This window comes from Coptis chinensis, chromosome 5, assembly GCF_015680905.1.
Source record: "Coptis chinensis isolate HL-2020 chromosome 5, ASM1568090v1, whole genome shotgun sequence".
NCBI lineage: Eukaryota > Viridiplantae > Streptophyta > Magnoliopsida > Ranunculales > Ranunculaceae > Coptis > Coptis chinensis.
Genome location: NC_141460.1, coordinates 64,826,182 through 64,970,360, shown reverse-complemented (window position 1 = coordinate 64,970,360; position 144,179 = coordinate 64,826,182). Strand labels below are relative to the sequence as shown.

General features: G+C 38.6%; 8 protein-coding genes, 4 long non-coding RNA genes and 1 pseudogene across 28 annotated transcripts in view; 4 read left to right on the top strand and 9 right to left on the bottom strand.

Moving 5' to 3' along the window:
* Window positions 1-23,869: 23,869 nt before the first annotated feature.
* Window positions 23,870-24,951, bottom strand: LOC147498358 (uncharacterized). Its single transcript, XR_015194283.1, has 3 exons — window positions 24,737-24,951; window positions 24,453-24,601; window positions 23,870-23,940 (listed from the first exon to the last, which is right to left on the bottom strand). It is a non-coding gene; the product is annotated as an uncharacterized LOC147498358 (long non-coding RNA).
* Window positions 24,952-25,269: 318 nt separating this feature from the next.
* LOC147498357 (heat shock protein 90-2 pseudogene) lies at window positions 25,270-26,255 on the bottom strand (annotated as a pseudogene).
* Window positions 26,256-34,822: 8,567 nt separating this feature from the next.
* LOC147498356 (mitochondrial outer membrane protein porin of 34 kDa-like) lies at window positions 34,823-38,823 on the top strand. Its single transcript, XM_086560370.1, has 6 exons — window positions 34,823-35,123; window positions 35,191-35,258; window positions 35,915-36,025; window positions 36,163-36,249; window positions 37,947-38,155; window positions 38,262-38,823. Exons 1-6 carry the CDS (start codon window positions 35,075-35,077, stop codon window positions 38,566-38,568), a joined length of 831 nt encoding a protein of 276 aa, XP_086416496.1. The 5' UTR covers window positions 34,823-35,074; the 3' UTR covers window positions 38,569-38,823.
* A 12,144-nt stretch (window positions 38,824-50,967) lies between these two features.
* On the bottom strand, window positions 50,968-51,555 carry LOC147498355 (uncharacterized). The gene has a single exon (XM_086563217.1). It carries the CDS (start codon window positions 51,553-51,555, stop codon window positions 50,968-50,970), a length of 588 nt encoding a protein of 195 aa, XP_086419343.1.
* Window positions 51,556-56,813: 5,258 nt separating this feature from the next.
* Window positions 56,814-59,588, top strand: LOC147498354 (uncharacterized). Its single transcript, XM_086563216.1, has 3 exons — window positions 56,814-57,464; window positions 57,663-59,145; window positions 59,296-59,588. Exons 1-3 carry the CDS (start codon window positions 56,814-56,816, stop codon window positions 59,586-59,588), a joined length of 2,427 nt encoding a protein of 808 aa, XP_086419342.1.
* A 16,124-nt stretch (window positions 59,589-75,712) lies between these two features.
* On the bottom strand, window positions 75,713-80,039 carry LOC147498353 (hypersensitive-induced response protein-like protein 1). Of its 3 annotated transcripts, none has more exons than XM_086560368.1 (6): window positions 79,848-80,039; window positions 77,774-77,983; window positions 77,184-77,304; window positions 77,005-77,096; window positions 76,826-76,922; window positions 75,713-76,279 (listed from the first exon to the last, which is right to left on the bottom strand). In XM_086560368.1, the coding sequence occupies exons 2-6, from the start codon at window positions 77,963-77,965 to the stop codon at window positions 75,921-75,923; spliced, it is 861 nt and encodes a 286-aa protein (XP_086416494.1). In that variant the 5' UTR covers window positions 77,966-77,983; window positions 79,848-80,039; the 3' UTR covers window positions 75,713-75,920. The 3 variants fall into 3 exon arrangements, with proteins under 3 accessions (XP_086416494.1, XP_086416495.1, XP_086416493.1); XM_086560369.1 differs by lacking the exon at window positions 79,848-80,039 and adding an exon at window positions 79,272-79,482; XM_086560367.1 differs by lacking the exon at window positions 79,848-80,039 and adding an exon at window positions 78,981-79,274.
* Window positions 80,040-80,109: 70 nt separating this feature from the next.
* LOC147498352 (uncharacterized) lies at window positions 80,110-80,592 on the bottom strand. The gene has a single exon (XM_086563215.1). The coding sequence runs from the start codon at window positions 80,590-80,592 to the stop codon at window positions 80,110-80,112; it is 483 nt and encodes a 160-aa protein (XP_086419341.1).
* An 8,466-nt stretch (window positions 80,593-89,058) lies between these two features.
* On the bottom strand, window positions 89,059-89,845 carry LOC147498351 (uncharacterized). The gene is made up of 2 exons (XR_015194282.1): window positions 89,625-89,845; window positions 89,059-89,534 (listed from the first exon to the last, which is right to left on the bottom strand). It is a non-coding gene; the product is annotated as an uncharacterized LOC147498351 (long non-coding RNA).
* Window positions 89,846-92,229: 2,384 nt separating this feature from the next.
* Window positions 92,230-95,226, bottom strand: LOC147498350 (hypersensitive-induced response protein 1). The gene is made up of 6 exons (XM_086560365.1): window positions 94,927-95,226; window positions 94,302-94,502; window positions 93,743-93,863; window positions 93,558-93,649; window positions 93,370-93,466; window positions 92,230-92,822 (listed from the first exon to the last, which is right to left on the bottom strand). The coding sequence occupies exons 2-6, from the start codon at window positions 94,488-94,490 to the stop codon at window positions 92,464-92,466; spliced, it is 858 nt and encodes a 285-aa protein (XP_086416491.1). The 5' UTR covers window positions 94,491-94,502; window positions 94,927-95,226; the 3' UTR covers window positions 92,230-92,463.
* A 3,733-nt stretch (window positions 95,227-98,959) lies between these two features.
* On the bottom strand, window positions 98,960-117,817 carry LOC147498349 (uncharacterized). Of its 15 annotated transcripts, none has more exons than XR_015195455.1 (12): window positions 110,861-117,817; window positions 107,077-107,170; window positions 106,787-107,003; window positions 106,084-106,166; window positions 104,358-104,519; window positions 103,804-104,021; window positions 103,228-103,452; window positions 101,524-101,555; window positions 101,324-101,382; window positions 100,129-100,248; window positions 99,850-99,919; window positions 98,960-99,191 (listed from the first exon to the last, which is right to left on the bottom strand). It is a non-coding gene; the product is annotated as an uncharacterized LOC147498349 (long non-coding RNA). The 15 variants fall into 15 exon arrangements; XR_015195451.1 differs by having other exon boundaries at window positions 106,787-106,983; XR_015195453.1 differs by having other exon boundaries at window positions 106,787-106,983; window positions 111,421-117,817.
* Window positions 117,818-118,406: 589 nt separating this feature from the next.
* On the top strand, window positions 118,407-119,779 carry LOC147498348 (uncharacterized). Its single transcript, XM_086559041.1, has 2 exons — window positions 118,407-118,785; window positions 118,856-119,779. Exons 1-2 carry the CDS (start codon window positions 118,408-118,410, stop codon window positions 119,417-119,419), a joined length of 942 nt encoding a protein of 313 aa, XP_086415167.1. The 5' UTR covers window position 118,407; the 3' UTR covers window positions 119,420-119,779.
* Window positions 119,780-120,667: 888 nt separating this feature from the next.
* Window positions 120,668-121,843, bottom strand: LOC147498347 (uncharacterized). The gene has a single exon (XM_086563214.1). It carries the CDS (start codon window positions 121,841-121,843, stop codon window positions 120,668-120,670), a length of 1,176 nt encoding a protein of 391 aa, XP_086419340.1.
* An 18,993-nt stretch (window positions 121,844-140,836) lies between these two features.
* The window catches only part of LOC147498345 (uncharacterized), a 7,378-nt gene continuing 4,035 nt past the window's right edge, over window positions 140,837-144,179 (top strand). Inside the window, exons 1-4 of the long non-coding RNA XR_015195445.1 lie at window positions 140,837-141,076; window positions 141,672-141,791; window positions 141,918-142,013; window positions 142,204-142,367. This is a non-coding gene — a long non-coding RNA (uncharacterized LOC147498345). The remainder of the gene's footprint in view (window positions 141,077-141,671; window positions 141,792-141,917; window positions 142,014-142,203; window positions 142,368-144,179) is intronic.

Here is a 144,179-nt window from a genome sequence, read left to right as displayed (position 1 = left end):
ACAATTGTCTTACCGGCCTACTTTGACAACACAATATCATTCTTCTCAACCAGGTACAGCCACCCTATAACACCCCATTTTATTTTTGTATATTTTCTTAGTACCATAAATAATAATAACAGAGATTGGGCTTGAAGCCCAATGTTCCAATTTAATTTTGGATAAAAAACACAGCCTTTTCTAATTATATCAAAAGCCCATCCGGTCAATTTATTGGTAATATTACAAATTTGTTCCTCACCCCATTTTCTCTAAATATAAATCTAAATAGTTTGAAAACAAAAAAAAACAAACTCTACCCCCAAATTGAATTGAAAGTTTGAAACGTGTAACATGGAAATCCAACTACTACAAAGGTGAGAAACTAAATTTAAAATCTCTCTCTCTCTCTCTCTCTCTCTCTCTCTCTCTCTCTCTCTCTCTCTCTCTCTCTCTCTCTCTCTCTCTCTCTCTCTATATATATATATATATATATATATATATATATATGTGTGTGTGTGTGTGTGTGTGTGTGTGTGTGTGTGTGTGTGTGTGTGTGTGTGTGTGTGTGTGTGTTTAATTTCAGTTTTATTTTGTGCTTTGGCTTAATGAACTTGTTTCTTGCTTAGATGAACATGGAACTTAACTGTTGATGCTTGTTGTTTGATTTTACATGTTATTTTCAACTGTCAACTCCCACTACAACATGGGTGTTGCACTGTCAATTATCACTGCAACATGGATGTAGCACAGTCAATTACCATTCCAACAACCACTATCAACTCCTACTACAATATGGATGTTGCATTCTCAATTACTACTGCAACATGGATGTTGCACTGTCAATTACCACTACAACATAGATGTTACACTGTCACCTCTATTGCAAGATGGATGTTGCACTGTTACATTGACATCAAATAATTGAGATTACATGCACTCATATACAAATGTTAAAAAACTTAATGCCTATACACAATAGAAAGTGCACTTATTACTTTTTATTCAAATGTACTCTAAGTATTGTCGTACGTGATGAAGTTAACATAAAAAGAATGGATCTTTAGCTTTAAAAGGTAGATCACTTGGGAGAAGAATCCCAAGAGGATGGTGGTTCAAATCTACCAAGATTATTTTATATGTGTATATAGCATTATTTTTGTAATATCGTTTATCAGGTGTACTGTGTGCTTACAATTGTGTAACATCCATGTTTTTAAAAGAATTTTCCAATTGTCGACATTTACAATTATCGACGGTCACAAGCAGTTGGTGGTGGCTTGTTCTTAAATGCTAATATCCTATGTTTGTTCATGTTGAATACCTCAGCTAGTTGCTTCCTAAATTCCAAGTTTCCAACAAATGGGTTTATCTTTGTTTGCATTATGAGTACATGATTCCAAAGACAAAAACACTCAGTTTAAAAGGAGAAATCTTCTCTAAAAGAGATGGGTTCAAAAAAAGTAAGTCTCATGCATGGTTCTTGTGCAATATCCCACTGTAACATGGATAGATGTTGCACTCTCAACTCCTATAGCAACATGAATGTTGCACTGTCAATTACGACTGCAATAAGAATGTTGCACTGTCAATGACGACTGCAATATGGATGTTGCACTATCAACTCCTACAACAACTTGAATGTTGCACAATCAATTACGACTGCAACATGAATAATGTTGCACTGTCAATGACGACTATAACATGAATAATGTTGCACTGTCAATGACGACTATAACATGAATGTTGCACTCTCAACTCTTATAGCAACATGTATGTTGCATTGTCAATTACAACTACAATATGAATATTACACTACCAATTATGACTGCAACATCGATGTTGCACTCTCAATTACAACTACAACATGAATGTTGCACTGTCAATGATGACTGCAACATGAATCATTTCACAGACTATAAAATTCCATTATAACAAATGAAAAATAAAACAAACCGACTAGCAAATAATCTCAAATGAGTATCAACATTCAATAAAATTATACAATGAGTATCAATTTCTCATTAACAAATGTCAGAAGACCAAACTTAAAAATCTCAATTAAGATAACAAAAAAAATATGGTTTGCCGAGAACATCAAAACTGATCACAGACTAACGAATCACATCGGTGTTTTCAATTCTTTTCTTCTTGGGTCTACTAGGATCAATCTTCGGACTACATGGATAAACCGCAGGAGAATCAAGCATACGTCTTGGCATAGAACACTACAAGAAATGGGATGTTTAGCAACGAAAAAAAGTGTTACTAAAAATTAGTAAATCGTCATTGAAAAGCTTTGGTGACGTTTTTTGGACCATCCCCAGACCGTCGCTAATGATATAGTCGGCAAAGATATTTTCTAACGTTTTTTGGGCGTAGCCATATCCAACACTATTTGAGACGCTTTTAATGTGGCAAATACTACCAAATCGTATGTTTCTGCTCGTTTTCTACTATTAAACGTCGCAAAAGGTGCACCATCTGCGACAGTTCAAATATCGTCAGTAAAAAGCTATCATTAGCGACAATTTTAAGTGTCACAAATTGTTCATTCTTTTAAAAATTAAGCCCTTTTTACCAATGATTTTAATTGTCACAAACAGATTTTGGCGACAGTAATTGCATGAATTTCGCAATTTTTGTTTTCGGGCTTTTACGTCGTTTAGCCTTGTTTGGACTTTAGCAGAATCACCTATAGTTCTATGCCTCGATTAACCTAAATATTTGAAACTTCCATACAATTAAAACAATAGAAAAGATTAACCAGATAATAATATATATTAATCACCAAGACTTCCATACATTTAAGAATTAATAAATAGTTGCATCATTCTTTACATAAATACATAAAGCTTTCAAGAGAGTTAAAATGACAAAAAGAAACAAGCTCCCACATCTAAAGCTTCTTGCGCTGATCTTTCTTGCTAGTTGAATGCCTTAGAAAATGCTAAAACATTGCAGGAGCACAAAATTGAATCTGGTACAAGCCGTCCTTATAAGGCCAAGGCCAAGCTTCAATGCTTAGAACACAAGTCCCTCTGTAACAAAAATGTCAAATCACTTTCTAATATGTATTAATAAAATAATAAGTATGGCAAAAGTTTTTTAAAAAAAGGTCCAAAAATCCCCAATATATTATGAACTAAACTTGGTCTTCCTTCATAGCATTTATTCAAAGCAAAAGGATTACTTTAACAAAAGATGAAGACAAACCCGATAAGACAATACAATTACTAAGAAGCCCAAAATAGAAGTAAGAATGTATGTAGTAGCTACCGTATGACATAATATAACTTTACAACTCACATATGGAATAAAATAAAGTAAACTTAAAATGGATGCTTATGGTCTAAATAATCAAGTATTAATGGCTTCCCTTAAGTTCGGTGACTCAAAACATATAAACAGATAAAATTACCTATGGTGAACGTATGGACATCATCCCTAGCGAGAGACAACCTAACATAATCCAAAATGTTCAACACCTAAAGCTACCAAACAAAAAAGACCAAGTATTCCAATTTTTTAATAGAAATTATAACCCAAAATAGAAACTGATTTTGCTCTAAGCAACTCCCACCCTTTTCACACTTAAGTTCCTATGATCATAGTTTCAGACAATGGGGTAAGTTGAAACTCAAAACACACATATCCAATTCCAATAGTTTGTAGAACACAGAGATTCAACTAAGTAATTGAAGTGTTCCACAAACAAAAGCAACATGACACATGTCCCATGAATGTTGAGAAAGATAGTAAACCAACATATAATAGTAGAAAACTTAAAATTCATACAGAAACAATGACCAGCATATATTATAGAAAATTTAGAATTTGTACCACAGTCAAGGATCATCGTGAAACTTCTACATGAACAAATTTAATAAGCATTGTTGTTCCTTGATACTTGCTTGTTAAACATCCACGTTAAGGACCAGGTACCTTACCTAAGCACAAAGCAATAAACAACAATACATTTTAGGACTAATATAATACTATGAATACAAAGAAATGCAAGAAACATACTAATTCGATGATTAAATAATACGTACATTATATCCATGCATAACAAATGCCAATAAGAATGAGAGTAACAATGACAATATGATACCACCAATCCAACTATACTCATATTGTTCATGTTTAGCATTTTAGCAATCCACTTTGTTTATTGTGCCTCCCCACCCCCTTTCACATTAAAATATTTCTATCCTTTGGGCTTTGACTCAAATTCGCTACTTGTGTTGTGCCTACAAAACTCAAAATGAAATAGATTGAATAAGATTTATACTTATTAACCCTTTACCAATTAAATGCAGAACCAACTAATGTTCAGCGCACCACATAACCAAATTGTCCCAAACCCGATTCAGTGCACCACAACAAGAATTAGAAGCAACATTAAATAATCTTCTAAACATCAACAACACGCTTCCAAAACGAGAAACACAAAAACAATTATATATATTAAAGCAATATATCTACAATATATCAACTTGTATCCAAGGGTTAAGACTCCTATATGAACAGAAAACCCAAACCTCACTCTGAATTTTCTACAAACTAAAAGAATTTTGCTTACCTACCAAACTCTCCATTGGTAACAAACGACAAAAGAGAAAATTGTAATATTTTCTTCTGCTTCAGTTCTGTTCCCATTCGGTTTCCAGGAGATAAGTGAGTTTCTTCCAATGGTAAATTTCCTGTGTATGGAAGTGGAATCCACATAAAACATTTCACAAAAACCTTAACTTTATAGAAAGGATAAGATAAAAATCAATCAATTGAACAATATAGATAAAAATTACCTTCATTCCTAGGCAAGTACGCACACAATTGGGTTTCATCCCATTTCAGATGGCGCTAGGCATTGATGAAAGAGTGAGAGTAAGAAAAAGAGGGAGAGGGCAGGATGAGATTGTCCAATTTTTTTAGTTTAGGGTTAGAGCATCTCTAGGTGGTGGTAGCATACTCTTCAAATTTGAAGAATGCGACCACAGAATCTGGTAGCAAATTTTGACCAACTCTAGGTGGTCGCAAAATTCATTGTAGACCCACCCTGCACGACATTAGTACTGGCGCGCGCCAATACTAATGTTGCGTGCTATGTTTGACAGTCGGACTTTTGTCATTTTACAAATTTTTTTTCAACTCAGTCACTCTAGTTAATAGGAAAAAAATGAGTTCCGACAACGAATCCGTCTATAATAACCAAACACGATGGAGTGGTGGCGGTGAGGAAGAAGAAAACAGTGCATACATTTGGGATAATCCCAGTGGTGATCTAGATGATGAACCAACCACTTCCGGAGCTGGAAATCAAGGAGCTGAGGCTGACGATCCATTGCTGCTTCAATATCAGCAAGTCGATTTTGAATTTCCTGCGGAGGCTATTGATTTCAGCCATCTTAGGCCGGTGTCTAAGAGGTTTCATGACAGGCATGTCTCAAGAGTTGTTCTTGAACAATAGGTATGTATTTTAATTTCATAAATTAGTAGTAGTAGTAGTTAATTTTAGTAGTTCAATACGTATATTTTTATTTTTATTTTTTTTAATTTTAGTTTCATTTTGCGTACATCAGAGATGTGTTATGTATCGGGTTCGGTGCACTCCACGTGCGCTTAAGACGTGGTGGGATGATATTAAGAAAGTCGGTGCACTTGACCATGTTAGAGATGCAATTTTAGCGACTCCCTTTGCTCATCTAGTTGACATCCCTTACAATAAGACTGACATTCAGGGAGTTATTAATGGTTTAGTTGAGAGATGGTGGGATAGTATACATACTTTTCACTTCCCTCAGGGAGAGTTGGGGTTCACTCCATTAGATTTTTGCATGATATCTGGTTTGAGTATAGGATTAGGTAATGATGGACTTTGAATTCGAGTTGTGCCCAAATGATGACTTTCTTCCCTTTGTCGACCGAGGAGTCATATGATAGTCTTTGGTGTTAGGATTTACGGTATCAAGGCTGCATACATTACACCCGTTGACTCTCGATTCGGGATTGCAGTTTTGATAGATTATTTGTCACTTGATTCGATGATGATGGTCAAGCACATGTTGATAAGTATGTAAGAGCTTTCTGTATGTATTTGATGGGTGTCTTTTTTTTTCCTTCTGGCCATTCCACGATTAACTTGGGATATCTAGCTAACTTTGAGCAATTGCATGAGTTGGGCGGTATTGATTTTGGTGGAGCCATATATTGTCATTTGTTGCGTTGTTTAGATAGGGCTTCTCGGTGATTTGGTGTTGTCGGTAGTCCCGGATGGGAGGGTTTGTCATTCTCTTAGAGGTATGGTTTTATGAGTATTTCCGTGCTGCAAATCCTATCCTCACAGAGTATACCGATGAGAGGCCTAGGCTCAGGGATTGGCACGGACCTTGTCGAGCTCGTCTGACCAGTGAGATCAGTCATAACATAACTTCTGTCCGAACCCAGATCGAGCTTAGCACACAGGCTTTTATTGTTTGGAGGCCTTGGAGGACATCTGTGCACATTGGCGCGAATGACTGTAGATATGCATTGTTCATTTCTCATAGGAGGATGGTATTCACTTGTGGGAGTGATATGGAGTGGTATTTAGGGGATAGATGTTCTGCATAAAATCTCACACCATGCTTTGGTATCCCTCCTGATCCGCCTACCCATGTATCAGAGGCTAAGGACATGACCTTAGAGCAAGTCATCGAGAGAAACGTGCATTGGACTTGGCTACAGGCTTCTGACCTAGTTACATTGCAGACTTATGAGCAATACTACCGTTACTGGTTTAGGGTGTCTATTGGTCATTTGCTCCTAGCTGTAGGTCGTACAGGCAAAATTCATACGGTTAGCAATTTAGGTGTCAGACGTGAATTCCAGATTGGCCAGCCGTCACAGCCGACGTTTCAAGCTGGACATGTGCACACATTTGTTCCAGCGCCAAATCCCCCTCAGTCAGAGTGGCCTTGGGTTTTCAGTTTGAGCGATCCGAGTGGCCAGACGATTTACCAGCCCATTTCTTCTATTGATGCCACTCGCGTCGTACAGTTAGAGCTTGACCTTGGACATCTATCTCTGGTAATTATTTTTATTGGTTTTGTTTTATTATTTTGGTTTATTATGAAAATGTTATAAATTATTAATGAATCATTATTTCAGAATGACCTACGCATGAGATATGAGACAAGCATTCGTGTAAATGATGGCTTGCGCTCCTCGGTATTCGCCTACAGTGTTGAGAGATAGAGACTTCTTTCCCAGGCTCATGTGGATTATGACGATTTGCAACGCCAGATTGATGAGTTCTGTGGCTCGGATTGATCGCACAAGGGTGAGTTCATCACAGCATGGACAGACGGAGAGTTCAGCACAAGGACAGTTGATGAGGAGTTCACGGCAGAGGAGGCGTATGTAGGATAGTCTAGGAGGTTGTTGTATGACGATTATTATTATGTTGTGTGATTTAGAATTATTCATTTGATCATTTTGATATGTTGTGTGATTATTATTATGTTGTGTGATTTAGAATTTACTTCCTTTGATTTAGCAAATGAATTACAATTTTTATTAATAGAACGACAACTAATACATGATTGCAAAAACATAAAATAAAAATAAATAAATAAAAGATAACTATTACATATCACCCTTATTACATACTACTAGAGTTACTCTAATTATCAAGCCAGTCATCATTTTCTTCATCATTGGCTTCTTCGTTGTTGGAAGCTTCATTTGTACTACTTGCTCCAGCTTTTTTTTTCATATTTAGCTACAATTGCATCTTGTTTTAGCTTTAAAACCCTTCGCAAACGAGGATTGACATTGTCGAGTGACATTGCCAACAACCTAGTCTCACTTTCCTCCTCTCTAACACGGAGTTTTTCTTGCTTCAAAAATAACTTTTTTTGTGTCTTCTCTTGCTTCAATTTCATCATACTTTGAAATTGCTCATTTTGAATCACTTCTTTATTTCTTCGACTTTCTTTAAAAGCTTCAAGAAAATCATCCATATTTTTAGTAGTGGATGCAACATTACCCTCAACAGTAGAAGCAACTTTGTTGTTCTTCTCAATTTCTTTGCTCTACTTTCTACCGACTGACCTCTCCAAAAAACCTCCTGTACTGCTAGGATAGTACTCTCGAACTGATGAAGGTGAAGGGTAGAGTAAGGCGTTGAAGGGGTTGGGGTTGAGGGTGAAGAATCGAAACCTTCAACATCTCCGGATCTTGCTTTCTTCTTTGGTCTTGGAGCAAGCGTTTCGTTGTGTAACTGAGTTCTTTGCCACTTTGGCGTATTTTTTACTAGATTATAACAATCTTGCCATATCCATGGTTTTCCAGTAGTAGCCGCATAAGTTGTTGCTGCGTCTGAAAGCTACGTTTATTAAAAAAAAAATCAATATCAAGTAGTATATAAAACGAAGTATAAACGAATCTTACAATGTCTTCACGCCCCCCACCCGGGAGAGGTTGTTCTTCAAGCTTTCTTAGTATAGCATGATATTTGTTGAAGAACGGTAAAATAATCGACCAACGTTGTGAGACTCCCTTCCACTTACGGTTGCGGTCAAAACCTTGAATTTGATTCATTCTAGCCATAATTCGTTCCCAATAAACTTGACCCGATTGATCATTCCCTACTATAGGATCTTCTCCAATCTCAATCCACGCTCTAGTAAGAGCAATATTTTCTTCATTTGTCCAACTTGGACCCCTTCCTTGTTTTGGTTGTGACATTGAGAGTGTTATGTGTGAAATAGTTAAGAGTGTTGTGTGTGAAATAGTTGAGAGTGTTGTGTGTGAAAATGAAGAAGGAGATGAGTGTAGATATAGGAGGTAGAAATCCGGCCGTTTTTTGCCCGTTGGAGCACGCGACAGTAGGAGTGGTGCGTGCCAGTAGTAGTGGCGTGCGACAGTGGTAATGGCGTGGCTTTGTTGTGGTCAAAGTCAAAAAGTGGCGCGACATTACTATTGTCGCTCCGCATCCGCATCCAAATTGCCAAATTTGCAACCACGAATGCGAACAAGCAGGTGATGCGAGCCACGAATGCGACCACCTAGAGTTGGAATTCCGGAAAATTCCGACGCATTTCTTCAAATTTGAAGAATGCGACCACGAATGCGTCCACCTCAAGATGCTCTTAGTCCCTTTTCTTTTGTTTTTAATGTATTTCACAAATAAGAATTGTCAGCAAAACGAAATGTTGCTGAAGATAGACGGACAATGACAATATTCCAAAGCGTTGGCAATGCCATTTTACTAGCGACGATATCTATCATGACCGAAATTTACAGCCTATTAACAGCGCTTAAATCGTCGTAGAAGAGATGGTTATAATTTTATAATATTTTGAAGTCCTATTTCTGACGAAAAGAACATCGCCAAAGTGGTAAGATTATCCTAAGATGAAAAATGTTTAGGGACAAAGAAAAGTGTCGCTAATTGTATTCATTGGCTACGTTTTTCTTGGCGTCGCAAATAGTTTTGTCTCTAAACAAGGCATTTGTTGTAGTGGGAACCATTCGGAACTGGCTTGATAGAATGTGAGTAACATTCCCTAAACACGATCACCATATATCCTTCATCAATGTAGCCATAACATTGCCTAAACGTGATCATCATATATCCTTCATCACCCTTACTACCAATACAGGCGATAGCATGTATGCAAGGGAAATCATCGATACATCAATAGTTAAAAGTACATGTTCTATTCATCAAATCAACTGAATGCACATATAGAACTAGGGGGTGCGTGTAGGGGCAGTCGCACCCCCTGAACTTTGAAAAGCTCCACTACCACGTAAGTCACTGTCGAGAAAAATATCCCAAGTCTAAATGAATAACGTCGCTATGAACTAGAAACTAATTTTCATTAGATCTAACCACCTTCAAAGTCCTTACATCTTCAACCTTGCTAGCCAATACTATCTTCATTTTTGGACATAAAATGGAATTCCATTTCATATACTCCTCCAATCTATTCCAACTCATTTCCATCTTCCATGATTCCAAAAAGCATAGGAGTAATAGGCAGGAAACACTCCTTAGTGATCCATGCATTAAGACATTCAGCTAGTGTCGATCACATCTCAATGTATATAGCATCGTGGAAGTATGCATTTGCCCAATTTTCCAATCTAATATCTATCACAAATATAGGAAAATAATTACCACAAAATCCAAAACAACAACAACAATAAATTCAAAATTTCAACAACATTATACCTTATTCAAAAGCGACTCAATCTCGAAGAAGTAAATCTTCGCACCAACATAAGCCGCCAATGTCAAACAATCTCTGGACACAACTACAATATGAACTCTACCAATTTGTACATAAACAACACTCATCTCGCTCCTCAATACAACAATCCTTTTTCCCTTTCGCCCTTTCGATAACTTTCTTAGTTCTTGCCACATAAAACCCTAGAAAATTGCAATTCAATTAATAAGATAAAACCCTAATTCACAATAAATAAAAATTGTGAAAACCCTACCAATTTGTTTCGATAACTTTCTTAGTTCTTGCCACATAACTTTCTGATACTGTTAATGGATGTGTTGGTGGGTTTTGAAGATCGAAAATGAAAGGTTGAGGTTTTAAAGGAATGGAATGACCAATTTTTTTGAAAAACAAGTCTTCTAATTCTTTGAAGTCTCCTTCTTTTACTTCTTCATCTAATTGGATGACACTCTTTTCTTCTTCTTATTTCGTTTCTGTCATTGGAATTGAAGTTTAATGTGTTCAATTTTGGGATTTTAATGAAATGAATAAGAAATACCGTAAAAGGGTATATATGGTATTTTGAAAAAACAAATAAAGTACGGTTGGTTTTTTCTTGTGACTTATTGAAAATGAAACTTTTATTTGACACTTTTAAAAATCGGGTGGGATTTAGACGTAATTTATAACGTCAATGGATTTTAGGTTAATAAAGACTGGAATCAGGGTTTTGAACCTAGTTTTATATAATAATAATAATAAAAATAATAAGAATAGATAAAACAAAAAATAGGATAAATATTAGTTAAGGATAGGAAACCCCGTAGGTAAAGAGTTACCTTCATCCCTGTTTTCAGGGGTTTTAAAACAAAAAGGAACAAACAGAGGAGTTCACACGGAGAGAGTTTTATTTTACACAGAGAAAAAAAATAAAGTTTTGCACATACAGGAGAAGGGAGGATTCTTCCTGGAAATCTACTGATAGATAGCTGATAGCAGAAGTGTTTCACAGGTGAGTAGATTTTTAAATGTTTCACTGAACTTCATTTAGGGTATCATTTTCTCTCAAAACAAATTGATTTTATATAACTACGCGTATACAAAAAAACTGATTTCATATAACTATAATTGTGTTAGGTAAGTGTTATTCATTATGTGCCGTTATAGATTATTCTATGTGCTCTATCAAGATTGTTCTCTTTACAGTTAAAGTTATGTGTTTGAATACCTTTATACTACCGGTGTAGATTGGCTGTAAGGGTTGTGGTATACTGTCGAATGAATATATGGGTTGTTGTGTTTTAAATCAAGTGTTTGGTCGTTTAAATTTTTTGGTTGTTGTTGTGAAGTGTTGGGCATGTTGAATTGGTGTTTGATTGGGTATTGCGAAGCTTTGAAAGGCAGTAATGGAGTCAAATCGCGATTTGTGAGGAGTGGGGAAATCGAGTTTTGGCTATACCATAATGTTGGGTTTTTGTTGGGGATTAAAACCGAGCGGTTTCGGTGGGGTTTGGTTGTTGGTTGAGTGTTGTCAAAGTAGCTAAGATGTCGTTAATGGCATCAAGATAGATTTCTGACGAGTGATAGAATTGGGTTTTAGTTGTGTCAAAAGATTTGGTTTTTTATTAGGATTAAAACCGATGGGTTTAGAGTGGAGGAGGGTTGGTGGTTGATGGTGGCTATTCGGTGGAGGTGGTGAGCTGTGAGGAAGAAGAAAAAGAAGGTAGCGATGTTGTTCCTGTTTTTATTGGGCTTGGGTCGAAATACTTGTGGGCTTGAGTGGTTTGTTTGAGATATTCCCATATGGGCTTAAGTTTTAGTTGGGCTTGGGAAAGGTTAAAGACTTTTGGGCCTTAGTTTTTGAGTTTTGGTTAGATGAGTTTAGGACTGGTTGACTGCTATTGACCAGTCAACATTTTGACCAGTTGACCAAGATTGACATTGACTAGTTGACCAAGTTTGACCTTTGATTTGGCTAAGAATAGGTCTATTAGGATAGGTCTAAGGTTATTAGCGTGCTCGGCTTTAGGCTAGGACTTTTTATATATACATGTGTACGTGTATTAACTATTATGTGAAATTTCATTGTTGTTTCGATCCCCACCTACGTGGCAAACGTCCATTACTAGGGGTCTCTATTTTTATTCATTTAATCGACAGGGATAAAGCCCAATTTGCAATACCATGGATCAATATACAGGCCCATTAACTCATGTTTCTAAGGCTGAACCTTAGCCACATGGCTTGCCACTAATGTACATTGATTTATGTCCAGATTCATTTCTTATCAAAGAGATAATTATCAGTTGAAAGTTATAGTCTATCACAATTGATTAAGTTACAAGATTACTTTAGCTACAAGGACTCTCTACTCTACCTATATAAATACCAAACTATTTTTCATTCAAAACTACGTTCTTGAGACTTAATCCCATTGATAATTTGGGTACGTAGGCAACCGCAAGGTACAGTCTCATCATTCCCCCGATCACCATCATTTTTCCAATTACTTTTCTACGTTCTTCGTCTCTTTTATCAACACTTGATGTTTTGATCATATCTGGTCGAAACATAATTGGCACTGTCTACGGTCCTTATACTACACCCTCGATCACGTTCTGCGAAAGTTATGACGCATACTCGAAGAGCTCAAGGTCCCGATGTGATTACCGACGATCATCACGAACATGATGGTCAAGGACAACTTGGCATACCGACAAAGATAATACCTTCTAATCTTGTCGTTCCACCAACGCGCCAAATTATTCAGCGTGAGGTTATTGCCTCTGACGATTCTCCAGTATCTGATGCAGTTAATGTAAGTCATATGTCTCGAGAAGCACTTCTTCAAAAGTTAAAAACTGTCCGCAAATAGAAAAATTACTACAAGCGTCATCTTAAAGGACTCGCTCCACTAGCAGATGATGTTGTATCATCACACCACTAACGTCACACCGCGCCGCGACATAAAAGTGTGTGGGATCGTTTAAGTGGTGAGGATGAGATTCGCGATATTCGCAATAGCTATCAACGAGTTAAGAGTAATGGGCGACGAATTCCCCGACCTCCGCCGAGAAATCTCCACCCACTTGGTCACGTTCTCGGTAGGCAAGGTACTGCTAATAATCGTCCGACTACACCCCACGGTCCTACAAATTATCGGCAAGTCCCGAGGAACTCGAGTGGCAAACAAAATAATGATCGCACTCATGATCAGAACCATCAGTATGGTGAAACACTTCAGCAACGCGGTTCTTATCATTCCGAACATTATCGTACTAAAAGCCCAAAGTACCATCCACAATCATCTCGACACGGAAACGATGAATCTTCGTTGTTTTCTTCTCGTTCTATTCGCTCCCATAGGCATAATCGTGACTATGATTGCAATCCAACAGATACGGATCTGATGACTCCTCAACGTGTCAGAGAAATGATTAAAAAAGCTCTTCTGGACAGGGATCCTTTTGAATCGACACTAGAAAATCTGGCAGTTGAAGATGGTATTTTGGACAAATTTTCTCTCGCCGTCTAAAGGGCTACTCATAACAAAGACTTCAAACAACTAGTGTTTGATCAATATGATGATGTCGAGGGTTGCCCTATGCTTCATGTGATTAATTTCACAAACAAACTAGTTTTATCAAGAGGTGATGATGCTTTAAAATGCAAACTTTTCCCTTCTACATTAAAAGGGGAAGCGTTGGTATGGTTTAGTGAATTACTTCCGCACTCTATTCGTCGGTTCAAGGACTTAACCGAAAAGTTTTCAAGACGTTTTCATCATAATCTAAAACGTCCAAATGGAGTCCGAGTTCTTTTCAACATCAAGCAACAATGTGAGGAAACTCTCCGTAATTTTATCGCTCGTTTCCGCCAAGCTGCAGCTGAGATTTCTGAACAATCCAATCTAATGGTGGTTTACGCTTTTAAAGAAGCTATCTTGTTTGATAAAGATGGGTTATACAACTCTCTTGTTCGGGATATTCCATCTTCCCGGCGTCGTTATACCGGCCGAAGTTCAACAATTTATCAATGTTGAAGGCGACACGGCCGCTTTCGAACTTTCGTGACAAAGATAATAAAGGAAAGGATTTCAATGATGATGAAATAAGCGCGAAGAATTCGACTTTTGATCAACAACAACCCGGTCGAAGCCTCCGTGATAAGAAAGAAGACTCCACGCGGCGGGCGGGGACGGGAAAGCCTTTTTCGATTTTGAATTAACTCCGCTTAATACCAAATATCGCGAGTTTTACGACAAAATCAAGGATAAGAGTCCGCTCACTCCGCCCGTTTTCCCTTGGCGACGACACTAAAACAACTCGTGATAAATCGTTATGGTGCAAATTTCATAAAGATTATGGTCATGAGACGGAGAATTGTCGGTCTTTGCGGGGAAGAATTGAAAAGCTTGTGCAGAATGGGAAACTTGATCAATATGTGCGAAGAAAGTAACAACTCAAGCTTTAACTATCGATCACAATGTCATTAAGGTTGGACATGCCATCATTGATTCATTGTCAATACTCACCGAAAAATGCTCGCCGTTCTAAAGTCAAATATCTGTCTAATTCTTACGAAGTTAACGGGATCAATTTCGTGGAAGGTTTTCGCGACGGAGACTCACCGAAGATGAACCATTATGTTTCAGCGACCAAGATCTAATGGGTGCATGTTCCTCATTATGATGTTGTCGTGATACTGCATGCGATATATCGGTTGTATAAAGCGCATAACGTATAATGATCGACACTGGTAGTTCAGCTAGCGTCATGTTTTCTGGGTGTTATTGCAGTATTCATTTTATTGATAACTTGGTCACCCCTGAAAATGCGCCTATCGTTGGTTTTGATGGTACCGCTATTCATTCCGTTAGAAAGGTGTCTCTCCCGGTCACTCTTATACAGAAGGAAGTCAATATTGATTTCCTATTGATGGACTGTAAATCCCCTTACAATGTCATCTTTGGTCGCGATTGGATTCATTATATGGAAGCTGTCGTCTCAACATATCATCAAGCCATCAAGTTCCCATTCAATAAAAGTCCGTAAAGGTCTTGTAACGATCAACTGGCATCTCTAATTTGCCACGACAATGTTCTCGATGATTATAAGAAGTCTGAAGTTGTTGGACGAACTACTCTAAGTTCCAACGCCGTCAAATAGCAATTACAGCATCCGGGACCTTCAGTTTACTCTGCCAATAGAAATGTTGAAAGACCCCCGACAGTCGATCCACTTTTAGAAGTTCAAATTGGCCAATTCCCTGAAGAGACTACTTTTATTTCAGCCGAACTTCCAGAAGCGGAGAGACAAGAGCTTATTTTGTTATTGCGGAAGAATAATCATGTTTTTGTTTGGCAAATAGAGCAAATGCCTGGTATAGATCCTTCGGTGGCTTGTCATAAACTCGACATTGATCCCAATGCAAAGCCAGTTCGACAAAATCCCCGAAGGATGGCCCCCGATAGAAAGATGAAAGTGAAAGACGAAATCGACCGTCTCTTGTCTGTTAACTTTATAAGGCCTGTGACTTATCCAACATGGATGTCAAATGTTGTCGTAGTGCCTAAAAAGAACGGCAAATTACGTGTTTGTATCGATTTCACAAATCTCAATAAGGCTTGTCCGGTTCATCCGTATCCATTGCCTCGTATATCTGAAATGGTCGATGCAACATCCGGTTTTGCCGTTTGTCTTTTTGGATGCTTATTCCCGGTTATCATCGATTCCGTTATTCATTGAGGACCAAGAGTTCACGGCATTCATTATAGACCAAGGCATTTCTCGTTACCGGTAATGCCTTTCGGTCTGAAAAGCGGAGCCAGCCATATCAAAAGCTAGTCAACACTATTTTTTTACGATCTACTTGAAAAAGATTCGAAGCATACATCGACGACATGGTTGTCAAATCTACAGAAGCACCTAATCATCTTACTGATTTGCAAGCTATTTTCGACAGACTCTCCAATGTCAACATGCGTTTGAATCCGGCTAAGTGTTCTTTTGGTTTATCATCTGGTAAATTCTTAAGATACATGATGACTAGACGCGGAATTGAAGCAAATCCGGATCAGATTCGAGCTATCCTTGAAATGTTTTCTCCGACGTCAAAGAAAGAAATTCAACGACTTACAAGACGCTTGGCTGCCCTAAATCTCTTTATCTCGGTATACGTCGATCGATGCGTTCTTTTCCAAACATTGAAAGACGCATCAATTTGGACGGAGGACTGTGAACTTGCATTTCGTCAATTGAAAGCATACTTAGTCCAACCTCCAGTTCTTGCCAGTCCAGTAATGGGGCAGCCTATAGGTCTGTATTTAGCCGCCACTGATCATGCCGTAAGTGCCGTCTTATTTGTCAACGGTGGCGATGGTCGTCCTATATTCTTTGTTAGCAAGACTCTTACAACTGCTGAAACAAGATATTCTCGAGTGGAGAAAATTGCATTGGCCTTGGTTCATGCTGCCCGACGTCTTAAGCCTTATTTCCACGGACGAGTCGTCAAAGTTTATACCGAATATCCACTGTGAAAGCTTTTTCGCAATGCTTTCGGGGAATCAAATTAAGCCTCACAGAATGGGAAAGTTACCTTAGCGCTTATAGCATTGTGTTTGAAACTCGCACAGCTGAGAAATGACAAGCTTTGGCTTTGCTAATGGCTGATTTTCCAATTAAGGATATTCTTATGTCTGACGCATTACTAGACGAAGAGAATGTCGTCGACAACACGCCATTACCTCTTAGGGACGATGATTTGCCAAACTTATCAGATGTATCTACTGATTGTTGGATTGTTTACACTGATAGTTCACATAATAAGTATGGCTCCGGTATTGGGTGTGTAATCTTGCAACCGAATGGAGACAAAATTGAGAAGTTAGTGCGTTTGGGTTTTGACGCTTCAAATAATGAGGCCGAGTATGAAGCTCTCATTTGCGGTTTGCGCACTGCTCTTCACTTGGGGGCGACTAAGCTACAATTATTCACAGATTCTAAGTTAATTAAGCTAGCCGGTTTGGTGGATCATTATGCATTTCGTGACGATAGCATGGCGGCTTATGTGGACTTAATTCATCGGATTGCTCGAAATTTTGATTCTATCAGTATTGTACAGCGTCCGCGTCATGACGTGCGACATGTGGATTCTCTCGCATATTTATCCTTGGCAGTTAAGTCAGATAAGCCTCACCAGATTACCATTGAATTTCAAAAGGAACCAAGTATCGATCTGTCCATTGAGGATATGTGCGATATGTACATCACTCAGAGTTGTTTTTTCATTCAGACATTTTCTGAGGAATCACGTCATGCCAATTTGATATCTCTCTGTCGATTTCGGAAGCCGCCAAAGCGTGATCTTGATAATCAAGCTATCATTGCAGAGAAAACGCTTGATCCACAACTTATGCTATCAGATTACCACAATGATCCTGTCAATGATATTGTCTCGATCCATACCGACGACGATCATGAAGTTGACAATGCTCCAAAGGTTCCTGATATAGAGCTAAGTTTTCCGCTTACACCTTGTGACGAAGATGATTGGCGTCTTCCTTATATCATATATTTACATGATCACATCTTGCCTCCCGATCATAAAGTGGGTGATCGTGTCAAACGCGATGCTTGGAAATATTGTCTCATATCGACTTCGAACGGTCTGTTGCAACTTTATCGCAAAGGCACAAGTCTTAACCCTATGCTTCGTTGTCTCAACAGAGTTGAAGGTTTGCTCGTCCTGGCGGAAATTCATTCAGGCCTATGTGGGAACCACTCACGGGCTTAAGTCTAAAGCTCATAGAGCAATGACACAAGGATCTTGGTGGCCGTACATGCAAAAGGATGCTAAGCGTTTATCCGAGAAGTGTGTTCCTTTGGAAATATGCTAATATAGGAAATCTTCCAAAGAACGGAACTTCATCCAATCTTGAGCCCTTGGTCGCGTTTGCAAAGTGGGGTCTTGACATCGTCGGTCCTCTTCGAAAGCTCTGGCGGTGTTTGTTTCTTTACTCGTCGAACCGATTATTTTACCAAGTAGGTGAAGCTATGCCCTTAGCCCGGATCCATGCTTCAAATGTTAAAAATTCTTATGGCGAAACATTGTTTGTCATTTCGGTATTCCAACATCATTGACTTCCGACAATGGCAAACAATTTGATCTTTGAAGAAATTCGACAATTTTGTTCGACTTGAAGATTAATCACAATTTTCGCACCATACCATCCTCAAGCTAATGGACAAGGCTGAAGCTACTAACAAATCCATTCTTGCAATGCTTCAGCGGCGACTTCAATAGGCCAAAGGAAATTGGGTTAAGGAACTTCCCGCGGTTATGTGGGCTTATCGAACCACACCTAAGCATTCATTTGGATTTTCTCCGTTTAATCTTGCTTACGATGCAGGCGGTCTTGCCTACAGAGGTGATGACACCAACCACACGAACTTCTAACGTGGAATTGGAGTCGAATGATCAAGCACTTGCTCAAGCCAAAGCCTTGATTGATGAGACAAGAGATGTTGGTCTTTAATAGTTAATTCGTTATCAAGCTGATATGAAACGAAAATATGATAAGAAAGTTCGACTTAAAGTGTTTGAAAAAGATGACTAGGTACTCTGTTGAAAGACGAGGTTGATAGATTCCGGTAAATTTAGAGAAAACTGGACAGGTCCATACATCATAGATCTCCCTGCCACCAAAGGATCTTATTTTCTCCAAGATTTAGATGGGAATGTTCTCGATAAGCCGTGGAATGTGTTTCATCTGCGCAAGTTCTATAAGTAGATTTTAGTTGTGTTTTTCCATTATCCTGGAGAAATAAAATAATACAATATTTAGTTTGTTTCCAGTTCAAGCATGTATTTTTCGTTGTTATCTTTGCATTTTTTAAGACTTCGGTAATCAATAAAGAAGCGGGGTCTTTCATTTCGGTTCAATTGTATGATTTTGGTTCTCCAAAGCGAACCTTATAATCACTACAAACAAAATCAAACGGGCGAAATTACCACGTTTAATTTCGATCAATCTAAGTTGAGCGCTTTTACTTTCGCTTAGTCGTTACTATCGCTGACCAAATTACAACAAAATCGGGCGAAATTACCATGTTTAATTTAGCCAATCTAAGTTGAACGTTTTTAGCTCGTAATTAGTCGATATTACTATCGCTACAACAAAATATGGCGAAGTTACCGCGTTTAATTTTTCGTCGATCTAAGTTGAGCGGCTTTTTTCGCAACAAATTTAGTCGTTACTATCACATTACTATCAAAACTAACAAAACTGGCGAAATTACCACGTTTAATTTCGTCAATCTAAGTTGAACGCTTTTACGCCGCTTAGTCGCATTACTATCACTACAACAAACTCTGGCGAAATTACCACGTTTAATTTCGACAGTCTAAGTTGAATGTTGTTATGCTCGCTTAGTCGTATTATCGCTACGACAAAATCTGACGAACTTACCACATTTCATTTCGTCAATCTAAATTGAGCGATTTTTTTCGCTTAGTCGGTTACTCGCGCACTATGTCAACATCGATGAAGTTACCCGTTTACAGGGTTTGTTCGGATTTCGGAGCATTTTTTTAAGCTCAATCTAATTTTGCAAGCTTAAAGTTAGTATTCATTAGCGTTTCATTCTATTTCGAGTCATCTATATAATTCAACAATATTGTCAATTTTCCACAGGTATGTTATCTGACATCACAATGATATTCAATTGCCAACACATACTTTATTTTATTAAAAAAGAATTTTTAGCTCTATGGTATTACAAACGCACAATCACATGATCATTGGTTTGGGCAAATCCAATGGTTCCTTACAAACTTTTCACATATACAAGTCATACAAATCTTTGTAATTCATCTTCTCACGTTCTAGTTCATCTCCCGTTTCTATTAAAGTCTCTGTTAATTGTCTTACGGATGATTCACAATGTGCCATTTGCACGTGATATTGGCCGAGCTGCTCGTTTAAATCTGTCATTCGCTTGTTATTTTTCTCTGCCTCTTTTTGCGCACGTTTAAGTTCCTGATCTTTGGTCGCTATGAGTGACTTTAATTCTATCACATCTGCTTTTAAGTGTTTGTGTTATTCCATTATCTCACAGGTTTTCCCAAAGTCTTCGTACGATCTCGCCGCTATAATCACTACAACCGAAAATCCGTTTCGGTTAAGTTTTTGTTTTCGTCTTCTAAATCTCTGTTGGATTCCACTTCCCTCGCAAGCGGTACAGAAATCTATCCTATCCGGTGTATACTTTTGGGAACCCTTTAAAAGTTCTGTTTGAATCCTTGAATTCAACTTCAAATTTTATGTATCCTTTCGTCAGTATGGCTTTCAGCCGTATCAACACGAAGATATCTTGAGCCCCAAACCTTCTGTTAAATTCATTTTGTAAATGGTGCGCTCTCGTAAAGATTAACCAGAACGATATTGGCAATTGTCTCGGTACAATTTGCCACCACTCCAATAATTGCGCAATTTCTTTACTCAACAAAATTGCACTCCTGCAATTTAATTGTGTATAAGCCATTACTACTTCATCTTCTTTGACTTTCATTTCAAATTCGTACACTTCATCTATCTCAAATTTCTCGAGTACTAGTATTTTTTGTATTTTCTTAAGCGACCATCGACGCGGTTTCAGGTAGTCGCTGTATCTGTCACCTTCTTTCAACCTCACGAAGTCTGCGATCGTCATCGAAGTTTTTTCTTTAAAAGTATTTTTTTCACTTGTATAATGCGGTTAGTTTCTACCTGCAAAAAAAAAAAAAAAAAAAAATAAAATAAAATAAAAAAAAAAAATAAAAAAAACTCATCGGATTGCTCAAAACCGGATTTATTAACTCCGATGAATTTTTTTTTTAAAGGCAAAACAAATCACGGTGCCCCTTTTCCTGGTATTTGCACCATATCTTGTTTGGTTGTATCATGTTTCTGTTTATTGGCGCCATCGGTATGGCCACCTCACCATCTTCTCCGGCCCGATCTTGGAGGGTCTACAAACAAACCAAAGTTAATATGTTTTGTCGCCACCCATGTTGACCTTACAAGCCAAGGTAAAGGTCGTTTTCTCTATGGGCAAAGACGGCGAGATTTCTTTTTCGCATGCTTTCTTTTGCTGATGGAAATGACCCACGAAAATTAGCACCGCCATGCATTTTTCCCCCCCGGGTTTTCTCGAAGTCGAGAGAAATCTCCCTCATACCACCCGAAGCTCCCCACCTAGGCGGGTTGAATCTTCAAGGGCCAAGGGGTGTTTGGTGATATCTCCTACTCCCGTAGGCTTGATGAGTGAGATGTTGGGGAGTACGCTTGCTGCACCCTCTACTGTTGATCATGCAGACAACGTAGCCAGGGAACGGATTGCTATGGTGATTGAAGGTCAAGCTAGGGTTTCTCCACTTTCAAGGGCAGGACATTCTAGAGCCCCAAGTGTGAGTCATCAAGAGCCTACAGTGTCAAAGCGAGATATATGAGAAGAGATGATGGTGAGAGAACGTACCTGATTGAGACGGAACACAGCATTCTAGAGCGGCAGTACTACGGAAGAGGACGAGCTTTGTGCGATGTCAAAAAAAATTCTGCTTACGTCTGTTTTGTTGGATGAGCGTAAAGTGTTTTTATGGATTGGGATGTGCGGCCCCAGCACTTATATAGGTTTACGAGCGGGTTTTCTAGTGCTGGTGGGATTCTTCTCCAACTCCAATTTCATCTCTACTCTCAATTCTTATCTCATCCGAAACATTTGAGTCCAATTAGTATTTAACTTCATTTTATTACTATTATTACTATACTACCCCTACGTTTAATTTCAAACGGTCTATTCCTAGTATCCCTATTCCACTGGCACGCGTCGTCGTAATCAACTTTCCTATTGTTACATGATGCCACTACAACAGAAAAGACATTTAAAATCACTCCATAAGTGATGTCAAAAATATACGACGTCACTTTTGCAAGTGATGTAACTGGTGGCGACGTGAAAAGTCAGGGTTTCCACATCACTTTTTAAACGATGTCCATAAGTGATGTTACTTCACATCACTTTTTAATTGATGTCCACAAGTGATGTTATAACTTTGCATCACTTTTTAATCGACGTCCACAAGTGATGTTATAACGTTACATCACTTTTTAATCGATGTCCACAAGTGATGTTATAACGTTTAACATCACTTTTTAAGTGAAATCAATAAGGCCGATTAACATCACTTAGGAAGTGACGTCTTATTCAGATTCTAAATTACTTGTAAAGTGATGTGAAATAACTCTATACATCACTTTAAAAGTGATGTCCCATTTATCAAAATAATTAAAAAAATAAAATAATAAAATAATAAAAATAAAATAAAATAAAATTGCCAATATCATCCCAATATAATACCATTTTCCTAGTCATTTATCATCAAATAAAGATTAAACGTATCTTAAAATCACATTCATCACACAAATATCATCTCCAATTACAAATATTACACTAAATACAAAAATTGTAACGAGCCAACATAAACCAACAAAATCTAATCTGCATGATGCGAGGCGAGCCAAAGAGAACACAATCACCCAACCAAGAACCTATCCACCTGACTTGATGCAATCAATTTAATCTAAGAACCTATCACAGCCTAACCAACCACTCTGTTTTTTTTACAAGATCGAAACATTGTACTAGAAAATCAATCAGACTTGTACTCATGCAAGAATAGTTTGACAATGTCGGATCTTCATGAGAAGCAAGATAGGCTATACAAGGAACAAAAACCAGATCAGTCGGATAATGTACTTGATAGCATAACAAGTTTTCCTGCATCCATCTTACACAAACAAAACCCTTGGAGAGTCACCAAGAGAAATATTCTTCAAAGCACGTCTGGAGATATTAGCATGGTCAAAGATGTAAGGCTCAATACTCCTATTATTTTCAACCTAGAACATGTGATGCGTTAAATGAAGCGAGGAAGACCAAATGAATAGAGAATAAGAACAATAAAAGCAAATACTATTTTGATTTAACATATATTTATATTTGAAGATGTCATACTGTGCTAAGAAATTCAGCTTTCATTTCCGAAGCAAGAAGTTTCCTGATGAAAGAGCTGACAGCATGAACAACATCGGGATTTGCAACCTCCATCATATCCATGATCTCCCCATCTCCAGGAAGAGTAAGCACCTTTGCGATGAATTCTAAAAATTATCAAGTAGTAGTTAGAACTAATGAGTAAATGATCCTGCATTGTAACTTATTCCGGCTTGTAAAGGCCCGACAAAGATGTACTTTGTTTTGATGAGAAATCAATATGGATCTACCTATTTTAGCGGTAACCTTCTATGCAAGAGAGGGTGAACCGATCTTTGTCGCGTCGAACAATCCCGCAGGTCCAAATTTTGGTTAAGTTTTCTTGAGAGGAGAGTGAAGAGCCAAAGGCGACAAAGAAGTAACCAAAGATGTAGAAAGTGCCTTAACGGTGAAAGTGACCGTTAGGACTCTAAATATACTAACACAACTTCACACAATAGGCTCTCAATGCCCCCATCAAGTAAAATGTATCATACCCGGTCCTCGCGGCGCCAAAGCGGAACACGGACACAAAAGCCAATCCAAGAAGGCATTGGAGAGATAGCACCCATGCCGTCGGAAAAGGGCTGTTTTCCATCTCCTAAAGCATAAAACACCATGACTAACAACTCTCGGGACGATGTAGAATGGGGAGCCAATATCATCTGTTTTATACACAAAAAGTTTCATGATGTAGAAATTTTTAGTGGATTTAGTTCATTCATCTGTTTGGCAAGAATCAACTTGAAACAATTCAGTTTATGAAGAATAAACTACCCAGAGAAACAGATATACGGTGCCTCAGTCATTGGTATGCAACTATACAACTGTTAGAATTCTAAGAGGAAGGCCCAAGTCCCCGAGGGAGATGTTCCACAATGCTAGTAAATATATATGGGTTTGACAAAAACTCTATTAAATCTCAAGTAATCGTTACAGCTCTGACTTTATCCAAGCTGGAGTCAGATAGAAGACTTTTGAGTCCATGTAAAAATTCTGGGTTCAAAACCAGTGATTTGTTTTCTTTGAAAAGTGACTAAGTTAAGCATAAGCTTTCGGCCAAGACTTGTCCGCCTCCCAACTATATAACACATATATACCCATCACAATGTGCTTTGTTTTAACATATTATGTATTTCCTGACAATATCAATAAAAGGGTAATAGACAAGACATACCGATTAAATTCATCTGAATCATGCGCAAGTAGAAAAAGCAGGTCACTTTGAGTGAGATCAGAATCAAGACAAATAGGTGCACTGTAGTCCCTTAAGATAGATGGAATTGGTCTCTCAAATATATTTGGAAATATGAACTCGTCTTCCTTCTACTTTGCATCATAAAGAAAAGTTTGATTAATGAAAAAAAATTAAAAACTCTTATTTGGTCTACGAAAATCAGCAGTGGGGACATGGGGCTAGGTTAAATAGAGGGAAGATCAAAGCTTTTGAGAAGGGCTTACCCTCCATCTAGATGTTCCTTGAAAATTTGGTCAAATGCCCGACAAAGTTCCAAGATAGTATATAAATGAGCCTGCAAGGTAAAGTTGTAGCAAATTTGGTTATGAACTTGAACTCTCATAGATATAAGATAGATTTTAGACAAACACTGTATACTAGCATATAAAATTGTCAGAGTAGCAAAATAACCATCCAAAACCTACAACCGACATGATGAAACAACATACAGACCATCCAAAATCACTACCATTGAGACTATTGTTTCAAGTTTCAACACTCAACATAAATAAAAACACTACCAAATACCCCAAATATACTAAATGTCAAGTACTAAAATGAGATAGGTGAAGACTTAATCAACTTCCTCCATCTTGCTTCCCTCGGCATCAACATCCCTCCAATGGTGGCATGTCGTGTCACTTCAAGATCGATCGTCCTCGTCAATGCTCGGACTCCAACTTTAGCATCCCTGTGAATCTGTTGCGAAAGTATTGGGCTCATCAAGACCGAACCCGAAGTGAGAAGAAGGCGGGTTTCAAACAAAGAATGTAACCAAATCTTTAAGCCGACTTGTCATTCTTATCAAGATCGACCCTCTTCCTCGGCTCTTCCATGATAGAATTTCAGGGGGTTGATCTCCATGGTCTTCTTGCTAGACATGTAGCCAGCCATGCTTGAATCCCTCGAGAGCACGAGCCTTCATGATCCTCTCCATGTTAGTCTGTCGACCCATACTCACCGATCACCAAACAGCGGGGAGAATCCACAAACACGTCGAGACAATCACCTTCTCGACCTTGTCACCTAGAACATCCTTGATCACCTTGCGAGACCCTCAAACTTTTCCTTTAGTTCCTCTTTCTTCTTTTTTTCGTCCTCACTCTCATCTAGCTTCAGACCTTCCTTTGTGGCAGAGACAAGCTTTTTGCCTTCAAATTCCTTTTAAGCCGCCCACAACATGCTCATCAATAGCATCAACCATGTACAAGACCTCAATACCCTTCTTCTTGAGCTTCTTAAGGAAAGGAGAGTTCTCCACGACCTTCTTGCTTTCACCCGGTGATGTAATAGATGTCATTACGGCCTTCCTTCATCCTAGTCATATAATCCTTCAAACTAGTCAACTCATCACCACTCTTGGTCGAGTGATGATACGAGCAATTCAAAGAAGCTTGGTTTACGTGCAGGAGTCCTCATGGATGCCAAGTTTCAGGTTCTTGGAGAAAGCCTCATAGAACTTGTTGTAAGCCTCATAGAACTCTCATAGATATAGCTAGATCTAAGAACTCAAAACTCTATTATCTGGATAACTAGATCGGTGAACACAAAAGTCACTACAAGACAAACATGAGATAACATTGTTCATACCCCTACGTCAAGAGCAATAGGCACGCCAAGGTGGTCCATCTCAGATTCAAGTTCATCAATGGTTTTGTTAATCAAGGATGTGATATTTGGTATCGTGCCTAATAACGCCTCCAAGTCTTTGCAAAACATAAAAGTACAAAAATGAGTTTCCATATTCATGATACCATCCAAGTGTATCATATCCTTTTAATGCTGAACCATATAATCGATAAAGGGAAACAAAACTTATTAGTATCTTACCTTTTGTGAAGTTTTTGCGAGATATTCGGACCCATTTTACTTACTAAGTGTTTGTTATCGGGACTACTTGCAAAGTATTAAGCTCCCTACGCCGTGCGCGACAATCATGTCCACATTTCTATTGATATCGGCCCGAGAGCGATTCACAACTCCTACCCAAGGATGTTGCGACCTATATGCTCTTCCTTCAAGAACCTTTTTGGTTTCACCAATAAAACAAACAAATACATATGTTTCGAGTCAATCCAACAAAGTAGAAGCACCCCAAGCAAGGTAATAGGAGAGGAGCAAAATAAGCTAAAACAAATATGAATACAAACAAGTGTTGTATCTTTAATCAAAGATATATTAAAATCCAAGAGATAAAGAAATTATTCTTCACCGAACTTCAACAAATCTGAAGTGTTGGGAGAAACTTCACCAATAACTTCAACAAATATGAAGTCTTTGGGAGAAAGAATTTTAGTGAAAAATTCAAAATATGACCAAAAGAGTTCTACTTTGTGCGGTTAATGGGCGTTCACAATGAAAAGGATCTTAATACTTACATCAACAAAGATTTGTTCCCTTGTCCATCAAATCTAGCTTTGTCAACACAAAGAAAAGTCCTTTCACACGAGCAGACGGAGAAAGTATATTCACAATTTCAAAAATAGTGCATTGACATTGTGGTAAAGATTACAGCAACTTGTATAAAACAGCACCGTACACATTTGCAACTTGTATAATGAGTCTCCATTCACATTTGAGATATATCACATGCAGTGTGTCCGTGCCGTGCTCGACATGGACACGTAGATACGTATCTGACACGGACGATACATGGACGGATAATTTTTAAAGTAATGTCCGTTAAAATAGCTCTTACCATATCAATCAAAATAAAAGAGGGCTCACTAAAACAAGCTCGAACCTTAGAAATTTCAGCAAAAAAAAAAGTGTTCATAAGAGAGTATTCTATCACAACCTACGACCACAAAAACACACAAGTAGCAACAATTCCATATTTTCTTTTTCTTTTTTCTCTAAGCACATTAAGATGGTCATTACCAAGGCTTCCGACCATGGTGAACCAAGATGACATCAACGTATCACCAAAGAAATTAGTAGAAGATTAACAGGGGAAAGCGGATTCGAGAACAACGGATCATGCCGACAAAATCCCATGATAATTGTAAACCAACATCAATCAAAACATGTTGCCAAGGTGGCAAGGTGTGCGGACTTTAGACCACAAGAAGCAAACAAAAGACAAAACCACGGCACCAAAACCATCGAGAAATATAACCCTAATAGTGACCGAGGAAAATTGTGATCACCAATCGGTTTGCGGATTTGTCTACGCCAATGACCGAAAACATGAATCCCCAACTGTAACCCTAGGACACCGATACCAAGTTAAAATCTACATAGGGTAAATAATTACATGGGACTCACTCTGCTAATATATGAGAGTAGACATACTACAATTATTACCTACTCAATGTGGGACTAAAACCTGCACTATATCATACTACTCTTATTCCTCAACAACAACAATAGTCAAGCGCATCTTCATGCCATCGATCCAACTCAAAGATTCTCCATTCATCAACAAAACCTATACTTGTAAGCATCAAAAATATTCTCTATCGTATGGTCTTTTAAACAGATTAAGCTCGAAACTGGGTACTTGTAAGCCAAGATAGTGACCTTTTTAAGAAGGCAGTAGTATGTGTTACAGAACCTCAGCAGTAACGCTAGATTATCAAAAAGCAAGAAAAAAAATCATTTTAAAGGACAAGGTACCTCTATTTAATAAAGGTCGGGCAGTTTGATGCTAATTTATGAAGAATAATATTTAGTTGGATGTTATGGCAACTTCTGTGTTCTTTTACATGATAGCTCACTTCAGTCACAAACTATGGTTTTAATTAGCTCCCAAGGTCACGAATTTAGCCCAAGGCTTATCGTTTCCTTGGCACTCAGCGTAATTTCCCTTTTCATACAGAGAGGCAGGTCGGAAAGATGACCAGCCAGAAACACACCATGCAGACTACTAAACAATGTCGATAGACCTCAAACCCAAACCATGAGTTATCTTGCAACTTGTAAAACCGGACTCCATGACTACCATCTAGGCGGCAAGTATCACCATTGCAAAGTATCATCATGCCCAATTCCACATACAAAAAACTACTTTTCTCTACAAACCATCCTTAAACTTATCCATAAACAAGTGCAATCCAAAAGATTGCAGCCAAACAATCCCAAACAATTAATCTTAAAGACTTAATGAACCACAAACAAATCACAATAATAATTCAATAAACATATCGAGAAATCTTAAAGAGGCCATGCCGATTCACAAGTAGAAAAACACCCAATTGAAAAGCGGTAAAAATTTAGCACCCACCGGACAAACACAAATATATTGAATAAAAACATCGAAATCGGTATGGAGAGAGGGAGAAAAAAAAGAGGAACATGTTTGCGTTCTTCGCCCGGCTCACGTGTAACGAAAAAGAAGATTTTTTTTAAGAAATCGTGAAAACAAGGTATAAATTAGTTAGTTTCAAACCGATATATGAGAAGAAAATCAAGAGGGAGGAAGAAAGGAAGAAGAAACAAAACCCGCTTCACAATAATTTTCAGCCGACTTTCTAGCTTTTCCCATAACAGTTTGCCCTAAGTATAACTTATACCAAGTTCTCGCGAAACCAAAATTTCCAGTATCAAATTAGCGGTTTTTTATTTCTAATTTTGGTTTAATGCTAGTCGAGCAAACCAGTTCTAAAGGGAAACCAAAATATATTGAGTAGAAAAAACCGCGGTCTTTTATTTCTTTATTTCTCGGCATGTCTAAGAAGGCCCAAAATATCACCCATATATCGGAGATATCTCCGATATATCTTGTTTTTTTGGTACACCGATATAAAAATATTCGATATATCTCAACTAAATATTGAATTATTTTTTTCCCAATATATATTGCAATTTCCGATATAATGATATATATCGACCGATATATACGATATATCTGATATAAAGTATTGACTTTGACTTATATTGTTGACTTTGACCGATATATTGACAAGTATTTCGATATAATCGGCGATATTTTTTTGATATATCAACATACAAAACAAAATTTTGGTGGTCAACAAAAAGTATATATCTCCGATATTTTCGATATATTTGATATATATATATCAGTTTTTGGGTACATCGAAATATTCACCGAATTCAATAATTTGGACCTTGGTCTAGCAAACCAATCACGCGCCTATTTCATTTCTATTTAACCTATTTTTTTTTTTCGATTGTTTTTCTAACTAATTAACTTAATAATTAATAGGTATATCATTAATAACACTTCGGAAGTCACATCACAAGTGATTTCAAAACTTGGCAAAATCACTCTTTAAAGTGGTGTTGAATACATAGATATTACATCACTTTATAAGTGACACGGTGAGTGACAACACTTTTAAAGTGATGTTGAATACATAGATATTACATCACTTTATAAGTGACACGGTGGCGTAAAAAGTGTTACTATATCACTATTACGACATCACTTATTAAAATGATGTTGTACAACTCTACTAAATCAGCCTTTCAAATAAGTGATGTTAAAAAAAAATTGTGATAATTATTACATCACATATTGAGAAAAGTGATGTCATAGTTTTCATATGACATCACTTTGAAAGTGATCTAAAATTAGTGATGTCATATGTCATATTTGTTGTAGTGTGAGTTCGTGCATTTTTCGGGTCCATCTTTTATTTAATTACGTTCCGTATATGTTAGTTTGACATTTTTTCGTTCCCGATAATTCACGATTTTTTGACAATCAGTTTTCCTATCATTTCCTTTCGCACAACACTTCGTTATACATTCCGCTCATTTGTCTTCTCTTCTTTGCCATGTGAACTTTGTTCGCATGACAAAGAGGGGGCGGTGTTTCGACCCCCACCTACGTGGCAAACGTCCATTACTAAGGGTCTCTATTTTTATTCATTTAATCGACAGGGTTAAAGCCCAATTTGCAATACCATAGATCAATGTACAGGCCCATTAACTCATGTGTCTAAGGCTGAACCTTAGCCACATGGCTTGCCACTAATGTACATTGATTTATGTCCAGATTCATTTCTTATCAAAGAGATAATTATCAGTTGAAAGTTATAGTCTATCACAATTGCCTAAGTTACAAGATTACTTGAGCTACAAGGACTCTCTACTCTACCTATATAAATACAAAACTATTTTTCATTCAGAACTACGTTCTTGAGACTTGATCTCATTGATAATTTGGATGCGAGGCAACCGCGAAGGGTCTGATCTCATCATTCCCCCGATCACCATCATTTTTCCAATTACTTTTCTACGTTCTTCGTCTCTTTTATCAACACTTGATGTTTTGATCATATCTGGTCGAAACAATTGTTACTATAATTCTTTTATGATATACGACGTTATGACACTTAGACATTGAATTAATAACGCGTAAACAATAATACACGAATCAAGGTACTCCTCTTTACTCTAAAAAATATATGCAATAAAGTTCAATAATGTTCTCAATAAATTTACCACACCCTTTTAGAACTCTCCACGCCTCAAATTTTGGAAATGAGATTTTATGACTGGTGATGTCATGTGATAGGTGGGCATTTATTAAATGTGCCATAAATGGCCCGTTAACGTTATAAATGGGTATTCATTAACTGTGCCATGAATGACCCAAGTATTCATTGAATGTGCCATGAATGACCTGAGTTTTTATGCCCAAAGAGGTTGTGAAATATGTGTATGAAAGCCCAGAGATGGCTATAATATCGTGGTATTCGATGGGAGAGAGGCACACAGGAATGTGTGATTTGGCAAATGTGTGGAGTGCAAATCGTGGAGTAGGTACTAAAGGGTGAGTGTATAAGAAAAGTAATCGATTAATTAATAAGAGAAATTAATTTGATTGTGTGGGTGTGCTTGGACTTGCATTTGAATACTTATAGGATAACTACATATGTTTATTTAGAATTTCTAACTTCTGTTTGCAGGATGGCAAAACTTAATAATATTTTGTGCAGGGACAGCTGTCCTACCCTTATATAGAAGTGGATATCGGTAAGATTTAATTCAATTACTAAGTTATTAAAATGAGTTATTATAATGAGTTAATAGAATGGAAGTCTTGCTTGGGAAGAAACTATGCGGTTGAAATGTCGAAACTACCTGTCTTCCAAGCTGAGAATGGTTAAGTTATGGGTACATATAAAGTGTTTGTTTGGATAATTAAAGTCTGGAAATGTTTTTATGTTGTTAATCTACTCATATCAGCAAATTCTATTTTGTTGACCCATATGTTTGCTTTGTTTTGGCAACGTGGGTGTGTTCTTGGGAACATAGGTGGAAGACAGTAGAACCACTGCGTGTGATTTGGATTCTTGCCTGGAGCAGTCCATTAGTTCTTTCATTAGGTCCGATTATTATGGGAAGGATGTAATATCGTAGTTTACACATTCAGTATGACATGAGAATATGGTATTGATGACTATTATTCTTAGAGTTTGTTTGATGTTTTTTTTTGGGACGAAAGATAGAATATTAATAAAGTGATGGCGGAATAATATTGGGATTATTTATTTAAAGTTTATTATTTTATGATATGGTTTTTAAGGTGTTTGTATATGTTGTATCCACCGCGACATAGTCTGGGTTTTAGACAATTGAATATAGTGATGTTTGAGATATTTATAGTTCAAATATTTACTCTGTAATTGTTTAGAAATTTAGATTGTGACACACCCTGCCTCTTCATCATACCTTTCACCATGCTTCGCACCATGCCGACCACATCTATAAAAGCCAATCCTAGAATTATGTTGGCTTGATTCCAGATCTTCCCACACAAACTGGATACGTAGATATCTTATCCAAAGAAGAGCAGCCATTAACAAATACTCAAAATCTTCCCCTCTCAATATAAACTAAACTCAATTCTAATTATATTTAGTGTGATATCAAATTATGTCCTAAATAGACTTATTTTGGTATTTACGCCTTATATGGATGAAACTAGTATGTTTCTACTTAAATTCATTTGTAACCAGAATTCATTCCTTACATTAGTTAGTTATGAATTTCAACCCAGAGGTATATTTAAATAATTAATTCTTCATGAATTCATGGTTTAAGTGAATAATAATTTTCTTCTTAATTACACTTACCGGTGTAGTAGTATGCAGTCTTGTCATTAATCAGGCACAGTCGTACATACCTTATTTCCCCTGATCCATTTTATTTGTATGAATTTGTTTACTTGCAGCAGAGATAACAGCACTCGCGTATAGACAAAGAATTAAAACGCGCAAATATGCAGATAGTAATTAGTTACATTATGATCAATTCAATGAGTTTAGCTGCAAGATTTTCTATCATTTCTCCAATAACTTAATCAAACAAGATATACATCTTACCAAATAGGTGATATATAATAGTACTCCTCCACAAGATGTACAAATTATAAAATTTACATATGAGGAAGTGAGCAAGAAAAAAAAACCTCTAAATGCAACATGCATTCCAAATGATAATGAGTGTTTGAGTTGCATTCTACAAACAACTACATACACACATTTTGATCGTTTAATAATTTTTGGGTGAACTAGTATTACCCCCCACTAGATGAGCCAATTAGAATTCCTCCCCCCCCCCCCCACTAGATGGGAAATTAGGGTCTCCTCCTAAATACACACAAAAAAATTTCGGTCAACCCACTTTGACTTTTTTTTTGTGTGTATTTAGGGGGGAGACCCTAATTTCTCATCTAGTGGGGGGGAAATCCTAATTGGCTCATCTAGTGGGGGGGGTAATACTAGTTAACCCATAACTTTTTAGTTAATTTAGCTTTTCTGGAGAATTTTGTTCTTCAACCTTATTTGTCACGCCCGCGGGTGAACTTGCCCCACTCGTCACATTCTTCTCAGCTTCCTTAATCAAATTCAAAATCTCATCTTTCTTTATTGCCAAAGCCTGCATCTTAGCATCAAGCTTTTCCAACTTAAGCTTGAGTTTTCCTGGATCGTTTTTATCTTCAGGATTCTTCTTCTTCTTTTCTTTTTTCCCACCACCTTCCTTATCCTCCTCACCCTCGACAACCTTGTCCTTCTTTTTCTTCTTTTCTTTAGATGTTTCCTCTTCTTTCTTTGCATGGTTGTCCACTTTATTTTCCATCTCAGCTGAAGCTTCATTCTTCTCTACTTTGGTCTCTCCCATTAAATTAGACTTAGTCACAGTTGTAGATCCTTCCTACTTAGATTCCTCCTACAATAAAAGTGAACCAAAATAATAATATAATTAATATTAAGTAGCTAGCTAGGTGCAGAGCAACATTACACTAATTACACTTCACATTTAATTGAGTTTCATAACAAAGGTGAAAATGTCTTTATATACCACTAGAAAATCACACAATCGAATTTTACGAAAATGATAACTATGTGTAAAACCACTTAGCGAGTTATCTCAATAACTAAGTAATGAAATTCAAAAAACGAGGAAAAACGTCATTTGCACTGATCTTGCCAACAAGTATGGGAGTTTCGAAGGCTTTGTTAGTAATTATCAAATTATGTTAACATACACGCCAAATCGCATGAGGGGCTTGAAATGCGCAAGGTGCATGTTGAAGGGACACATGTACTTAAGGCACGCCAACAAGTACAGGATTTTATTTGCATACAATGAATTTGACTATGTTTTTTTTTTTCGATAAACAATGAATTTGACTATGGGGAGTGCCAAGTGCTAGGTCATGTATAAGTCTCATTGTGGTATTGGCAAATCCCTAGAATTATTATTTAAAAAAAAAAAAAAAAAAAAAAAAAAAAAAAAAAAAAACAACTTTCTGAAGATGCCCAACATAACAACCAATTATGAGTAATAATCTGGTCCAAAAGTTGGGAAATAGGTAAAACCAGAACATGAACATTGAACAATTATAACTTTTTTTTATTTATAATAAATTATGTTAATCCTTCCAATAAAATGAGAAGCTTAAGGAAAACTAAATTGAATAACCATAGCCAACAAGATGCAAATGTAAATTGAAAAAGAAAAAAAGAATCAGTATGGGAAAAACCTGAAATCTCAAAATTATGCACTGCGGTCTATAAACATTCAAAATGATAAACATTTATAGGGAAACTACAGAAATTGGATCATTATCCATACAAATAGCAAGCTAATTTAACTGATGGTAAGGTGTCTAGTCTATAAACGAAAAACACGTTTTGCCCATGAGACCATTTCCCATCATTGACCAAAGTCTACCTGACCATCATATATATAATAACAAACTCCCAAGAGCACATGATCTCAAATACCCTCTACAAATATATCACTGATTTCAAGATAAACACGATATTTCTCTCTGGAATCTTCCATTAACAAAAAACCAAAACCAAACCCGGTTTCAAATTTCTTGAACCATAAGATTCGATAATAAACCCGAGAAACATTTTATCTTGCAAAAGAAGAAAATGTCCGCCGCCCAACAAAATAATAAAAATCAACGGCTAATAACACACATCTCTTAAAACCAATCTTTAATCCAACGGTCCAGATTCTTTTTAAATATTTAGGGTTTTTCATTTATAAAGCACAGTACTAGTCTCTTCTTTCTCTTTCAACAACACTTTTTTTACACACAAACACACTCATTTTTTTTCTCTAGTCTCAAAATGGTGAAGGGTCCTGGTCTTTACACTGATCTTGGAAAGAAAACTAGAGGTAATTTATTTATTTTAAAGTAAAAGTTACTTTTACTGTTTTGATAATAATCATTTTTTGTGTGTAGATCTTCTGTATAAGGATTTTCAGAGTGATAAGAAGGCTACCCTTACTACTGTTACTGCATCTGGACTTGTAAGTTTGTTTTTTTTTTTTTAATTTGTTTCAGGCATTTATTTAAACATGTTTGATATTATTTTATTTGAAATGGGAATGGTAATATATTGAGTTGTGGATTTGTTTCTACTGGTGTGAGTGATGAATAATGAGGGGAAAAACTATTTGTTTGAAGTTAGGGTTTAACCGAAAAGGCATGTATGATTAGAAATTTACTATAGTAATATGCTTTTTACCATGGTGAGCTGTGTGGCATTTTTGTTTTTTGTTGGAAAAATCTGTGTATGTTAGGGTAGTTTTTTTGTGCTACTGAATTTGAACCTAAAAGATAGGGGGTTGATATCTATGCCAAAGGCTTGTCTTTTTGAGATCTGCTGGTGTTTGTAGCAGACTCCTAGAGGTATATTAAAGCATTGAACAACTTCATGATTGTGTTTCTAGGATCTATGGAGGACTTGCAATGTATATTAACTATTTAACAACTTCCTCCCTCTCTGTCTCTAATATCATTTTACTCGAATAATGTTCTTCTGGTAATGATTATGCAAGCAACTGATATACATTCAGGAGTCGTGAAAACTCTTCAATTGACTTTTGAAAACACAATAATCACTCTACACCAGTTGCTGAGAATAATTTCTTTTGTAACCTGTATGGTATTTTTTTTTCTGCAGGCTATCACTACATCAGCTACCGTAAAAGGTGATCTTCTTTTGGCTGATCTGAATGCTAAGTTGGTAAACAAGAATGTCACTACTGATTTGAAAGTGGACACCAACTCCAGGGTAAGTTGTTTCTGTTGTATAATTTGTTATCCCTTTTTTGTTAGCATTTGGTCTTTGGGTGCAGTTATAATGTTGTATTGGCTAAGTTTGACTTGCAATGGTTAGTTTTAGTTGATAGTTTTATTCACTTTTTCCAGCTTACAACGACTATTACAGTTGATGAAGCAGCACCAGGTCTCAAGACAATTGTCAGCTTTGTTGCTCCCGACCAGAAGTCCGGCAAAGTGAGTGATCTTCTGCACCCTTTTAATTTTTATACTTCGTTCTTGACTTGATGATATGCATGACTATGTTCGGAGCAAACCTTGCCAACTGTATGTGGATGACTTCTTTTCCAATGGCTATTTATTTCGAGATTTAGATGTTTATTGGAGATATGATGGAGGCCTTAGCACCTATATCATGTGATATATATTTAGTTATATGCTTACAATATTGCAGCATATTTACTAGTTTTTCCACCATATTTATGTTTTAAGCTAGTTTGCTCTTGATTATCTTCAATTTGTATGTACTCTATGCTTTTGGCTTTGGATGGAGGAACATGTAAAGATTACATTTTTTGTGATTTACATGGACACGCCATATTTTAAATACAACCACGTATCCAACGCTGATGCATTTCACGGACACATTGTAAATGATATACTTAGGGGTGTTTCACAGTTAAGCAAACCACACCCAAACCGAGAAGTACTGCAAACCGATCTGGATGAGACGGCAAATTTCAGTTTTGATCGGTTGGTTTCTCAAATCCATTTGATTTCAAATAGAAAACGTCAAATCAAAGAAGAAAGTCGAGAGAAAGATGATTTTTATTGCTCATCTTTCTTTCTTACTTATTCTTAGATTTTAACACTCAAATTCCAACTTAACCCAAAGAACAATGCATATTTCTTCAAGACAAATAAGAAATCAATCCAAATTTCTTTGATGTGTGCTTGATGTTATTTTTGTGAGTGGGTGAGTGAGAACTTGGATGGGTGTTCTCTTAGAGAGGGAGAGATTTGGATTGAGATGTGAGAATAAATGAGGAGAAAGTAGTTGGGGGAGGGAGGAGTTAAGACGGCTGAGAATGAGAAATGGAGAATGTAGGGATTTCATTTGTGTTTTATTCCAAGATCTGACGGACAAGGCATATTCTTGGCATCTAATCTAATGGTAAAAACTTGAGTATTTATCAAGCCCTAACTGAAGAGTGGTTTGGGTTGGGGAGGATCAAATGTCCAATCTTACCCCTGCATAATATGTCTAAATTCCGTTTGAAACTGGGGGCGGGTGGCTGTTCTAACCCTTTTTAATATGTTAGGTTAGTAATTGCTCTGGTGGCTTGCACCAAGAAAACCAAGTCATATGAGGGAGGAGTTAAGACGGCTGAGAATGAGAAATGGAGAATGTAGGGATTTCATTTGTGTTTTATTCCAAGATCTGACGGACAAGGCATATTCTTGGCATCTAATCTAATGGTAAAAACTTGAGTATTTATCAAGCCCTAACTGAAGAGTGGTTTGGGTTGGGGAGGATCAAATGTCCAGTCTTACCCCTGCATAATGTCTAAATTCTGTTTGAAACTGGGGGGGTGGCTGTTCTAACCCTTTTTAATATGTTAGGTTAGTAATTGCTCTGGTGGCTTGCACCAAGAAAACCAAGTCATATGAGTTTTGATGCCATATTTATGTAATTTTGCATATGGAGATTTATGCGATTTCTTTTTCTTTTTCGTTCTGTAATAAAACTACAGTTACGTTAGTTATAATTCCCCTTGGATTGGCAATAATTGAACGATTGTTTAGAACTTTAGTTATCACATCTATTATTCTCATAATATTTTGTCAGTCTTGATTGTCGATTATCCTGTGTATACATTTTGTTTGACTCTGCGAATTTTCTATATGGAATTTCTGGTGGCTGTTTTCAACAGGTGGAACTCCAGTACCAGCATGACTACGCAGGAATAAGCACAAGCGTTGGATTGACCGCAAATCCCATTCTGAACTTCTCAGGTGTTATAGGAACAAATGTTCTTGCAGTTGGCACTGATATCTCCTTTGATACTGCCGCTCGAAACCTCACAAAGTGCAATACTGGATTGACTTTTTCCAACAGCGACTTAATTGCTGCTCTTACTCTGTAAGAAGTGTCTTTGATTCTATATTCGATTTTAAATTTTGAGTTCATTCGAGCTAATGTTATTTTGTGGAGTGTGCTGATATAATGGTTTTTACTGATTATTCAGGAATAACAAGGGTGAGACCCTGACTGCGTCCTACTATCATGTGCTTAGTCCCTTGACCAGTACTGCAGTAGGTGGTGAGCTTGCTCATAGTTTCTCAACTAATGAGAACACCCTCACATTTGGTACACAGCACGCATTGGACCCCTTGACCATGGTGAAAGCACGGGTTGACAACTATGGTAAGTTGAGTGGCATCATACAGCATGAATGGCGGCCAAAGTCTCTTGTTACCGTTTCTGGAGAAGTTGACACTAGGGCGATTGAGAAGAGCGCTAAGGTTGGGTTGGCCCTAGCTCTCAAACCCTAGATGAGTAAAATCTTTTCATTGAAAGTGGGTATGAGTAGTAAATAGCTTGTTTGGGATTAGTTCGAAAGTTGGGTTTTGATGAAAATGGTAGTGGCGGAAATAAGTTAGGTTGTAAGACCAATTTTATGATAGTAGCTTTCTTTGGGATTTATTTGTTCGGTGCTGTGGTCATGGGATTGTAGAAATAATTTAGCTGGCGTCAAACCAGTTATTTTCTATTTCACCTCAGTTTTTTGAAGGATTTTTGTTTGCTTTGCTGTGAGTTTCAAGTTTGATTGTTTTCTTATTTCTATCGATGCTACATCCTGCCAATTTAACAGTAAATTTTTTGCTCACTGTTTGGATGGGACGGGAGGGGTGGGTGGTGGTGGTTTTACTTGATTGCTCTATCTCTTTGGCTGGGGACAAGGTGATTTGTTTGTTTGAGACAGTATACAATACAAATCTGAGCTGTCTCATGTGAACGTCATTTTATTGGGAGACTGTTCTTATGCCAATTCAACCCATAGTAGCAGACGTAGGTGGTTGTTGCGGGTGTGTCGTAAGAGTTTCATTGGAAGGAAACACATCTTATATGAGACACTTCATACAAATCTCTAGCGTCTCTTGCCTTAGAACTGTGGAAATACATCTTATGTGAGACACTTCATACCAAGGCCCAAAATATCGTCGATATATCTGATATATCGTTGATATATATTGTTTTTTTAGTACACCGATATAGATATATTTGATATATTTCAATCGAATATTGAATTTTTTTTTTTTATATATATCGTAATTTCTGATATAATGATATATATTGAGTGATATATCCGATATATTTAATATAAATTGTTGATTTTGATCGATATTGTTGATTTTGACCAAATATTATTGACTTTAACTGATATATTAATGATATTTTTTATATAATCAATGATATTTTTGATATATCGACATACAAAACAAAATTTTGACTGATTAATAAAAAAATAGATATCTCTAATATTTTTGATATATATTGGTTTTTTGGTATATCGAAATATTAACTGAATTATCACTTACAATTTATAAGAATGATGAAACTAAAGATGAGAAAATGAAGAATGAATTATACTGGAAACTCAGTTTTATTAAGGTGTAACAACTAACAATGGGGGTTACAATTTCCTCACTTTCTCTCTCTCTCATTCTTTACAAATGGTTTTGTGTAATGATTTTGGAATGACTCCTCTCTCTTTCAACTCTTGCCGCGTGTCCATCTTCTTCCTCCTTTATGCACAAACTTATTTAACATTTCATGATATACTGTCATATTTTAGGTTGGAATATCGGTATGACGATATTTGCCCACGACATCACCCCTCTCAAAATGTTCAAATTTTCATCTCGAAAAATTTGAATGTTTCGAGAAACATAAAAAATATCACCACAAAGCTATATTCAAAACTCAAACGGTTACAACTGTGGACAACTTAGTTGCCTCGAAATCACAAACGCCTTATTTTTATCTCTCTCTCTCTTTACTTGTTCGAACTTATAAAACCTTGTTTCATCTTCTCTTTCCTCACTTCTACACAAAAAACATCTAACCCCACCACCATTATCATCTCTAGAAAAGTTCCATCTTGTCTGTACTCGCTGTTACTTTCAAAGAATTTCTTTGCACAATATCAGGTTAGTACTACAAAATAGCTTACTTCGCCTTCTTTTTTATCCAGATTATTCTACTTAAGGTTTAGGTTTTGAATGCTTGTAAATTACATGCGTATCCTTATACTAATTAGATTCTTAATTACAATCTTTGACAGTATGGCTAGGAGAAAAACTTGTGTTAACTTTATACGTACTCTCTCGAAACAATCCCGACTTCGACGTCAAGAACGTATGCGTTTGAGACACACTTCTTTACCTCGAACCCCGACATTATCCTCTCGAGACTTCGACACGTGCCTAGTAAATAACATATTATATACTTATACTAGATACAGCGATAGTAGCTCCGATATAGGATATACTTTTAATAAAAAAATTATTGTTTCTAGTGATACCACCATGTCGAATGAAAGTGTTGAATCTGCAACTCGAATCAACTCGTCATCTTCAGTCTCTTCATCTCAAAGAACTGAGACTAATGAAACAACATGGCACGCTTCGTATCTGGCTGATGGCTTACCCTACCATCCTTTTGAAACTGTGGATTCGGATACCGATCGGGAAATTATAGACGATCATAGCATGTGGAGTGGTGGTTTGGACCCCTGCTTTCTTGAAAGACCTAACTTGCATATAGTTAGAGCTGCCTACCAAATACTCGAATCTATCCAACTTCGACACTACGTTGGCAATAAAAAAGGAACTCAATGTCAAAGTGGCGAACTCAAAACTACCATTATCACTGTTGGGCAATTGGCTGCCGGCTTGCGTCTTCCCTTATTGAAGCTTGATCGAGAAATATTGAACTACCTGGCCATCTCCCCTGGCCAAGGCATAGGCAACTTCTGGCGATTGTTGTATATTTGTAACTTCTATAATTCTCATCTTGAACCTGATGTCCGGCCCTCTAAAAGAATTTGTCTCATTGATATCCAAAAACATTATACCTTTCTTGAACGTATCGAGAAAAATAAACATGGTATCAAAGAGCCCAGTGGTTATTTTTATCCCAAAAAACGAATGCACCGTGCTGGCATTATAAGGAAAAATCGAGATAGTGAGTTCATATGGCCATTATTCCCTATCATTGTATTTGGGCAGTGGGAATCATCTGAATCAATAGCAGTTCCATCTTTGGCACATCCTGTATTTAACCTTAATGGTACGTTATCTTTCAACATCCCCTACCTCCTTTATCTCAAGGCTTTTATCTGACTGGTCTATTATTGCGAGTTTGTTTCAGTTCCTAAACCAACTTCGATGAAAAGTCTCAGGGAATCCACTAGAGTAACAGATCTTCTAAAAGGCAATGACAAATAAGTCAATGTTCGAACTGGCGCTGATAAGTATGGCAACCCAAAATTGACTGTCGAGCTTCCCGATATCGCCAATTACATCGCTCCTTTGTACTTCCTAAAAAGTTTCATTCTTCGAGGTCAAGATTCCTTACCTTCCAAGTCTGATATACCCTACAACACTACTCCATGTCCTTTACAGCCTTGCTCTTCTGAACAACTGTTCAGAACAAACTTCGATTCTATTAAATTACCCATTAATACTCCTCGATGTTATTTTGAATATATTGTTAATGGTTTTAAAATAACTGAAGATCTTTTTCCTCAAATCAAAAAAGAGATTCCCGATTCTATAATTATCCTCTTTTGAACGATGTATTTGATCAACATTGCTTATTTTTCACAGATATGGCATCTCGTATTTCTCATGCTCCACTCAAAACCTCGAAGATGCTCGACAGATTTATGAGCAAGAAAAAACCAACAGATGGTAGTTCATCCCAAGCTCCTACTTCCTCCCGAGATCAGAATATCGACCCAGTACATCATTCGAAAAAAAGAAAAGAACATTGCCAAACTACAGCACCACCAGCCTCAAAACCAAACAAACCTGCCAAGAGTACCGACATTACCCCTACCACTATACCCTCCAAGCCTTTAACTCATCCGTCCACCACCAAGCCTATTTTTTTTTACTCCTCTTCGTCCACTAGCGACTTTGAAGTTAAACTTGTTCTTCGAGATCATACCTCTGTTAAAAAAAAATGCCTCTTTATTATCTAACTGGGTCTCGGGAAACTCTTGTTTGAATACTATCCTTCCTCTCTGGTCGGGCAATGACCCGAAATCACCACCGAAGAAATTTGACTTCTCTTGAGAAAGTAAGTTTCTAATCCTCTCCTTGATATGGCTAGGTTAAAATTGTCGCGTATAGGGAAGAAATTCAAGAAATTCAACAACTGAAAAAGGACAAAAACAGTCTTAAACGCTCTCTTGCGAAAGAAAAAGATCATGCTGCCGAGACAAAGAGATACTTTGATGAAGTCACTGAGCTACATCAGAAACTGAACACCTCTTTTCAGGTTATGGAAAAAGAACTTGCTCAAACCAAAATCTCCCTCGCTACTGAAAGATCTGAACGGGCAGCTGAAAAGAATGACCTGGAAACTGAACTGGATAAAGCACATTCCCAAGTAATTGACTATGCTTCATGAATGGAATATTGTGTGGAAACCATGAAAAGTTTCAGGCAATTTCTTCCTGCCGATATCATCAAAGATAAATGTTTGGATTCTGATAACGAGAGCGAGTTGCCTCCGATACTGGTGCTGGTGATGCTGGAAATGATGTTGTGGATTCCATCCCTCCTACAAATGAGGCTGCCGAGACGGAGATATCTACTCCACCTTTTAATCCTAACTCCCTCCTTAGCACTCCTAAAATATCTTGGACGATCCAGATATCCACGCTAGTCTCAATAGACTTCTGGAATCAGACAAGTTCAGCGCCCAACCTACCGAGACTTGAACCCACTTCTAATCTTTATGTCTTACAAAGTTGAATGAATGTAATATTTGATACAATGATCCATTTGTCTTTTTCCTCTGATCTTGATGAGAAATTTTGAATGTCAATACTGGCTTAAGCTGCTTTTGTAACTTTTTAACATTCCTTTTAAACTGTGGAAAATATACCTTTTTGCTTTCTATAGACTCATTTTGTATGCAACACTTGTGATATTTATCATCCTTAAATAGGAAAATAAACTCATTTTCTATACCCTTCTTAAATAAGTATGAAAACAAAACATCGATATTTATATAACATTTATATTGATTTTAAAACGAGTTTCGATACCACTCCCACTAAAAGTAGTATCGATACTTATCATATACTTAAATTTTTAAAAACGAGTTTCGATACCACTCCCACTAAAAGTAGTATCGATACTATCATATACTTAAATTTTAAAACGAGTTTCGATACCACTCCCACTAAAAGTAGTATCGATACTTATTATATACTTAAATTTTAAAACCAAGTTTCAATACCACTCCCACTAAAAGTAGTATCGATACTTATCATATACTTAAATTTTAAAAACGAGTTTCGATACCACTCCCACTAAAAGTAGTATCGATACTTATCATATACTTAATTTTTTTAAAAAAACGAGTTTCGATACCACTCCCACTAAAAGTAGTATCGATACTACCATATATTTAAATTTTAAAACCGAGTTTCGATACCACTCCCACTAAAAGTAGTATCGATACTTATCATATACTTAAATTTTAAAAACGAGTTTCTATACCACTCCCACTAAAAGCAGTATCGATACTTATCATATACTTAAATTTTAAAAACGAGTTTCTATACCACTCCCACTAAAAGTAGTATCGATACTTATCATATACTTAAATTTTAAAAACGAGTTTCGATACCACTTCCACTAAAAGTAGTATCGATACTTAATATATAATATTATTCTTTGACATGCATTTATTATAGCCAATAAATATTCTGTTGACCCACAAAGTACAAGCTCAAAAATCCATACTGACTGTACTAAACCACAAACATCCTTCAAACCTCTGACTGTCCTATGCACATACAACGAAGAAAAACAACTTTTTCGTACATCTTCCTCGTTTTCATGCCCACCTGCCATTAGTACTTCACTTTTTCTTATCAAATCATCATTTAACAAACTTTTTCATCTTACTATTTCTTCTATAAAACGCTTTACAAACCTTGCATTTTAACATATATCTTTCAACCTCTTTACTAATTTTCATACAGAAAAAACCATGACTTCCAACTCTCTCTTCCTTATTATTCTGGTTATTACTATGGTTTTACCCGATCATTCTGATCACTCTCCCCCAGAACGCTGGTCTGATTGCAACATCACTGATCTTTCTGATGATGAAGAGCATTCCGAAAAAGAATCCAAAGACAGAAAAGAAGACAAAGAAGAAAGCAAATAAGAAGAAACTGAAGAGGAAGAAAATGAAAATGAATATAGCGATGAATGGTTGGGAGATCCACATTGTAATGACTACGCCAAAGATAACAAAGATGATGATGAAGACATTACCAGCATTTATTCTGGTGAAGATGATGGTGAAGATGGTGATGACAAAGATGAAGATGAAGATGAAGATGATAATGACGATGAATATAATGATTAGCCTTGTTTCCTATATTTTTATCATTTATTTCTACCTGTAATAGGCTGCCTTGCCTACCCTTGTTCCCTTTCTAATGAAATATTATTGCACTATTTCTGATACTATCTTCCTTAATTATTAATACCCGCTTCTGCTTTCGTCATAAAAAAAATGACGTCGATGTTCGACATTCGACATCGAAATTTTATTTAAATATTACTCATAAAACATACCTTACTTCCACCGTATTCTGGTATCGATCACTCATCATCACATATTCCATATTTTCTACGCTCGCATTGAAGTCCAAAACTGGATTTTATTGACCTGAACTCGCATTGCTTCCAAGAACAGGATTTTATTGACATGGTATCGAGATGAGGATCTACAGATCACCAGGATTTTTTGACCCGAAATTGACACTTCTATCAAGAACTGGATTTTATTGACCTGAACTCGCATTGTTGCCAAGAACAGTATTTTATTGACCTAGTATCGAGATGAGGATCTGCAGACTACCAGGATTTTTTGACCCGAACTTGACATTTCTGTCAAGAAATGGATTTTATTGACCTAAACTCGCATTGCTGCCAAAAATAGGATTTTATTGACCTGATATCGAGATGAGGATCTACATACCACCAGGATTGTTTGACCCGAACTTGACATTTTTGTCAAGAACTGGATTTTATTGACCTGAACTCGCATTTATGCCAAGAACAGAATTTTATTGACCTGGTATTGAGATGAAGATCTACAAATCACTAGGCTTTTGCTTGACCTATTATCAATCATATACTTGTATAGATACGAATATTTGTTATACATGCATAACTATTGCTTTTGAGAATGATAATATCTTTATTAAATGTATAATCTTGATAACAAAAAATTACATCATGAAACTTGAAATATTCTTTATTGATAAAATGCTTTCAAATTGCTTACATTTTGAGGCTTTAGTAATATTACACCTTCAGCTATTTGTAAGTAATACGCTCCATTGATTCCAACCTTCTGAATGATATAAGGCCCATCCCAACTTGCTGCTAGTTTGTTAGCCGCTTTTTCTTTAGTTGCTTGAGTGACCACTTTCAATACCAAGTCACCTTCCTGAAAATGTCTTTCCTTTACTTTCTTGTCGAAAGCTTTTTTAAGCTGCCTATGATAGGTGTCGAGCTTTAGTCTTGCTTGATCTCTTGTTTCCTCGAGATTAAGAACTTCTGAAGCCATTCTTTCATTATTCTGACCATTCTTTATCATCTTTGTTCTGGATGTTGATATCACCATTTCTGATGGAGTTACCGCCTCCATACCATAAGCCAGAGTAAAAGGTGATTCACCCGTGGTTGTTCGATGTGTTGTTCTATAAGCCCATAAAATACTATTTAACTCATCCACCCAAAGACCTTTCTTGTCTTCTAATTTTTTCTTGATATTATCCATAATAGTCTTATTTGTTGCCTCTGCCTGCCCGTTACCTTGAGCATAGTATGGCGCCAATGTGAAGTGCTTAACCTTGTAAGATTCTAAAAAAGTTTTCACTTTCCCTCCTTCGAACTGTGGACCATTATCTGATATAATAGCATAAGGCAAACCATATCGACATATAAGTAGTTCAAACAGGAAATTTATAACATCCTTTTCTTTGATATGCTGCAGAGCTATGGCCTTTACCCATTTTGTAAAATAATCTGTGACTGCCAATATGAACCTTATTTTACCCCTCCCTCGTGTAAGTGGACCAACAATATCCATTCTCCATAGAGCAAAATGCCATGGGTTTGAAACACAATGTAATACTTCAGCAGGAACATGTATGGCTTTCCCATGAATTTGGCACTATATACACTTTTTCGCATATCGAAGATAGTCCCTTCGCATTTGAAGCCAAAAATATCCCTGTCTTATGATTTTATTGGCTAATCATCTACCAACTGAATGGTTTCCACATTCCCCTTCGTGAAACTCAGCAATTATGAGCTGTGCTTCCCCATATGATACGCATTTCAAATGTGGACCTCTAGGATTCTTTCGATAGAACTCATTATCAATCAATATATACCTTTAGGCGCCAGATTTGATTCTTCTGGCCTCATTTTTGTCCTCCACTATTTTCCCGCCAGCCAAATATGAAGTATATGGTTCCATCCATGACGCCCCAGTGTATCAATCTCTATCGGTCACAAAGCTTCTTAGTCCCATTAGAAAAGAACTATGGAATGTAGGAGCTGCGCACCTAATGGCACAGATTTGGAAAACTAGGAACCACATCCTATTCGATGAGAAGAAGATGAGTATTATTCTCATTAAGTATGAAGTGATCAAAGGAGTTCAAGCTGCAGGTTTGGTTGCTACTAGGCACATGTTTAATTCAGTGGAAGAGTTGGAAGTTCTCCACTCTCTTCAAATCAGAGGCATCTCTAAGCCACCGCGCTGCCCAAAAGAAGTCTTATGGAAGCTCCCCCAACCGGGCACAGTCAAAGCCAATACTGATGGCTCATCTAGGGGAAACCCAGGAAATGGGGGTGATGGGATTATATTTCGCGATCACCATTGTCAAGTTCTGGGGGTCATGGCTTCTAGGCTAGGAGTTACCACCAATTTCGATGCTGAATGTGAAGCAATTGTTATGGCAGTGGAGACAGCAGCAGCAAAATGTTGGAGAAGACTATGGATTGAAGCAGATTCACAACCTGCCATCCTAGCATTCAGCAAGAGGAACATTCCGTGGGCTGTTAATGCAAGATGGCTACGAGCAACTCAAAAGATGGATTCTTGGAAACTCTCTCATATCTATCGTGAAGCTAATTTTGGAGCTAATGTGGCATCAAAGAAGGGCTCATCTATGCAAAGAGGAACATCCTTTTGAGCTGCACCAAGCCAGACTACATCAGATGCTTAGAAAATCCTCATAGAATCTATTACCGGTTTTAATTAGCTATGGTCATGTATCACCCTAAGTTTTAAGCTCTTATATCTTCTGTAACTATATTATTATATTAATAAAATATCCTTACTTGTGTGCAAAAAAATATCAATCTCCATAACTGCTAATCCTTCAATGTCGATGCTCGGCTTCTCTTGGACGCCGATATGCAGAGTACGACCCTCCGTGTTTTCCAGCATTGCTGCCACATATGCTAAAGCATCCGCATGTCGATTTTCATTCCTATTGAGATGCTGCAGTCTTATTTTACTGAAATTCTTCAACTTAGACTTTATAAAATTCAAGTAATCGGCCATGTTTTCACATTTTGCTGAGTATCCTCCATTAATCTGGCTGACCACGAGCATCGAGACACTAAAAATCGATAACTCCTTTATATTGAGATATTTAGCTATCTCAAGACCAGCTATCAAAGCCTCATATTCAGCCTCATTATTTGATGCATGGAAACCCAATGTTATTGCAGTCTCGAGTCTTTGATTTTCAGGAGTAACCAACACTACTCCTATGCCACACCCCTTTCCTCCAGAAGATCCATCGACAAATAGTCTCCAACCATTTGCTCCAGCCCATGGATCGTCTGTATCAACAACATCATCAGGCTCTTGAGGCATTGCGAATTCTTCTTCTTCCATACCCCAACTAGCATCTTCATATGGAAAATCAGCCAGGAAATCGGCTAACACCTGACTCTTTTCCGATATGCGGTTTCAATACTCGACTCCAAATTCATTTATTAGTACCGACCACTTAGACATCCTTCCTGATTTAGCAGTTTTTTCTAGAGTCTGCTTTAGCGGTAGGTTCGTCATTACTATCACCGAATGTGCTTGAAAATAAGGCTTTAATCTTTGAGAGGAGAATAACAATGCCAAGGCATACTTTTCTATCATCGAATATCGAGTCTCGGCCTTGAGCATTGTTTTACTTTGAAAATACACTGGTCTTTCCATACCATTTTCCACCTTCACGAGGATAGAGCTTATCGCAAATTCCGATACAACCAAATAAAGAAGCAAATTTTCTCCCTCATCTGACTTTGTTAGTGTTGGCATTTCTTGCAAATATTTCTTTAATTCACAAAATGCATCTTCACACTCCTCATTCCAACAGAACTTGACATTCTTTTTAAGCAATTTAAAAAGTGGCTTACAGCGATCAGACGTTCTGGAAATGAATCTATTGAGCTCCGTTATTCTTCCCGTCAGCCTTTGTATTTACTTTCGAGTTGTAGGTGATGACATTTGTTGAAGCACTCGTATTTGATCAGGATTAGCATCGATACCTCGCTTCATAACGATATAACCCAAAAATTTCCCATAACTGACCCCGAAGGTACACTTTCCAGGGTTCAACTTCATATTAAACTCCCTCAATATGATGAACACCGTATCGGGGTCCTTTATATGATCACCAGCTTTCATAGATTTGATGACCATGTCATCAATATAGACCTCAACAATACGCTTGATGAGTTTTTTAAACATTTTTTCCACTAGCCTTTGATACGTGGCTCCCGCATTCTTCAACCCAAATGGCATTCTGACAAAGCAATATATACCTCCATTAACCATGAAAGCCATTTTCAATTGATCTATTACCGCCATTAGAATCTGAAAATATCCTGAATATCCATCACAAAAACTGATCAACTCAAAACTTGCCGTTCTGTCGACCAATTCATCAATTCTGGGCATGGGATAATGGTCCTTTGGACACTTCTTATTCACATCAATAAAATCGACACATATTCAAACTCGACCATCCTTATTAGGTACTACCACTATATTTGCTACCCATTCAGATTGCTCAACTTCTTTAATGATGTCATTATCTACCATTTTTTGTATCTCTGCTTGCACCGCTTCTTCGTACATTGGTCTCACCTTTCTATGCTTTTGATGCACTGGCTTTGCATCTTCTTCCATATTTAACTTGTGCGAACATATTTCTGGATCGATACCGGTGAGATCCGACATCGACCATGCAAAAACATCTTGATTCTCTTCCAAAAATACTATCAACTCATTTCTTATATCTACAGCCATTTTTGTGCCTATGAACGTATTACGCTCACCTTTTCCTTTATCGATATTAATCTTGTCCACCGTTTCTATGATTTTCCTCTCCCATGGTGGTTCCTCATGCTTATTCATCTCCTGAGTGAACTTTACCTGCTCCTGTATTTGTATGTTAGTATCGGCAGGCAAAGTTTGCTGTAACTGCTAAGCAGAATTTTCCAAGACGCCCCCGGTATCTTAGCTTTTCCCCTCGATCATCATTCCCTTTACTGTAATGAAATTACACTTTTCTAATTCTGATTGATCTCCCCTAATCTCGTGCAATCCATATACAGTTGGGAATCGAGTACCTGATAAAATGTACTAGGTACAGCCCTCATTTTATGTATCCATTTCCTTCCCAATATCACATTGTGATCAGATTGGTGCTTGATGACCACGAACTTCATCATTACCGTTTGAGGCCCTGCTCGAACTGGCAATTTTATCTCCCCAGCAAGTTTTGTAGAAGTTCCATTAAAACCATATAAATTGAACTTTGGTGGCTTTAAATGTGTCTCGTCGAGACCAACTCCTTTGAAAGCTTTCCAAAATCAAATATTAACTGAACTTCCACAATCTACTAATATCTTTTGTACATCATAACCCGAAATATGCAGAGTGATCAGTAATGCATTATCATGTGGCAACATTACCTTAGACAAATCCTCTGGTACGAACATGATTGCTCCTGGAATGTTATAAGATATCAATTGTTAACTTACTGGCACTGGCTCGATATTAACCTCGAGCACCTCTTTAACCGTCGAGATCTTCTTTATCTTATCTAGAACAATCTTTTTCTGAGGAATTTCTCCCTTGTAAATCATGTTTATTACGCCCAATGGCTTTTCTCTGATAGTTGCTGTTTCTGCAGGCCTGACATCGGCACGAAATTCTCTTAGTTTCCCATCTTTCATAAGCCTGTCTATCTCCTTTAATAACTGGAGACACTTATTTGTCTCGTGGTTCTCAATCTTGTGGAATTGACAATATGGCTTTCCTTTCATTTCTCTAAGAGTGTATTTCGGCCATACCACAAAATCTTCCTTTGATATTCGCTGCAAAATATCTTCTGCCGTGGAATTTATAGCTATGAAATTACTAGGATCAAGCTCCTCCTTCAGTGTTCTGTCATATTTCTTTCGCTGCTGAGGCTGATTATCTCAACTTGTATACTGCTCCTGAGGCCTTTTGTTATCTGACCTCGATGAGTCTCGATTTTCATATCGATCATTACTATCCTTCTCTTTTTTCCCAGTGTCTGTGACTTGCAACACCGCCTACACCGTGGCGGTTCTTAATCCTTCTTCTACTATGATATCTCTATCCACCTTATCATACAACTCTTGCAAAGTTTTTACTTCTTTCCTCAACAAATACTTATGCATATAAGAACCTGGGATTACCCCTGCTTGAAAAGTTATGACTACTGTTATCTCTGACTCATCCAATCTTTCCACCGCCTGTGTTTCAGCCTTGAATCTTGTTAGAAAATCTTTTAATGACTCTTTCTTTGCTTGCTTCAACTGGAATAAAGCTGACACTTGCTTTGGCTTCACCCTCTGATGACCATAATTAGTCAGGAACCTTTCTTCAATCTCTCTGAAACATGAAATGGATCCTTCTGGAATTGTGCAAAACCACTTTAATGTTTTTCCTTTCAAGCTTGATGAAAATGACCGACATAAGACAGTATCCCAATATTCGGTGCCCTGATATATCGAGAACTGATGTCGATAACTAAACAGATGGTCCATGGGGTCCGTAGCTCCTTCATATTGGCTTAATTTTGGATTCTTGAACTTCGAAGGTAACGATGCCCTCTCTATCTCCTTTCTTAATGGGTTTCTACCAACATCATCTGCCATCTTTCTTATCGATGCCGAGACCTTTTCCAACAACTGACTTCCTAACTGATTTTGCATCATTTCTTGCACCATCTCCTTCGTGACTAAGGCTTTATTTTCTTCTTCATTCACCTCTTTCGGAGTTGTTCTCGCTACAGATTGTGCTTCCTCGATATGACTCCTTTTCCTTTCCTCGAGATGGCTCTTTCTCACTATTGGAGTTCATGAACTCGACTCCTCATCATCCTTCTCATACATAGCGTCTTCAGCACGCTTCTCCTTCTCTTCCCTTATCAATTTATTCTCAGCCATTAACATCTAGTTCTTCTTTTCTAATTCATTCATCCTTTTCAACAAATCTTTTAATAAAGACACTTCTTTCTCTTGCAATTCTTCTGCTTCTTCTATCATCCTATTTGTTGATCTTCGAGTTCTTCGCTCCTCATTCCTAGATATAGCCTAAGAAGTGCTTCCCTCATTCACCATCATTGCCTTACTTGCTGTAGCACGCTTTGGAGGCATCTTGATTACTCTTTCTACCCAACCTTCAATTAATGGATTCAACTAAAGAAAAAGAAAATGAAAAAATCACACTCTCGATCTTTGTCTTTGATCCCCACAGACGGCGCCAATGTAGTGATCAGATCAATCACTTATGATTTATAAGAATGATGAAACTAAAGATGAGAAAATGAAGAATGAATTATACTGGAAACTCAGTTTTATTAAGGTGTAACAATGGCGGTTACAATTTCCTCATTTTCTCTCTCTGCTCTCGTTCTTTACAAATGGTTTTGTGTAATGATTTTGGAATGACTATATCTCTCTTTCTAGTCTATTTATAGTGCTTTCAGAACACCTTTGATCAATCAACTCTTGCCGCGTGTCCATCTTCTTCCTCCTTCCTTTTTCTCACCTTCTACCTGTAATGCACAAACTTATTTAACATTTCGTGATATATCGTCATATTTCAGGTTGGAATATCGGTATGATGATATTTGCCCACGACACTCACTCCGAACAAATACATACAAGAGGATTCAAGACATTCCTCATTTAATTCATAGGTTTTCGAATGGACGCCCATATGAATATGGAGGGATATTTTTGAATGATGCAATCCATTGATTAGGGACGGTATCTAACTCTTTGCGAATTGTTTCATTTGATACTGCGAAGGAGGACTACAAAGAGGTACCAAAGCCTGACTTCGACATAACATTCTCGTTAAGCATAGAGTTGGAGGTTTTGGAAGGTTGCCTTTGCATATGCCGGAATTGAAGTACCGTGGTAAGAGAAGTATCTGTTTTGAGGTAATACAGATGAAGGAATATGGCTTCAAGGAATCATGGACTAAATGTCTAAATTGTTCACCATAAAAGAACCTGGAGATTTCTGTAATCCACTATGTATTACCAACAATGGGAACCTTCTACTGCAGCGGAATATTCAACATTTAGTTTTGTACGATCCCAAACATGAACGGTTCTTACGACGAGAAACAAGATTTTCCAAATCTTTTTCACATTCAGACTTACGTTAGTGGGACAAGTGCAAATACCTATGTGGAACAAGTGCGAAGGAAAAGTGGAGCATAATACGAGTAACAGTTAATCATCTATTCGTCTTTGCTACAATATAATGTTACTTTTATTCTGTACCATTCAAGGTGTTAGTGTGTTTTAACTGTTAAGCCATAGCTATAAAGGTAATTACAACTAATACATTCCTAATTAGTATAGGAAGAATAATACAATATGCTCACTAATATAGAAACACAATCTATGGCTTAACATTAACAGCTTATATATACCTACCAAAGTTACCAAAATTGATCTGAATGATTTTACATGAATCGTCTGTTTATACTTAACAAAAAGCTCGTTAATGCATTGAATATACGCAGAATGTTACTCTGCGATCTGCCTGCATTCATCAAGTACGTGCTCGTCCACATGCTTGTTGTGTCATGACTCACAACCTAGTTCCCTGTGGTGCTGATGTTAATGTTGATGGTTTTCATATTTAATTCCAGATTTCTCGCAAGCGCTGTTATATTGGTTGTCTTTACGGTCACTTTTTATTTGCCATCTACTTTGCCTTGCCATCGTTCATTCGTTCGTGATACTATATTTCTCATACCGCATTTTAGAATATAGGTTGGTTAGAGAGATGATTGCCTGATGTCTGCTCAAACTTGAGAGATTTTGCTCACAAATAACAATCTTGTGGCTTTTTGGTGGATGAGTAACTTTTTTTGCATGCTATACGACCAAACTTCTGCATATCCTTGTTGCAATTTCTTGTGCACGTAAGATCACATGGTATAATTTAATGTTATGATGTCGTTAGTGTCGTGGGCAAATATTGTCAATTCGATATTTCGGCGGTTATTATCGATATTTTGTATTACAATTGTTATGTTGCAGGAAAGCGGGAAAAGGAAGGAGGAAGGAGAGGATGGACACATGTCAAGAGGGGATTGGTCCAAGCTATTCTAAAAGAACTATAAATAGACTAGCAAGAAAAAGATTAATTCATGGGAGATCATTACAACAAAATGGAAAACTGAGAGTAAGAGAGAGAAAAAGAGAGAATACTGTAACCGATATTATTACTCAAGAACAAATATTATTTCAACTCGATTTCAATCTTGATCTTTCATCTTAGCAATTCATTACTGTTAATAGTGATCAATTTCTTAGAGCACTACATTGGCGCCGTCTGGGTTCAAAGACAAAGATCGCGACTGTGATTTCTCGTTGTCTTTTTCTTTGGTTGAATCCATTAATTGAAGTTTTTGGTTAGAAAGAGTAATCAGAATGCCTCCAAAGCGTGCTACAGCAAATAAGGAAATGATAGTTAATGAGGGAAGCACTTCTCAGGCTATATCTAAGAATGAGGAGAGAAGAACTCGAAGATCCACTAGTAGGATGATAGAAGAAGCAGAGGAGATACAAGAGAAAGAAGTGTCATTGAAAGATTTGTTGAGAAGGATGAATGATTTAGAAAAGTAGAATCAGATGTTAATGGCTGAGAATAAACTAATAAGGGAAGAGAAGGAGAAGCGTGTGTCAAGACGCTTAGGTATGAGAAAGGGTGATGAAGAATCGAAGTTCGGGGAACCCAATAGTGCGAAAAAAAAGTTATTTAGAGGAGGAGAGAAGAAGGAGTCATATTGGAGAAGTACAATTGGTGGCAAGAACAACACCGACAGTAGCCCAAGAGGAAGAAGGAAAAGTACTAGTTACAAAGGAAATGGTGCAAGAAATGATGTCGAAGCAGTTAGGGGATCAGTTGTTAGAAAAAGTATTAGCATCGATAAGGAAGCTAGCAGATGATGTCGGCAGAAATCCATTAAATAAAGAGATATAGAGGGCTTCATTACCTCCGAAGTTTAAGAATCCAAAATTAAGCCAATATGAAGGAGCTACGGATCCAATGGACCATCTTTTTAGTTACCGACATCAGTTTTCAATATATCAGGATACTGAATATTGGGATATTGTACTATGTCGATCTTTTTCGTCAAGCTTAAAGGGCAAAGCTTTAAAGTGGTTCTGTACAATTCCAGAGGGGTCAATCTGAAGCTTTAGAGAAATTGAAGAAAGGTTCCTAACTAATTACGGTCACCAGAGGGTGAAACCTAAGCAGGTGTCGGCTTTGTTTCAGTTAAAGCAAGCAAAGAAAGAATCTATGAAGGATTTCTTAACAAGGTTCAAGGCTGAGACACAGTCGGTAGAAAGGTTAGATGAATCGGAAATGACGGCTGTCATAGCGTTTCAAGCAGGATTAATGCCAGGATCTTTTATGCATAAGTATTTACTGAGAAAACAGGTTAAAACATTGCAAGAGTTGTATGACAAGGTCGATAAAGATATATTAGTAGAAGAGGGGTTGAGAACTGCCAATGCGCAGGCAGTTTTACAAGTAACCGATGCGGGGGAAAAAAGGATAATAAGGATCGCCATGAAGGACGAGATTCTTCGAGATCAGAGAATAAGAGACCTCAAGACAATTACTCTAATCGAGATAATCAGCCACAGCAGAGACGGAAATATGATAAGACTTTGAGAGAGGAACTCGATCCTAGTAACTTTATAGCTCTGAATTCTACCCCAGAAAATATTTTGCGAAGAATAGAAAAGGAAGATTTTGTTGTGTGGCCGAAATACACTCTAAGAGAAATAAAGGGGAATCCGTATTGTCAGTTTCACAAGGTCGAGAACCATGAGACAAATAGATGTCTCCAGTTAGTTAAGGAAATAGATAGGCTAATGAAAGATGGAAAGTTGAGGGAGTTTCGGGCAGATATCAGACCAGCAGAGACGACAATGATATGAGAGAAGCCTTTGGGGGGTAATAAACATGATTTATCGGGGGGAAATTCCTCAGAAAAAGATTGTTCGAGATAAGATAAGGAAGATCTCAATGGTCAAAGAAGTGCTCGAGGTCAATATCGAGCTAGTACCAGTGAGCCAGCAACTGATATCGGCTAGTGTTCCAGGGGCAATCATGTTCATACCGAAAGATTTGTCCAAAGGTAATGTTACCACATGATAATGTTTTGCTAATCACTTTGCGTATTTCAGGTTATGATGTACAGAAGATATTAGTGGACTGTGGTAGTTCAGTTAATATTCTATTTTGGAAGGCGTTTAGCGGAATTGGTTTCGATGAGTCACATTTAAAGCCCCCAAAATTCAGTTTGTATGGGTTTAATGGAACGTGTACCAGACCAGCTGGAGAGATAAAATTGCCAGTAAGAGCGGGGCCTCAAACGGTGATGACAAAATTTGTGGTCATCAAGCACCAGTCTGATCATAATGCTATATTAGGAAGGAAATGGATACATAAAATGTGTGCTGTTCCTAGTACATTTTATCAAGTTTTAAGACTCCCAACCATATCTGGTTTACATGAGATTAGGGGTGATCAGTCAGAATCAGAAAAGTGTAATTTTGTTACAGTAATGGGAATGATGAAGGGTAAAGCCCAAGATATCTGGGGGCGTTGTGGAAAACTCTACATAGCAGTTACAACAAACTTCACCTGCCGACATCAATATGCAGATACAGGAGCAGGTAAAGTTCACTCAAGAGCTGAAACAACATGAGGAGCAACCATGGGAAAGAAAAACAATAGAAGCGGTGGAAAGGATTAATATCAGGATAGGAGAAAGTGAACATCATACGTTCATTGGTACAAAAATGGATAAAATTATAAGAAAGGAGTTGGTAGTCTTTTTAAAGGAGAATCAGGATGTTTTTGCATAGTCGATGTCGGATCTCACTGGTATCGATCCAGATATATGTACGCATAAGTTAAATATGGAAGAAAACGCAACTCCAATACATCAAAAGCACAGAAAGGTGAGACCAATATACGAAGAAGCGGTGCAAGCAGAGATACAAAAGATGTTAGATAATAACATCATCAAAGAAGTCGAGCATTCTGAATGGGTAGCAAATATAGTGGTTGTGCCCAAGAAAGATGGTAGAGTTCGGATCTGTGTCGACTTTACTGATGTAAATAGAAAGTGTCCAAAGGATCATTATCCTATGCCTCGAATTGACGAGTTGGTGGACCGAACTGCTGGTTTCGAGTTGATTAGTTTTTGTGATGGTTATTCAGGATATTTTCAGATTCTAATGGCTGTACTAGATCAGTTAAAAACGGCATTCGTGGTCAATGGAGGAATATACTGTTTCATCATAATGCCATTTGGTTTAAAGAATGCTGGAGCCATGTACCAAAGATTAGTGGAGAAGATATTCAAAAAACTCATCAAACGTATTGTCGAGGTCAATATCGATGACATGGTCATTAAGTCTATGAAAATGGGAGATCATATAAAGGACCTCGGTACTGTATTCAGAATACTGAGAGAGTTTAATATGAAGCTTAATCCGGAAAAATGTACATTCGGGGTCAGCTCGGGCAAGTTTTTGGGTTATATCGTTACGAAGCGGGGTATCGATGCTAATCCTGATCAAATATGAGCACTTCAGCAAATGCCGTCACCAACAATCCGAAATACAAAGGTTGGCGGGAAGGATAGCGGCGCTAAATAGGTTCATCTCCAGAACTTCTGATCGCTGTAAGCCACTTTTAAGTTGCTCAAAAAGAATGTCAAATTTTGTTGGAATGAAGAGTGTGAAGAAGCATTTTCTGAATTAAAGAAATATCTCCAAGAAGTACCGACTCTAACAAAGCCAGAGGAGGGAGAAAGTTTGCTCCTTTATTTGGTTGTATCAGATTTCGCTATAAGTTCTGTCTTGGTGAAAGTTGAAGGCGGGTTGGAAAGACCAGTGTATTTTCAAAGTAAAACAATGCTCGAGGCTGAGACTCGATATTCAATGCTAGAAAAATATGCTCTGGTGCTATTATTCTCATCTCAGAGGTTAAAACCATATTTTCAAGCACATTCAGTGATAGTGATGACGAATCTTTCGTTAAAGCAAATTCTGGCAAGGACAGCAAAGTCAGGAAGGATGTCTAAATGGTCTGTACTCATAAATAAATTTGGAGTCGAATATCGAAACCGTGTGTCAGAAAAGAGTCAGATATTAGCTGATTTCCTGGCTGATTTTCCATCTGAGGATGCCAGTTGGGGCATGGAAGAAGAGGAATTTGCAATGCTGCAAGAGCATGAAGATGATATCGATGCAGATGATCCATGGGCTGGAACGAATGGTTGGAGACTATTTGTCGATGGATCCTCTGGAGGAAAAGGTTGTGGCATCGGAGTGGTGTTGGTTACTCCTGAAAATCAAAGGCTCGAGATAGCAATAACGTTGGGTTTTCATGCATCCAACAATGAGGCTGAATATGAAGCTTTAATAGCTGGGCTCGAGATGGCTAAGTCTCTCAATGTTAAAGAATTGTCGATTTTTAGTGACTCGATGCTCGTGGTCAGTCAGATCAATGGGGGATACTCAGCAAGATGTGAAAATATGGTGGATTATTTGAATTGTATAAAATCCAAGTTGAAGTATTTCAGCAAAATAAGATTTCAGCATCTCAACAGAAATGAGAATAGGCATGCGGATGCCTTAGCATATGTGGCAGCGATGCTAGAAAACACGGAGGGTTGTACTCTGCATATCGAAGTGCAACAAAAGCCTAGCATCGACATCGACCAACAAGAAGTCATGGAAATTGATACACTGGGGGCGTCATGGATGGAAGCATATATTTCATATCTAGCGGAGGGAAAAGTAGTGGAGAATAAAAATGAGGCTAGAAAAATTAAGTCGGGCGCCCAAAGATATGTATTGGTTGATAATGAGTTATATCGAAAGAATCCTAGAGGGCCACATTTGAAATGCATATCGTATGAGGAGGCGCAGCTAATCATTGTGGAGCTTCACGAAGGCGAGTGTGGAAACCATTCAGCTGGTAGATCGTTGGCAAATAAAATCACGAGACAGGGATATTTCTGGCCTCCAATGCAAAGGGATTGCCTTCGATATGCAAAAAAGTGTGTAAAATGCCAAATTCATGGGAAAGCCATACATGTTCCGGCTGAAGAGTTACATTGTGTTTCAAACCCATGGCGTTTTGCTCTATGGGGGATGGATATTGTAGGACCGCTTACACCAGGGAGAGGTAAAAGAAGGTTCATATTGGTAGTCACAGATTATTTTACGAAGTGGGTTGAAGCCATAGCTCTGCAGCATATCAAAGAAAAGGATGTCATAAATTTCCTTTTTGAATGAGTCATATGTCGATATGGATTACCATATGCTATTATATCAGATAATGGGCCGCAATTCGAAGGAGGAAAGGTGAAAGTTTTTTTGGAATCTTATAAGGTTAAGCATTTCACATCGGCACCATACTATGCTCAGGGTAACGGGCAAGTAGAGGCAACAAATAAGACCATTATGGATAATATCAAGAAAAAACTAGAAGACAAGAAGGGTCTTTGGGTGGATGAGCTAAATAGCGTTTTGTGGGCTTGTAGAACAACACCTCGAACAGCCACGGAGGAGTCACCTTTCACTTTGGCATATGGTATGGAGGCGGTAACGCCAGCTGAAATGGTGTAATCGACATAAAAAACAAGGATGATAGGGAGCACTAAGAATAATGAAAAAATGGCTTCAGAAGTGCTCAGTCTCGAGGAGACAAGGGATCAAGCAAGGGTAAAACTCGATTCCAATCATAGGCAGCTGAGAAAATCTTTCAACAAGAAAGTTAGAGAGAGGCATTTTCAGGAGGGTAACTTGGTATTAAAAGAGGTCACTCAAGCAACTAAAGAAAAAGGGGCTGGCAAACTAGCGGCAAGCTGGGAGGGGCCTTATATCATTCACAAGGTTGGAGTAAATGGAGCTTATTACTTAAAAACGGCTGAAGGTGTAATATTACCAAAGCCTCAAAATGTAAGCAATTTGAAAGCATTTTACCAATAAAGGACATTTCAAGTATCATGAGGTAATATTTGGTATCAAGGTTATACATTCAATAAAGATATTGTCATAATAAATATTTGTATATACAGAGTTATATGATTGATTGCAGGTCAATAAAATCCTGTTCTTGGCAGAAATGCGAGTTCAGGTCAATAAAATCCTGGTGATCTGTAGATCCTCATCTCAATACCAGGTCAATAAAATCCTGTTCTTGGCAAAAATGCGAGTTCAGGTCAATAAAATCCTGGTGATCTGTAGGTCCTCATCTCGATACCAGGTTAATAAAATCCTGTTCTTGACATAAATGTCAAGTTCGGGTCAAAAAATCATGATGATCTGTAGATCCTCATCTCGATACCAGGTCAATAAAATCATATTCTTGGCATAAATGTGAGTTCATGTCAATAAAATCCTAGTGATCTGTAGATCCTCATCTCGATACCAGGTCAATAAAATCCTGTTCTTAGCAGAAATGCGAGTTCAGGTCAATAAAATCCGGTGATATGTAGATCCTCATCTCAATATCAGGTCAATAAAATCCTATTCTTGGCAGCAATGCGAGTTCAGGTCAATAAAATCGTGGTGATCTGTATATCCTCATCTCGATACCGGGTCAATAAAATCCTGTTCTTGGCAGAAATGCTAATTTAGGTCAATAAAATCCTGGTGAGCTGTAGATCCTCATCTCGATACCAGGTCAATAAAACCCTGTTCTTGGCATACATGCATGTTCAGGTCAATAAAATCTAAATTTGAGCATAAAGGCGAATGGAGGAGATATGGAATACATGGGGTTGATTGATCAACGCCAGAATACGGATGAAGTAAGGTATGTTTTTAGGAATAATATTTAAATATAATGTGGATGTCGAGTGTCGAATATCGACATACATTTATTTTTATGTCGAAAACAGAAGCAGATATTAGTAGTTAAGAAAGCTAGTATCAGAGATAGTACGATAATATTTCATTAGAAAGAGAGCAAGGGTATGCGAAGCAGCCTATCACAGGTTACAATAGAAGATAAAATGTAAGAAACAAAGTTAATCATAATTTTCATCGTCATCTTCATCTTCATCTTCTTCTTCATCTTCATCATCACCATCTTCACCATCATCTTCATCAGAGTGAATATTGGGAGTTTCTTCATTATCATCTTCGTTATCTTTGGCATAGTCATTACAATGGGGATCTTTCAACCATTCATCGCTAGGGGCATTTTCATTTTCTTCCTCATCAGTTTTTTCATTTTTGTTTTCTTCTCCTTCTTTAGGCTCTTCTTCTGACTGTTATTCCTCATCAGAAAGGTCAGTGGTGTTGGAATCAGACCAGTGTTCTGGGGAAGAGGGAGAGGGGTCAGGATGATTGGGTAAAACCATAGTAATGGCCAGAATAATAAGGAAGAAAGAATGGGCAGTCATGGTGTTATTTGTAAGAAAATTAGTGAAGAGTGTGAAAGTTGTATGTTAAAATGCAAAGATTGTAAGGCATTTTATAGAAGAAATAGTAGGATGAAAAATTTGTTTATTAAGGATTTGATAAGAAAAAGTGAAGTACTAATGGTAGGTGGGCATGAAAACGAGGAAGAGGTACGAAAAAGTTGTTTTATTCGTTGTATGCGCATGGGACAGTCAAAGGTTTGAGAGATGTTTGTGTAAAGTTTAATAACTTAGTTTAGTACAAACAGTATTGGTATTTGAGCCTATACTTTGTGAGTCAATAGAATATTTAATTGTTATAATAAATGCATGTCAAAGAATAATATTATATGATAAGTATCGATACTACTTTTAGTGGGAGTGGTATCGAAACTTGTTTGAAAATTTTCAGTATATGATAAGTATCGATACTACTTTTAGTGGAAGTGATATCGAAACTCATTTTAAAATTTTAAGTATATGATAAGTATCGGTACTACTTTTAGTGGGAGTGGTATCGAAACTCGTTTTAAAAATTTAAGTATATGATAAGTATCGATACTTCTTTTAGTTGGAGGGATATCGAAACTCGTTTTAAAAAATATAAATATATGATAAGTATCGATACTTCTTTTAGTTGGAGGGGTATCGAAACTCGTTTTAAATATATAATTATATGATAAGTATCGAGATTTCTTTTAGTTGGAGGGTATCAAAATCGCTTTTAAATATATAAATATTGATAAGTATCGATATTTCTTTTAGTTGGAGGGGTATCGAAACTCATTTTAAATATATAAGTATATGATAAGTATCGATACTTCTTTTAGTTGGATGGGTATCGAAACTCGTTTTAAAAATATAAATATATGATAAGTATCGATACTTCTTTTAGTTGGAGGGGTATCGAAACTCATTTTAAATATATAAGTATATGATAAGTATCGATACTTCTTTTAGTTGGAGGGGTATCGAAACTCATTTTAAATATATAAGTAAATGATAAGTATCGATACTTCTTTTAGTTGGAGGGGTATCGAAACTCGTTTTAAATATATAAATATATGATAAGCATCGATACTTCTTTTAATTGGAGGGGTATCGAAACTCGTTTTAAATATATAAGTATATGATAAGTATCAATACTTCTTTTAGTTGGAGGGGTATCGAAACTCATTTTAAATATATAAATATATGATAAGTATCGATACTTCTTTTAGTTTGAGGGGTATCGAAACTCGTTTTAAATATATAAGTATATGATAAGTATCGATACTTCTTTTAGTTGGAGGGGTATCGAAACTCGTTTTAAATATATAAATATATGATAAGTATCGATACTTCTTTTAGTTGGAGGGGTATCGAAACTCGTTTTAAAAGTATATAATTATATGATAAGTATCGATACTTCTTTTAGTTAGAGGGGTATCGAAACTTGGTTTAAAATTTATATACATATTAGAGAAGAGGAGTTTATTTACTGTTTAAAGGTGGTAAATATCATAAGTGTTGTATGCAAGAGGAATCTATAGAAGGCAAAAAGATATTTTGGTCACATATCAAAAGGAGTTTTAGAAAGATTACAAAAGAAGGTTTAAATCATAATCAACATTTAAAGCTTGTCATCGGGATCTTGGACAAAAAATAAATGGATCATTGTATCAAGATTACAGTGATAGAGTAATAAGACAACAAATTAAAGTGGAGTAAGATCCTCGTTGGGGTTCAAATCAGCTTTCTTTGCTCCTAGAAGGATGTCGAGATCAGCACTAGGAGTACTAATGAAAGTGTCAGGATTAAAAGGTGGAGTAGATATCTCTGGGTCGCCAGTCCCAACAGCATCATTTACATGAAGGGTAGAATCTACAGCATCGGTATCAGCAGGTTCGGAGGGCAACTCGATTTCAGTGTCAGAATCTAGCCCTTTCTCTTCGGCAACATCGTCAGGAATGTATCTCCATAAGCTTCTCATGGTCTCGGCCACATATTCCATATTGGCAGCATATGAAGCAACTTGGGCATGGGCTTTTTCCAGTTCAACTTCGAGATTGTTTTGTCGAGTCGTCCAGGTAGTTGCAAAGGAGGTTTTGGTTTGAGTAAGTTCTTTCTCCATAGACTGATAAGATGCGGACAATTTCTCATTCATAGCTGAGGTGTCGTCAAAAAATTTCTTCATCTTGGCAGAATGTTGTTTTTCGGTCTCGAGAGTTTGCTCAAGATGATGTTTATCTTTCTTCAGTTGAGCATTTTCTTCTCTATATATTTAAAGCAAGACATTTCATAATCAAATTGCCCCACCGCAGCAATTTTGACCTGAGAAGGAGAATATATGATTTATGAATAATAAATAAGTAGATAAGAATAAGGGAAATCATAGAAACTTACTTTTTCAATAGAAGAACACAGAAGTTGAAATCGTTCATCGGAGCTGATTGCAGCAATTACTCGCCTATCCCGAGGAAGTATAGTATTTGTCACAAGAGCTTCCCCGAGACAGGGTACTGCAGGTTCAGATAACAGAGAAGTAGTGTTTTGGACGTTGGTTTGATCTCGCCTAACGAGTTTAACTTCAAAGTCACTGGAGGGCAAAGAAGAGGCAGAAGCAATAGGATTTATGTTAGGTGGAAGGGTGGAAGTTTTCTAAGGTAAAGTAATAGATGCAGTGTTAGTAGGTCTGATGGGTTTGCTTATTTTAGAGGCTAGTGGAGCCAAAGGATTGGATGGTTCTTTTCTTTTCTTCGAATGATGAATGGGATCGACATTTTTATCTCGGGAAGAAGTAGGAGCTTGGGAAGAGCTGCTATCCGTGGTTTTCTTTTTGCTCAAAATCTTATCCAATAATTTTGAGGATTTGACAGGGACTTATGGAATACAAGATGCCATATCTGTGAAACATAAACAATGCTGATCAAATACGTCATTCAAAAGAGGATAATTATAGAAGTAAGGAATTTCTTGTTTGATTTGAAGGAAAATATCTACAGTAATTTTAAAACCAATTTGCATATATGTAAAATAACATGGGGGAGTATTAACAGGTAGTTCAGTAAAGTTGAAAGTCGTTCGTAGCGTTTGTTCAAAAGAACAAGGTTTTAAGGGACAGGGTTTGGAAGGTAAGGAATCTTGACCTCGAAGAACGGAATTCTTTAAGCAGTATAAAGGAGCAACATAGTTGGCAATATCAATGAGTTCGACAATCAGTTTTGGGTTGCCATAAATATCAGCGCCAGTTCGAACATTGATCTCTTTATCAGTGCCTTTTAGAAGATCTGTTACTCTAGCAGATTCCCTAAGACTTCTCATCAAAGATGGTTTAGGAACTGAAATAAGCTCGCAATAGTAGATAAATCAGAATCAAGGCTCGAGATAAAGAAGGAGAGGATATCGAAAGATAACATACCATTGAGGTTAAAAACAGGGTGCGCCAAAGATGGAACTGCTATCGGTTCAAGTGATTCCTACCGACCAGAAACAATGATAGGGTATAATGGCCATCGGAAGTCAATATCTCGGTTTATCCTTATAATACCAGCACGGCCAATTCGTTTCTTAGGATAAAAATAACCACTGGGTACTTTCGTATCATGGTTATTTTTCTCGTAACGTTCAAGAAAGGAATAGTGTTTTTGGATATCGATAAGACGAATTCTCTTCGAAGACCGGACATCGGGTTCAAGACGAGAATTGTAGAAGTTGCAAATGTACAACAATCTCTAAAAGTTGCCTGTGCCTTGACCAAGAGAGATGGCCAGATAGTTCAATACTTCTCGGTCAAGGGTAGAAAGGGGAAGGCGTAAGCCGGCAGCCAATTGACCAACAGTGATAATGGTGGTGTTGAGCTCGCGACTTTGGCATTGAGTTCCTTTTTTACTTCCAGCATAGTGTCGAAGTTGGACGCAGTCTGGAATTTGATAGACAGCTCTAACTAGATGTAAGTTGGGTCTTTCTAGTAAACAAGGGTTCAAGCCGCCACTCCAAATACTCTGGTCATCAATAATCTCGCGATCGATGTCAGAATCAACAGTCTCGAATGGATGGCAGGGTAAACCATCAGCCAAATAGGAGGCATGCCATTCTGGTTCGGCAGACTCAATTCGTTGGGATGACGGGCGTATGCGAGACGAAGTTGATGCGAAGTGCGAGACTTCAAGACTTTTCGCTCGACATGGTGGTATCACTAAAACAATAAATTTTTATTAGAATTATATCCTTTATCTGAGCTACTATCGCTATATATAGTATAAGTATATAATATATTATGTAATAAACACGTGTCGGTGTCTCGAGATGATAATGTCGGGTTTCGAGGTGAAAAGGTGTGTCTCAAATGCATACGTTCTTGATGTCGAAGTCGAGATTGTTTCGAGAGAGTACGTATAAAGTTAACACAAATTTTTCTCCTAGCCATACTGTCAAAGATTGGTGTTAAAAATCTAGTTAGTATAAGGGTACACAAGTAATATTCAAGTATTCAAAGCCTAAACGCTAAGTAACATAATCTAGAAAAAAGAAGATGGTAAGATCAGTTAAAATATTTTCGAGAAACTATGGAATCTGAATAAGAAATAACATATTAAGTTACTTTGTAGTACTAACCTGATATTGTGCAGAAGAATTTGTTGAAAGTAACACCAAGTACAGACAAAATGAAGCTTTTCTGAAGACGATAATGGTGGTGGGGTTTGGAAAGATAAAGCTTTTTGGGAGAAAGTGAAGAGAGAGAAAGCGGTGAAACTCTTTTTATAGTGAATATTTCGTGATAACTGTTCAGATTTCTAGGTGTAACCACCTGATTTTTTGAAATTTTTAAAATTTGAAACTGTTCATATTTTGATAGATTCTCGTAGCATTCAAATTTTGCAAGTTGAAATTTGAAAGTTTCGAGAGGGGGCGATGTCATGGGCAAATATCATCAATTCCATATTTCGGCAGTTATTATCGATATTTTGTATTACAATTGATATGTTGCAGGAAAGCGGGAAAAGGAAAGGAGGAAGGAAAGGATGGACACATGTCAAGAGGGGATTGGTCCAAGCTATTCTAAAAGAACTATAAATAGACTAGCAAGAAAAAGATTAATTCATGGGAGATCATTACAACAAAATGGAAAACTGAGAGTAAGAGAGAGAAAAAGAGAGAATACTGTAACCGATATTATTACTCAAGAACAAATATTATTTCAACTCGATTTCAATCTTGATCTTTCATCTTAGCAATTCATTACTGTTAATAGTGATCAATTTCTTAAAGCACTACAGTTAGGCTCAAGAACCTGTGTAAGTATTTGCATGCTAGAACTCGTCCAAACCAGATTTTGCAATATAATGAGAATAGACCTAGAGCGTTTCTAGACTGTTTCTAAAGTCGTACTAAAAATTTATTTATTAGAAGTTCATTCCTTCTAGGATTTCTTAAAGATGGCCAATAGGTGCAATCACCTTTAAATCCTAGAATACCTTTAGCAGAGATGGACATGGCAGAAGTTTTCCCTAAGAATAACAGTTCATTGCCCAAGCTTTCCACCTGGACCCACTGCAGAAGACCATCGAAGTTTAAAGGGTTAACGAATATTACCCACCCCCACCCCAGATGAGCTAATTAGAATTTCCCCCCTACTAGATGGGAAATTAGGGTCTCCCACCCCAAATACACACAAAAAAAAAACGGTCAATCCAAGTTGACTTTGTTTTTGTGTGTACTTGAGAGGAGACCCTAATTTTCCCATCTAGTAAGGGGGAAATCCTAATTGGCTCATCTAATACGAGGGTAATACTAGTTAACCCAAATTTAAATACTAGAAACATCATAGTGAAAATATGCTTTATCCAACCTCCAGACCAATTGAATAGTTGCGAAATCTATAAACCATTAATAACTCTCCACATGATTCCACCAAGTAGTTGGTAATAAAATTGGCCTTAATAGATTCTGGTCTCTTCATAAGCAGTGTGTCCAAAACCTTATGCTCAAGCGTTTCTAATTCCAATAGCTCAAAACATAATAGTCTGTTACATTCATTTAAACCATACAACACTCCCTGCTTATGGAACAAAAGGTCTTGAATAAACACTTTCTCCTCCTGTTTCTGCTCTTCCTCTTCATATGAACCTTGATTTTATTTTTCTTGAATTTCGTCCCAACTTTTAATTATAGCGTGTTTATCTTTCTTCTTAACGATACCAAAAACAGAACATTCTGTGTGGTGAGGTCCACACATCTCGATAATGTCACTAGCATCATAAATTAACTTACAACAACATCTTGCTGCAGCTAAATATTGCGAAGAGCCTGGCACTGATGATATAATAGCCTTTCGGAAATTATGGTGTTATAAAGCTCATTCAATCTCATAGCCTTGCATGGTACGAGGAAGAGTGATATGAGTTTGGTGAGCATGTTGCAACTATTCGTTGTATGGATAAAAATGGAATGTCGAAATGATAATGTCATTGTTTGTGCAGTTTCAAGTAGCTAAAGTAATCGTTTTGAGTGGTTATTAATTGGTATCTATCTTTGTATGTGTAAATGTTATATTTCGTATAACTTTAGTAGAGTGAGTAATTTGGGGAGATGGATTGGTTAATTGGGTTTGACCGAGTTCGTATGGATGAATTGCCTACGTATCAAGTTCTCTCTTTGGAGGGAACTTGAATCAGGTCAGACGTAGTTCCTATCCCCTTTATATAGAAAACCTTGGTGGTCATTCCTCTTCTTTAGTGTCAGGTCAGATCCTGATCTTCAGGTCATGATGGCGAGTGATGAGATGCGCGACTGAAGCAACGGCCTTGAATGTATTAGTGAAGGCGTGCGTTACTAGCCTTTATGGAACGGGGTGAGTGAACACTATAGAGGTCGCTCCAAGACGAGGTCGTCCATTCGACTCGAGTCACTTTGGAGTGAGGTCGTAGGGTGAGTATATGAGGTCGTTAGGTGAAGTGAGTCTGTTAGTTCGCTGTGAAGCGATTTGTCATGAGTTTGTCGGGGAAGGTGTCTTCTGATAGTGTCAGTTCGTGATAGAGAGACAGTTGGGTTCGCTATGAAGCGAATTGTTATGAGGGGGGAGTGCTCTCTTGATGAGTTGTGTTGGACACGTGTATAATATACATTGGTTGTGTATATTAGCCCCTTACACAACCCCCTCTCATTAGTTCGTTCCTGTTCATTAGGGCGAGCTGATGAGAGTTTAAGTTCACACATGGAAAGCAGATATATAAGGTAATGACTGGCTGTCCAGAGGAATTTGTGAGGAGTGTAAGTTGGATAAACAGGTTTCTTCTGTCCTCTGGGGAAGTTCTTGGATCTGGAGGAGGTGATTGTGGTAGTTTGACCGCCAAATTTGAAAAGGAAGGTCGGTGATGTTGCTGATAATGTGTGGACCGTCAGAACTTGTGATGGGAAGATGGTGATGGATAGTCCATCTCTCTCTAAAACTATTGACCTTAGTGAGTTTGACTTGGATGTTTTTTATAAGGGGGTCGTCTACCTGGCTTGAGTTACTTTGGAGTGAGCTCATGAGGCGATTTCATGTTGATTTGCTCCTAGCTTTAGATCGTCCTGCATATAAGTGACCAATCTGTAGGTTGGGTGGCGCTTTAGTAGACTGAGTGGCCGTTCCAACGTTGAGTTTCTCCTGGACAAGGTCGTCCACCCGGCTTGAGTTACTTTGGAGTGAGCTCATGAGGCGATTTCATGTTGATTTGCTCCTAGATTCCGCTCTCCATTGGTATGATACCATGATAGCTCGATCCTAAACTGGTCCTAGAAATATAGGTCCCCAGCTGGCGAGACTATTTATCCAGCTGGAGTCACTTTGGAGTGAGCTCGTGAGGTAAGTTCATGTTGAGTTACTCCTAGCTTCCGCTCTCCATTGGTATGATACCATGATAGCTCAATCCTGAACTGGTCCTAGAAATATAGGTCCCCAGCTAGCGAGACTATTTACCCAGCTGGAGTCACTTTGGAGTGAGCTCGTGAGGTATGTTCATGTTGAGTTGCTCTTAGCTTCAAATCGTCCTGCATATAAGTGACCGATCTGTAGGTTGGGTGGCGCTTTAGTAGATTGAGTGGTCGTTCCAACGTTGAGTTTCTCCTGGATGAGGTCGTCCACCCGGCTTGAGTTACTTTGGAGTGAGTTCGTGGGGCGAGTATGTGATGAGTTGATCCTGGGCGAAGTCGTCCATTGGTATGATACCATCATAGGTCGATCCTGAACTGGTCCCAGAAGTTTAGGTCCCCAGTTGGCGAGACTATTTACCCGACTGGAGTCACTTTGGAGTGAGCTCGTGAGGCAAGTTCATGTGACGATTGCTGAATTTGATTAGATCTTTTGTAAGTCGTCAGCACGGTGTTTTAGTTGGCCTGAAAAAGAAATGCAACCTTACACGTGGCTGTTAATACAGACTAATGGTAGAAGATCCGTCCGGATTGGTGAGGTGCTTCTATCTGTGCATTTGTTTATTGGCGAAGCCCCCCAGTGTATGGTTTGCACTATGCGACTATGATTATACGTTGATCTTGGTGTGGGCATATGACTGATATCGATCTGCTCTGAGTATGTGAGATCGGGGGCTATTTGTGGCTAGGACGTATTGGAGCGTACTACTGGTTGATTAGTACGCTTCGTACTATGTGGTTTGTTAATGTCTCTCTTGAGTAAGAGTGAGTTTTGAGTTAGCTACTGTGTTTTTCATATGGACGGAGTTTCTTGGGTGCATCGTCCTGGTGTAGTGTTCGTCTCCCTTGTTATGGGGGATTCGAAGTGTGACTTCGTGGTTATCACAGTTCGTTAGTCGTTCTAATGTGTGTGTGGAAGCGAACTGGTTTGACATTGTGAACTAGGTATTTTTCTATACTGAATTGTAAGTACGGAGAAAAACATGTTCCATGAAAGAGGGATAACTTTATTAATGAACAGAAAGGTAAGACATTGACGAAATAAAGAAAACATGTCAAATGGATCTTTGTGAAAGCCTAGATGGTCCTTTGCTCAGATGATAACGGTTCTTTGCGAACTGTGTGTACCGTGCTGAATTGGCTGATGTTCGCTGCCATACATTGTCGTTGTGGTAAGCGACCTAGCTGTAGGTCAGTGAATCTAGACGATATGGGTGGATCCACTTGAGAACTGAGAGTGTGGAATGGGGGGAGTCATGTTTTGATTTGGTCTTGACTGTTGGGACGTGTGTTTGAGTAAAAGCCCCAGTAGTTCGAACTCTCTTTTGTTTTTGTGGTTTGCCACTGTTGGCGTTATGGTGGGCGTAGTCCCTTTGTTCTCGACCTCTGCTAGGTTGTTACAGTTCGTTGTCAACGAATTTCTTTAAGAGTCCTTTGCTGATCAGGTACTGTATGTAATTTCTCAAGCACTTACACTTGTCGGTGTGATGGGAGTGAACTTGGTGGAATTGACAGAACGGCTGACCGGTAACGTTTGGAATTGGTTTGATGTCCAGTTTGAAAAATGGAGTGTTTCGGATGCTGTTGAAAATGTGGCTTAACGATCTAGAGAGTTTCACAGATTGAGTTATGCCATAAGGGATAACTAGTTCGATTTTTGGAATCGCTAGGTACTCATATAGATAACGTTTATCGAGAAGGTCTTGAATGTGGTGTTTTAAGTGCTGACATTCATTGGTGTGGTGATTGCAGAGTTGGTGATAATGGCAGAAGCGATTGCCTTGTTTCTTGGGGAGCTTGTCTGCTCTCAGGGGGAGGGGTTGAAAAAATGGAATGCGTTTGATTTCCTTGAGGATTTCTTCCATTGGTTTGGATAGCGAGTAAAACTGTCTATTCCCTCGTCATGTTCTTTTCTTCTGGTGGTTTGAAGCTACTTCAGGCTTGGGTATTGCGTTCCTCGTGCTATATTTGTTGTCATGGTTGCGATGGTTCTCTAGTTCGTATGGAATTGGAATGTACGGCGTGGTCTTTGTGGTTCTGCTAGTTCAGTCTTCTGAGTAATCTTCTGGCTGGAGTGGTCCGTCGGTGTTAAATGCGTTGATGCCAGAAGCAGGGCGCCTGGTTAGGAGTGAAGTTCTCCTCAGGTTTTGGTTGTCTTCTTCTAAGTTTGAGATTGCTTGTTGCATTGTACTCACGGTAGAGACAAGTTGCTTGACTAAATCCATGAGGATTTCCATGCTTCGTGGGCCTCAGAATAACAACTTGATTGTGTTATTTTCACTAGGAAATCGACCCGCAAACGGCGCCAATGTAAAGATTATATTTCGTCTAACCTTACTAAAGTGAGTAATTTGGGCAAGATGGATTGGTTAACTGGGTTTGACCGAGTTCGTATGGACGAACTGCCTACGTATCAAGTTCTCTCTGGAGAGGAACTTGAAACAGGTTAGACGTAGTTCCTGTCCCCTTTATATAGAAAACCTTGGCGGTCCTTCCTCTTATTTAGCGTCAGGCCAGATCCTGGTCTTCAGGTCATGATGGCAAGTTATGGCGATTGATGAGATGCGCGACTGAAGCAGTGGCCTTTAATGCATTAGTGAAAGCGTGCGTTACTAGCCGTTATAGAACGGGGTGAGCGAACACTATGGAGGTCACTCCAGGACGAGGTCGTCCATTCGACTCGAGTCACTTTGGAGTGAGGTCATAGAGTGAGTATATGAGGTTGTTAGGTGAAGTGAGTCTGCTGGTTCGCTGTGAAGCGATTTGTCATGTGTTCGTCGGGAAAGGTGTCTTCTGATAGTGTCAGTTCGTAATGGAGAGACAGTTGGGTTCGCTATGAAACGAGCTGTTATTAGGAGGAGTGCTCTCTTGATGAGTTGTGCTAGACACATATATAATATACATTGGTTGTGTATATTAGCCCCTCACAGTATGTAAGGTCATATTGTGTTTCCTACTTAATAAGAGACATGAACATGATATGTATTTCGTCCGAGTAATTTGTCCTGAACATGATATGTATTTCGTCCGAGTAATTTGTCCTGAACATGATATGTATTTCGTCCAAGTAATTTGTCCTCTCTTAAACTTAAACAGAAGATCGCAATCACCACATGCAATTATGTCGCGTGTGTATACGTACTACATGTCATGCTTCCTGAGTTCCTAGGTTGGTAAATTTCTAATATGCATGCTGTCTTTCTTACTGTCAGATTATAGAGGACTGAAAAACGTATGTGGTCACTGAAGAAGTTGAAGATTTGGGGGTGTTGAGGATTAAGAAGATTAAGAAGATAGTTGAGGTGTTGTCTCCTTCACGGAAATCTGGAGGGACAGATGTAGAGACTACAGAAGCTGTTGCTGATCTGGGAGTAGTGTGGTCTCCTCGAGGTAAGCCTAGAGGAACAGAGGAGTCGGCTTATGAAGCTGTTGTGGATCACGAGTCGATGGAAAACAATTAAAGTTATCATTTCTTCACTGATTGCTACATATCTTTACTACACACTTGAATGACGCGATATATTTTTGTTCAGAATGGTGATGAAAATCGATACCTTATTTCCTTGGAATACTATCTTATTTTGAAATACTATCTTGCCTCGAGACCATAGTTCGGGATTTTGGAATTATCGAAATTCCAACAAATCCAAAAACCAAAATTCATAATATTTCGACTCATGTCATATTCAGAATTTTAACTAATTTCGGAATCATCAATATTTTAACCTTATATTGTTTTTTCCGGTTTTTTTAAAAACCAAAATATTAGGCAGAATTCCGATATTCCATTCGGAATCATGAACACTGCTCGAGACTAGAGAAATAAGAATCTAACTCCATTGAAGTGTGTGCTAATTGTTGCTCATAGATCTAGACCAAGATCTAACCTGAGCTCAACGGTAAGCCCAAATCGGCCACATCATTGGTCCTCGGTGTGGTCACTATAAACATCTTTAATGGTGACACCAATTCATGACCAAACACCAAACTCTTGAAATTTTGGTAAAAAACTATTTTTGGAGAGACTAAATCATTCCAACATAAAAAAAAAATCATCAAACCAGTTAATTTAGTGTTTGGTTTAATATTTCATCAAATGTACGTCACGGCTTTTCCAACACCGTGTCACCAAATGTATAGCTTGTGGTCCCTTTCAAAACAAATAAAAGACACTAATAACTAACAACCACGTCATTGGTTTTCATATTATTTTTTATTGTGGTCCCTCAAGACAAATAAAATTTTGGCCCCCCAAGGTAAATCAAATTGTGGTCCCCCCAAGACACATCATTTGGTGTTGAAAAGTTAAGTCTAGTTGGCTCATCTGGTTAGGGGTAATAATAGGGGTGCAAGTGGATATCCAAATATTCGAATTCGTATTCGAAAAATCGCATATTATCCGAAAATTTTGGATTCAGATTCAAATAATTTTTTATGTCCGAACTGGTTTCGGATGAGGATTCAGATACTGCCATATCCGCATCCGATAATATCCGATCCGATTTTAAAAATTAATAGTTATTATAATATAATTTATTTTTTTATTTTTTTATTTAATAAAATATTATATAAAATCATAAACTAATAATATAAAATTATAATAATAAATGACAAATATATATATATATATATATATATATATATATATATATATATATATATATATATATATATATAGAATTCTCTAAAAAGTATCTATTTAAGTTAACGTAAAATAAGTACGTACGTAAAACTTCACCTACAAAATAAATTCAAAACTAATTTTTTGTAGTTATGAAGTACTCACCATAATGATTATCTTTCCAAAATTTAAGTTTATTTGGAAACCTCTAACATAGATAAAAATTGTTGGCATCTTTAAAAAAAAATCTAATAGTCCAGAAATGTTAAGTTTTTGTAATCATTTTTTACCAATGTTAGAGATTTCCAAATGCGCTGAAATTTTGTAGAGATGATCTTAATATTGAGTATATCATATCCACAAAAAAATAGATTTGAATTCATTTTGTAGGTGAAGTTTTACTTATGTACTTATTTTAAAGTTAACTTAAGTAGCTTACTTTTAAAGAAGGACTGGGAGGGATCAATATACCATGGTTTTCATATGGCCCACAACGTCACCAACAAGATGAACTAGAACCTAATTTTTTTGTAGATATGTCCAACAAACCATGAATATCACATCCACAAAATTTCAGCTCATTTGATGATGTTTAACAATGTCAAAAGATGATTACAAAATCGGAAAATCTGGACTGTTAAAAAAAAAATTAAAATTGTCAACAATTTTTAAATAGGTTATAAGCCGAATTTTTGTGGAAAATCTATCTATAGTTAGGAGATCATATCCACAAAATATTAGTTTTTAACTCATCTTGTAAAGGAGCGTGGTATTGTAAAGGGGCGTGGTATAAACCATGGTAAACATCTCTCTCTCTCTCTCTCTCTCAATATAAATACGTACGTAAAACTTCACCTACAAAATGAATTCAAACCTAATTTTTTGTGGTTTTGAAACACTCACCATAATGATTATCTTTCCAAAATTTCAGTTCATTTGGAAACCTCTAACATAGATAAAAATTGTTGTCATCTTTAAAAAGAAATCTAACGGTCCAGAAATGTTGAATTTTTGTAATTATTTTTTGTCAATGTTAGAGGTTTCCAAATGAGATGAAATTTTGTAGAGATGATATTAATATTGAGTATATCATATCGACAAAAAAAATAGGTTTAAATTCATTTTGTAGGTGAAGTTTTACTTACGTACTTATTTTAAAATTAACTTAAGTAACTACTTTTAAGAGAAAGAGTGAAAGACTATATATATATATATATATATATATATATATATATATATATATATATATATATATAGTGGTAAAATGAATTATTCAAAGCAAACACAATTTTTAATTAATTTTAATTTTCGGATCATATATTATCCGATATCCGATTCGGATATCCAAAATCGGATTCGGATAAAATTTTTAATATCCGTCATATTCGGATTCGAAATAAATTTTCGGATTCGTATATCAAAATCCGAACCTATCCGTTTGCACCCCTAGGTAATACTAGTTAACCCTAATTGGCACATCTGGTTGGGGGGTAATACTAGTTAACTCTATCAGAAAACCCAATGTATAACTCTCACTCCATAGAACAATCCTGCGGGACTGTTTTGCATCTAGCTGATGTCAGAGACAATAAACCTTGGGTTATTCCTGCAGGTTCTTGCGAATGCATTTTGAAAGCACTTATAAAAAATGCTAGGCTCCTAGCAATGTAGACCTAGATTCTGTAACTTTCAACAGCTCCTGCCATTCCTGGGCAGTTGAGTCTGCAGTTCAAGTTTTATGGACTTCACCACATCTGACTAGGGTGAGTTAATTGACAAAGATGGTTCGATCATAGCAAACACTGTTCAATGTATGTAGATAGAACTTATGATGGGTAACAACACTTAGCGGTGTATATTTTACTCTATGTTTCCAAACTGTGTCCAATCTCCAATCCACATAAATCAAAGTTTACAAAGTGCAAAGGTTATTAACCAGCTACAACGCATACGAACATAGAAACCACTAAACATGTCAACCCAAACAAATATAAAGATGCAGTTTCGTAAAAGCACCATAGCGAGAATTCAGAAAGTTTACTGGGTAGAGGATGCCTGAAGCAATCCATCTCTAATCTGGGTAGCAACTTCACGAACAGCACCAGGTCCATGAGGGATGAATACAGCCGATGATTTAGAGGAAGCGCCGATCTCCTTCAAGGTATCGAAATATTGTGTAACAAGAACCATGTCCATCACATCCTTTGCTGAAGTTCCTGGTACATTGTCTGAGAAACCTAGCACACTATCTCTTAGACCATCGACAATCGCTTGACGCTGCCGGGCAATACCCAAACCAGACAGATACTTGGCCTCAGCCTCACCCTCAGCTCGCTTAATCTGCACAATTTTCTCAGCCTCTGCCTTCTCATTAGCTGCCAACCTCATCCTTGCAGCTGATTAAAAGTCAACTGGTTAAAAGAAAGATTATAAAAGGAGATGCATGTTCTATGTTACTCGATAAACAATTACTAGGGAAGATCAGAAGATGTCATTCTAATGATCTAATTACCACACTGACGAAATGAGATTTGCTTGTTTTATTGCATAAATGTTATACCTAATTTACCATACCATGTTCTTATATATCTACCTCATTGACTCGTCATGATAGGGAATATATAACTCAAACTGTCCCTCCCCCCTCATCATTTAAGTATCAGCTGATCCTTGGTTCTGATATAAGTGTGGAATATTTACATACAATACGTCGCTTGATAGGACAAGTCTCTAAAGTCTCCTATGCCAAAAGCTCTAACCTATACAACCCTTCACTGGACAATTTAGTGAGATACGGTTCTAATTAAGATTTTTAGGACAAACTTTGATTGACGGGTCCAGTGCTATCGAAAAATGTTTTTCCTTGAACGAACTCTATATAGTCAAGAAAAGGCTAAAAGTATACAAAATTCTGAACAAAACTAAAGGAGAAAAATATTTACCAGCATTTATTTCATTCATTGCTCGCTTCACATGCTCATCTGGTTCTATATCAACAATGAGTGTCTGAACAATCTCGTACCCATAGGCAGACATAGCCTGTGAAACATTTCAGATGTAAGTATTCACATTTACATTTGGGCTCTAAAGCTGTAACAAAGATCATGTGAACAATTCTCACCTTTTCAAGTTCTTCTTCCACAGCTCTAGCAATATCATTTTTTTGCTCAAAAGTGTCATCAAGATTAAGCTTTGGAACAGTACCCCTGATCACTGAATATTTAGAAACAGAAAGTTCAGTTTACAATTGTAGTGGTGAAAAAACAATCTTGAGTACTTGATCCAAATTCCAAATTTTACCATCAAACACATATGCTTGAATTTGAGACCTCGTATTGCTCAGCTTATAAAAGGCATCACTTGCATTGTTAGCTAGGGCACGATATTGAATAGATGCAACAACATTGACAAATACATTATCCTGCAACATATATGAGAAGAAAAGGATCAACTAGGTTTACTAGCATACCATAGGAGATCTGAACTGAGATGTAAAAGCCTAATTAATATAATCTAGGAACAAAAACTATAACAAGGCCCTTTTGAATCAAGCTTTGCCAATTTAACGTTTTCACAGAGATAGATGGTTTAAAAATCCTTCAACTGTTATGCCTCTGTCCTTACAAGAACAAAGTCCAAAAGTTGGTTCAAATATGAAGAGATAGTGTCTGTATTTTGACTCCATTCTCCATTATAGAAAAAGTTTGGACTAAACATCTAACAAACCTTAGCATCAAGAAGGGTGACAATATCTGTTAGAATACTAACGTTTTCATCCCTACATAGAATTGAATGTCTAAACATAAATTTTCAGAGAGATAAGAAGCTATTTAGTTGAGTAACCAGAGAAAATGTAAGGCGTGATATGGATGTTGTGGTAGAATTGGCACCTTTGTCTTAGTTTCACACTTCACATCTAGCTGCTGCAAACGAAGCGACAGATGGCCTGCAACCTGAGAACCTAAAAACCATGGAAGGCAGTGGCATCCTGGCTCCATTACTTCTTGAAACTTTCCAAATCTCTCCTTGATAGCTACTGTGGATTGATCCACTTGAACACAACAGCATAAGAAACTACCCATGCTACTTCTCTCTTATATCTTGCAACAAATTCCAATGTCAGCATTCCAAAAGACAATTTGCAGCTAACCCAATGGTTTCAAGTTACTATCAAAACATCTATCTAGTTTAACATACATAATTACAGTGTAAGACAGATGCCACAAGGTAGCAATAAAGCATACTCAAGGCCACCCATACAAACAACAATTTTCTCCAAACATAGAGCCTCCAAGCAAAAGTTTTCTTCAGGTTATAGGCAACATATACGTTTGAGAGAAAACAACAGATTACAAGGACCCACAAAGTTTTTCTCAAAATTGTACTGCAGACATGATAATAGATCACAACAGCAAACTACAAAATGAAGCATATAAAAATTATCTATTCCACTACAAGCTTCTCAGTTAGTCCTCGAAGAATCCTCAACGAGCTTTTGTCAAATAGAAATGTTACCACACTAGGATCAACATAGAGAAATATGAAGAAGAAAAAAAAGTGATGCAGATTTCGATTGGAGTGACTTCCCCTTAAAAGCCATTTAAGCAGTACAATTTCCACTGTTTCAAAACTCTCAAGGGAAGATGAAATTAACAAAATTGGGCTAACTTACATTGACACGGATATGAAGTGTCTGACACAGGGAAATATAAAAAATTGAGTTAAATCACATACAACGTGTGCATGTGTGTCCGACACAGACACGTGGATACGTATCCGACACGGATTATTTTTTAAATATAGCGTGTTCATGTAACACAGAAAGTGGACCTTAGTCTTCCCCCCTTCACTATCGCCCTCCTCCAAAAGGAAAGAAAAACAGATTTCAATGAAGAAATAAATTGTAACTCCATGCTATATGCAATTATTTCCTGAAGTTCTTTATTTTTCCGACAAATTCAAAGATTGAAACCCAGCTACATATTGCCCGATTGGCAAATAATATGGGGCAAAAAGAAGAGTTAATCAACCACCTTTAACAATCATTCAAAAAGAAATTATAGAATTCATTTCAACTCAAAGGCAAGGGTAACTTACAGTGGTTTTCTTTCAACACAAGCAACAAAAGGAAGAAAGCTACAAGAAGAGCAGAATAGGGAATGGGGACGACTTCCAAAATTAAAGATGGAATTATCTAGGCCAAACAATTTATAGACTATGGAGACAAGGGAGCCTACTTCCTTTAAATTCCCATGAATAAGAGCAGATAGATACCATTTATATTATTTAATGCATACTTGATACTTCTATTAATTTTCTTTCAATAAGGAAAAGTCAATGTATACTATTCCGACAAAGTTCACAACTATAAACTACGAATGTACTCACTACAACCCACTAAAGCCATTTTGATCAATATCAGAACATGTCACAGCAACATTATCTTCCACAAGAGATTTAGGAACAACACGACGATGGATGGTAATCAAGAACCACCTTTTCCTAGTTATGCGTAATGTCATTTTCCTTCCTACTTTTGGTTCACAACAACCATGTAAGGCAATTAGCTTAGCTGTCAGAGCAGGCCCACTTATTTTATATTCATAAACTCAATTAGAATTTGGGTATATAGTAAACTAGAGCGTAGTGTCTAAGAAAGTTCCCAGTGGCAAAGTCATCTAATAATGAGATACCACAAACCTCAGAAATTACGTCAATTATAGAGTATGAAAAGCATCTTATTATTCATGAAACACACCACATCCCAAACATATAAAACGCTAAAAAGAAAAAAAAATAACTAAGTAACAATTATCCAGAGCTGATGTGTCTTATAAACAAAACAACAAATACTGGGGATCAATAACAAACAGATCAATGAAGTACACATAATTCTAACAAGTACCAATTTGGCATATGTGTATGTGTTCAGATTTACGAAATATTAAGAAAATAAAATTTTACCTCAAAACCCACTTTCTCGAAACAAGTTTTTTTCCTACTCCTTAAAATGAGTTTGTGTTTAGTTTAGTTTAATTACAAGTTACAACTATGGCTTTTATTGCGGCTGCCTAGGCAAGAAATGTGGATAGAATCAGTTTTGATTTTTGAGTCTATGTGGACCCATTGTTTTTGAGTAGCGACAAAAGTAACAGCATTTTAATAAGTTGCTCCCAGAAGCTATTTTTTTTTCGATAATACCACATATATTTATAGAATTAAAGCATTACAGCATTACAGGGGTTATCTTGTTTGTTAGGATACAAAATGGTAGCTTCTCCCTTTGTTGCATATGGAAGGCCCATTGTGCTAACTGATGAGCCTCACCATTAGACTCCCTGTTTATCCACTGAAATTTACAGAACTCAAAAACAGAGCTGAACTGGACTACATAGTCTCTCAAGCTCTCATACACCCATGAACACGACTGGCTATTAAGTGCCTTTATAACCTCTGAACAGTCTCCTTCTATATACACTTCATTCCATCCAAAAGCAATGGCCAGTCCTATTGCCACTTCAGCTGCAACCATCTCTGCTTCCTCTGCAGATTTGGCTTTGAATTTCCTAATGCCTGCCCCTATCACTTTGCCTTCCGAGTCCCATGCTTTATTGTCAGGCCGCTCTCCCCGAGCAAGCCCTCGAAAAAAGCAAAGATCAAATCTTAAATTAACACAATCATTAGGAATCACTGGGAATAGTGCATCCATATCATAGTTAACTCTATCTAAAATAAGCTCAGGGGGGTTAGAGATCTCAGCTTTTTATTCTCTTCAAAGCTATCGATGCGGTTGTAGGCCTCCATTTCACTTCTTCTAATGGTTCTTTTCCCTGTTTGGTGCCCTTTGCTCAAACTTGGCTTCATTTCTTGTTTTCCGGATGTTGTTAAGCGGATAACAAGCCCGGACTCTGCGAGATATGTGTTGTTTTTTTTGTTATTACTCCAACTAAGAAACTTAGTGATCCATACTTTTGCATTGTTCTTTGCCTTTGCTTTCCATTCGGACCTAAGCCCTGAGGTGAACCACGCGATGCGGACCACTCACAATCAAAAACAAATGACTATCTGTTTCCATACTCTTGTAGCACAAAAGGCGGGAGAACTCCCCTCCCATATGTCTAGCCTCGGCCTATCCCCTATGGCAAAGCATCCATATACACTTTCCATAGGAACAATTTGGAGGTTAGGCCGGGAGTCTAGCTTGCCATATATGCCTCACCACGGTATGAGTATTAATATTAGAGCTTTTTGCCCTATATTCTTCTCCTTTGAGATGTGTCTATAAGCAGATTTCACGGTGAGTTTTCCGACTTTTCCTCACTCCAAACCATCTTATCCTTTCCTTGTCCCAAGTGGTCCGATTAAAACTTCCTTGATCCTTGCAACTAAGAAAGGAGGAAAGAAGTCAGTGAGCTTTGCTTCATCCCATCCTGACTTGTCCTCCTGGAACAAGTCTGCCACATGAAGATCTTCCAGTCTGGGGTCTTCCACCCCTAGCTCTCTCAGAGTCTTGGGTTGTCCATTGCATGTCACCCAAGGGTCATCCAGAACAGAGGTGGAAGTCCCACTATGTATCCCCCATATCAAACCCCCATTAATCAAGTTGAAAGTTTTGTGTATGCCTTTCCAAAAGTAGGAAGCATACCCAGGTGGTTTCCAAACATCCCCAATCCAATTCTTTCCATATATACTTGCAAGAGTCTTTGTCCATATTGAATCCAAATCAGTAGCTGCTTTCCAAGGAAGCTTGGCCAACATGGCTACATTGATGTCTCTCATCTTTCTAAAACCCAAACCCCCCGCAGATTTTGGTTTTGCATAACTTGTCCCACCCAATGGTGTGGACACTTTTCGATTTTCTTTTTTGCCATGCCGTAAGAAACTCTCTGCATGCTTTGTCTATCTTGTCACATGTAGACTTAGGAAGCATATAAAGTCGACATATTATCTGAGAGGAGTGATTTGAACCACGTGATTTGGATGAGAGTAGCTCTTCCGTACTGGGATAGCACCTTGGCCTTCCAGCCTTTAATCTTATTATGGATCTTATCCACTAAAAAGTCGAAATCCTCTGCCTTCCTTTGAGACAACATAATAGGAATCCCTAAATACTTATCCTTTGGATCAAAAAGCCTCATCTTCCAGAACTTTTTTAGCTTTATTTTGTTTCTAAACTTCAGGTTCCTACTAAAGAAAATGCTTGACTTATCGTAATTAATCAATTGCCCAGAAGCATCACAGTATTCCTTCAAGATGTTCTTGAGGTGTCCCCCATCCTCAAGATTCCCTCTTGTGAACAGGATAAGGTCATCAGCATAGAGAAGATGGGATATAGGAGGAGAAGCTCTCCTAATTTTAATCCCATGGATTTGCCCCTCCTCTTCCGCTTTGGCAATCATCCTTGAAAGAGCCTCAGATAGAATGATAAAAAGATAGGGGGATAGAGGATCCCCTTGCCTCAGGCCTCTTTCAGGGATGATCTTATCAAGAGGCTTCCCATTCAAAAGGACTTGAAAGGAAACAGTGGATATACATTGTTTAATCAAGCTTCTCCACCTTTGGCTAAACCCCAACTTCTCAAAGATGTTATCCATCAAAGACCATTCTACCCTATCATAGGCCTTAGCCATATCTAGTTTTAAAGCAACCCACCCATTCTTCTTATCTTTCATGTTTTTCATATGGTGAAAGAGCTCACAAGCCAACCCAAGAGTATTATCCCCTATATTTCTTCCTTTTATGAAAGCCCCTTGAAAGGGGGAAACAATTTTGTTTAGGTGTCTCTTCAGTCTATTGGCTAACAACTTAGAGATAACTTTATAACAGAAGTTACAAAGACTTATAGGTCTAAAATTAGCCATTGTCTCCGGGTTATTTATTTTAGGAATAAGAGCAATATAAGTTTCATTAAACATAGGGTTAAGCTCCCCCTTGGTAAAGAAATCTTGAACAAAAGCAACAATACTGCTGCCTACAATATCCCAAGTGTTTTGATAAAAACACCCTTGGAACCCATCAGGTCCAGGAGCCTTAAGGCTGCCCATCTTTTTCACTGTTCTCCAAATATCCTCATAAGAAGGGATAGCCGTAAGACTCTCATTTTCCTTATCTGTGATACAAGGGTTGAAAAGATTTAGGATATACTCATTTCTTGGGGATGATCAGAGTGGTAGAGATTTCTAAAGTAGGAGTTAATATTCTCCCCTACTTCAGTTCTTCCTACACTCCATCTCCCCCCTTGCCTCCGAAGCTTTTCTATACTATTCTTCCTTCTTCTAAAAATGGTTGTGTGGTGGAAAACTTAGTATTCTTCCCCCCCTCCTTCAACCAGTGAATAGTGGATTTTTGTTTCCAGAAACTTTCCTCCTTTACCAACCACTCAAACAGCTCAGTTTTTAAACCTTTTGCTGTTTCATAATTGGCTAAAGAGAAAGGTTTCTTCAGCACCTCTTCCAGCTTTTTATTGACTTTTTTAATATTGGTAAAGATATTTCCAAACACTTTCTTGTTCCAAATGGAGAGATGCTGTTTAGTTATCTTATGTTTAAAAATGACATTGATATCCGGCAAATCATGAGAAATAGAATTCCAAGCAGTAGAAATAACAGGCATGCAAGTACTATCAGTGAACCACATGTTATAGAATCTAAAGGGTTTTTCATGGTCTCCTCTACTCTCCTCTATGTCATTTAGATTTATCATGATGGCCAGGTGGTCTGAACTAGCATTTACCACATTATATACATGCATATTAGGAAAAAAAAGAAAAACCCAAGCATCGGTAGCCATAGCTCTATCCAAATCTTTCAATTATGTGACTTTGAGGAGCTCTATTATTGCTCCAAGTATACTTAGGGCCCTTAAATCCTAGGTCAATCAAGCCAAGATCATTTATCAAACCATTGAACTCCTCCATACTCCTGTCCAAAATACTTCTTCCCCCAATTTTTTCATTGAGAGATGAAATGGCATTGAAGTCCCCAAACATGCACCAAGGCCCAGGGATCAGGGCAGCTACATCCCTGAGCTCCGACCAGACTTTATGTCTATTACATGCTAAGGGTGCCCCATACACAAAAGAAAAAAACCATGTTTCAGAGCAAAAATAATTGTTTAATTTACCTGTCACCTGGTTCCTTGTAGCCCCCAGGATAGTTAGGTCTACCCCTTCCTTCCAGAGAACAGCAAGGCCCCCACTCCGACCCTCAGCTGGAACACAATAGCAGTTTCTGTACTTTATCATCCTACTTATCCTTTGCATCTTTTCCAAGCCTACTTTTGTTTCAGACAAACAAATAATATCCGGATCAAATCTACCTATTAAGTCCTTTAGATTCTGAATTGCCGTGGAGGAGCTTATTCCCCGGCAATTCCAAGCTTGTATCATATCTGTCGAGGCAGCTGTTGTGGGACAGCTACCGCGAACCCTGGAGGAGACATCAGACCCCCACTGCTTCCACTACCACTAGACTGACTCTTTCTCTTATCAGCTACCTCTTTCTCTTTTCTAACCTTACCTGAACATTCCCCCTTATACTGTTTCTGCTCTATACCAGATCCCTTTTTGATCACCCATGAATCATCCACAGCTATTGGCTTTGGTTGTGGGAACCTGATCTGAGTAATACTATCTTCAGAATCATACTCCCCTCCTTCCACACTGCCTTGAGCAAGTTCCATAGGCATGTTCCCAACCGACACCTCTTCTTGTCCCCCATTATTCTGCGCATCCAAATTTGCTCCTTCCTCTTGAGAGTTGTAGTCTTCCCCCCATTCTGTAAAAGCATCAGAGGGAATTTGGTCCTCAGGGATGGAGTGACCTGAGTCTTCAGATGGGATGGTAGAGTCCAGGGATCTATTAGAGATTGATGGGTCAGTGGAGACTTGTGAATCACTTGAAATGCTTATCACTGGTGCTTCATCAGGGATGAGCATATGCCCCAACCCTCTAGCTCGCAAATCATCAGCCTCTCTTTTTGCTTTTTGACCGCCTTTACTACCTTCCTAATACAAGATCGTTCCCATTCACCATCATCCATGTTTCCAAGCCTTCTCCCGCAGCTATCGAGTTTTCTTTTTTCCCCCACTTCAACCCCTTGTAATGAAACCACACCTCTTTTACCCAACCCCTTACCTTTACCTTTACCTCGAGACACCAACTTCTTAAAGCCCCTACCACGTGTGCTTGATCCAGAGAAACTAAAAGGGGTTGGTGTTGTTGCTGCTGAGGTGTTGATTTGCAGCAGCCCATCTTGTTTGCTATTCTCAAGATATGGCATGAATATCTCGAAACCAGATGGGAGAGCTTTCGGCGAGGCGTGCACCTCTTCAGATCTGTTGTCTAATCCCACAGATCCACTTCTCAGAGCTAGCACCCCTAGGTCACCAGCTGTATCTTCCAGAGAATTCAATTTGTCCACCCAGACTTTATTTGCCCCATCTACCCTATCCATCTTTTGGGGATCCAGATCCATTTGTGAGTTATCCAATCCCCAGATTACTAGAGCTTGTTGTGGAGCTCGCCCAAGGCCCAAACTCAGACAGTCCTCCTGGGCTACCTTATGTTGAGACTCCAGGCCTTTTGCCCAAACCACTAATTGATTGTTTCCCCCCCCTCCTCCGCCGACCCTCCATGTCATTTCCCCAACGGCCATCGACATAGGATCATCTGGAACCTAATCTATCCGTTTTCGACTCGGTCCGGACGGATCTGTCTTCCTCTTCCTCCCTTGTCCGGCTTCCTCTGTCTCCCTTGTCCTGTTCTCCTTCCCAGAAGCCTCGTTGGCACCCCTTAGTGGAGTAGAGAACAGCCCCATCCCTACCCGCTGTCGATGCGCACGGAGACCCTCTACTGGGTTTGGAATCTGGTCCACCTTGGTTTTGGGGGTTAGGAGATAGTGATGTTGTCGGGGAAGAGGAAGTCGCTCCATTGTAAAACACATTTGCCCTCAACAGAAAAGAGAAGTTGTTCTTTATATCTTTAGGAGAACCTCCCAGTTTCCTTATCTCTGCACTGTGCTTGTCTCGTATGCTACAGAAATGCAGATCATGCCCAATACATCCACAAAAGTAACAGAAAATGTCTAACTTTTCGTACTTGAAGGTCACTGGAATAACTTCTCCCATCTCCGTGCAAAGTTCCATACCTTTAAGCAGCCGTTCCTTGATGTCCATCTGAAAGCACCCAGCAAGAAAGAAATGTTTTTGAATTCTGATGAGCAACAGATATCAACCCCTTTCACTTTACCAAGATTCATCCCAATGATTCTAGTATTCTCTTCATTTATCCGATCCCTTGGGAGCCCATGTATTTGGACCCGAAATCCACTCTATCAAAGCTGCCGATCTGCGGCCCAATACTTCTGAATATTTACCTTTTTTGATGGATAATATGAATCCTTGTATAACCCAAGGTCCATTCTGTTTTACATGATTGTACTCCTCCACATTATCAAACACCATCTTGTAAAATCCTTTTGTGATCATTTCAATGTTTGTTTCTCCCTTTGTTTTGCCAAAGATCTATGTACCTGCCAAAAAATCTGTCAAGGCAATATGTTTTCCTCCATACAGCTTCCCAACTAGCGTTGTGTTTGCTTGTGGATCTTCTGCCACGTTTTTGCAACCAATATTAACTTGTTTCTTCTCCTTTGAGCAGAACAGATTCTTCATTTCAGCTTGGAGTTTTTCTATGTTTGTTTTCTTTTGGATTTCCTGTAGAGCCTCATCCCTCACATCTTTTCCTTTTGCCCCTGCCATCTGTGACCAATTGAGCCAGTTAGCTGCCGCTACCCAGGCAAAATTGGGTTGCAGAATTAGACAAGTAAATTGATAGAGCCCAGATGTAGAAGGTGGATCTGTGTATTTAGACAAGATATGTAAAAGAAGAGGCCTTAGAGAATCTTTTCTACCCTAGCTTGATAGATCCCTTTTGATTCTCTACTCAGTAAGAGAGAAAAAACCGGGACCCTGACCCGGATAATGTTAGTACACCCAAATCACTCGGATTCTCAGTTTGAAATTTGAACAAGAAAGAGAGGGAAATTAAAAGAATGATTCAAGAGAGTAAAGCTGCTTTAAGCCGCAGTAGAGCTTCTTGATGTTCTTTGACCCCTGTATCTTGACATTTGGGGGGCACACGCTCACAACCAAAAACTGCCCCTTTAATTTGTTTGGAGAAAGGCGTTGTTTCCACGAAGTTGTAATTGTTAGGATTAGAATGAGTTTTAGACGTTTTGTACGTTTTGTACGTGGAGTTCACTTCATCCTAAAAAAGGGCATTGACATATTTGACATGCACTCTTGTTTATGCCACTTGTTCTATTTGACGATCTCATTATATGCACATACAGATTGTGAAGAGCATAATGGTCAAACTCCAAACGCGTTATTTTAATTACTTTTCTTCTCTTAATATGGGGTTGTCATTCTTTTACAGATGAGATATGCTGCAAGTAGTATTGTATATGGACTCAAAAGCTTTACAGTGGTGTGGCTTGATTTTATTCCGGAATTGGCCATTATCCATTAAGGGCATCTCCAATGGGGGGTGTAAAATTACACTTCCACCTAGGCTCCACGTAGGTGCCATTAGGATTTTACACCTCTAATTGTATAGTATTGTATAGCTCATAAATATCCACACTCTATACTCTCCAATGGAAGAGTGTAAAAAAAATAGATTTTAAACTCGGACGTCACTCCAAGTGGCGTCCCTCTTTAATTTAAACCTGGGGCGCCACTTGGAGTGGCGTCCGAAAGTTAAAAAAAAAGTTTCAAAGCGTGTGTTGAAGTGGCGTCCGAAGTTTTTAAGTTAAACGAGACGTTATTTTAAGTGACGTCCGGTTTTTTTATTAACTAATGGCGAGAGGGGAATTCCCCACCCTCTCTATTAGCTAATACACTATTACCTACGGTTTAGCACCCCCATTGGAGAGAGTTTTTTGATATTTGAGGTGTAAAATTTCCACTCTATACGGTTTACACCCCCCATTGGAGATGCCCTAATTGACGCACAAATTTCAAACCACGCAAATAATTGAAGCAGACGTAAACTTTGGACCATCATCTCAAGTTCTGTTATTATTGTTCTTATTATATTATTATTATTATATTTACAAGCTTGTTGGATACCATTGCCTCTACAAAGTAGAAACAAAAGGTGAAAAAATTCATCTTGAGCTACATTTCAAATAGCTCCTAAGCCTTTCCCCAGACTACACTGGTGTGAATGTGTGATATTATGATTAAAACAACATAGCTGTATCCCTGAGCCGGATGTTCTACAGTAGAGACTACAAAACCATTTGGTAACAATGTAAGAGCATCTCTAGGTGGTGGTAGCATACTCTTTATATTTAAAGAAAAAATTTGAAGAAGTCGGTCGCAAATTTCGATCAACTCTAGGTGGTCGCAAATTTCGTCTGCAAATTTACTTGACGAGTCCACCCTGCGCGACATTAGTACTTGTGTACGACAGTACCAATGGCGCGCGATATTGATATTGGCGCGCGCCAGTACTAATGGCACGTGCTATCAAATATAAAGTCCAAACTTTTACGAAATTACTTCATTCCCACCCTAACACTCCAAAACTATCTCCACAACTATGGCTTCTTCTTCATCATTGCAAAAAACTAACCAACACACCGACGTTGCCGAATCAACTCAACAATCCTGTTATTTTGATACACTTGATCAAGAGAGGTGCCAAATTTGCACCTCAAAAAGACACTTTGCGTTATTATGCAAGTATTTGAACAAAAGGTGTTCTAAAGCACCACATTGTCAAGATTATATGCTTATACATAAAAGTTTCAACGAGGATGGTGAAGAAGTCAGATTTTTGAAATGTCCAAATGGTATATGTTCTGGTATGGAATATATATATATATATATATATAGACAATTTGTTGATATGCACGTGTTGTGGCGAGAATGATCATTGGTATAGATATTGCCCAAATGCACATATATCATGCCCAAATGGTTGTGATGGTGTTAGAGAGCTGAAAAAATTTGCGAACCTTGAAGGAAAAGATCTTGATCTATTGAAGTGTTTACTGTGTGGAAAATGTGAGTGGTTAGGTGTTGAAATGGAAAAGGTTAAGAGTAGTTAGAGTGTTGTAATGTGAGTGATTAATGTTAATCATTTTATTTTCTATGACTATGTAACTTTTTTTTAATATGAATAAACTTTAATTTTATTAACATTGTTTATTGATGATTAAAAATAAATATGCATGTACGAAATTAAATTACAACAATCAATGTGGGTCACCCCTAATGCTCCATAAATGCTCGACAAGGTCGCTTTTAATTCTATCATGCATAGTCTTTGATTGAACTCGTAGAGTCCCCTCAATGTAGTGTTTCCGAGTAGGTGAGATCTGTGGTTGCCTTTCTGGATCAGGAATGTACCTCCTCATTTCATAATTTTTATTCTTAGCTCCGATTATCATATTGTGCAATATGATATATGCTCTCATAACAGTACCCATTGTCTCCACATGCCATAATTTGCAAGCTTTTGCCAAAATGTCAAATTTAGATTGCAAAACCCCAAAAGCTCTTTCAATATCTTTTCTTGCAGCTTCGTTGCGAACCATTTCGTCTTTAGAGCATTAGGGTTTGAAATTGTTTGTATAAATGCTGCATAATCAGGATAGATACCATCAGCTAAATAATAACCCATATTATAGCTATGCTGATTTACATCAAAATAAACAGGTGGAAAAGTACCATTGATCACGTGCTCAAATACCGACGAGTTGTCCAACACGTTGATGTCATTATGTGACCCTGACATCCCAAAAAAAGAATGTCATATCCACAGGTCTTTGGTTGCAACAGCTTCGAGAATAATATATGGTTTTCCAGAACTACCACTGTAAACACCTTGCCATCTAGTTGGACAATTATGTCATTCCCAATGCATACAATCAATGCTTTCCAACATACCCGGTCATATGGCGAATGTTTCTCAGATATCTGCAATATTTGGCCTTCGCAAGTAGACTGAACCGTACAATTTGATAATTGCATCACAGAAATGCCTCAACGCCTGGTTGCAAGTATCCTCGGAAATATATAATTGATCGTCTAATTGATCAGCCACCGTACCATAACCAAGAATACGCAAAGCTACAGCCACCTTAATCAGAGAATCTATACCAGGTTTACCAACATTGTTAAATTTAGGCTGAAAGTACTTAAAATGAGTCTGAATATCGTTGAAAATGTGAAGAAATAAATATTTTTTCATATGAAAGCGCCTTTTGAAATCCTCTTTCGGAAAGACAGGACGATCGACGATAGATACCATCAGCTAAATAATAACCCATATTATAGCTATGCTGATTTACATCAAAATAAACAGGTGGAAAAGTACCATTGATCACGTGCTCAAATACCGACGAGTTGTCCAACACGTTGATGTCATTATGTGACCCTGACATCCCAAAAAAAGAATGTCATATCCACAGGTCTTTAGTTGCAACAGCTTCGAGAATAATATATGGTTTTCCAGAACTACCACTGTAAACACCTTGCCATCTAGTTGGACAATTATGTCATTCCCAATGCATACAATCAATGCTTTCCAACATACCCGGTCATCCACGTATGGCAGAATGTGCAAGCAAGCATTCTGTATCTGCAATATTTGGCCTTCGCAAGTAGACTGAACCGTACAATTTGATAATTGCATCACAGAAATGCCTCAACGCCTGGTTGCAAGTATAAAAAATATATAATTGATCGTCTAATTGATCAATCGCATACCATAACCAAGAATACGAAAGGTACGACCACCTTGATCGAGAATCTATACCAGGGTTTACCAAAGATTGTTAAATTTAGGTGAAAGTACTTAAAATGAGTCGAAATATCGTTGAAAATGTGAAGAAATAAATATTTTTTCATATGAATTAGCCTTTTGAAATCCTTTCGAAAAACAGACGATCGACGATAGATACCATCGCCTAAATAATAACTCATATTATAGCTATGCTGATTTACATCAAAATAAGCGGTGGAAAAGTACCATTGATCCGTGCTCAAATACCGACGAGTTGTCCAACACGTTGATGTCATTATGTGACCACGACATCCCAAAAAGAATGTCATATCCATTGGTCTTTGGTTGCAAAGCCGAGAATAATATATGGTTTTCCAGAACTACCACTGTAAACACCTTGCCATCTAGTTGGACAATTATGTCATTCCCAATGCATACAATCAATGCTTTCCAACATACCCGGTCATCCACGTATGGCAGAATGTGCAAGCAAGCATTCTGTATCTGCAATATTTGGCCTTCGCAAGTAGACTGAACCGTACAATTTGATAATTGCATCACAGAAATGCCTCAACGCCTGGTTGCAAGTATCCTCGGAAATATATAATTGATCGTCTAATTGATTAGCCACCGTACCATAACCAAGAATACGCAAAGCTACAGCCACCTTGATCAGAGAATCTATACCAGGTTTACCAAAGATTGTTAAATTTAAATTTTGAAAAGTACTTAAAATGAGTCTGAATATCGTTGAAAATGTGAAGAAATAAATATTTTTTCATATGAAAGCGCCTTTTGAAATCCTCTTTCGGAAAGACAGGACGATCGACGAAGTAGTTGGCTTTCAAGATTTCCAAAGTCAGAGCATAGTTTCTGTGTTTCACTTTTCGGCCCTTCTCTGAACCACCATGTGGTGCATTCGGAGCATGTAGTTGTGCTTGTGCAAGTACAGCCAAATGATGCTTCATAAGGGGAATGACGTTAACAAATTCTTCATCAAGACTATCTACCGAGTCTTCCGCTGGAGAAGATGAAGAAGAAGACAACGATGAAGATGAAGAAGAAGACAACGATGAAGATGAAGATGAAGATTGAAGGGGAAACATCTCATACACTCCATGATCCATTTTTTGGCAATGTGTGTGTGTGTTGTTTGTTAAAAATTGATGTGAAATGGTTAAATTGTTTGATAAAAATGTTTGAGTTGAGAGTATATGTAAAATGAAGAAGAAAATAAGTGTAGATATAATTGGTAGAAATCTGACCGTTTTTTGCTATTTTTTTCCCGTTGGAGCACGCGACAGTGGTAGTGGCGCGCCGTAATTGTGGTCAAAGTCAAAAAAATGGGGCGACATTACTATTGTCGCTCTGCATCCGCATCTAAATTGCCAAATTTGCGAACAAAAATGCGAACAGACAGGCTATGCGACCATGAATGAGGCCACCTAGAGATGGAATTCCGGAAAATTTCAAATTTTTCTTCAAATATGAAGAAAAATACATGTTATACTACCACCTAGAGATGCTCTAACATAACAAAACATAAAATTTTAAAAAGCAGAGGGCCCAATCAATTCTGTATATCAGAACTAATCTGTTCAAATTCACACTTTAGCCATTCTTTATAATCCAGACTGTCCAAAACCAAAGATTGCTTAAGCAAATAAAAACACCTGTAGTACCTATATATGGCTATATGAACATAGAAATAGTCAACATGTCCACCAAAACTAACATAAAGACGCAATTTTGTATCAACCCCATAGAATTTCAGAAGGCAGATCAATTGGTAGCGGATCCCTGTAGCAGTCCATCTCTAATCTGGGCAGCAACATCACGAACGGCCCCTGGTCCGTGAGGAATGAATACAGCTGAGGATTTAGAGGAAGCGCCAATCTCCTTCATTGTATCAAAATACTGAGTAACAAGAACCATGTCCATCACATCCTTAGCTGTGGTTCCAGGTACATTCACTGAGAAACCAAGCACACTATCTCTCAGACCATCAACGATCGCTTGACGCTGACGGGCAATACCCAAGCCAGACAGATACTTTGATTCAGCCTCACCCTCAGCTCGCTTGATCTGTAGGATTTTCTCAGCTTCTGCTTTTTCGTTTGTTGCCACTCTCATTCTTGCAGCTGATTAAAAATAGAATGGTTCAGAGGGAAAATTACATCTTACCAACTCAATATAATGTTGTCAAGGAATTATCCAAGTACGATAAAAAAAAGACACTCTCACTGATACTAGAAATCTTTATGATAAATAGGCAAAGTGACCAAGCCCTAAATTTTAGTGCAATATACACCTGAATACTCGACATCTCCCATTTCTTTGAACAGGTTATACTGTTACTATGTAAACGCAGTATTTCAGCCATACATAACATAACAAGTTGTAGACCAGTATACTAAAGAAGTCTTTGGCATGTCCTAAGCTAAAAGCTCTACCCCTGTAAGAACAATTTCTTAAACATATTACTCCAATGCAATCTTAAAATATCGGGGCACAGAGACAAGCTGTTAACGAGGTCTTTTTAATCACTACTGTTAATGGAGTCAAAGTGAACATTTCAGTTTTCATATGCACCGTTAGTAGAGCCTTAATAGGATAGGATAACGAAGGACACTGACAAAAAGAATACCTAACAGAGAAGAAATTAGAGGACAAAAACAAATTACTTACCAGCATTGATTTCATTCATTGCATGCTTCACATGTTTATCTGGCTCTATATCAACAATGAGTGTCTGAACAATCTCATACCCATATGCAGACATAGCCTTCAGAAGAGAATAGGTGTAAGCAACATAGGCAGTCAAGTTAACCTTTGAGATCAAAAGCTGTATCAAACGCTCTTAACTAATTGTTTACCTTCTCAAGTTCTTCTTCCACAGCTTTTGCAATATCATTTTTTTGCTCAAAAGCATCATCAAGAAGGAGCTTTGGCACGCTTCCTCTAATCACTGAAAATGTGGAAGGTTCGAGTTCATTCTCTACCAAAAACAGAAAACCCAAAATAAAAAAAATTCTATACATATTAAAACTTTGAATTTTACCATCAAAAACATATGCCTGAATTTGATTTCGAGTATTGCTCAACTTATAAAATGCATCACTGGCTTTGTTAGCTATGGCACGATATTGTATAGATGCAACAACATTGACAAATACATTGTCCTGCAAAACATAAGACAACAAAAGGTCAAACAAAAGAAAAAATGTATATGAAATACCATGGAGATTAATATCATGTCCACATCATGTCAATGCATCAAAATGTATAATGACATCAAATAAAATGTAAAAACACAAGAATAACAGGAGTTTTCATTTCCATCACAGCCAATTGGACGTTTTTCATGGGGATACAGCGGCAAATCCTTCAATTATCATGAAAATTAAATTAAGCTCCAATTTATGGCCATTATTATAATTTTACTGAATCTGCAACTTGCCTAGAGGATCATAGCCAAGCAACAGACTTCTAAGAAGGCATGACATTTTTTTTATCCCTATAGACAGCTGATCAAAATTTTCAATAAGATTAAATAGTCAAGTGGAAAACTATGCCAAAAATGAAAAAATGCTATAAATGTTGAGGTAGAATTGGCCAACCTTTGTCTTAGTCTCGCACTTCACATCTAGCTGCTGCAATCGAAGTGAAAGATGTCCAGCAATCTGATAACCAAGAGGCCATGGGAGGCAGTGGCATCCCGGCTCCATTACTTCGTCAAACTTTCCCCATTTCTCTGTGATAGCAACATTGGATTGGTCCACTTGAATACAGCAGCATGCATTACCCATGTTTTCTTCTCTCTATTAGCATTCATAAGAAAGAACACAACTAATCAATGCTTTATATATGGCATATTGGCAACAAGATTATATAAAACGAAACAAAATACAAGAACTCGTGTGAATATTTAATTCATGTAAGTTCCATTCTCAGTTAACCCTCAAATAAACAAGAGCAATTGTTATACAATATCATCTAACATCAAATATTAACATGTAACAAAAAAAAATAGCACTAAACATTACGTTCTGCATTAGATTATTAATAGAGTTATCTTCGCTTAATAGATCAGCAGCAGGACAATTTGAACTCTTTCAGCACTCTATGAGGAAACTAAACACTAGCATGCACACATAAGATTGAGAACTGACAAACAAACCATTCACGTAAATAACCAGTAAATAATTAGAACTTAGTTCAACATAACCAGCAAGAGTAACTTACATCAGTTCTCTTCCAACACAAGATAAAAGGAGGTAAGCTACAGAATATAAAAGATTAGGAAACCAGTGAAGCCTTCTCAAATAAAATGGATTTATATAGAGCAGAACGATCATATACACCCAAGGAACCTATTTCCTTGTGTTTTCCCAAGTCTACAATGCCTACAAGTCAATGTATACTATTTCAATAATTCCATATTAACATGTTATAATAAAAGCCATTTATATGACTCAACTTGACGTGCCACACCCTCAAAACAATTTCTACCTAGTTGCAAACAATGGAATAAAGTTGAGCTGTTCCTACCACCTACAACTTGCCGTTTCCATATAGTCAATAAATTAGGATAAGCTCATAAAAGCCTTAAACATCACGTCGAAATATTATCCCATCGAAACAAACACCATAAACAAGTCCACATCAACATCCAAAAATAAACAACAAAATCGGCGAAATACCTCTAAAGAGTTGAGTGGTTTAGTTGGCATGAGCTGGTTTTATACTTGTGGGCCCAGAGGTCACTGTATGAGGCGATTTGTTTCATGATCTTTGTGTTGATTAATCTTGGACCGTTTGATTTGTAGAAAATATCTGAGTAGATAAAATTATGATTTGGGTGCGTAATTAATGTGTTTATCAGGGTCGCAGTTTTTATAATACTGTGCTCCACTGCTCCCATTCACCTAAGAGGCTAAGAATTAGATGCCTATCTCTGCTGCGGTTTGTGAGAATTGGGTCCTACTTAATCCTAAAATGGGTTCGACACCATGGCGAACCCTTCCACAGTCCATATCCACAACCTCGATTTTGGAACAATTTGATCAATCGGATAGAGTGTTGGACTGACCTTGGTGGTCACATTCACGAAGAATATACCACGTGCGAAATTGACGGACAGATGATTCCTTTTTTATGTTCTAGTTTTTTAGGGAAAACGTTTTTTTGTATCGAGGTTATTATCTCAACGTCATGGGGCCATGAAAGGGCCGGCTCTGAGACTTGGGTGGGCTCTTTTTCTCAAAATGGGCTTTTTTTCTTGGGAAACAAAAAAAAATGGGCTTATCATAAATGAGCACGTCAACATATTTTAAAAAAAAACTCATATTTTAAGAATATTTATTTTTCTTCTTACAAAAAATACTCCTAAAATTGGTCTATTTTATAATTTATAGAAATCTATTAGGTCTTTTAAAATGTGGTGAGAAAAAAAAAAAACAAAAAATACGCTTCATTTGAATTGTATGAAGGGGGGTAATAAAATAATTAACAACCCAAAAAAGAAATCCAAATTGTCGTCGAACACCCAAACTCTCTCAAATCTCCAAATCATGAAAAAAAAATTAAACCAAAGAGAAGCAGCAGTGCAGAATTATACATCTTTATAAGTGAGGTGACACTATGCAACAACTGTGTAATAATACTCCCCAATGACTAACAAGATGTCAAGAACCAAATTTGGCGGAAGCAAGTTTTGCTGGGTTACATTGTTTTGATACTACGGAAGAACCTTTTTATTAATCAATTGCTCGACCATCGGTCACAAGTCTAACCTCTCCAAACTTGCACTCAAAAAATTACAAGAAATTAAAATAAATTAACCAACTTCAAACATCACTCTTCACCTTTTCAATGCCTTCGATAGCTGAACTTTTCTGCTTCAACGTTGCATATACAGTCAACTCTGATGCACCCCCACCAGGCCCCGCCCTGAGCAAGTGCAATGTCGGTGACCGCACAGGGCCTCAATATACAAGGCCCAAAAAAAAAAATATTAGTAGAAAATGCCTATTTGGCAAATCACACCCCCAAAAAACTAGAAATTTCACAAATCACAATAAGCAACGGAAATATCCCTTCATATTCTCTTTCCCCATTAATTATTTTCGTAAAAATAGGAAATAAGATATATAATAAATGAACATTATCGAAAAAATAGATCTTCTCAACGACTAGATATCTCTCTCAACGATACCTCATTAATTATTTGCCTCAATTACTCAAATAAAAAAAAAAAAAAAAAAAAAAACCCTCATTCACCATTTCACTTTCTGATCATCTAGTATCCTTTCATTCTCAAAATTTCTTTTTACAATTGTGGATTTGTATTAGTTTTCACTTTGATTATTCACCTAACTTTTGATTCTTCTTCAAGTAAGTTAGAGATTAAAATCAATTTTCCCTTTCTTAAATATTATTTTAATAACTCAATTTAATTCCAAAGTAATCTAGTCTAATTTAGTGTTGTATATATATTTTAATTGCAGACATTACAAATTGTCATGTGAATTGTGAAGTGTGCAGTGACTTCATCAAGGCAGACGCATACCACTATCGTTCATCTTCATTTAAGTATTAAGCATATCAGGAGACTTTTAAGTATACAAGAAAGACTAAATGGGCTAGCATTAATATCTATTGAAAATGAATTCTTAAAGAAAATTAACTTTGAAAGCTTTTGCAGCCAAAAATGCGAGAAGGGAATATTTCGATAATCCATTTTGTGTTGATGGAAGAGTACTGGAAGAGGGCCACATTTCGATGTTTGCACAGGGCCATTGAAAACTCAGGAACGGCCCTGACCCCCACCAGGGACAAGCTTTGGATGTTTAATAATGTTTCTTGCTACTGACATGGCATCCTGTTTGATAGGTACATCTTCTGTGAGTGTTCACATACAGGACAAAGAAGCATTCAACATAAGTTACAAAGGTACTTGAAGGTTTCTTTCGACTTCGTTCAAGAGGTCCTTGCTAGCCCCTCTTAAAAGAACAGTGCAAGCTTTTGGATCTTTACACTCCACGATGAAAAGAACTCTTGATTCTTCTCAGAACTCTCCATAGAGGGGATAGGGTCATTCATAATCTCAAGCCAAAGCATCTATATTTTGGAAAGCGCGGAGCTGGGAAAACTGATCGGCATTAGTTTGTTTGTCTCATACTGTTACAGAGGGATGAAACAAATGGCGTTCTTGCTAGGAATGTAGAGTTCTCACAGCTGGTCATTGACTACCAAAGAAAAGTCTGTGAGAGTTCTGATTCTTTACATGCTGTTGAAGAGCTTTCAAGAAAGTTAACTATGGAGGTTAGACTACTTTTGAAGAACCTTCTATACACTTTCTACAGTTAATTTTCACTACATTGATTCCGTTTATAGGTATCTCGATCTGTTAAAGCATGAAAAAGAGTTTGTGAATGCTGAGAAAAGAGCGGTCTGATGAAGTTTGTAGTTTGCCATAGAGGGTCCATCAGCTTCTGTTTCAACCCCACGTCCCCGTCCCCAAAAAAATAATGTAAAACGAAAATGTTATCCTCTATATTACTGTCTTGATCTATTTAATTTTGTTTAAATCGTCTAGGAGGCGAGAGTCAAGGAAATGAGAAAGCAAGAGGAGTACTTGAAGCAAGTTGAGGTTGGTTTGCTTATTTTATCCTTTTTATAAGGTTTGTTTTGGCTTAATCAATTTACGATTTCTCCTGTTGTTGCAAGCTTATGCTACATCCTACCTACATTAATATCCGTTCTTCGAAGATGCTCACAGTGAGCCACGTCAACAATTTTTAAAAAAAAAACCCATATTTTAAGAATACTAGCCTTTAAGCTCGGCCATTGCCGGGCCTGCTACATCTATAGTTAATTACCAACAGTTATTTTTTTTCAACATAAATACAAACTACATCAATATAGAAAGCCAATAGGCTCGTCCCCACACTTTGCGAGTATCGCTGCCCTTTTCACCAAATATATATATATATATATATATATATATATATATATATATATATATATATATATGTGTGTAAAAAGAAGATAATAGATTGAAGGAAATGAGGAGAAAAACCCAAGAAAAGAATAATGAACTTGATCGGTTTGCCGACTTCTACAAATTGAGTTCTCGGCTTTCTAAACTTCTTCCCGTGTTATGATATATTTTCCTATTTTGCTTCTCTCAGAGCTACCGTGTAATTGAAAACATCGACTTAAAAAAAATCTAGAGCGATGAAGTGAAAAAATAAATAAATAGAAAAACAAAGAATGAAGACAACAAAGAAACATAATTTATGTGTTCTTTCTAAGATTAAAAAAAGAATGTGTGATAGGTTATAGGAACTACATATTGTATGTTGCTTCAAGGATATTGCATTGGCAACTTCTACTGCAACAGTTAGATCTTCCAAGTAGAAATGTTCATTTTTCTAATTGAGATATTGAATCCATATGATCCATATTCTTCTTGTGTGTCCAATCAAATAATGAATTGGCCATATCTGCAATAAGAACAAAACATATTGTTCTCCATTAAGCCTACAATTCCATGCATCAATTCATATTTAAAATTGTTTGTGACTTTTACTTTTCACAGTAGTAATACCCAATGCCAATTAGAGGACACACCTCTTATTGAAAAATACGCGTTCAATTTATAATTCTCCGAAGAACACCCTTCTGCCATCTTCAATATCAAGTGTGATTCTAAGATTAAAAGAAGTATGGGTGATAGGTTACTACGTTGAACTTACTTAGCTTGTCAACTATGTCTTCATTAATTGTACTAAGTTATATCTTCCCTTCAAGAACCCAGATCACATTATTCTTTTTAGATTATCGTCATTAGAAAGCTATTAGAGCAAGACAATAGAACTTGAATACATGAAGCTCCAACAATTTATTAATTGGAAAATATGAATAACCCTAGGGATACAACATCAGCAACTTTGTTGTCATTCCATTGAGAAAATATGTAAGAAATAATCCCAGGGATACAACATCAGCAACTTTGTTGTATCCCCCAACTAATACTTCAGGGCTATATAAAATGGACTGCCAATAGTCCCATGCAAACTTTGCTTTGCTAAATGAAAACCAAATTGCTAAAGAGATGATGTCTATGAATTATAAAGAGCAATGAAAATTAGTCAAAAGTACCTGATTTGATGGAGGTAGCAAGGCCAAATTGTCCACACGTTCCTGAAGTAAATTGTCCAACTTCTATTTCCTGAACATGACAACCACCATAGCAATAATTAAAGGCTTGTACAAAAAAATATGTCCCAACCAACACAGATGTCTCGACCACAATTTTGTTGTGTTCGTCTCGAAATAATTGCAAATATGAATAGTAAGAATAGTAACACTACTTAGTAGTCTATAGAAAGTCTTAGTATGGACTAAGAAGTAAGAAAAGAGATACTATGGAGAATGTACCTGATCGGGTTCAATATCAACTTTTGCTTTACCCACTGCAACTTTCGGATGCACCAAGCTTTGTTTGCACAATGGTTGCCATAATAAAACCATCTATTGGAAAAGCCTCGTAGAAAATTACTTTGAAAAAAAAAAATATACTTATCAATTTTAAATGTTGAATAAGATATAAGAGATGCTTCATTAACATTAGCACCGTGTTCAATAAATAGATTAAACCATGATGACATCATACCAACATCTTCATATTACACTTATTGCCAATCCTAGAACACCCTTAGCCTGATCCTTCAACTATGGCAAAACACATTTTAAAAAAGGGGAAATGCTTATGGATCATGAGGAAGTCTGTGGTTTATATGCTGTCATTAACACTGAAATAGAAAACTATATGACCTTATTCAAATATGGCCTTGTTCCACATTTGATCAAGTTTCAGTATTCTTCAAAATCCTTTAAAACAAATACAAAACTAAATCACTCAAAGAAAACATAAATTTTGAAAGTTTATTCCGAGAAAGTGGAGAAACAATTAGATATTTACAAACATCCGAAAAATTAATTGAAAAAAGAAACCTGAAATCCAGAGCGTAAAATCAAAATCAGTAATATTCAACTTACTTTTATCTCACGCACTAAGTTAAACGCTAGCGCAGATTTATTGCACATGGTCTCAAGAGAATACTAATAGAATCCAAAACTATCATTAGAAAACACAGAGACATAACTGAAAGTCAGAGGTGTGCCTGAAAATCAACTGTTAAATAATAAAATCATTACAAAACAATAGTCTGCACAAATCGATTTTAGGAAATATTGTACAAAATTAAAACCAAGATTGAGACAGAAATTGAGAAAGAGAAGACACACATAAAGAAAAGAGGGCGGAAACTGAAAAGATTGAGAAAGAGAGGCCCTCCAAAGTATCTTTGTTGTTTTCACATGAAATGGTCCATCAACATATTTGTTTTCGAAACAGGGGCATTTTCCACATAAAAGTGGCCTGATATGATAATACCCAATTCCATGAGCATCACTACTAATGCAATGCACCCAGATATATAACATAGTGATACTTATGATGTGTACCAGAAATTATTCAGACGGACTTTAGTAATCAACCCAATGCTAGAGATAACTTCGTAATAACTATTTATATATTGCTCACGATAAGTTTTTTAGTTCGACTTCTAACCTGAGATCATTGCAAACCAGTAGAACATCACCCATTCACCTAAGATTGCGATCAATACCCTGAAACATAAAAAAACATAGTTAATAAAAACTAACAATGTTGTTCACTGAATATCTTGTTAAGTCAAGGTCATAATGCATCTTGCTAATTCAAGGACATAAAGAAGAAATTCAGAGTAGGAAAACTTGTTAGTATCATACCTGAGCAAAAAATAATGACTTTTCGCATGCTACTGTCATTGAAATTACATAAACATTATTAAGTAGGAGGTAACAATAATGCTATTAATAGGGAATAAATTTATATTTTCATTTGAAGCAAGTATTTCGCGTTGTACACAAAAAAAAAGTAACATGCTATAAGACTTGGTCAACGCCCGCAACCATTTACAATCTCCCTGAAATGTAGTTCTGATAAACATGAAGTTGTGTCTCACCTACATTTCAATGGGAAAAATTCGAGAAACAAAAACTGCAATATAGAGCTTTGATGGATATACAGGCAGACTCCACAAATTTATTTACAGTCACGTATACAAATCAACAAAATACATTTTAAACTAAAAATATATGAGAGAACTCAATGCTTTCAAATTTTACCATCAATGCATCTATAGAAGCTTGGATGTGATGGTAGTACCGAGGACATTCTTCCTCGCTAAGGCAATATAATTTATATAGCTCCCTTAGGAGCTATCATAAGTTGTTTTTATGTTAATCTCAGCAGCTGCTATCACACAAATATCTATACCTCTAAACCTCCAGCAATATAACAAATATAAGATTTGCACTACCATGATAGATTAACTCAGTCTCGCCATTGTTGTTCCTAATATTCCCTTCATACCCATTTCCATTTGCATTTACTAAGCTTCCAAATTTCTTCAGGTGGTCTAGCCAACTTCAGTAATAATACAAATATACGGAAAAAAAAAAACAAAAACCAATAGATAATAATTTTAACCTGAAAATCCCAAATAAAATTAGGAAAAGCACTTACAACTATTTAGGTTTGTGAAATTTCTTTTGCGTCTGCAATATAGATTATACCTATATAATACGTAACACCTATGTCCAAATAAATCATTTGTGCTTTCATGAGATGAATCGATTAACACAAACTACAAACTTCTGCTTGTACTCGATCAAGAGGAAATTCACCTACACAGGTCAATCAAGATATTTGTGCGGAGAGTTGTTGTTTGTCCCCCCCCCCCCCCGTGAAGGTATAAACCCATCTGTTTTCTTTCTTGTGGTTTTGTTTTTTTATCTTTTTTTTGGGTTACGAACAATTAAAATTGTAAAAAGAGGGCGTGTATTTCATTTTTTTTTCTACCGAATCATAGTAAAAGCTGAGGTGGCCACCTTAGAGAAAAAAAGGGACTGATGTGGCTTCGTGGGAGCATTCTCAACTGCTCTGTATTAATGGTCCCTTCCTAATCATCGACATAATGAAACAACTGAAATATTCTTCACAATGAAATTGTCATGCATATAATAAAGTGAAAGAATAACTTGATTATTAAAGTTTAGTTTTATTTGATCAGAACAAATTTAGTGGATAACCATGGCTGTATTATTAGCACATATGATTGTTTTAAGATAAAAAATAGTAAAAGGGTAGAGTGTCAAATTCCAAGATACCACCTTAAGATTAATTAAAAGCTCATAATTTTACACATGATTACTGCTATGTACTCTTGTGGAATAGATTATTAGAGAAGTATACTATCCTAGTAAAATATTGATGTTGAGACAAAAAATGATTTATAAGACAATACTACAACCCTACATGGGCCAATACTAACATGAACATGGAGGATGAAGGGAACCACATATCAATCTACTTATCGTCCTTCCTTTGAAATAAATAGAGCATAAAAGGGTATTGAAACAAAAACTCACCGGAAGTCAATGAGTACACATTCAGAGACAACTGTCTATGTCTAGGCACATTTTTCAACCCTCGGCTTAACTCATTAGCTCAAAAGTAGAATATATTGGTCTGTTGAGTGAGTCACCTCATTCTTTTGCAGCTGCACACACTTTTCTAAGGTACTACCACCTTGTATTTCTTAACAGTGCAACATGCTAGACATGTTGATAATAATACAGTTGTTGAGTAAGAACCTACACGTTTTATCCAAAACACACATAATCATCTAAAAGAACAAATTAAATGCTTCTTTATCAAACTAAATGAAATCGTGGTAAGTATGACAATTCAACAATTAATAGCCATCCGGTCAAAGAAGAGGTTAGCAATCTTTACAAAAAAAAAATAGTGACTAATGATCCATTTAAACACTTTGTGTATTATTCTTTTTTAAATAAATAAATCAAACATCTCGGCATATTGTTGTGGGGAGAGTTACCAGTTGGGGAACCGTTTCAAGCAAATGCAAGTACGCAAAAACACTTATCAAATTGCTAATAGCCTTTAATATAAATGTTCAATAATTAGCAATAAACGATTATCACCTTTCCCTCTTGGTTGTTGGATATAGACTCAAATCTACATTGTTTTCTTTACGATTTGTTCTTGGATGTATACAGACCATGTCAATCCATCCAACTGGTTGAGAAGCTCAAGCATGGTGCGCTGCACTTCACTGTAGCCATTGCCACTCCCAGATTCTATTCCAGCAGATCCAATGCTATCAATTTCAGCCATAAATATGATTGAAGGGGGATGTTCTCTGTTAGAATATTAAAAGAACGGGGAAAATATTTATGCATATAACCCATGGAAGATATATTATGAACACTATAAGGAATTGAAAGAGAGGGTGAATCATGTTCCAACTTTCAATCACAGAAACACTAAAGTTTGGTGATTAACTTGTTATAGATCGAAGCACCCAGATATCAAGAGTGATTATTATTCGAACAAAACAGCCAATATTTGCAAGAGGACTCAATGTCGACCGCCAATTTCACGTTTACCCACAATTTACATGCTATTATCAAATTACAAAATATAATGCAAATTTCAAACACATTGCGACTTTATTAAGATGGATAACTTGCAATACCTTGATTCATTCCAGTTAGCCATCCTGTTACGAAGATGAGCAATAACAACCTTCTTGGTAGCTTCAGTTGCAATAGGAAACACTTTAGATAAAGAACTGTGATTCTGAGTAGCCATAGAAAACCCCGTTTAGGTGATTCTCAACCAAATGCCAAGTTGCCAACTAACACAAATAAGACAAAACGACATAATAAAGTTTGGCCAGTATACAATGGGTAAGAGAATGTAACACAAAGGTAAAGAATCTACGACCTACAATAGTAATTAATCATTACTCGAAATATTTGTTCTATACATACACTTGCGAATGACTATAACTTGAAACTCAATGGTAGGTATATACAATAGATTGATTTATGTACATATGAAATAGAAAGATACATATGAAACTTCAGGAACTGTGTCATAGATATAAATAACGTCGAAAAAATCATAATACGTATCACACAGAGTGAGGTTGCAACTGTGCAAAAATAAATTATGGTGAGGCTTAAATTATGCACCTTGAAGTAAGCCACATGGCAAAGAAAGTTTAAAATTAAAAAAGGACGAAGTTATACATATATTTCTTAATTGCCATGAGAAAAACTACATTCAAAGAGTCGAGTTCTAAGAAATTGATGAGTTCCAAGAAAAACTTGAAGCGAAACAAATAATGAATCTAGAGACGCAAAGATTCAAGGTTTTTATCAAGGTACAATAAAATCAATTTGAGGAGCCAAATGAAAGTCTAAACTAAAATTGCAGCAAATAGGTGCTAACTAAAATAATTAGCATGAAATGAGGACTGTTATTTAACGTTAAAAAAATGAAAACGGATAGATCTAGTGAGCAACCCACACATTGGAAATTTTCTCCTATTCAGTTCCCTTTCAACTTAAGGCAAAGTCATTTCACTCGAATTATTTTGTTATTGCTCCAAAGAAAATAAACAAATCCGAGAATGTAAAAGTTTGTAGAGTGGCAGTCTAAAAACATCGGATGTTTAAAATCAAATTTCTACAAAAAAGGAAATAAAACAGATGTCCCAGTGAAAATAACTTCTTTTCATGTAAATAGCCTGTAATGATCAAAGATATATTGAACATTAACACACTCCATAGACTGTGAATAGCCAAATAATTTGAGGGAGTACTTGTCATATGTCAAGCAATTAAACCTGGCAGTCAACAGTAATAACAACACCGCGCCCAGAATGGCTATTAAAAAAATTCACCATTAGAATACACGGAAACCGTGGTGTGCAAACAATTCGAGCAAAGCCCAAAATCTAAGAGATTGTGTTTAGAAGGTTGCAAACCTATGTTACATGGGCACTCCATATTATAAAAAATAATCTGTGTTAAATGTGAATCCACGTATCTGCATCTGACACATATTCTATGTGATATACCTCAATTTTTTATATTTCACTGTGTCAGACATTTCATATCCATGTCAAATACATACACACGTATTTGTGTCAATATAACTTAGTTGCAAACAATCTTATAACACATAGAAACCTTAACGCCGAAAATTGAATGAGATAATGGTAAAAAAAGAAAGAATCAAAACTACCTAGTCTTGATGCCTTTTGTTACTTATTTATTTAGCAAGATTAGGCCTAGGCCAACTCCCACCCATCCAATCATGGTGGCTGGTATAAAAATTTGTATACCATAGAGGTAAAAAAAATGAGAAATGGAAATACAAAATCAAATTAATTGTTCGGATGAGAAGGGTACCTATTTTAGTACAAAAAAGTTTGCACTTGAACCCTCATTGCATAAACTCAAACTTGCTCTTGCTTGACGTTAGTTTACATATGCTACAATTCAAAATGAAAAGTTTGTTAAGTGATTTTAAAAAAAGGTAACAGACTAACACATAAGACCTATAATTAAAACCACACGATTTACAAACAGCAACCATATCAATCAAGTGACAAAGTCTCCCAAAAAAAAATTATATTTGGAGGTAAAAATCAACTACAATAAAAAAGAAACTCCTCTTCAAAAAACAGGATTCTCCTCATTTCCTCTCCACGTCCCTCTCAGTGACATTTCCTCAAACACTTTCCAAACAAATCACCAATTCAACAACAATAATGAATTTTTAACGCCATTTTTGTAAAAATAAGATCTTTAATTTATGTATGATGTGATTTTGAGCTCAATGGTGGTGGGGAAATCAAGTAATGTTGAGGCTAGTGGGTTTAAGTATGTGTCTATATTACATACACAATGAAAACATATGTGTTTTGAGGTTTCTGAGGAAGCAATTGTTTTCACTTTCGTTTAATTGTGGATTAATGTTATTTGCATTGGTTTGATTTCACTTTTTACTGGACACATTGCTTCTCATCTTGAGTATTACTCCTTTTAGTTCATGAAAGGAGCTTTGTCTACAAAATTGGTAAGGGAAATAGTATTTAAGAAAATTAATCACCTATGTTTTTTCTTTCATGTTTGAAGAGTTGCTGGCCTATCTGCTGCATAGCGGGGACAACTGGTGCACTCTAGCTTCCAGATGACAACTAATTAAGGTTGTCCAGCTGAAGGAATAGCAAGTGTATGCATTTGTGATAGGCGATAAACATCCATGGCATAGGTGAAGAAAGACCAGTTCGCAACCCAGCTTCAACTCTGAAATAGCAATTGACTAACTGAAATAACCAATAAATAACATTGACTATAAAATTCGTGTCAATTATGGAAACCAAGTAACAAGAAGCTCACCGACTGCCCATGAGAATCCTATAAGCTAATGAAGTACAAGAAAACACAGAAACGCCAGAAAACACTACTTTGTAATGTGGTAAGATGATTTGTCCTGAAACACATCTTCATATGAGTGAAGCATACGACAATACTAATCATGAAAATCAGGTGGCAAAACAATAATAATTTTGTAACGCCCATATTTTTAAATACGTATTTTTCTATTTATTTATTAATTAATTTAATTATTTATTTTTAAAATTCGTCGGATTGGATTCGGGATACGTGGGCCTGGTTTTGGGCCCGAGTCGGTGTTGGGCTTGGGTTTCGGACCCAAGTATATAAACACATTGTTCTGGAAAATAGGGTTAAGAGAATAATAAAATAATGAAAATGGAGGCAGAGCTTGAAGCTCGTTTGCTGGAGGGGTGGAGCGCGATGATTCGGACTAGGAGGATTCGTCGAGCTGTTCATACAGGTGAGTAGCTATTTTGCTATTTCACCGAAAGTTATAGTTTTCGTATATCGGTGTATAGGTTTCTGTTTCTATATTTTGGTTAAACTGTCGAAGTGTAATACTGTTATACTGTTGATGCCCTTCATTAAAACTGTTGGAAAGGTTCAAGATTCGGATCTCTGTTAATGGAGGCACGAGCTCCATGAACTGTACTGCCTTTTATTATAGTTGTTGTTTTGAACTGTGGTAGCTCTGTTCACGCTCTGAACAGGCGCTAATGGCGTCGTGAGGAAGCGCCCAGTCTTTGTTTTGAAACCGTACTGTTGAGGGCGGCCGGCAGTGAATCGCCTTTTCTTATTCAAACTTTATTGTTTGTGTTGAGTTGTGGACTGATGAGGGTCGAGTGGGGGCAGTGAAGCTTCGAGGGAGGCTTTAATGGCGCCGAACGCCATTACTGTGTTACTGATGGTTTTTGATTTGTGGGTTTTTTTGTTGTTTGAATTGTTTTGATATTGTTGTGGGTGGTTTGATGATGTTTGGGGGTAGTAGGGATGGATGGGGGCTGTTGGAAGCTCCCAAAACTCATTAATGGCAGCCGAAAATTTTAGATCTAGGTTGAGAAGAGTTTGGATTTACTAATATTGGGGGTTTTCGTTTTCATTAAAGAGGTGGGGTTTTTCATTTGGAGTCAAACCGCTAGGTTGGAATGGGTAGGCGATTAGAATTTGTGGTGGTCGGTTTTGGTGGTGGTGGAGGAGAATTGAGGAAGAAGATGCACTGTTGACGATTTGGGCTTTGGGCCTTGGGCCAAAAACATTAGTTTGGTTGGGCCGGTTTGTAGTTAAGTTGTTATTGGGCCGGATTCTAGTTTAGTTCTTGGGCCAGTTTTTATGACTTTGTTTGGGCCCAATTTAATTAAGTTTTGGGACCAGTTCTAATATTAGTCTATGGGCCCGTTTCATTTGTATTTTTGGACCGAACCACTTAACTGTTTTGGGCCGTTTCTAATATTGCTTGGGCCAGTCCATATAATTTAATATAGATCCCATTTGGGTCGGGTAGAATTAATAAGTTGGTTTTAGACTTTCGGGTTCTAAGGTTTGGGCTTGGCCAGTTGGGTCCGAACCATGACCTTAGCCATGAGCCCATGAACCATACACCTTTAACCTTAGCCATGAACCATGGCTATGACCTTGGACTTGTCGAACACGAAAACGACAGTTTGACTTTGACCAGGTCATGTTGACTTTGACCAAGATAGTTTGACTTTGACCAGGACATGTTGACCTTTGACCATTGACGGTTGACTTTGACTTTGACCATGACATGTTGACTTTGACCTTTGACTGTTGACTATGAAATGTTGACTTTTCCAGTTTTTCACCTATTTGATTTGTATGGACTAATATAGTAATAAAATATTGTCGAACATTATATAACGTTGTTTGTCATTATCTAATTATGATTTGACGTGAGTAGTGTGTAAAACATATATATATTGGGCTTTGATTGTGGATTGTAGACTGTATAATTGTGCTACATTTTATGTTGTAAATTGTATGGACAAATTAAATGTAGAAATGCTGTGGAAGCTTATATAAATTTAGTTGTCATTATCTAATTAAGATTTGACGTGAGTAGTGTGTAAAGCATATATATGTTGGGATATATATATTAAATGGAATAGTTTTGGAGACATAAATGTATAAACACTCCATTATTATATATGTGAGATGCTACTATGAGGTAGCATAGTATTGGTGAATATTTGCCCACGGGAGTGTGGTGTAGTGCAATAATATATTGGCACGTGAAAGTATGAAAATAGTTATGAGATATATTGAGATATTTCTATATATTGTGGCTTAGTGCAATAAGGTAATTGACCTGCACGTGATATAATTGATTTATTATGAGTCATTAATGTATGACACTTGAATAAATTACGTAACGAAAATCCTAGAACCTAGCTACCACAACTCATGTGATTGGCCCTTCCGGGCGCTTTCGGTTAATTTGAATGGCCTTGGTGACCCTTTGGCATTTCAAAAATTTGAATGGCCCTCCTGGCGAATAGCCGAATAGTAATTTTGATTATTCCGTTCGCAAAATAGAACAATGATGCGCAATATTTTATGCCGAATAGTGGCATTACTTACATAATTGCTTCCGTGTGAGGATTTACGGTGTCGCGCATCCCGCCGAGGTGGTTCACGCCGCGAGTGGTTCATTATGTAAGGGGAGGCATGTGGATGTACATGTTCGGGCGGGTAGATTGATTGTGGTAGCCGGGGAAACTAGGTAAGACATAGATCTGACGTGATTTTAGGGACACGCAAAGAAAGCCTGAAATAATCTAATTATGGTAATATGTTTGGTTGGTTATTTGTTTAGTTAGAACCTAAGGCGCCTCGATGGAGGAACTGCATGTCTTATTTATGATGCGTATAGTTTGTTGTGTGGTTAGTGGGAAGTTAAGGCGCCTCAGTGGAGGAACTACCTGCCTAGATTATTGTACTTAAGGATGATGTATTAGTCGTGGAAAGTTAAGGCGCCTCGGTAGAGGAACTAACTGCCGTGTGGATGGTGTATATATATGTATAATTATATGTTATATTTTAGGGCTACTCACACCAACATTTTTATAATGCTGACCCGATTTGCATGTTTGCTTATCGGGTGTGCTCATTAAATGAACACAGTTGATAAGTCTTGACAGGTTTAGTGTGGAAGAAGATTGGTTGCTGCTCGTGGTTTGCGTTAGCATTGCATTTCAGGATGTATTTTGTTTTCCCTTAAGGTAGATTTTCAGTCTAGACAATGTATTTGTACTTTCATTTGTAATTTTAAATAAGGAGTTATTGAAAAGAGATTTGTAACCTAATCTTATTTGTAAATTTTTGTAATGAAGAGGACATTTGTTTAATTGAAATTTTTATTGGTTTTTAATTATCCGCATATTTAAAACTGTTTATGGGTTTTTGGAAGTTGAGAGTGCGTCACACCTCGGAGATCGAAGAGTCGGGAACAAATAATGTTTTTCCGAATTCTGTCGAAATTCGGGGTGTGACAAATTTACTTAAACCATTTAGAACCAAGACTTGTTATTCACTTTTTAATAAGTAATAGATTAAGTGTCTTGTCGCATCATATCTGATTAAGTTCCACATGAGCTCTGAATTGTTTGAGGGACCTCTTATAGCTTGAAACTCGACAGTGGATTGTTTCACTCATTCGACTAAGAATTTTCTCATGATCTCCAAAATACTTTCTTCCAAATTTAAACAAGATTAATAAAAGCATAAAGAGAGATATTGCTAAGGATTAAGAAGAAGAAGGTCATACCTTAAATCTCGATGGGATTATTTCGGATTTTTTTTTCAGTACTGGGTTTCTCTTGTTTTGTTAGAGAAGGGATTTGTTTTTATTTGTTTTCTTTTTTCATCAAATTGAAGAGGAAGAGAGAGAGGTTGGGAGGGCGCATGAAGGTTTTTCTTTTGGGCTTTCTTTTTTTAGGTTTATTTTTCCTTTACAAATGTACGAACAATTGAAAAGGGCGTGGATTTGCCTTTTTTATCTGCGGAAGCTGATGTGTCCGCCTCATAGAAAAAAAAGGGATGACATGGCTTCCTGGGAGTATTCTCAACTACTCAGTATTAATGGTCTTTGATTTATTTTCCTTCTTATGAAAAATACCCCTAAAATTGGTCTATTTTGTAATTTATAGAAATCTATTAGGTCTTTTCACATGTGGTGAGAAAAAAAAACCCAAAATACGCCTCATTTGAATTGTATGCTGGGGGTAAGGAAGTAATTAACAACCCAAAAAAGAAACCCAAGTTGTCGTCAAACACCCAAACTCTCTCAAATCTCCAAATAAGGAAAAAATTGAAACCAAATCTCACCGTCACCTACGGGTTCCTCTCTCGATCTCTTGATTCTTCTCAGAACTCTCCATAGCGGGGATAGGGCATTCGTAATCTCAAGCCAAAGCATCTGTATTTTGGAAAGCGCATAGCTGGGAAAACTGATCGACATTAGTTTGTTTGTCCAAGGTAGACAACTTTCACACATTTATTATCAGCCAGAGGTTTTTCTTTTTTTTTTTTCGTTTAATTTCCATTTGTCTGTCATTTTACACTTATTTGGTTTGGATTTTAATATTTCTGAATTTATTTTATTTTTAGTGATTGTCTCCTCATATTTGATACGCACTCTTTATCTGTTAAGAAGATGTGACAATTTGAGATTGTAGTATGTTGTATTGAAATTTTTAGCTTAATGGGATACTTGATGGTTCATGCATAAATTGGTTAGACATTTTTGTGTTCGTATATATTCTTTAATCGAAGTAAAATTCATCATATCTGATAGACCCATGAGCAATCAGTACGTATGGCATGATCCAGGAAAGTTGCCCTTAGTGAGGTGATGTTTTTAAGTTGTTAACCATTGTTTTGATTGTTGTTGTTACATCCTCTTGGATTATATGGATTACATAATCCCTTTATGATGCTAAGGCTTATTTAGTGTTAGGTATAGGCCACATACAATTCCCTTCAGTTTGAATTATATATGTGTTATATAATGTTTATGAAATGCTCTAAATGATATTTGTTGAAGTGGGATCAATAACTTTGGCAAAAAATTTACTTAATTTAAGGCTAGAATGATTCATGAACTAGAATTTGCAACTCTAGCCTGTGGATGGGTTTATGAATCCAGAGTCTGGAAGCTACAAACCCACGGCCATCTTGCTAAGAGAGCATTTTATAACTGGATTTATTGTGATTACTCTATTGAATCATTGCTCTTATTTTGATTAACCTTAGTTGAACAATGTCAAACTCTTTTAGGCTCAATTTGAATCATTTGTGAAAATAATATATTTTTTTAAATTTAGCACTATATATTGGGAATTCGATATTAAGAAAGTATAGATTCGAAAAACAACATTCTCTATTCTTGAAGCTTTGACAAGTTTTTCTTGCCATTTGTTATCGGTCATATACCCCATAACCTCTTTTTGCTCTCAATGATGTCGATTGAGTTCTTATATTCACTTGGTGTCAAAGCAAAGAATGTTAGAATGGAATTTGAAGGATGAAGGCCAAAGACTTGTCCATTTGGCGGCAGCTCTTGGATTTGAATGGGTATGGGTCAAATTATTTATGCAGACATAATTCCAATTTCAGAGATGGACACGAAAGGACATCACTTCATTGGGCAGCATATTATGGGAGGTTACTTTACTAATATATATGTTCATTTACTTAAACCTTTTTTTTGTATCATTAGCTGTTAATTTATCTATGTGAAAGGATTATATTTTGTTCCCAATTGCACTGAACTTCTAAGCGGGTATGTTGACAGTTCCTATATTGGTTAAGTTTTTTTTTACCATAATGCTATCTTATTACTCCGTAGAAATTGTAACAAATTTTTCTGATGGTTACATTTAAGAGTTGGCCGGGTTTGCTGAAATGCTGAATTATAGTGAAATAGTCTGAACAATTTTTCTGATGATTTCTAAATAATAATAAATAAGTATTTGATTGTAGAGAAGCCATTTAAGAATCGGCCCCTGAATTATAGTGAAGTGAAGTCCACTCTTTGGATTGGATGTTCATTGTTGCATGTAAATTCCACTATTGGTAGGTGGGCTATTTGGAGTGCAGACAATCACTATAATTTTAACAACTCCGTATAGCAACCCGTCAAGAGGAAACAATCAAAATAAGCACCTCTTGATCTCTATGTGGAACCTGGATTTTTGGATATGAAAAGAGGTGAATGAAATAGTTTATATAATTGGAACAATAGAGATCATGCATCACGGAAAAACATTTAAGTGAAATACTGAAATGCAATTCTTTGTTCTTTTCATCAAAATTGATTAACGCGCACAAAAACTTTGTGAACACCAACTTCTAAGACGAAAAATAATATGACATCTTTCTTCGACGCAAACTTTTAATCCCAATAAACAAACATACCCCAAATATGTATTTGCTAACCTGGTCTGGTCTAATTTCTAAGAACTTCTAAGAATAACTGAATGAGTATCAGTTAAAATAATGATGATAAACTCTATAGTAGTAAGCCCGGCCACAGAACGGGCATATTAGCTAGTATAATCAAAAGATGGAAACATACGGTGCTCCAGTTAGTTAATCATAATTGAATATTTTTATTTGGGAACTGATAATCAGTTGGTTAAATAACAAGAAACTGGGAATACTAGCTAGATTCAACCAAATAGAACTAACTGTAAACAGTTTCTGATGGACAAGCATCCAGTCGAAATAAGACATATTAATATCCGAACTTCCAAAGTTGGGAGTGTAACATTCCGTTGGAGGTTACTGAATATAATAGGGTACATAGAGGGTTCAGAAAATACCCAATCAACAATGCATCCACTTCACAACTTCAACTATATATGTTTAATACTGCTACAATGGATCCTCCATTCAATTTATTGCAAAGAAGATTTTATGACATTTCACAAGGCGTACTAGATAGTAAATTCGGCCAGCTCTTAGTAGCACACAAACAACTCTAGCACAAAATTATTTTGCGAAAATTTCCTGTATAATTTGGTAATATAAAATAGATTTGCAATACAAAAAAAAACGAGGATATTGTAAATTACCACGGAATTCCCATTTCCTATAAAATTGCAGATAGACATATACACATGTAATATATTCCACTGCACAAAGTGCCTAGTGAAGTCCCTTAGCTTTGTGCAATAATGGTTAGCTTTCATCAATAACACTGTAAATGCTAAATGTCTAATTTTATCTTATGAGATTAATAGGACATTACACCAATGATTTAAGACTTAGTTTGATCTAGTTTGGGTGAAGGAAGGGAATGGTTTTGATTGATGGAAATGACTGCTCTTCGTGAGTAAGAAAATACCTACGTATCCAACACTATGGGTGTGAGTAGAATTAAGAGTGCTAGAATAAAGCCAACGTAGTTCTAAGGGTGGCTTTTATAGGCATTGAGTATGTACACCTAGTAAAACACGTGTGATGGTCTGGACAGATGTGCGGTTGAGATGAGCACGTGTGTAGTAGCTCTAGGCATTAGGTTGTTTGAGCTGGCATAAGGTGTAATGATGATAAAAACACTATAATGATGGTAAATAGTTGTAATGTTTGAGTATTACGGCTGGTGGAAGCCTAATGCTAATGATATCAATGATGAGAGTAGTAGGTGATGATGGTACGAGATGGAGTCGAGTGACGATTCATTGATGCTGGTGAGTGTGCGAGTCATTGATCCAGACGAATGTGCGAGTCATTGATCCAGATGAATGTGCGAGTCATTGAGCTTGACGAGTGTGCAAAGCTGAGTCAACTTCGAGTGTGACGAATATCCATACGTCTAAGGTCGGTATGAGTTGGTGGAGTTGATATGATCGACTTGGAGTAGGAGGTCCATTACATAGCCCTCTCTCAACTCGTTAGCATGTCGTTGAAAAGGGCGTGTTGACAAGAAATCTGGAAATAGTTTAGATACGTCATTGGAGGCCGGAGACGTTCTTTTGTGATTGATGAAGTAGCCAAGGCTTCAATTGTTGTGTTGGATGGTTGAGAAAATAAAGAATGTAACCCTCAGTGTGGAATTTGAGACGTCGTCCCTTGATCGTTTTGAGGTTGTGATTTTAATTTATCCCTCAATTGTTGAGCATTGTTTGCAGTGTGATGTTTTTTGAAGCCGTTGTGAGGGCGTTAAGCGTGTGTCACCAAGAGTTAGGCCATCGGGCTACTTAGATTTGGGATTTGATTGATTGAGTACATAAATTAAAATCAAGCCCTCGGTGATTAAAAGATATTGGATTGACCTTTATGTCAAAAGTAGTGAGTAAATATTTGTGAGTAAATATGAACAAAAAATAGAAATGTTTTAGCCTGGGTGTCAATGATGTATTCACTTTGTCTTGATTTTGGGAGGGCTTGATAAAAATCTACACCTCAGTCATCAAATATCATTTTTAGTGGAATGCTCGTTGAGGCCGTTGTGAGGGCGCTCTGTAGGAAACTTATTCTAAAAAGTATACTTATTGTTAATGCACTAACAACCTTGAAGCACCGTGAGGGAGAAAATATGTCTTAAGTTGTTAGGAATATACAACTTAATTGTACTTACTCTTTACCAATTACCAAACCATACAAACCTTTTGTCTTGTAAGTGTCTTGTACTTCTTAGTTAAATCCGAGCTTAATTAAGACAAATTTTCCCCCTCACGGTGCTTGAAGGTTGATGGGAAACTGGCTCCCAAGATAGAACGGATTTTCTTCTATAGAAAGCTAGCACTTCAATTCTATAGAATCAGCGAACATAACATAGTATTTGACTAAGAACAGAAAGAGAAGAGAAAGATCAGAAATATGTGACATGGTGTGTCTTTCTCTCCAAATTCATCCACTATTTATAGGTGAGAAGTGTTTTTTCGAAATAGCACAGTGACTCTTTGAAAAAGTTAGACACCTCTTTGAAAAGTCACATATTTCGAAAGGACACACCATTTTGGCATAAAGCATGTAACACTGTTTCAAACCTGTGTTGTCCAAAATTACAACCTATGAACTCTCTCCCTCTTTTTTCCTCTTTCTTTCATTCTCATCTCTCTCCTCTTTATATACCCCCTAACCGCCCTCTCTCTTTAACCGCTCCCATCTTCTCTAACCGTCATTCTATTTCCATGATCTCCTTCCATGTCCCACGTCCTGGAACCGTCCACCATGTCTCCTCAGAGATCGTGTCTTGGCTACTGTGTTCTATAGCTCTCTTTCCCTATCCAACATCTCCCTCAAATCATAGTAACTCCACTGATCTTCTCGCACTTCCAGAGTCCGTGGCCTTCACATTATTCGCGGACTATGCCCCGTACTCATTCGTCTTCTTCCGTTATGTTGCCCCAGCTCAGAACACACCAGTCGTCTTAGTAGTCATGTATTAGGCTGATACAGATGCCCCCTCTCGGTCCTCGGACCATTAGTTCGGGGTCCGAGATACTTTCTGCTAACTGAAGCCGCGGATCTCTGGTACTTGTCTTAGAGCCCATCACCAAGCCAGAAGAAGGGGTCCGGTTAGCCAGTGTTGGGTCCTTTCTTTAGGGCCACGTGTTCTCCTGACTTTGATTTGAGAGCTCTATACCCCTCGCGTGCCTCGCACGCCTCTAGCAATTATGATAGCGTGCGGAACCTGTCGCCTCGTTCTTAGCCCCTCCACGTGTCACCCCCTGCTGGCCCCTCATTCTGATTCTTAGGTTTTTGTATTTTGGAAATTACTGCTTTACCCCTGTCGCTTCGAAACTCGTTCAAACCCTTCCTTTTCTCTCTCAAACCTTTCCTTTTCTCTCTCACTCCCTTTAGCTTCTTCTCACTTAAACCTTTCAACTTCATCTCTCTCTGTTTTTCATTTTGGGATCGCCTGGCTTTCCTATCTTCCTTCTTCCTCTCGGTGAATCTCTACTGCCTTTGCTCCTGATTTGATTCCTACTAATCTCTTTGCTCGCTGCTGCCTCGTAAATCAGGTTCGTTTCTTCTTTCCTTTATCTCTCGAACTTTTAATATACCATTGGTTTGGTTGTTCTCTAGTGCTTTGTGGATTCTTCCACTTGCGTAGTTTAGTCCTTTCATCTTTTCCATTCTAAGACTAGTGTAGTTTGCATCATGTCGGCTTCTGAGTCGGCAAGCACCTCCGCCGCCAGATCCATTAGATCTAGTTCTCCTTCCTCCAGATCCAGTAGCCCTATTGTTGAGAGACCTGAGTCGCGGCCTCAGATTCAGACTCCCCAGTTGCTATCCCTTCCACGTCTGGGAGATCGTTCAAACTCCCTCCGCCCCCTTCACACTACCGCCGACCCAACTTGGCTGCGGTCAAGGTAGCTTATGGTATCCCAGACGATGTGATTTTGGAGCATGTGCCCGGGGTTACTCACTTCCCACACTTGGTCACACCTCGGCCCGGTGCTCTTGTCGCTACCGTAGGGCAAATCGTGGCCGGTCTTCGGTTTCCTCTGTCCCTATTAGACGTAGAAGTTTGCAACCATTTCAATATCCCACCGTGTCAGGGTATTGGCAACTTCTGGCGTGTTATGTACGCCGCCAATTTCTATAACAAAACCAACTCCCCAACTATCCAACTCCGCGACATGATCTCCCACTATTACCTAAAGAAGAGTACCAAATTCGGTAGCATAGGCTACCAATCCTTCTGTAGTCGTCCGCGAAAGAAGTCCTTTGTTCTCAACATCACTTCTTCCGACAAAGTGTGGCACCACTATCCATTTGTATGTGTCAGGGAGCTTCACGTCCGTGACCTTCCTGAAGTAGTATCTCGAGACATTTACAATTTTTCTCTCGGCGGTAAGTATGGACCGCCCGCCTATGTTTTCTTTTTATGTATTCCCATCGCTCACCCCAATGTTCTTTGCATGGGCACAGGTTGGAGACCAGACTCACACTCCCAGCTATATTTCGGTGTCAATTCTGCCATCTTCCAGAATCTTCGCGACCTGGGAAGTGATCAGTGTGAAGTCCTAGGTATTGATTCGGAGAAAGGCACTCCTCTTCTTCTGGACCCGTCTCTCAAAGACTTCGGCAAGTACCAAGGCCCCTTTTACCGTCTACCTCCTCCCAAAGAAAGGTTGCCCAAGGCTTCCCCCCCCCCCAAACCCAAGAAGAGGGGATATACCAAGAAGATTTCACATTCCAAAGCTGTTGCCAAACGGGCTGCGGCCTCTCAACAATCTCAATGCCCCTCTGAAACCTTTCCAACCAGCACCCACAGTGCCCCGGCCCCTTACTCTTCCATCGCTGATTGGGAGGACGATTTTCAAAGCTCTTTGGTCCTACTCCCCCCGCCCGACTATGGATGCCACCAAGTTGAAATTGTGGGACAGTGACGAAGAAGAGGGCGAATCTGATTCCGCGGCCAAGAGCCCGCCAGCCAAGAGAAGCAGGATGGCGGGAACCTCCTCTACCCCATGTGCTCCCGCACTAGTATTGCCGCGGCCCTCAGCTTCTAATCGTCGTCAAGGCAAGGAAACTGCCCCAGTCGCTCCCAAGGTTTGGCGCCCTGAATTCAAAGCTAGGGATTGGGCGGTCACCACCCGCGACTCAGCTCTGGATAACGCTACAGTCGCTGCCACTCTGTTCTTCAGCCCCCATCTACCTCGTGACCAAGCCTATGGCGACTCTGGGACCTTCGCTGCCCACCGCGCTGCCATCTATACCGGCTGGGAGAAGGTATGTCTTAGTCTCCTATTATCGTGGTATTTTTTGTGGATAAGATACTTAACATCTCCTTTGTGTACAGCTGAGCCTGGATGTAGGCTACGTCATCCGCGGTCTGACCAGTACCCTTGAAACTCTGGAGGCGGTGAAGCAAGAAATTCATGGGCCCGAAGGCTGGAAAATACGATATGAGCGTCTGGAGAAAGATCGCGATAATGCTCGCCTCGCCGCTCTTAAATCCCATAAGCTTCAACAGACCGCGGAGGAGGCCTTCAATCAACAATTGTCTGAGCTGCGGGCCAAGATGGAGGGCGAGAAGACAGCCCACGAGGCGGCGGCCCAAGCGAAACTGGAGCAATCGCTGAAGGTTGCGTCCGATCGCTTCCGGGTTTTGGCTGAAAAGAAGATAGCCAGAGAGTTGCAGCGTCAGCTCGACGATCTCACTGCTGCTGGGAGACTCCTCCCCTCGCCCTCTTCGGCCCCTGTTCTAGAGGTTGGTCCTTCAATGGCCTCTTCGCCGCCCCCTGCGGGTGATCTCAACACTGGCTCCGTGGCAGAAGACGCGGTGGTGGTAATATCTGAAGGTTCTCCTCATAAAGACGTAGCTCGGAATCCCACTTTACAAGGTGCTGCTGCTGAACATTAAATTAGAGATTGTTTCTTTGTGTTCGCTTAGCCCTAGCCATATTTTGTTCTCACTCATTTTGTATGTACTTTATGTCCCGTATTTTTGGGTGATCCCAGCGGGCTCACACTTATGTTTTCATTTTAACCATCCAACTCACGGTAGTTTCTTCTTTTTATTTCGTGGCACTGTGTTTGAACCATACTGTACAACTGTTTTCACCCCTCGCTTCAATTGCCCCAACTTAAACTCTCGTTACACGAAGATCCTTGGGGGCAGCTCAGTTTGCCCCCATGTTGGATACGAACCTCGTTGTCCGTGAAGGGCTCCTGATTGGGGGCAGCTCAATTTGCCCCCAAGTCAGATTTGGACCTCTTTGTCCGCGAAGGGCTCCACCCCCCGCTATCTCAGATGGGCTCCTGATTGAGGACAACTCAATTTGCCCCCAAGTCAGATTTGGACCCTCAGTCCTTGAAGGCTCCGCCCGCTATCTCTGTCGGTAGTAAAATTGTACGAAGGCAACTCAGTTTGCCCCCCCTCCAGTTAACGTAGGACCTCATCATCCCTGGGCAATTTCTCTACACCCTTGCAATTAACAACACAACAAACAAATAGGCAAAATGACACTCTATTCATTTGATAAATTTTATACTCTAAACATTATAATAAAATGTCGCTACATCACTAGAGGCCGCTGCCTTGGCCATTGATTCCCACACATTACATGTTGTCACTCATGGAAACTTTTTAACATTCTGATGTTCCAAGGCCTCGCGATATCCTTTCCCTGAAGTATCTGCAGCCGATATGTTCCTGCGCTCCCCTTTTCTGCCACGGTATAGGGTCCCTCCCAGTTAGGCCCTAACTTTCTGTCCACCTCCTTTCTAGTTGACGGTGTTACTCTCCTCAAAACGTGATCCCCCACCTGAAACTATCGAGGCCTCACTCTCTTGTCATATTGTCTTTGCAATCTTCTATGATATTCCTCCAATCGGATGTGGGCTGTGTCTCTCCTCTCCTCCCTGAGATTCAAATCCGCGGTCAATACCATATCATTGATCCCTCCTCCCGCTCTTGTCGGGTTGTAGCTGCCACCATCTACGGGGAATCACTGCTTCTACCCCATATGCCATGGCAAATGGCGACTCTGAGTGGATGTTGGCGGTGTAGTTCGATATGCCCCAAAGACATGATTTAACTTCGTCCGCCCATGAACCCTTTTTATCCTCCGGTTTTTCTTGGATTATCCATGATTGTCTTGTTGGAGGATTACGCGCGCCCATTCCCATACGGGTTATAAGGAGCCGCGAATCCTTGTTTTACCTTGAACGCCTGGAGGAATTCTCGCACCTTCCCACCCGTAAACTGAGTCCCATTATCGGTGATTATGGTGTGTGGCAACCCGAACCGGCATATTATATTTTCCCATAGGAATTTCTTCACTTGTTCCTCCTTGATCTGTTGGAGTGCCACACCCTCCACCCACTTGGTAAAATAGTCAGTCGCTGCTAGCATATACCTTCGTTTACCACTGGCCATCGGTAGCAGTCCTACAATATCCAGTGCCCACATCGCGAATGGCCAAGGACTATATATCTTGTGCAAAGGCTCAGCGGGTGCATGTATCAGTGGTGTAAATCTCTGGCATTTCTCGCACCTCTTAGCATACTCGGTCGCTTCTCTCTTCAGGTGTGGCCAGAAATACCCCTGGGACAACACCCGATGCGCCGTCGTTCTTCCTGCCGAATGGCTCCCACAGTCCCCCTCATGAACTTCTTCCAAGATCTCTCTCGCCTGACGCGAAGCTAAACATCTCAACAACGGTCCGCTGACGTTCCGTCTGTACAGGTCTCCTTCCATCAAAATGTATCTTTGGGATACCTGCTCCATTCTCCTTCGCTCTCGTCTATCCTCGATCTCTCCCCGATAAGAAATTTTTATGGGCTCTATCCACCACGGCTCTTCCTTCATGGTCATTCCTACCTCGGCATTCACGGAGGTACTTGGCTTGCTTAACACCCTGACCTCAATTGATCTGCCCTCGGACCCAAGAAGCACTGCGGCTACATATGCCAATGCGTCAGCATGTCTATTTTCACCACGTCCTAAATGACCGAACCGGATTTTGCCAAACTCACTCGCTTTCCTCTGTAATACCTCCAGGTACTTTGCCATCCTGGGGCATCGGGCAGCGAATTCTCCATTCATCTGACAAATTACCAAGTTGGAATCGGAATACACTGTCAGCTCCTTCACTCCCAGATCCGTGGCCAAATCTAGCCCAGCTATCACCGTTTCATACTCTGATTCATTGTTTGACGCCGCGAAGCCCAACTTCATCGATAATTCAAGCCGATTATTCTCCGGGGTGACTACCACCACTCCAATCCCATTTCCTGTGTCCGTTGCAGACCCATCTGTGAATACCCTCCATCCATTTCTCATGTCCCATGGGTCTAACACATCCTGCTTGATCTCTCCCTCCTACTCCATGATCATATTGTCCCCCCAAGTTGGGTCTTCGGCGGGGAACTCTGCCAAAAACTCTGCCATAGCTTGTGCTTTTTCCGCTGTCCGGATTTGGAATTCAATGTCATATGCACTCAACACCACGGCCCATTTCAGCATTCTCCCTGATTTGTCCGCCTTTAACGCCTGTTTGAGAGGCAAGTTAGTCACCACAACCACAGAATGAGCATCGAAGTAAGGCTTCAATTTTAACGCAGAAAACACCAAGGCTAATGCAAATTTCTCAACTTTGCTGTATCTGGTCTCTGCGTCTAACATTGTTTTGCTCTGGAAATACACCGGCCTCTCTGCCTTGTTCACCACCCTTATTAACACAGAACTAATAGCATATTCTGACACCCCCAAGTACAAATACAGCTTTTCCCCTTGCCCCGGTCGCGACAAAATAGGAGCCTTTCCCAAATAAATCTTCAACTCTTGGAAAGCTCGTTCGCATGCCTCGGTCCACTGAAAGTCAGTTGTTTTTCTCAAGAGTCGGTACAATGGTCTACACTTGTCTGACGACTTGGAAATGAACCGGTTGAGGGCCGCAATTCTTCCCGCAAGCATTTGAACCTCTTTCACATTTTGGGGCGATTGCATTTCCACCAACGCTCTGATCTGGTCCGGGTTAGCTTCTATTCCGCGGTATGTGACAATATATCCCAAAACTTTCCAGAAGTCACCCCAAATGTGCACTTCTCAGGGTTCAACCTCAGCCTATATTTTCGCAATATCGCGAAGGTTTCTTTCAATCCCCCCAGATGTTCCTCCTCAGTCATGCTCTTCTCTACCATATCATCTATGTATATTTCCATACTCCTCCGGATTTTGCATTCAAACATCTTCTCCCCTACCCTTTGAAAAGTTGCCCCTGCATTCTTCAGTCCGAAAGGCATTCTGGTGTAACAATACACTCCTCCCTCGACAATGAACGCGGTCTTCACCTGGTCTGGGCCATACATTACCACCTGGTTATACCCCATGGAGGCGTCCATGAATGAGAAAAACTTGAACTCGGCCGTTCGGTCCAACAATTCGTCTATCTGCGGCATAGGATAACAGTCTTTGGGGCATTGCTGGTTGACATTAGTAAAATCAACACACATTCTTACCTTCCCATTTTTCTTGGGTACTACGACGATGTTCGAGAGCCATTCGGTAAACTGACACTCTCGGATGATTCATGCGGCTTTCAATCTTTGCACTTCCTCTCTTATCCCTTCTGCATACTGCGGTCTTATTCCTATCATTTTTTGTCGGACGGGTTTGGCCTCTTCTCTCATGTGCAGCCTGTGACACGCAAACTCGGGATCCAATCCAATCAAGTCCTCAATCGACCACGCAAAAACATCGCTGTTCTCTTTTAACAAAACAACTAACTTTGCCTTCCAACTCTCTGGCCACTCGGCCCCAACAGACACCAGTTTCTCCTCTTCCCCCTCACCCAGATTTACGGTCGTAGTCTCGTCCAAGGTCTTTCCTCCCTTAGACCCCTCTCCCTTAGCCATCGCAGTCTGTAATTGCTATGCTGGGGACTCGCTTTCCCCCTCCACTTCCTTCTCTGGTGCGCAGGTCAATTCTTTAACCACCACCTGGTGAATATTTTGAGCCGCGACCTGGTCCCCTCTTATTTCATACGTTCCCCATTAGTCGGAAAGCGGATCACCTGGTAGTATGTGGATGGAATCACTTTCATTTCGTGGATCTATCTTCTCCCCAAAATTGCATTATATTGCGAAGCGGCGTCCACTATCATGAACCGAGTGAATACCGTCACCGGTCCCGCCGTTACTGGTAATAATAATTCCCCCATGGGCTCGGTTCTGCTGCCATTAAATCCAAACAAATTTGTTCTTGGGGGCTTCATCTGCCTCTGTTCGATGCACATTTCCTCCATCACGCCTTTAAATAGCAAATCTACTGAACTCCCACAATCTATCAAAACCCTCTTCACCATATAATTACCCACTACTACCGTAATCACCAATGCATCCAGGTGTGCGGTTATCGCTTCGGATCCCCGGGTGAACTCTATCCTTCGTCTCCTAGGGCGTTCCTAGCACGGTCGTGGAACACACGCAAAACCTCATTTATCTGGCTGTAAGTGGCGCAGTCCTCGCGACCTTATCCCTCGCGGTGCATTCCTCCCCATTGTCTCCCCACTATATATGACATTGATTGTTCCTAATATTCTGGCCACGGCTGGTGCTCTGTCCACTGGGTGTATCTCCTTGATAAATTCCCTTAACAATCCTTTCTCTAACATTCTTTCAATCAACCATCGCAGTGCGAAACACTCATTTGTAGTATGATTTCTGATCTGGTGGTAAGCACAAAATGGCTTATCTTCTATCTCCCTGGGTATGCTTTGCGGACCTTTGTAATGCTGCATCCCCTTAATCAGTGGCAAGATTTCGTCCAATGGTTTGTTCAACGGTGTGGACTCTACGTCGCGATATGGTTTTCGTTCGCGGATCTCCCTCCTAACTTGATCTCTGCCTCTCTCCGATTTGCGTGCCGCCTCTCTCTCTATAGGCTCCCCCTTCTCTTATCGCAGCCTTTTCTACACTCTGTATTGACTTCTCTGACTTCCTCGGCTCCTTAGCATTTCTCTGCAACATATCCTCATAGCGGATGTACTTCTCCACTTTCGGATACAACGCATGCAACGTTGTAACTTCAATTTTGGATACAGATTTGTGGACTCTGGTTCCCGGCTTCAGTCCATGCTGGAAAGCAATGACTGCGGTGTGCTCGTCCAGACTTTCCACCCTTAGGGTCTCCTCCTTGAATCTACATAAGAATTCCCTGAGTGTCTCGCCGGACTTTTGTTTGACGTTAAATAGGTCCGCAATATCCACTACCCTTCGTTTCTGATGGATAAAATGGTCTACAAATGCTTGCTCCAACTCCTCGAACTTGGTTATACTCCGCGATGCCAACCTATAATACCAGTCTGACGCTCCACCCTTCAAGCTGGAGGGAAACATCATGCAACGGAGCCCATCATATTTAATCTCTTGCTACAACGGCATCTGTTGCCTGAAATGGTGCAAGTGGTCCGCAGGATCCCCCTTCCCATCGTATCTCTCGAATCTTGGCTGCGCGAATCGCTTAGGCACCTCGGCGTTCCAGACTGCATCGGCGAGCGGATTCTGATTGAGTCCAGCCACCACCTTCTTCACCACCACTTGACTTTCCCTCTCCGCCACCCGATTCATTTCTCTGTCTTTCTCGATCATCGCTTGGACCATCTCCATGGTAGTACCTTCCCCCGTATCGCCTCTTGGTTTATGACGCACTTCCTCATGCTGGCCTTCTACTTCACTATGTTCTGGCTCCCTTATCTCCTCCTCCCCCTGTGTGGATTCCCTTTCTCTCCTCAGACTCTCATTCTCATTTCTCAACCTTCCTATCTCCTCCTCAGAATACAGCCTGTTGCTTCCCGGCAACCTCGGGAACTTCCTCTTCCAACTCCTCCATCTCCTCCCTTTCCACACTCCTGGTTTCATTATCAGCCCCCTCAGTCCTCACTTTTTTGGGTCTCCCTCTTGTTTTTTTCACTATGGTTGCCATCTTCACACCTTCTTCTTAGCAATCACTTGATCGTATGCTTTCCTCTCGTTCCCCACAGACGGTGCCAAATGTGTTGTCCAAAATTACAACCTATGAACTCTCTCCCTCTTTTTTCTTCTTTCTTTCATTCTCATCTCTCTCCTCTTTATATACCCCCTAACCGCCCTCTCTCTTTAACCGCTCCTATCTTCTCTAACCGTCATTCTATTTCCATGATCTCCTTCCATGTCCCACGTCCTGGAACCGTCCACCATGTCTCCTCAGAGATCGTGTCTTGGCTACTGTGCTCCAGCTCTCTCTTTCCCTATCCAACATCTCCCTCAAATCATAGTAACTCCACTGATCTTCTCGCACTTCCAGAGTCCGCGGCCTTCACATTATTCGCGGACTATACCCCGTACTCATTCGTCTTCTTCCGTTATGTTGCCCCAGCCCAGAACACACCAGTCGTCTTAGTAGTCATGTATTAGGCTGATACAAAACCAATGCTTATTTCGAAAGGTCGCACTTTTTCAGCATAATGTATGTTTCGAACCAATGCACCTTTTCGAAAAAGTTTTTCTCTCTTTACGTACAATTTCAAGTGAAACCCATTTTATCTCAAGTGGAGTAACTTGGGAGACAAATTACTCATTCATATATCAATGGATTTGTGCAAATCCATTTTTCTAATATGTTCAACATGGATACCAAGAGTTAGGTAGTAGACCCCCTTATATGTTGATGTGGATTTTGAAATTGATCTTGGAAGGATATAGATTAAAATCAAGCCCTTAGTTATCAAACATTGTGTATACCGAAACGTCAAGACGTCACTATTAAAAAATGTAAATGAAAAAAATAGAGATACTTAGTATCAAGACGTCGCTAGTAAAAAATGTAAATGAAAAAAATAGAGATACTTAGTATAGCATGTTAGATGCTTTGAGCAAACAATATTGTTTAAACAGTAGGTGTACTCCCCTAAAATGTAACTGCGGACAAAGTGAACAAGCGAGTCAACTTGGTATAGTAATTGTACATGGAGGTCAACTAAGTAGAAGTCGGTATAAACTTGTTGCAGTTGATATACAAAGTGGATAACTAGTTGAAGTTCGATCATGTAGAATTCGAGTAGCAGCTAGGGAGCAATTAAATCAAGTTGAGGTCGATCAACTAAGGATGTGTCATGCAAGCCTAGACAAGGCTATGTAAGACGTGTTGGATCAGTAGGTTGTTTATTCAATATACGATAACACGTGTTCAGTAAAAATGATCTTTTGAGGTCATTGAATGAGAGAGACTTCCTGCAAAATAAGTAAAAGGGTCATTGAATGAATGTGATATCATTTGAGCAATAGGTAATAGCTCGTTTAGATTGTCACGTGTACTCATGTGAGCCTGCAGGCACATGGATCATCTGGGGAAGTATAATAATAATTATAGTAGAGACTGTGCTTGGAAGTGAGGGATGCATAATAAAGTGGAAGTATAATAATATACAAAGTTGAAGATTGTGATCATAAAGTGGAGAAAACTTATCTTGTCGAGATCATCGTGCGACTTTGAGCTTGAGGAATAGGAGGGGAGTGATGACTCGAGCTTGAGAGGGGTGAGAGCATATTGCCTACTTGCCGACTTGCTGACGTTGGGTTAAGTTGGTATAGAAGCTGATATCCTGACTGTAGGGGAGCGATACCCTCATAGGGCATCGACTTTCGCGGAGCATAAGCTTAACCGAAGATAGCGAACTCCAAGACAGACACGAGAGCAAGCCTCTAGCAGGCACTCATAGATTAATCAAAGGCGACCTCCAAGACCGACTGCGCGTAACTTCGAGTAGGTGGTGCGAACGAACATCTCGTCACGAACACTTCATCCTTCAGGATAGAAACACATCCCACCTGGGGTAATGATTGCTAATATCTTAGTGGTAATCTCAACACCGGAAATAGGGACTACCGCATCTACCCCCAATCATAACAGATCCAACCTAACACTCATCCGCGATCTCTCCTACATTTGTACAAAAGAATACACGCGTGTCGGAAGGATCTCCTCTCTCAAAACTCTATAAATACCACCTCTTTGGAACTACGTCGGACACGATTCTTCTCTCCCGGAAAAGGAAAAACGAGAAGATAATGTAGGCGGTTAAGCTCCGCGGCGACCTCGGTCACATCAAAAATCCTAACCGCTTCCCGTTCATCCTAGTAGTAATTAGGAGAAAACCAAAACGCACCTTTACATTGGCGCCGTCTGTGGTCTCGATTACTTGAGAAACCACTTTCACACAACTCAAAAACTCAAAAACTAAAAAACCAACGGTTCTCAAGCCCACGAAGCATGGAAAGCCTCGAAGCTCAAGTCCAGAGTTTAGTTGGTCACCTAGGCATAATGAACGGGCACATTACCCTGCTCCAGCAAGAAAAGTCTCCAAATTAACAATTTTTTGTTCTAATTTCTTTTGGATATTAGTTCGATCTAGTGCAGGTCAATCAAGCTCCAATGCACACGAGGGGCTAGCCACAGCCATCTCCGAACTGGGGCTAGTCATTGTCATCTCAATAGGCTCAATTCAGTTATTATGATCCATGCATCTCCAAAATTACTACTGTTAGTTCGTACTAACTCTTTGGTGCTAGCTCGCATTTTTATTTTTACAGGTCAATAAAGCTCCAAAACTGGGGCTAACTATAGTCACGCCAATTCAAGGCTAGCTATTGACGACGATCTCCAAAGCAGGATGCCCACGGACTCAGTCGGGTCACAACACCACACCTGAATATAGGCTCATTCGAAGTTCAAACGCTACATAGCGTCACCACTTTCTCTCCGTTTTCAAGACCCCGGAGGTCGCACTAACTCTGTTGCCAAGATCTCCATCCCTCGGTCGAGAAACAATCACGGAGCTCCGGCTGAGGTCGCTTCATCTAAGCAGTTTAGCATGAAACCACTCGGCTCGTTCTCTACAAAAACAAAACACTACCGGGGAGTTCAAAGCGTTCAAGCAGCGAACGCCCTCCGGCGAAAGCATCATGCCCCGGGGGCTACATACGCTCCCGAGCATCATGCCCTCGGGGGCTACATCGCTCCCGAAACTCGGGGACTACATACTCCTCTCCGAGCAAAGCGCTCAATGGCGCAAAGACGCCCTCGGGGGCTACATATCTCGAGCGAGCAAAGCGCTCGGTGAAACGCCCTCGGGGGCTACACGGCTCTCAGCGAGCAAAGCGCCCCAGCGGCGGCACGCCCTCGGGGGCTTACTCTCGATGCGGGGGGCTTACTCTCGGGGCTTACGAGCTACTTAGCCTCTCCAATTCTTGTAGCGTCGAGGACCTATATTTCTAGGATCGACTACGAGAACGCTCACGTGGCGCGACTCTCGGGAGCTCACGGGCTACATAGCCTCTCCAATTCTTGTTACGTCGAGGACCTATATTTCTAGGATCGACTACACCACAATGAGCGAGGCAGCTAAGAGCTCACGGGCTACATAGCCTCTCCAATTCTTGTTACGTCGAGGACCTATATTTCTAGGATCGACTACGAGAACAGCTTCCGGTGTGGCGGGGCGACTCCGGGAGCTCACGGGCTACATAGCCTCTCAATTCTTGTTACGTCGAGGACCTATATTTCTAGGATCGACTACGAGAGAACGCTCTCGGCCAAGGCGCTCTCGGGAGCTCACGGGCTACATAGCCTCTCCAATTCTTGTTACGCCGAGGACCTATATTTCTAGGATCGACTACACGAGAACGCCTCCGTGAGCGCATGATTCTCGGGAGCTCACAGGCTACATAGCCTCTCCAATTCTTGTTACGTCGAGGACCTATATTTCTAGGATCGACTACACGAGAACGCTCTCGGCCGAAAGCGTACCGTCGAGGGCTCAGGGCTACATAGCCTCTCCAATTCTTGTTACGTCGAGGACCTATATTTCTAGGATCGACTACAGAGGCGCTCTCAATGAGCGGGCGGCTCTCGGGGAGCTCGGGCTACATAGCTCTCCAATTCTTGTTTCGTCGAGGGACCTATATTTCTAGGATCGACTACACGAGAACGCTCTCCGCGAGCACACAGCTCTCTGAAGCTCTCTGGCTACATAGCCTCTACAATTCTTGTTACGTCGAGGGCCTATATTTCTAGGGTCGACCATACGAGAACACTCTCCTCGAGCAAACGCTCTCCGGAGCTCACAGGCACCATAACCCATCCAGTTCCTGTCACATCAACGACCTATATTTCTAGGGTTGACTACTTAACAGGACGCATATTTCTAAGATCAAGATATTAGTTACACAAAACACAAAGGCATGCATACACATCCCAAAACGCGTTACATGACAATCGTCATCACAACTACGTCCACCGATCTCTGGGATTACCCGGAAATCCGGATCGATGATCATTACAAAAATTCAACAAGTCTTGAGCGCCACTTTCGTGGAAACCGGTTAGCCAGAACAAAAATGTCGAACTGCTTTCGGGCAAGCTGAAAACACAGCTCTATTGTTTGCTCCGATATAAGAGAGAAATGTAAACTACAATCACAACTTCAAATTTTAACGAGCGGGCGATGATCACCTTATCAATTTTCGGTAATGACATGCTTGTCTTCCGGGCTGCGCTAAGTCGAAGCGGTATGTGACCTCGGCGTGTCATACTTTTCGTCCCAGGCGGCATATAGGCGTCTGAGGCCGATCCGATATCGCCTTCTTAAGCCTTCAGCGCCACCTTCGACATTTCTTCGTTTGCCGGTTCCTTTCCCATTTCCACATCCGACACCCGATCTGGCGTTCTCGGCGATCCGCGTTCGGTACTTGGTGGACATCACCTCGATTTCTTCTTGTCCACCCCCGCGGCTTCAGATCAACCCGGCTTCCGTGCGGGTTACCACTAGAATCTCGAAGCGGCAAAGCATCTTTCGGCTTATCATACCCTGCGAGAAAGCGCATGAACATAGTTAGAACACCAGACTCCCCTGGAAGTCGGTACAACAGCTTAAGCTATCAAGAACTCACCAAACAAGCGGCCATATCCATCGTCCCCAGTAGTGTCCCCATGTCCTCGTCCTCAACTTCTGCTTTATCACCATCTAGCACAATCCGCCGACGCGAATTGGTCGCTATGGGGGCCGAGTGAAAGCTACAGTCCGAGCGCTTCACCATCCGCTTCTTCCCCGTCTTTCCCAGATAGTAGAATTCGCTCCCCACGTCCTTACATGGCGGGGCCGAACTCTCACACATGAATGGGCGACCTTGCCGGCTTCGTTCATTTCGGTCGGCGACGATCATTTTCGCCCACTCGGTGGCGACCACGAAGATAATTCGCCCGGCCAGGCGACTATCTCTCCTTGCTCGCTTACATGACCGCCGTTTCTCCATCGGCAACCTTCCTCTTCCCTCGATCGCCATGAACATGAGGCTCAAACTCCATTTCCTCCATTGATAGAGGGGCGTTTCTCACAAAGCGCGACATCTAGCCATCTTACCCTAGCGGCAAAGTTGCGACAAAGCAAAGTTAATACTTACTCTAGGTATTTCTCAAACTGAATAACACGATAGAAGAAGCCACATACGATGAACAAAGCGTGGCGAAGAAAAAAACGCGGTCAAGAGCGAGCAACGAGGAGGAAGGAAAGCTTAAAGCGAAACAATGGCGACACCTCTTGATGATATAATGCGGCGGTTTATATTCCTTAGGAAGCGTCTTTTCCTAAGTCCCTCATTATCACCTTGAGGCGTACGCGCCATCGCCCGCCCATCATTATGTCCCATGAACCTTCGTCTCCTACACGTGTCACGACTTAGCGGAACAACTGCGGTTAATCAATCGAGCAATTCGACGCATCTCGAGCGGACTCGGCGATCGATGCTCGCGTTGCGGCGCCACACGCCGCAATCTCAAGCACTCCAACAACGGGGCGCTCCCCATTTTACCAATCATAAGTAAGGAGGTCGTCACCCACAATGGGCCTACCACGTTCCATTCTAAGCCGTGTCATCCTACATCACTATGAGTGGGCAGACGACTCAGACATACACACAACACAACTATTTACCATCGCATATAAACAAGGGAAGTTCTGGTTTAATAGCTTTATCGTCTTTCGGTGTTGAGCGAGTTCTTTGAGATTACTCGGAAATCCAACCCGCCCCACACGAGTTAAGCCCACGATTCGGCTACCCGAATCAGCAAGAAACACCTACTTGTTCAGGATTACAGTACACAAACATAAGAAAGGCGAACTGCCCAGGTTACCCCAGGAAACCAGTTCTATTGTATCACAGCACATAAGCTGATAAACAGACAAAGAACAAATTTTACAACTCGTCATCCCCAGCCACATTCACTACTCCTCCACGCTCAAACGCTTCATCGACCTCAGCCTCTCTCCCGTCCACAATGATCGCTATGCCATCCAACTCTAAGCTCATCACTGCATCAGGTGCAGCGGCATTTCGAGCCACCCGAACCTTGCGCTCATAGAAGAGGCAATCGCCCCACCGGCATCCCCTTGAACCTCCTCCACCGAGGGACGGGACGCACAGCTGGCGTGTTCCTCCTTCAAGGCATTGTAGTCGATCTCGGTTCAACGAAGTCTGCGTCCAGCGTGTCATAGGCCTGATTAGCGTCCTGAGCAACCTTCTTTGCAGTGCAAGGCGTACTCGTTCAACCTTATTGCTCGACATTATCTTGACTCCTCCTAGCTTTTGCCTCAGCTCTTCCGCTTCCGTATCTTTCAACAGCTTGGCCAGAGTCAACGCTTCATGGGCTTTCTTCAAGTCTTCCAGTTCCTCGCGCTCCATCTGCGAGGCGTCCTGGACATTTTTCAGCTCCTCACCCGGAACTTGACACCATTTCCCCTATCGATTTCGCGGCGGGCGATCTCTTTCAACTTCGAAATCCGGCTCACGGTTTGCCGCGAACATACACATGGTTAGCACAACAGCAATTTGCATAAGCAAGCAAGTACCTCAGATGAAGTTATAGACATACCACGCATTGCGCAATTTCCATTCGTTTCAAGTTGTCAGCTAACCCCTTCTCATCTAGCTCTCTGCGGTTGCCATCCAGAGCTATTTGTTCTAGCAAACAACCCGCTATCTTACTGGATCTGAAGCGGCCGATGCGCCGTTTCCGCGGTCTTATTTGCGCCCATTTCGTCGGATAGACAAAATGTCCTTCGGATCGTCGAAGGCGCCACGCTTTTTCGATTCGCCTTACGTGGAGCCTTGGCCTTCTTCACCGGACTGGGATCGCGTCCCAGTCGAGGCGCACCGGACCCCATTCCAAAAGTGGCCAAGTCCATGACCTGCTCAGGTCGGGCCCCACTCTGGCCGAGATACCGTGGGCCCGGCCGGCTCCACTATCAGATCCGCCCCGTGCTAGCACCATCTCCACGAGCATGTCGAGCTACTTTCGCGGCTTCGTCCGGCGATCTGCTTTCGAGACATCAGCGGGGCCTCCTCTCCGACCGCCCCTAGCGCGGCGATCAAAACCCGGCTCCAACTCTACAGGAGCCTCCATCGAACCCCATTCAGGCCGATTGCCTGATCCTCCAGCTCCTGAGGATTCCCCCCTCACAACCCGCCTTGCGCTCCCCTGCACCCGCTGCCTCTCCTCTCGTGTTATCAGATCACTGGTACGCTTCTCCATCACCCCTCGCTTGGTTCGACTTAGAGCCCGCTCCTTTTGCACCTTCCTCTTCTCCCGGATCGCAGCCCCTCCCTTTTCCTCAAAGAAATGAGCGACCTCGGGTAACTTCGCTTGTTTTTCAGCACGAGTCAGCCGAGCGAATCTTTCTATCTCCCCACGATCGGTTCGCGCTTCCGCGAGAAAACTCTGCGGCCAAAGCAAAACAAAGACTGTTAGAGCAGCTATCAAGCGTCACGAAAAATAACAACGAGAAAAGTATTCCTACCCACCGGATATGTTACAAATCCTAGTTTGCGGTATACACCCGCTCACCAAGTAATTGCCAACTAGCAACAACGGTCTCTTAGTCCGGGCCTCATTGCTTACTCCATCGATCACTGCGAAGCAGCGTCGTCATGGTTTGCAAGCTAAAGTTCATGTTCCCCGATCGGCGTATCACATAGTGCTCCACTATATCGGATACACCTATGTCATATTCCCGCTCGCTCAGCAGGTCGAACACCTTAAATAATGCGCGGTGTTATTTAACCGACAGGGCGACTTCCAACAAAGCGCCAAGAAGTCGCGATACCGGTTCGAGAAGCGGTATGTGCATCTGCGGCTCTCGACCGGGCCCTCACAGATTATAACTCCACCGTTCGCGGGTTATACTCCTCACTCTGAACATTTTCACTTTCGATTCGTGGCTCGTATATCTCAGGTCGGGGACATTAATCCCATCTGCTGCCCTCATTTCGGGGAAAGAGTTAGCGACGACGGTTCACTCTTCTAGGGGGCACATAAGCGATGCCGACCTCTCCCCTCGACTGGCGTACTAGCCACGTCATCTCGACCGAGATCGGGCGTTACCCCGCCCATCCTATCTTCTTCTTCTAACTTCAACCCCTACGCCGATAACTGCGATTCTTCATCCTCATTACTCTCCACAACTCAAAGATATCTCTCGGACCTCCTCCGGCCGAAAGTGTCATCGAATCGGACATTATAACAACCCTTTTCTATCAAAGATTCAGTTCTAAACCCTATAGCCTTACAATAACCTACTTACTTAAAATAAGGCGGATGAGAGGAAAGCAAATGGAAATGGGGGAAAAAAGCGGCGGCAGAGCACTCACTGAAAACCCCTAGGCTGGCGTTTTTGGAAGAAGAAAAACACGAAGTAACTTTTTCAGATTCCAAATCTGATTTTGTATAAACCGCCCGTTCGGTTACCAAGGAGTAATCATTACAGCCCTCTGGCTGTAGCCGCTGCACGTGTTCAAGGCATCGTCGCCTTTCAGCGATTCCGCGCATAACGCGACACGTTTCGCGTTTACGATTACATCGCACGTAAGTTAAAACTACCTTTTTCCGCCAATTCACGAGGCCACAACATTCAAAGTGGCTCCACCAGTCGGTTCATCTTGTTAAGCTCGCTCCACCACGCTTCGTCCGACTCTTTCTCTCGGTAGCGTTTCCACTTACACCAACACCCTAATGTGGGGGCCGATATCCTCATAGGGCATCTCGCTTTCGCGTGGAGCATAAAGGAAGATAGCGAACTCCAAAGACGGACTGAGAACAACAGCCTCTAGCGGGCACTCATAGATTAATCCAAAGGCGACCTCCAAGACCGACTGCGAGTAACTTCGAGTAGGTGGTGTAACGAAACATCTCAATCTGAACACTTCATCGAATATAGAACGGCGGATAGAAACACATCCCACCTGGGGTAATGATTGCTAATATCTTAGTGGTAATCTCAACACCGGAAATAGGGACTACCGCATCTACCCCCAATCATAGGAGATCCAACCTAACACTCATCCGCGATCTCCGCCCTACATTTGTACAAAAGAATACGTGTCGGGAAGGATCTCCTCTCTCAAAACTCTATAAATACCACCCTCTTTGGAACTCGTCGGACGATTCTTCTCTCCCGAAAAAAAGGAAAAAGCGAGAAGATCGACGCTCCGCGGCGACCTCGGTCACATCAAAAAATCCTAACCCTTCCCGTTCATCCTAGTAGTAATTAGGAGAAAACCAAAACGCACCTTTACCTGACTCAATAAGGATTGAATCGCGTATTCCGAAGAATGAACGCCTTTAACAAACAGTAAACATTCATCTGTAAGTATTGAACGAGCAAGCAATGAGACTCATTGATCAAATGTAAATGAATGACTCTCTGAGCAGTCGAGTGAAGGTGTATCGAGTGGTATCCTGTGAATGCCTTGAGCAAACGATTGGAGGCTATGTTCCTAGATGAAGATATTTCAGTTACGAGCGTCTTGTATGACATAATAGAGTAACGCCTTGAAGAATACAATTGATTGGTGCCTTACATTGAAGCCTTGAGCCTTGTTCTTGAATAAGTGATGCAACGTGATTGGAACTGAAATGGATTAGGTGGAGGAGAAGATTGATTACTGGAAAAGTGAGTTGTGTGGGTTATCGGATTTTTAAGAAATCAACCACATACGGAGCCAAATGTAAATGTCTAATTTTATCCTATGAGATTAATAGGATATTACACCTGATTTAAGACTTAGCTCTAGTTTGGGTGAAAGAAGGAAATGGTTTTGGTTGATGGAAATGGCTACTCTTCGTGAGTAATTAAGAACATGCCTATGTATCCAACATTGTGTGTGAGAGTAGAATCAGGAGTGTTGAAATCAAGCCAACGCAATTTTGATGGTGGCTTTTATAGGCATTGAGGGTGATTTTTATAGACAATTGTGAGGGTGGCTTTTATAGGCATTGAGGGTGTACATCTAGTAGGAGTCGTGTGATGGTCTAGACAGATGTGCGATTGAGATGAGCACGTGTGTAGTAGCTCTAGGCGTTAGGTTGTTTGAGTTGATATATGATATAATGATGGTAAATGACTATAATGATTTGAGTATTACGGTGAATGGAGGCCTAATGCTAGTAATAATAATGATGAGAATAGCAAGGCCCAAAATATTGAATTCTGTCAATATTTCAATGTACCCAAAAATAGATATATATATATCGAAAATATTCGAGATATATATTTTTTTGTTGACCAGTCAAAATTTTGTTTTGTATGCCGATATATAAAAAATATCGTCAATATATCGGTCAAAGTCAACAATTTATATCGTATATATCGTATATATCGGTCAATATATATCGTTATATAGGAAATTGCGATATATATCGGGAAAAAATGATTCAATATTCGGTTGAGATATATCGAATATATCCATATTGGTATACAAAAAAAATGATATATATCGACGATATATCGGATATATCGGCGATATTTTGGGCTTTGGAAAATAGTAGGTAATGATGTCACGAGATGAAGTCGAGTGACGAGTTATTGATGCTGACGAGTGTGTGAGTCATTGATCTAGACGAGTGTGCGAGTCATTGAGCTTGATGAGTGTGCAGAGCTTAGTCAATTTCGAGTGTGATGAGTATTTATATGTCTGAGCTCGTTATGAGTTGGTGGAGGCAGTATGGTCGACTTGGAATATAAGGTCCCTTACAAACACTATAATATACAGATTTTGGGTTTAATCTCCCTGGTTGATACATAACCAGCATAAAAACCCCCCTCTAACCGAACACATGCATAAAACCTCCCTATTATTTAAAACATAACATTAAAGCCAAAACAGACCAAAATACCCTTGTAAAAACCGGGCTGACGTTATCAATCTTTACTTATAATTTCGACTTAAGGACAAACCGGGCTGACGTCATCCTATGTAAATTTATATTTACATATGAAAATTCATATTTACATAACCCATGTCACCTGTCAGATGTCAGAAAAAACGTCTATGAAATTTCATATTTGCATATGTAAATTTGTATTCACATATGTAACTTCATATTTGCATATGTAAATTCATATTTCCATAACCCGCGTCACCTGGTTAGAACTCAAATGTCAAAAAAACATCTATAAAAATTCAGTGACTGTAAATATAGTTTTACAAAATGTGTCTATATAACATCAAAATGAGCAATCAATGGAGCAGCGCTACCAAGGCCAGCCGGACGACGAGAAAGAGGAGCTTGAACAGGTTCTACAGTCTACAACATAATCCTGCAGTTTCCTTGGCACCTTGGGCAGCAAGAAAAGAGGTGCGGATTGTGTGTGTGTGTGCTTTTATTTGCGGATTCTGAGAGAATCCTACTTTACACGTCATCAAACCAATGAAATTACACCCACCGCTACCATTTCCAACCATCATATCGATTCATCATCATTCCGGATCAAAACAATAAAGTAATGATAACGAGGCGCCATTGAAATGAAACAAGCATTTTTCAATAGAGCAGAAAAGCGGTTCATTAGAAGCAAAATACTGAAAAGTTAAAAAGCGAAACCTAAACATAACCTACCATACTAATTAACATAACCAAGACAATACCATGCACCTTGAGCGAGGACCTTCAAAGAACACCCTTGATAATGAAATTCAGATACTTTCGGACTCCATTCCAACCTCATGATCAGCGGTCAAATCCATAGCTTCCTCACTAGTAATCCCAAAGTTATTCTCATCTTGCCATTTCTCAAGCTCATTCTTAAAACACGACCTCATTTCTCATGAATACCATTCTCCTTCCCCAACAACATCCTACTCAGCTCATCCACACTCTTCTTCACGTACATAATCTATCCCTCTCCCATTAACTCTCTCAGCCAAATCCTTAACCTCAACAGTTCGACTGATCTTCAGCTCTTGGCCCTTCTCAATCTTCTTGGACACAACACCAATACCCATTCCCACAAATATCACATTCGAATTAGTAAAAACATCTTTCATAACTTGGGGAACTCTATAATAACGACAATACCTACGGTAACCACCAGTCCACCACTATTATAGCTTAGGTTCGGTAGTTCGTAAACAAGACATTGGGAACCGATACAGAGTGATAAGTAGTCATAAGGGTTGTTTTCGATACCTTTCTTAGTGTGGCTGAGTTCACGAAACACTTGAACACCAACGATAAGTGGTTGGGCTTTCTTCTTTTTGTTACGGTAGGCTTTCTGAACTTGGGTAATATATTTTTTTGCTGTTGACTCTTCACTAGTGAAGATTGTTAAGATTTTGTTAATTTAAAACTCAGACCTCGAATCAAGTTAAATGCAATCATCAATCATATCGAAATCATCTAAACTGAAACAAATGAGGTTTCTTGAAATCACCCATTCATCATAAATTTGTCAAATTGAAAGAAGCTCATCATCCCATTCATCAATAAACACAACATAAATGAGTAAAAAAAAAAATGTTAAAGAAATGAGACCTTGGAAACAATGTGATCGGTGAGACCAAGATGAGCTTGACAATTAAAAACAATTTATACAGGTCATTGAATCATAAGTTTAGAATATATTATTTATAAAAGATTATCTCAAAAAAAAAGACACGACTTTGAAACGACTTTTTGAAAGGAGGAGTGAAGTCAATTTCAATCGGATCTTTCTCGTATCCATTTGCATGGTACTTGATCTTATATCCTTTTCCCTTTGTTATCCAGATGAATCGGTGTTCTTCTTGGTCGAAATTACGATGAATATGGAAAAAAGGTAAAACAGGTAATAAAATAAAATAGGAAATAGAAATCGGACTGGAATTTCGCTGTTATTGGAAAGCAGGGGGTTTATGTGATATGGGCCGATAAATAGGGGGGTTATGTGATATGGGCCGATAGGAAGGGGTTTACACTCATCTGGATTAAAACCAAGGGGCTGAGCCCCATTTCTTGCTATAATATATTTCAAAATTGGAATACTTATTCTGAGGCTACTACTGGTCTTAAACTTAACAACACAAAGTCGGCCCATCAGGAGAGGCAGTGTGTTGCCAGAAGAAAGCAAGTTTTCAGATAGGTATTAAAGACTGCCTTCCACTCATTCAAAAAATTACGAAGAATAACTCTACTGGAAGAACAACCGGCAGGGAGACATCGGACCTGGGCTGGGGAGGCCTAAAACCAGTATCTAAGTTTCAGTTTAAATAGAATTAATATAGGTTTCACAACAGGGATGCAGCCCGGACTAATTTAATTATGATGTAGATGTAGGTATCTAATTATTTATCCCCAAGAGTTTCCGGGTTCGAATCCCGCAGCTGCATCCCCAAATTTTTTTTTCCCGTTTTACTTTTCTAACGTCAAATAAACTGTTCCGCCCCATTGTGATAATGTCTGAGACATTACTATTTACTAACCTGTGTGTCGTGTTTCCTCATTCTCATTAAATACATAAAGTCAAGATACCATCTGAAATTTCATCCTGGTGAGAGCATGTATCTGATTTACGTCGAGATATTCGTTGATCTAGATGCAGCCGTCTAAGTTGAGTCCAATGGCTCCCTATCCCCTTAAAAGTAAAGCTAAAATCAACAAATTTTATTTTCTATCCTCATTTTACTCTGTTTATATACAAAGGATTTTACTCTCTATCCTCATTTTAAATCTGGTGTAGTGGTAATGTTCTCTATAATTCTGAAATTTCTGCACATTCGAATGTGATTTTCCTTTACTCATTCGATCGAGAGTGGGTGTAAGTCTGGGGATAGCATCTTGAACATTGTTCTTGATTGCTCTTATTCGTCTATATATAAAAATGATATTGATAAATCATGAAAGAGGTAGCAAAAGTGTGATTGTAGTACTCTTATCATCTATGCTCCTTTATGTCAAACTCGTCTCGTTAAATTTGATAACACGGACCTTAGTCATAATCTATAGTTACATTTGCATTGTTAATGATTGTTTCTCTTGCAATTTAATTAAATTCAAATGCACGTTTTCGACTTAAATCGAGATATACGTGTGTAATCCGAGTTTATTACTGTTATCATTATAGATATACTGAATTTACATGAGTATATCTACATGTTATTAGGCTGTGTCCAATGACTCCCTATCCCCTTAAAAGTAGAGCTAAAGTCAACAGATTTTACTTTCTATCATTAATTTCCTTTTAAAAGTAGAGCTAAAGTCAACAGATTTTACTCTCTATCCTCATTTTACTCTATATATATACAAATGATAGAGAGTAAAATCTTTTGTATATATTAATGATAGAGAGTAAAATCTGTTGATTTTAGCTCTACTTTAAGAGGAAATTAATGATAGAGAGTAAAATCTGTTGACTTTAGCTCTACTTTTAAGAGGAAATTAATGATAGAGAGTAAAATTTGTTGACTTTAGCTCTACTTTTAAGGGGATAGGGAGCCATTGGACACAGCCTAATAACATGTAGATATACTCATGTAAATTCAATATATCTATAATGATAGCAGTAATAAACTCGGATTACACACAGAAGTATCTGATTTAAGTTGACCACGTGCATTTGAATTTAATTAAATTGCAAGAGAAACAATCATTAACAATGCAACAGAACTATAGATTATGACTAAGGTCTGTGTTATCAAATTTAACGAGAGACAAAGTTTGACATAAAGGAGCATAGGATGATAGGAGTACTACAATCACACTTTTGCTACCTCTTTCATGATTTATCAATATCATTTTTATATATAGAGGAAGACAAAAGAGCGAAGAACAATGTTCAGTATGCTATCCTGTACTTACACCCACTCCTGGATCAGTGAGTAAAGGAAAATCACATTCAAATGTGCAGAAATTTCAAAATTATAGAGAACATTACCACTACACCAGATTTAAAAAGAAAAGACAAGACTACCGACGCTTTTTTTTTGTCCTTTTGTGAGCACGCCCAACACGCATCGTTGAACTCCCCATAAACGTCGGATCACAACCCATAGAAAATAAAAAAAATCATCCAAAAAAAAGTTGTTTCTTTTCTCTCACAAAAATAAGAAAAATCTCGCTCCCAAATCACTCTCAAAATCCTCAATTTCTCTTCATAATATTTGATCGATCCTCAAATTGCTCTCTTTATCAAATCCAATCTCAATCATATCAAATCTACAATCTCTTCAGGTAATTTCAATTATTTGATTTCAGTTGTTATGGTTAAGCGATTAGGTTAGATTTTGACGATTTTTAATCCGTCAATGATTAATTCATATAATCTTCAAACATGTAATCAGATTCGAAATTTGTTAAACATATTAGTATTGTAATCAAATTCAAAATTAGTGATTCATTGATTTGTCAGCTGGTTTTGCGTTTGGTAATGAAACCTAGATGCATAATTTTTCGTATCTCGTGTCATCTCTATCTAGATTAGGCCTTTTTATTTTACGGTCAAATTATGGAAAATGTTTAATAATGTTTCCAATCTTTACAATGTTAGTATTCTGCTAAATTAGTTATGAACTCCACTTATACGAAACTCCACCATGAAAAACAATGAATGAAAAACAATGAATTAAAAAACTCTCGAGCGCTCTTCTTCTTCTTCTTCAACAACTAAGTAAAATAAGTCCTGGGGGTTGGAATTTGGAGCAATTTTACATTAACAATGTGCTGCAATAGTTAAGGAAAAGAAGATAATGGCCAAACCTTTAGTTGATCTGCTGGGGTAAATGAATTTTTGATTATTTTAACCATCATGTCCTCTCATTGTTTTAAGATGTGCAAACCGCTTTAAATTATCAAGACTGATCTGTTTGGAATGTTCAAGTATGATAATGTTCCACCGGAAATCAACAGGCTGAAGTGGAGGGTGAACTATCATACCCTAAATTTACAGGTGAACACAGATCCATTTTTGTATCCTATGTGTCAGGTCATACAATTGCATTAGCCGTAATGTGTCGCACAACTTGTTTGGTATGAAACGCTTATATTTTGTTTGGACTCATTTTGTATCATATAGGTTCAAGAATACGCAATCAAACAGTGAACTCACCTTGAAGAATTGAAGTATGGCGAGCTCGTCAAATGTGTGAAATTTCATCAAATAACATCTAAGGTACGTACGACCTAGACGACCTTAGAATAGGAGAAGTATTTTATTTATTGACTCAAAAATATACGTTTTATTTATTGAAGTATATTTGAAGAAATTTTGTTTTGTTTTTCTAAACTGGGTTTTGAAAAGTTGGGTTTTGTTTATTTTTTTGTTTTGTGATTTGGGTGTTTGACTATTTTTTGTTTTGAAGGGTTGGCTAATAAGAAGACAGTTGCGATTCAAGGAGGAGGGAAAGATTTGACTGTGGAGTTAGCGATGAGTAAGACTAAGAAACAGAATCAACCTGGGAAGTTAAAGCGAAAGTCTGTTATGAATAAGGAGTTTTATCGTATGGATAAGGTTGTTGCTAATCAGGTATATTCGTTTTGTTATTTCGTTATTTGGTTATTGATTCTTGTACTTGTGATATTGTTGATGATATGTTATTTGGTTGTTCATGATAAATGATTGTGTAGAATAACTGAAGTAATATTTTAAGTGGAATGTTGAATGTTATTATGTGGTTACATTGTATTGACGAGTTATGGAATCTGGAATGTTATGCTAATGTACCTATTTGCTTGTTGTTAAATAATTGTGTTTGCTTGGTTGATGCTATTATATAGAATTCTGATGTTTAATATGCCGTGCAATGATAATAGATAATATAGTTGAAATTTGTAGTTTGGTTTATGGGATGAATGTTTCTGTTTGTGATTGTGAGTGCTAAACTATGATGATTTTGCAAACTAGTTGTCATTACTTGTTGGGAAATGCTAATTGACAACTACCGAATAGCGACTTGATACCATATCATTGGGATTCAATTTCTTTTCCTTTTTTCAATGTACATTTGGAATGAAACTGAGACAAGAGAACAGTTCATTTGATTTTTAACTGACAGATCCCAGTGGTTTTTGATGGTGGTGGTATGGATACTATTCTTTGTGTTAGAGGGATTTACTCCATTGGCTAATCATGTGAAGGGGGTATATCAAGCTTAAACTTCTAACATAATTTCATATTGATCTTTGAGTCTGGGATCCTGGTGTTTTGCCATTTGTCAAAGTTTGCAATGTTGTGTTAGTATTGACTGTGGTTTATCTTTATTTTAAAAAAATCCTTTTACCCCAGGACTTGAAAGTAAGAGCATCTCTAGGTGGATATGCATTCTTCAAATTTGAAGAAATGCGCCGGAATTTCCGGAATTCCAACTCTAGCCACATCACCTGCTTGTTGATTCTTGTTGCAAATTTGGCAATTTGGATGCGGATGCGAGTTATTAATAGTAATGTTAGCGCCATTACTAATGTCGCTCAACTTTTTGACTTTGACCACAAACAAGGAGGCGCCATTACAATTCTATAAAGAAATCGGGCGCCAATCCTAATGTCGCGTGCTTCAACGGGCAAAAACGGGCAAAAACGGCCGGATTTCTACCTTCTATATCTACACTCATCTCCTTCTTCATTTTCACACACAACACTCTCAACCATTTTCACACAACACTCTCAACCTTTTTCACACATAACACTCTCAATGTCACAACCAAAACAAGGAAGGGGTCCAAGTTGGACAAATGAAGAAAATATTGCTCTTACTAGAGCATGGATTGAGATTGGAGAAGATCCTATAGTAGGGAATGATCAATCGGGTCAAGTTTATCGGGAACAATTATGGCTAGAATGAATCAAATTCAAGGTTTTGACCGCGAACCGAAGTGGAAGGGAGTTTCACAACGTTGGCGATTATTTTACCGTTCTTCAACAAATATCATGCTATACTCAGAAAGCTTGAAGAACAACCTCCAAGCGGGTGGGGACGTGAAGACATTGTAAGATTCGTTTATACTTCGTTTAATTTATACTTCATTTTATATACTACTTGATATTTTTTTTTTTTTAATAAACGTAGCTTTCGACGCAAAGAACAACTTATCGCGGCTACTACTTTGGAAAACCTTGGATATGGCAAGATTGTTATAATCTAGTCAAAAATACGCCAAAGTGGCAAAGAACTCAGTTACGCAACGAAACGCTTGCTCCAAGACCAAAGAAGAAAGCAAGATCCGGAGATGTTGAAGGTTTCGATTCTTCACCCTCAACCCCAACCCCTTCAACGCCTTTTCTACCCCTTCACCTTCATGTACTTTGAGTAACGATCCTAGCAAGATACCGAAGGTTTTGG

What these genes read in the sequence shown, in the direction of transcription:
- LOC147498347 (XM_086563214.1), bottom strand. Translation starts at nt 121,843, where the DNA reads ATGAGAAATGGATGGAGGGTATTCACAGATGGGTCTGCAACGGACACA.
- LOC147498350 (XM_086560365.1), bottom strand. Translation starts at nt 94,490, where the DNA reads ATGGGTAATGCATGCTGCTGTATTCAAGTGGACCAATCCAATGTTGCT. An exon ending in TGGAAGAAGAACTTGAGAAG is followed by an intron (nt 93,467 to 93,557) that starts GTAAACAATTAG and finishes TCTCTTCTGAAG; the next exon opens with GCTATGTCTGCATATGGGTA. An exon ending in AATGAATGAAATCAATGCTG is followed by an intron (nt 92,823 to 93,369) that starts GTAAGTAATTTG and finishes ATTTTTAATCAG; the next exon opens with CTGCAAGAATGAGAGTGGCA.
- LOC147498348 (XM_086559041.1), top strand. Translation starts at nt 118,408, where the DNA reads ATGGATGCCACCAAGTTGAAATTGTGGGACAGTGACGAAGAAGAGGGC. An exon ending in TCTATACCGGCTGGGAGAAG is followed by an intron (nt 118,786 to 118,855) that starts GTATGTCTTAGT and finishes CTTTGTGTACAG; the next exon opens with CTGAGCCTGGATGTAGGCTA.
- LOC147498353 (XM_086560368.1), bottom strand. Translation starts at nt 77,965, where the DNA reads ATGGGTAGTTTCTTATGCTGTTGTGTTCAAGTGGATCAATCCACAGTA. An exon ending in TCAAGCATATGTGTTTGATG is followed by an intron (nt 77,097 to 77,183) that starts GTAAAATTTGGA and finishes CTAAATATTCAG; the next exon opens with TGATCAGGGGTACTGTTCCA. An exon ending in AATGAATGAAATAAATGCTG is followed by an intron (nt 76,280 to 76,825) that starts GTAAATATTTTT and finishes ACTTTTAATCAG; the next exon opens with CTGCAAGGATGAGGTTGGCA.
- LOC147498354 (XM_086563216.1), top strand. Translation starts at nt 56,814, where the DNA reads ATGTCGGATCTCACTGGTATCGATCCAGATATATGTACGCATAAGTTA. An exon ending in CGGAAAAATGTACATTCGGG is followed by an intron (nt 57,465 to 57,662) that starts GTCAGCTCGGGC and finishes TTGCTCAAAAAG; the next exon opens with AATGTCAAATTTTGTTGGAA. An exon ending in ACCGCTTACACCAGGGAGAG is followed by an intron (nt 59,146 to 59,295) that starts GTAAAAGAAGGT and finishes CTATTATATCAG; the next exon opens with ATAATGGGCCGCAATTCGAA.
- LOC147498356 (XM_086560370.1), top strand. Translation starts at nt 35,075, where the DNA reads ATGGTGAAGGGTCCTGGTCTTTACACTGATCTTGGAAAGAAAACTAGA. An exon ending in AAGTGGACACCAACTCCAGG is followed by an intron (nt 36,026 to 36,162) that starts GTAAGTTGTTTC and finishes CACTTTTTCCAG; the next exon opens with CTTACAACGACTATTACAGT. An exon ending in CCGACCAGAAGTCCGGCAAA is followed by an intron (nt 36,250 to 37,946) that starts GTGAGTGATCTT and finishes TGTTTTCAACAG; the next exon opens with GTGGAACTCCAGTACCAGCA.
- LOC147498355 (XM_086563217.1), bottom strand. Translation starts at nt 51,555, where the DNA reads ATGGCAGATGATGTTGGTAGAAACCCATTAAGAAAGGAGATAGAGAGG.
- LOC147498352 (XM_086563215.1), bottom strand. Translation starts at nt 80,592, where the DNA reads ATGGATGCACTATTCCCAGTGATTCCTAATGATTGTGTTAATTTAAGA.